We start from the raw sequence: 117,508 nt of genomic DNA, 5'->3' as shown, positions 1-117,508 counted from the left end.
CTAATAGAGAGAATATAAGAGTCAGTCAATCCAGCAGTTAAACAAAACTATAAAAGCTAAGGAAAAACAAGGGAGTGGCATGAGTCAGACACCTCGCGTGATTCCAGATCAAATACCAAAAATGAATGAGTGAAATTAAGTGGAATAAAACAGGGAGATGGAGTGGTCAGCAGAGGAAGTAAAGTGGGTGCATGTGTTTGAACATGTAATGGCCGATTCCCAACATGGCAACACCAGTTTGTCGGTGTAAAAACGTGTGTGTGTGTGTGTGTTCATGCATTTACATACACACATACAGAGATAAACCGACGTGATGATACACCGTGGACTATTGGAAGAAGATCTATGGGACTGTATGTGGTCAGCAGCCACACAGCCCGTATCACATTTCTTACCTGCATAGCTGGGAGGTCAGAGGTCAGAGAAAAAATGTTGTAGCTTGTTAATACATCAAGATTTTATCATTTATCTGTTTCCGTGGCAGGATTTCCTCAAATCTTTTTGTAACTCTATATTTTTGTCTTCCTTCCATCATGCAGTTCAATAGATTAACTAATTCAGCTTTTTTTATAACAGATACAGTACAATTAAAACTGTTAAGCTGTGTGTTGACTATCAAGTCCCACCACTGCAAAGTTTAAAAACGGTTACTCAAACCTTTCAGTCCTTGTCACTTAAGGCACAGTCATCCCCATTTGCCTCCTTTGCCTGAACTTTTCATTTATGTAATTACAAAGATACTACTGAAGTTCGGTTAAAGTGTAAAGAAAAATGTCATGCAGCAGCTGAGGCAACGACACACTTGCCTCAGGTCTTTATAATGATGGATGCTGATAGGGGAATGCTTATGTGCAGGTATGTTTGCGGCAGTGCATGATGAGTGGGTTAAAGTGTTCAAAACAAAAAAAAAAAAAAAAAAAGAGAGAGAAGACGGATAACTCACCTTGGTCGTCAGATTTGTCTGCTGTTGAGAACAGAGGACATACAGACCAATTAGCAACACTATACACCTTTACAAACAGTCATGCATTATCATAAATCGCATTCATTACTTGTTGTTCACCTATGGCACTAATTGCCAGAGGTGAAAACAAATACATACATAATTGATTCGAGAGTAAAACTAAATGTCAGATGCAAGGAAGATATCTATATTGTTATTAAAAAAAAAAACAGACGTTGGGGTGTAATTGATGAATCAGCGACTTAAGGGCATAAGAGAGAATGAAAGAGTGCAGTCAATCCAGCAGTAAACAAAACTAAAAGCTAAGGAAAACAAGGGAGTGGCATGAGTCAGACACCTCGCGTGATTCCAGATCAAATACCAAAAATGAATGAGTGAAATTAAGTGGAATAAAACAGGGAGAATGGAGTGAGTCAGCAAGAGGAAGTAAAGGTGAGTGCATGTGTTTGAACATGTAATGGCAGATTCCCAACATGGCAACACCAGTTTGTCCGGTGTAAAAAACGTGTGTGTGTGTGTGTGTGTGTTCATGCATGTACATACACACATACAGAGATAAACCGACAGTGATGATGCACCGTGGAACTATGGAAAGAAAGATCTATGGGAACTGTATGTGGTCAGCAGCCACACAACCCGTATCACATTTCTGTACGCTGCATAGCTGGGAGGTCAGAGGTCAGAGAAAAATTGTGTAGCTTGTTAATACATCAAGATTTTATCATTTATCTGTTTCCGTGGCAGGATTTCCTCAAATCTTTTTGAAACTCTTATATTTTGTCTTCCTTCCATCATGCAGTTCAATATGATGAACTAATCCAGACTTTTTTTTTATAACAGATATAGTACAATTAAAACTGTAAAGCTGTGTGTTGACTATCAAGTCCCACCACTGCAAAGTTTAAAACAGGTTACTCAAACCTTTCAGTCATTGTCACTTAAAGGCACAGTCATCCCCATTTGCCTCCTTTGCCTGAACTTGTCATTTATGTAATTCTACAAAGATACTTACTGAAGTTCGGTTAAAGTGTAAAGAAAATGTCATGCAGCAGCTGCAGCAACGACACACTTGCCTCAGGCTCTTTAAATGATGGATGCTGATAGGGGAATGCTTATGCTGCAGGTATGTTTGCGGCAGTACATGAGTGAGTGGGTTAATGTGTTCAAAACAAAAAAAAAAAGAAGAGAGAGAAGACGGATAACTCACCTTGGTCGTCAGATTTGTCTGCTGTTGAGAACAGAGGACATACAGACACAATTAGCAACACTATACACCCTTTACAAACAGTCATGCATTATCATAAATCGCATACCTTGTTGGTATGGCTGTGGTAAAGACCGGTGATTTGCATATGAAAGCAAAAATTTTATGTTATGTTTTTCGTAAAATTTTCAGGAACACATTCAAAAGTTACAGAGCTTTAGAAAGGACCGGGCACACCGAACTGATGTAACGTGTCTACACTTGAGAAGACTTCATAGTAAAATGCTCTTAAAGAAGGCCAGTTTCAAGCATTGTTTGAACTAAAACAATAGGAGAGAGGCATTTTCCGCTGAGTCTTGTATCCTATTTTTATTGTCAGTGGCATGCCAACAATATCCTGTGTGTTGCGCAAAGTTTCATAACTACCTAAGCCCTACAACTGCTGCTATGGCTGCAAAGCTACAACAGTATATGACTGGAATCTGTGATTTGGATTGGAAGATTATTTTTGTTGTTATTGTGCATATTTTGACCACAAACACACACACACACACACGCACAAAAAAAAAAAAGAAAAAAAAAAAGCCTTACCCTCTCCTGTGGCGCCAGCAACATGTGCTACAGGGAGAAAGAAAGAAGTGATTAAAATGATGCATGTTTATGATGCATGTAAAAAGCTGTGACTGAAAGGGCAGAGAAGAAGAGCAGGATTATTCTCCTAAAGTTTATCTCCTAACCACTAACACACAGAGCCCTGCATTCATGTCCCCTCTGCACAAAGATGCACTCTTATCTTTTTAGAGAAATAAACTATCTAAGAGAGAAAGTCATCCTCAGCGTCGCCACGTCTCTGATCTTTGATCTGATATGCAAAGAGCCCTGTTATCTCACTCTGTGGTGCCTATCTGTATTTGCCTGTGACATCATGGCTGCCCTCTACCTGCTTCAACTTGACAAAGCTGATAATGATAGAGCGCTAAACAAGACCTTTTACTAGATTATAATAATTATACCAACTTAGATAAAGCAGCTTTCGGATGAGGAATAAAGGGTGAATGGCGAGAGAAGCAGAAAATCGGTGTTGAAGCGTTGCTGTCAAATTGCTTTGTGGCTAGTGATTAAACTTTCTCAACCCGGGAGGTAGAAGGAGTCAATTGTTTTCCTTGTTATGGGAACAAAGCTCATTAAATTACAACAGCATTCTCATTGTACAGAGATCCATCAGAAGACTGTCTACAAGCACGGTTTATGAGGCATTGTCTTAAGTGGCGTTGTGCTACAAACCATGTGGTAGGGCGGTAACTTTTGTTTTGTTTTCATGTCAGATTCCAGCCAGTACACTACTTCACGATTGTGTCATTGTTCATTAGGCAGTGTTAATGTTCAGTGACATAAAATGGTAATGACAAGAGAAGGAAAAACTTATAAATGCCTTTTTTATGAACGTAGAAAAATCTGAATGGCGAGATTAGACTATTTTAGCCCGAAGTACAAATACCTATGGGTTCAATAAGCTGCTTTGCTCAGATAAGGTAGTGAACTTTAATCCTCTCTAATGAAAGATGATGGTTGTATTTACATGTGATGTTGTTATGTAATTCACATATTTACATGATAAAATTCCTGAGAAAGGAGATGCTGTTGATCCCATAAAAATCCCAGTCACTGTGGTAAACACAAACAGGCTAATCTCACTGCTGCACAGAGGTGGGTGTGATAAAACCAGACATTCATGAGATGCATCTCCATACAGTACTTGGGTATTTTTAGGTTATAGGCTACAATCAAATCAGCAGTTGTTTTGAGTAGTTACTAACCCTCATTTTCCACCTTCCCTGGCTCTGGCTCTGCAACAGAAAAAAAAAAAAAGATTAGATATCATTGGTGACAGAAATGCAATATTAGTCCCAGTAGGGAAATTCTCTTTTCCCGGTCCCACCCAAGAGGGATATCTTCCAGATGTTCACCAAAAACATGTCGCCTCTCTGACACATTATACTAACTACACCGTTCCATGTTAAACTATTTTATGATAACATGAACCATCATGGAACCACTCCCTGCTTCAGTCCCTCATGGCCCCTAGTGAATGCCCTGCAGAGGTGTCCTCGATAAGGACTCTGAAACATTACCTGACACTACACCCACCAGGGGAAAACCCAAGTGACTTATACAACATGTGTGACTCAGAGCATAAAACAGTTTTAGGCTGGGCAGGGCGAGGTAGGATCAATGAATTATTTCAAGGCTGATAGAGCCATTATCCAGTGACCTATTCTTTCACCTCAAAAAAATGCTGACACTAAGTGAGTAAGTATTGCAAAGCATCGTTCGTCACAGATGAGTACAAAAATGTTAATTAATGAAACCATAGTTTGAGCCAAGTTTTACTCTGAGTCCCTCATTCTTCCTCTACCAACTGAGTTACCTTTCTCCTTTTATACTTCTCTGGCTTTTCCAGTAACCTCACCACCTTCTCCTCTCTTCTCTTTCCCTTTGCTTCTCCCCTTATCGCTTTCCTTTTGGAAACCTCATTGTGCCTATTCTTTGCACTCCTCTCCTCTGCCTTCTTAAACCCCCAAGAGAAAATGTTCCCCTGTCAGTTTTCACATGGAAGAAACCTCCCATAGAAACCATTTCCTGCACTCAGTACTCAAATGCACCCTCCTATCTTAGCTGTTAGCACTGCGAAGAGAGACGATAATGACCAGCCAAACATAAAATTACAATGCTTGAGTGACGGAAAGGAGGATGTCCTGCTATAAAGCAGGTAAAGACACAACAACAACAGTACTTGGGACAGAAAATGCTGAAATTAGATCAGCATTAAAGGAAAGAATTCACGTTTGTGATAGAAAGACAATGAAAAAGAGAATACCATTGTGTGAAAACTTAAAATCCTGAAGCCCCATGAGAAAACAGCGACACTCTGATTATGATAAAATCTCACTGAAGTAATTTGGGAGGTTTCCCTTCTCAAATAATACCACCCTTAATTTAAGAGGTAAATTTATGTGGGCCAAAATCCCACCTCATAACTTCCCTAAGTGATTTACATGCTCTGATAGAAAGGCACATCTGTTTTTCATTAATTTGTCCATAAAATAGGGAGTTGCAGCAAAACGATACATAATATTTCATGAAAAAAGGACATGTACATTTTCCTAAAATGGCTGATAACACAAAATTATTACCAAAATAAAGCCATAGGTAATCTTGGGTTCAAATGATGACACAGTGCAGATTTAATATGTTTTGAAATATTGTAGCCGGTTCAGAGTTTAAGGGAAATACACAACGGAATTATTCAGTCAGTTCAGCTCAAACACGATCACAACTACTCATACTGTTCAGAGATTTTCAAGCCTTTTCCCAATGAGATTATTCCAAGTTTTCCATTTTTCCCAAGCATCAAATAAAGAGGCATTTATTTCTAGATTCATTGGTTCTGTAGTTACTGAAATAAACAGCTTTAATGATGTTGTCCTTGTGTGCTCTTGTATGATGAAAAGAACTTGTGAGCCATATGTAATTATTTGTGGTGTGCTTAGTAATTTGTTTAGCTATGGTTGTGGCTAAGTAATTTTGGTTAAATGACTGGAGCGAATAATGAAAAACAAAATCCTTTCATCATTCACATTCAACTCAGGTAGAGTAACCTCAGCTTTAACTGTTGGGACATATATATATATATATATATATATATATTATATATATTATATTTTATATATATATATATATATATATACAAAAAACATGAAAACAAGCATGGAAAATTTTGCTTTCATGAATGATGCATGTATCAGTGGTGTGAGTTTATGTACTAAAGTGTGCAAAATATACACCTTAACATATGCATTCTTACCTGTTTGGACAGGGGCCTTCACACCTGTTCTGACCACTGGTACTATTATTTCCTCCACTTTTGTTTCTGTTGGATCTGTCACTTCATCCTATTAAAAATACATAATAACGCAAATAAACTTGTCAGCAACACATATAACATATAAATTCAAAGTCTGTTAGATCAGAATATGTTTGCCAGAGAAGATTTAACTAACGATGATGATATTTTTTAAAGACTTTTTAAACTGCTACTGACCTCCTGAGCAGGTTTTGCATCAGTGGGTAAGAGAGCTTCCTCCTCTCCGTTAGCTGTTGGTTGCTCAGCCTCTGGAACATCTGCAGGCTCTGGATAGGAGAATGAAGTAGAGAGAACGTATATGATGACTGATTTATTTTTATCATTGATTTTATCCAACGTGCTATGACATGGCCTGACTTGTGTTACTGCACTGTGAAACCAGAGATACTGAGCACCTTGGCACACTGACACAGTGAATAGAAAAGTAGGTAAAGCCTGTAACCTGGACCTTATTGGAATCTTTTTTTGTTTTGTTTTGAGGCCTCTGATTTAAAATTGGCCTCACGCTGAATCACAGATTACCCAGACTAATTAGATTTGTTTCTATTACTATGATTAAAAAGTTGAGGAAATGCAGTAGATATCAGAAAAAAACTGTGTTCCATGTTGTTATGCTAAGACAGAAGATCTGATTTATCGTAAACATTACACAGAATCAATGAATAAAATATCAGTTTGGGAGAAAACTTCCTTACTAGTACAGGACTTACCTAAAATTAGAAAAATCAGAAAAGTGACAATTGTATTTGTGTCAGAAAACCTGTCTGATTCATTTTTAATGTGTATATTTGACCACCTGCGACTCACTTTCTGTTGTTACAGCTGCTTCAGCCTCTGTATCTGCTGGTGCAGGAGTTTCTGCATCCCCGGCGTCAGGAGTCGGTGCTCCTACGTCTTCGGCTGCAGGAGTTGCTGCTTCTGCGTCCTCAGCTGCAGGAGTCGCTGCTCCTACGTCTTCGGCTGCAGGAGTTGATTCTTCTGTGTCCTCGGCTGCAGGAGTCGCTGCTTCTACGTCCTCGGGTGCAGGAGTCGCAGCATCTGCGTCCTCCGCCGCAGGAGTCGCTGCTTCTGCATCCTCGGCTGCAGGAGTCGCAGCGTCTGCGTCCTCCGCCGCAGGAGTCGCTGCTTCTGCGTCCTCGGCTGCAGGAGTCGCTGCTTCTGCGTCCTCGGCTGCAGCAGGAGTCGCTGCTTCTGCATCCTCGGCTGCAGGAGTCACTGCTTCTGCATCCTCGGCTGCGGGAGTTGGTTCTTCAGCGTCCGCATTTGCAGGAGTCACTGGATCATCAGCTCCTTCTTCAGTGTCAGCAGGGGCCTCGGAGTCACTCACTGTTGGTGTTATTTCCTGTATTCACAGAATTACATCTCTTGAAATTTTGTTCACATATTGATGTTGTATAGGAAAAACAATCTCTAAACATCCATAGTTAAAGGTATCCTCAGGTAGCTTTAAGATCACTTAAGCTTATTTGTTTAGTATAGTGCCTAACCATCCAGACCTCATTTGCACACTGGAGCTTAGCTGAAATACAATCACAAAGTCAGGTAGAAAAGGTCAAAGACATAAAGCTTTCATTACATTTGAAGCTAGTAAAATTATGCTACATAAAACTTTCTATACCAAACCAAGAACTAACATGAGACACATGTTTTTCAGCCATTTGATACATCTTGACTTATCAAATGACTGCCTGAGGATCTGGAACTAGATTTTATCCAGTTCTCAGTGAACCTGACTAGCTGAATGTCACACTGAGGCAATGTTACCCTGAAACTGAAACATTATTTTCAGTTTTGAGTGAGAACACCCACAATGTCTATCTACTGAGATTAAAGAAGAAAAAAAAAGAATCAGGTTAAATGATCCAACAAATAAAATATTTCCTTTCTTCACCTCGGGTGTATGGACAGCTTCCTCATCAGCGTTAGGTTCTCCTTGGACATCTGGTGCTACTTCTGTGTCAGGGGCCGGGGTCTCAGGAGCTGCTGCCTCCTCTGGTGGGGCTGCATCATCTACACAGAGTCGTGTGAAGAAAGAAAGTTACAGATGAATAAAAACAGAGCACACAGCCAGTAGAGCGCTGACTACTGGGGAAAAAAAGCTATCCTGAAACCATGGCGCTTCAATAAACATCACACAACTGAAGGAGGCCAGGGCAGCAATCCTTTTCTTTTTGAAGGAAGGAAGGAGACATAGCAACATAAAATCCATCCAGTGAGACAACACAACATCTCTCAATATTTTTTGTTACAAGCAGGAATATTATATGTCTAACCCAAAACAGTAATCTAGAACATACTGGTAGTGATTAGTGTAACCATTGGTAATTAAAAACTGCATGCCGTAATCCATCTGTTATCGTTTAAAACCATTAAAATCATCTGTTTGAATGGTCGTTAAGCTGTTGTGGATTCAACACATTCTCTAACATGACTATCACCGCCGACACACACAAAAACACACACACATACATAGAGCCACACCCCGATCTGATTGGTGCCTGATGTTAACACTCCATCCACAACTGGATGACAGACGCATCGATCACATCTGACCTGCCTCAGCACCATATGAAGTCTCGACCTCAGCGCTGGCATTGCAACTCTGTACTAATGAGAAAATACAAAGAGCATGTCTTTGTGTCATTCTGTGTGTGAGATGAGCGAGGTGTTTGAGCCAGTGCTGCGAGATTCCCCTGTTGCATGCGAGGAGCTGAAACAGCAAACCGTTGCTCTGACTTGATTGCTCTTCGCTCTGCTGATTTCAGCAGCTATCTGATGCTGGTTCATCAGGGCTGTACCAACCATTAACTAAGAGGTATGAGTGATGCCGTGTTTCTTTCTTGCAAAACTGTCATTGGAACGGATTGAAAACGTGAATAAGGAAACACACGGGAAGGCAGGGAAGATGCTAAAACACTATTAGAAAACGAAAGCTTAAAAAGTGAAGACACTGTACAGTGTACTGTATCAGAAAGTAAAAGGACATCTCAAGCTGCTAAGTATCCTAACACTCTTCCTGAATATTTCTTCATCTTTTTTTTATCAGTTGCCAAGCCAGTTTCAAATGAAGGATCCACTGCGTTTGCCAAGCGAGATTGCATCGGAGTCAGTGAAGCCTTGAGGGCGAGCGGCACAAACACTTCAGAACAATTTCCATCACGCCGTAAATTCTCCAGGAGCACTGGTGACACCCTGACTCTCTTAACACACACAAATACAAAATCATACACTTAAAATGAAATCTATAGCAAGAGCATACAAGCATGGCTACAAACACACACACACACCACATGCTCAGAAACGTGAATCAGAGGCATGGAGACACTCATACACAGATGCATGGTTACTGACAGCGATAAAAACAAAGAGTCTTTGTTCCTCTCAGTCCTTGTTTTTTTGGTGAACGTCACTATACCAACAACTGTACTGTGTCCAAGATAAGCATTACTCAGTGTCCTTAATGTTTTATGGAAAATCAAACAGCATCCAGGGCCTCATAAACAGGAGAACAGCATATGTGAGTGCAGGTGTGTTGTGTGTTTCTGTTAAACTTCCTTCACGCTTATGATAAAACATACAAAAAAAATCTGGCAAACTGCAAACGGTGCACGTTCACGTTCAACTGACATTTTATTGTCACTTTGTGAGACCAGACTCTCCGATGATGCGTCTGTGTTTTCAGTTACAGTGAACGTGGAAATGAGTTGGCACATTTTTTCATGGCATCGAGCTTACATGCACGTGTGTGTGAGGTATGTGGCTCACATGTAACTCTTCTCTCTGTATGTGTGTGTGCATATGTGTGTGTGTGTGTGTGTGAGAGACACAGACCCCCTATACAAACTCTCTCTCTTCCTTTCTCTTGCCACTCCATAGAACATTCTGTTCCCATCTATCAGTTTGCCACTTCCTCCTCTAACTACCTCCACTACAAACACACCCCCATACACATACACCCACCCCCACCCACTAACACACACACACATGTGCATGTGTAGAAACTCATAAAACACCTTCTACACCCCTTTCAGTCCAAACATGCAAACAACCACATGTTCACACACACGTAAAGTCCGTGTGCACAGGCAAGTTCACACAATTTGACTAAGCCATGTCCTGTTTTGTGTTAGTGCAGCAGTGAATAAAACTGTTGCACATCCAAACCTCTCTCCCTTCTTCCCGTCCTTTCTTTTTTGTCTGTCTCCCACTTTTCCTCCCTCTTCTTTCCTCCCCCTTTTTCTCTCTCTCCCAAACTCTTAACTCCCTTTGTTTCACTGCCACTGCTTTCCCTTGAGGCTGATGAGTCATCTGTGTGTCTCTGACATGGCTGCACGCTATTGTATGGGACTGTAAAGCATGTGCAGTGTTAAAACTGCAAATAGGTCCCCGGAGGAAAACTCTTAAGTCAAACCAGTTTACACATGTGGGAACAAAATCATCTGTTACATTGTGTTCTTTTGTGGTTTGATGGATTGATAAATACACTGTCCAGACACTTGATTAGGTACATTATACAATGTAATTATATGCTGTACAACAACTCTGCTGCGTATACTATACTAAACATGTAGTTTTAGACTTGAAAGTGTCAATCAAAATATCTTTCTAAAGGTCAAATTTATGCCTGACGTACTGGATTTGATTTTACAGGTACCAAATAACTTGCCCACTGAGTGTGGGTGTCATGCTTACTCATTTGACAGACAGAACATTAAAAATATATATCCAACCCAGAAAAGTTAATTTCATTAAATGCATCGTTTCAGAATTTAGCATAGCATACTTTTTGTCGAGAGTTACATAACAAGATGGATACCACCCTGAACGCATAAAGACTGAAAACAGGGAAAGACATCTAGCCATGCTCTTTTTGAATGTTATAAAATCTGCCTTCCAGCACATCTAAAGCACATAATTAACATGTTTTGTCTTGATGAGTGTTTCCGGGATTGGTGGTGGTGGTGATTGGGGGCGGAGAGTTATGCGTCAGATTTCTTCAGGCACAGGAACTTCTTGCAGTCTTGTCATCACCATTAGCTGCTGGAAGTCATTGGTAAATAGTTCAACACATGACTACCTGTCAAACAAGTTATTGTTTTTCAACTCTAAAGTAAAAAAATGGGGTGCTCGCAGGTGAACTTTTGTTACCTTTAAACACCGCCGAGCTACCCGTTCAGCCGTTTTTTGAGTCTTTGTGCTGAGCTAAGGTAACTAGCTGTTGGCGATGACTTCAAACTTCCAGTAAAGACACAACTGGTGTCAAACAGAAACCTAAAAATTGACTTGACATGTTGAATTGTAACTTGAAGTGACAGTTATAATCAGGTTTTTGAATGCTAAGCATGGTGTTCTTCCCTTTTTTTTTTCTGAACATCTGAACATTAATTCCTATTTCCCTGATCGTTATGGTCCAGCAAGCACGACTTCTGTAAATCAGTAAACATATGTGACAGTTAAATACGATAGATACACATCTTAAGATGTTTTTTATTAGTGTTAAATAACACTTGAAATCTACATGAAAGCTGCACTCGAAGTGTTACATACATCATACTTGACACGCTACGAAAGTTCTTGTTGCTCGATTTTGATGTATGTTACTGATTCAAAGAGTACTGTTGAAGCTTGGTACCTTTTACGACTTCCTCTTAGGACAAATAGTAAAGAAAAGAACAAAAGGTATTTGCATTTCTCTCACTTTGCCCTGTTTGTTTTAGGAAATTACAAAAGAACAAAGAAGTAAATTCACTTCACTTTCAGTTATGTAACACGGAGAACTGCACAGTCCACATTACATAAACTGGAGTCAGAGGCAAATAATCAGTGCCAAAGGGAGAGGACCCTTGTGGTTCGTGCGGTGAGATTGTGTGAGATCGCCTGTTGTGTGCCGTTGAATGAGTAATAATGTACGTATATGCATGTGCGTGTAACTGATAACCAAGCCTTTCCCCACAACGGTACACCAGAAACTCTGTTTGTGTGTGTGTGTGTGTGTGTCAGGTGATACAACAACACCTCCACGCATTGTTCTGTCAGGTATGGTTCTATTGTGTGTTTGTAGGACAGAAAGTGCTGTGTTTACCCCAATCATGCACACCTTAAAACTGCCCCTATGGGAGTAGAGACGGAGAGTGAGAGAGAGTGTGTTTGTGTGTGTGTGCGTGTGTGTGTGTGTGTGTGTGTGTGTGTGTGTGTGTGTTTCACTTATCCAACCAAAGAGTGATTTATGTCTTGGTAGTTAAAGGTGTAAACACGGACAAGTCTGCACACACACATCATGCACATCACACAACTTTCTTTCCTCTAAGACACACACATGACCTAACATTTAATCACTCTCCCACATACTCCCACATGTTCTATACGTTAACGTTATAGCCCACACCCTCCTACACACTCTCTCTCACACACACACACACACACAGATGCTGAGGACCCTCGGGGAGAGAAAGGCACTGAAACTAGTTGTGTGTTGGGTGTTGTCTACAGCTGGAGCTGGATCTAGTTACCGAGACACTCCCTATCTTTCACTTCTATAGCTCACACACACCGTACATGATGAGTACAATGTGACTGACCTGCAGTAACACTCCATCTTTTTTTGATTTCACCAGTAACTAGGGTGTACACTCAATGCAAAAGCGATCATGGAGATGCAATTGGAGATAAAGTGTGTGGGAAAGGGAGTGAAAAGTGAAAAGGAACGTGCGTGTTTGTGGGTGTGTGTGCGTTGTTCCTCTCTTGTCTTGTAATAAAAAGTAAACCGGTAGAGTGAGATTACCCCAGATCACATCCCCATCGCACCAACGTTCAACTGAAATCCTATTTGCATAATGTTGATGAAGCTCACAGTTGGCTCTGTCTATCTCTCACTTTCCCTCTCTGTATATCATATGTCTGTTTTCTCCTTCAATCGTCATTTCTCTTTTATCTTCATCCAACTTTTTTTTTTCTGTTTTCCTCAATGCTTCCTTTCTCTCCGTCTGGGCTTTACTTGCGCGTTTGAGCAATCTGAAATCATTGCATGCGCCGCAGGGAAGGGCAGGGGCCCATGGGCCAGCTGAAGAAGAAGAAGAAGGAAGAGGAAGAGGAGAGAGCACACACACACACACACAAAAAAGTGACAGGATTCAAATTGGCAGATAAACAGAGGAGGGAAATGGGATAAAAGAGAGAAAGAAAGAGAAAAATACTTATGTAAGGAAAATGGGTCCACCACACCCCTGTGAGAACAAGACTCATGTCCAAAAAGATATGACCACATTACATGACACACCTATTTCACCGTTAATGTCTGGACTGCAGAGTCATGAACAATTACAGCACGGATGGCGGGTGCAGAGCTGTTTTTTTTTATTCATTCAATCAAAACAGATTCAATGCAAGCAGACTATGGCTGAAGGTGAACCGAATTGACATGCCGACAGGGAGGCAGACAGGCTGGCAAAGGAGAGTCGATCGCACACAACCACAGGAACAGGCACAGACACAGACACAGACACATATGGATGAGTAATTAGGCAGACTGGCACAGGGAGAGGAGACAGAAGGAGAGAAGGATAGGTGAGAACCAGAGGGACATGAATGAGAGGAAAAAGGAGACAGTGAGATGAAGATGAATATAAAACACATAGATAGATAGATAGATAGATAGATAGATAGATAGATAGATAGATAGATAGATAGATAGATAGATAGATAGAGATGACGTGCATGCAAACGAACAAAAACATCTGCATACAGCTGAGCACTGGACTGGATTAATTGGAAAATAAATCATTACCTTGTGCCTTGGCGCTTGCAGCCAGCAGGCTTCCTAATAGCAGAATCCACAGGTATGACATCATGGGAACACGGTGTTCTGGCTGTAATCGAACCGGGGCTCAGACTGCTGTCTCGGCCTTTAGACAGGACAATTAACCGGCTTGGAGGGGGGGAGGTTTCAGGTAGATCTGGAGGGCGTGTGCGTCGGTTGCGTTGCTGCGCTTTGGATCAAACCGGTGGCGTCTCCAAGGTGCTCGGATGCTCGAGTCAGTGCGCGCCGCCGCGGATCTGTCCTCTCCTTTTGTCTGGATTGGAAGAGAGAAGGTCCAGTCTTTATTTAGGTGGGCGGGTCTCTTCTACCAAATACAGACGGCAGGCTGTGCACGGTGCTGTTAAGGCATTACTTCCCCCACTAATCAGCAGTGTTTTTAACATTACAGTATGTTTTGGATCTATGAGAGGAAGATTATCCAAAAAAACTCCTTATGAGACAAATCCTTTCATTCAAGTCGTCGTTTTTTTTTCAGTTGCTTTCTGTGCGTAAAGCTTTTGGCACTGAGCCTGAGGTCATTGTGCCTCTTTCATTTTAATAAATGGTCAATTACTGACACGATCCGGGTCATAGAGAGATTCAAGGATTTAAAAGATGATTAAAAAATACCTTCTCTATCTGCATCACACGACCTATCAAACATTTCCACATTAAGTTATACATTTGCAATGATTTAGGTTGCCTATACTGCTTTCTTACATCCCAATAAGCCCTTGGTTTACTTGGACTTATTAAAGTATCAGGTTTATGAAGGGTACACTGAATTACTGCATTTGGAAAACTGAAGGCCTGTTTTTAATGTTGAATTAATGTTAGGTTTCCATTTGAGAAAACCACACATGACCTCATACAAAAAAAACCGACCAGTAGGTGGATCTGATTTCTTTTCCTCTGCTCGCTCCTCTTCTCTCCCACTTTGTTAAGCCGCCTCTGTGCAAATTAAAGGCTGCTTTTTATGATTGGTATTGATCGGCAGATGGCGCCATACATTCGTAATTTCACAGTCTACACCTTTAACCAATCTCTTTTATGTGAGGCGTTCAAATCCCAGAACACATCTCAGGTTCAAGGCTTTGTCCAGCCCTTCCGATGTGCAGTGTTCAGTTATTCAAAGGGCTTTTTTTTGACAACTTAAGATAAGATAATGGCTCATTTCCTCAAGTTTTTCCTTCATTTCTCTATTATTGTGAACATATTATATTCATATCTTCTTTCATATTGTACATCATGAGTTGGAAATGAAGGTTTAATGTGATTGCAGTTCACTAAGAACACATTTAAACTGTAAATTAATATTTCTGTTATTTCACCTCACTATTTCCCATCACCTCTTATAACATTATTCATAATTACAAGAATTATGCATATATTTGAAAGAAAAATAATACTTTAAAAAGTCCATGCATATATCCAGCGCAGAAGTTAATTTATATTATTACTATTTGAAGAAACTACAAAACAATAACTAAACTGTTTTATGATACATTACTGAACAGGCATCAGTGCGACACCATCACATGAGCGTAAACAGACACGGCCATCTGATTTTCATATCTTATCACAACAGATGTCATGGAAAATTGAATACATTTTTGCATAGGGGTAAGACTGTGTCCTACTTTGACAAATATGAAATAGACGAGTCAGACCTTTCCAGCGTGCTCAATAAAAGCCTGTTTTATATTTCAACAAAATGCCATGCCACCAAGCTGCACACATGACAAGTCATCACACACCCGGTTGACATAGCGGCTCTGTAAACATGGTGGAAACCAGCACAGTGTCACAAATCACCCTGGATTTCAGTATCATCTTTGACTCCATTGTACATCGTTTGTTGTAAAAAAAAAAATACAATGAAAATAGTTTAAAAAAAGAAGGAAATATTTTTATTAGCGTCTTAACACAATGATTATATACACATAAAAACAATTTATCATTTATTATAAAAACATACATAAAGCCTCAATTTGGGATAATTACAGTAAACAGGTTAAGTTTATTCTGAAAAGGTAGGGTTTGTGTTTACATGCTTTTACATGTCATAGCCATTTTGTACCAATTTTGCCTCCCCAACTTGATATCATGAAGCAATAGTAACACGTGCATTGTGAACGTACAGCATATGTATGGAGACTCTGAGGATCCAACAAATTTGTAGTTAAAAGGTTTCCAGTATTTGGTCAGTATTTTTCCATAAACATTGACCTGAGGCATTCGTGGAACCCAGATTGATTATTTAGTGACTTTATATCAGAAAAGAGGGCACAGCTTTTTTTTTTTTGTCACTCCCCTGTTGTACAAAACCAATGTTCATAGTAAGGCTATAAAGCTTAAGAGCAAAAACCTCAACTATTGTCTGTATGTGTTGCTTTTAACACTTATGGTTACACTTTGTAGATCAGGTAGTCTGTTGGGGCATCGTGTTTCCGTCCTCCAAAAATCCTCCGTTAAGGAGTTCAAGAAAAAAAAATCTACGGTAGAGTCAACGGTAACCAAAACTGTCTAAGGCCTTTGTGACTGGATCATACTTATGGCTCTATGCTTTTGGCACAAACAAACAAACACGTGATCTGTACTATACAATAACTTGGTCATAAGCCCTTTGGTCGGCTGATCAATGACAGCATAAATTCTCCAGCATGAAGAAAAAGAAACTGTAAATATGTAGTGGCTTCTTAAAGTGTGGTCCATTTTCCCTTTGTGTTGGAATCGAGGATTTCTTGTCCCTGATTGATCTCCACCTTCTATTTTTATTAACTCGAGTTTCAGATCATTTCATTCAATACAGCAAACGGCAACAATTCTCAGGCTGATTCCCTAACTGCCATCTTATTTCAGTGTGCATTGTGGCTACATTTTAGAGACCTGGGAATGCTGTTCATAGATGTTTTGCAGAATAGTTTTTGTATCTCTAAAGGTGAAACATGTAGAGCCACGCAACACTTTTCTGTTTTAATTTCTCTAAGGCAAGTAACTCAAAAAAAGAGTAAAATGAACCACTGACTAGAATGAGCAGCTTCTCCTTCCTAATTTTTTCTGTGCAACTAACGAGGAAAAAGAAATTTTAATCTGGACAATCTGCAGCATAAACATCACATCAGCAGAATGCCAAGAGAATAGTACAGTTGGGAAACTTGGATTTAAAGGGTGTGGATAAGCTAAATTACTCTGACTGTGAAACGTTTTCAGAATAAATGAGTGTGTGTGTCTGTGTGAGAGGGAAATAGAGAGGGGGGGAAAGAGACAGAATCATTATAATTAACTTCGATTCAAGGTAGCAAACAAAACAAAGGCAGTATTTGGGCTCCCATGGCCATCTCCATAAAATTGCATTTTAAAGATCGGCTGACAGTTCCAATCTGATTGGCTATTGTTTTTGGTGCATGAGAGCGAATGGCCGGAAAGTAGCTCACATTTTGTTGAAACACTCCTTGGCGTTGGACCACACCTGGATTCCCTGAGACAGTGAAAGACAACAACACAGTTATTCTTAGAAAAAAAATGGAACTGCTGAAGAATCGACATCACAAATCCATCAAACTATGGAAACCCCGTACCTTCTTACACATGCTGATCTGCATAATGGCATAGCTGATTAGCGCTTCACGCAAATCTTTGTCCTTCTGTTCCTTAAATCGTTCAATGTCTTCCCAAGCTGATCGCACAAACTCCCTAGAGACACAATCACAACGATAAATGTCATTCCACGTGGGAGAGTAAAGCACGGGGTGAGCTCTGGTGATACATTTATGTTATTCTGTATTGAAACGATTATTCAGTCATTATCTAAATTAAGGATTTAGTCATCGTTGTTGAGCTTACTTGCACTCTTTGTTCTTCTGCAGGACTGTTTCCTCTCCCTCATGGATACTCTGGTCCAAGGCTGCCACCCTGCTCTCCCTCTGCTCCTGGCTCTCTTGGCCAAACAGTTTACTCGTCATCCCCTTCAGAGAAAAGATGCGCACCGTCTGCACACACACACACACAAACACAAATTATCTGATGATTTCATCAAATCCGACCACAGAAAAACGTGTGTAGCCTTTGTGTATTTGTCCAGAATGTGTGAGAGACGATAAGTCAGTGTGTTACCCCAGTAAGCAGCTCTTCTTTCTGCTGCTTCTTATGGGCGAGGTCCTGAACCTCCATCTCGAGCTCATACTGGATCAACTCGTTTTTTCTACATACTGACCTGAATTCACACACACACAAACACTTGATTACAATTTAAATCCAAAAATATGTATGATATTACTGCATTGTGATACTAATATTAAAACAAGAGTCAAAGACATAACTGCATCAAGGAGCCCTACAACCGAACAAGTACTGGTGTGTATTAGATGCTAAAAGAAACAGATTTAAATATGCAAATAAAGATTTGCATTGGCTCTGCTGCATGTTGCTTTGTTTTGAATGCAGCAATAGCAACGTGAGGTTGAAGCACACAAGTGAGTGTTGGAGTTTTCTTTAAGAGACATCTCTAAAGCCCAGAGGAAAACCTAACCTAAGAAGCTAAGGAAAGCTTTAAACAGAAACGTTGCTGATTTTCAACAAGCTTTGTATCATTACAATGTTTGTAATATACGCAAATGAGCATGTTTCCTGCATAGATATTTTTTACATGATCCAGGGACAGTCGGATAGGAAAAAGGGTGGTGATACACCATATTTGGTGAGGAGTGAGATGGTTAAGGTAAGAATTTCAGAGTCTGATAAGTTCTCACATTTAATAACCAGCTGTCAGGTGGTTGGCATTTATGTTTAAGAAACGAGTCAGCAAAATCTAATCAAATCCAGCGGGATTAAAATACTTATGCATGATGCCTTCTTGCCAATTCTGCTTGAACACATATGGTACGATTTCTTCAAACCAAATGTTAATAAAGTGTTCTGACTTTAAACACCAATGTGGCCATACAGAAACCTGCAACTCCTTTTTGGTGCTCTGTCAATCCTGATAACAGCGCTAGTCAAATTAATTAATATTGCATGACACTTTATTGTTTAGCCTGATAGAGAGATATCTCTCTTTTTTAAAAACACACACACACACATACGCACACACACACACACACACACACACTTGCCTGACAGCATCAGTGTAGAAAAGATATTCTTTCAGTTGGTCTGCATAATGCTCTTCTTCCTCCAGAATGTCATCTATTGATGCAGCGTACCTAAAACATAAAAGTGGCATTGATGCAAAAAAACAAAAAGTCTTACGTCCGACAACGTGTCTAACGGTAACGGTTTAATGAACGGTCTATTAATGCTTGAAGTGTGCACGCTTAAATTGAAGCCGAAATGTGATTATGTAAGTTTAATCTACTACTTACGTGTCCATGTGGTGGCCAGCACTCTGTAGTCCATCCCCCATCTCTTTCTCTATAGCGCTCCACTCACTGGAGACAAAACATATCAGACATACATAACTTAAATTGTAAGTTATGTAAGCCTAAAGACCTCTTGGAAAATACTTACAGGCAAAATATTGTGATGTAAAATATGATTTGTCTTGCACAACAGTCTTCATTTTGTTTAAATCTATGATTTAAAACTATGTTATTTTATTAATGTAGAAATGCAGTAACAACAGAACAGTGTTCCTCACCTAAAGACTCTGCCGTAGTTACCGTGGACTTTGTAAACTCCATACATCCGGTCTGCTACTCTCTAGAATAAAGACAATCAAATCAGTCATTATGAACACACCTTTCTACTTCAGATGGTCACCATTTAAAACCCTTTAGAAAATATTTATTGTATTAACATTGATTCAAATTGCTTTCCGTTAACACCAAATGCTTGCAAGTACTGACATTCACACCGAGAATCAGCACACCTACAGCTTGACGCAGTTTTTAATCCATTGTTTTGGAAAAAACAGAGTAATACTGGTTCGTAAATACATGTAGGCCGCACTCGCAGTACATGAATTCACACAAGCTGGTGATGAAGTTACTGATCTAGCACGCTAAATACTCATACTAAATGTCAGTATTCACTATTCATCACTTCTGCAAACCTAGGTAGACAGGTTAAATATAGGTGTGTGTGTGTTTGTGTGTGTGTGTGTGCACATGCCAAAACTCACCGCCCGCACCCTGAGTAACTGAGAGATGACAGTGTTCAGTTCATCACTGTACTGCTTCAGTGCTGTGAATCGCCTGGAGAACACCAGAAGTTGTGCATAACTCAAACAATGCTTAACTGAATCCATGCAGTTCATTGTGTTTGAGTTTGTGTTGCCCTGGAGATTCTCCAATTATCATAGCACTTAGTGCCCGTTTTGCCACTGGGATCATTCAGCTCAGTTAATTCAGTCTACTCATTAAAACCTGTTTGGATGTTATGTATAAACCCTAGCCAAAATGATTCATTGCCAAACCAATGAAAAGTAAGCCTAACTTCTGTGTGTCTGTTTTACACCTACTTGTCAGGATTCTTGACTCTGAACATCGCACTCAGAGACTTTAGTCTGGAGTCAACCTGGCAGGGAGCAGAGTTACGCACATGTTAAGACGGTTTTATTTCGCAAACAGGAAAAAATATGATGAGGTAGGCGCAATTCAGCAAGAGGAGGAACTTGATGAATGTTTGTAAAACGGTGAAGACACTTTACTACCCAACCAAAGTGTGCAGTGTGAACTTTATACCTTGTCTTGGAAACCAGTGTCCAAAACTGCCTCCCTCCATCCCTTCTCCTGAGGACAGATGATTGACAGAAGACAGACAGAGATTATCAGTGTTACTGTGTAAAAACACCCAGTTTAAGATTCTGCTACAACAAAACACCACAATGGATTTAACTGCTACAGGCTATGGGGAGATAATGAAATACAAATCTGGATTTTCATTTAAAAACATGCATCAAATAACAAGAATCTGCATGAAGGGCTTTTTTGACTTGGTAAAGTTAATTAGGGTAGCAGTTATTCAAACTACTAAATAAACAGCAAATTAGGATTATGTATTTATTATACTTCGTACGGTATAAAATTAAGGGCTATCTTGTTATGTTGTTATGGCTGAGGGTCATTTCAGCCTATTTTTTCCACTGCAGCGGGATATGCCCTTTCGAATTTCTTATCCTTTGTCGGCATCATCCCACCAGCACAGCCTGTTGAATTGTTTTTCCATAGTGATGTAAAAATGTTGTCAGCTCGAAATGAGTTTTTGAAACCAGTGCGCGTATGTCAGCATATGTACGGCAGAAGACTTCAATGGGACGTTATGTGAAGCAAGTGCTAACCTCTGTCAGAAAGAGGAAGAAGATTTGGTCATTGGAAAGGACAGGATGTGATGCAACACGCAGCAAGAAGTTTTCCAGGCCGACTCTCCGTCGCTCGACAAAGTCTGGGTCGAGGTTGTCTGCTGACAGCTTGTGCCACACAAATTCTGCCTACAAAGGGCACAATACAGGGAGCAAAAAAAAAGAACAAGTGAGTATGACCTAAAAATACACAGATATCTACTACCAGGAAGAGCAAACTAAGAAAAATGAAAACTACAGATGAAATAGTCAGTTCTACGCAGCAAATTAATCACATGCATTTAATCTTATTATATTTCTCCTTCCATCTAATGTGTCACTCACCCTTTTCTCTGGTAGTGGAGGGATGATGATGTAGGGGAAGGTGACCAGGAGGTATGTTCTGAGCAGCTCAAATTCACTGTAGCGTCTCCACAAAGTGTCAGGTGCAGCAGGCATAGCCCCCTCTGGGATCGTTTCAGCTGGCCTGCAGACAGACAGAATGGGAATAGACAGTATTTCTAGGTGTTACGATCTAAGCAGCGAGACATTTGAACGACTGTTTTTGTTCGACGAAACTTGAGACACAGATATCACATGTAACTTTTGCTTTGCCAGTGGCCTTTTATGAGAAAGAGAAGAGGGAGAAAAACTTGTCACACTGTCATTAAAAGACTGAACACCTATGGACCAAACCCCTTTAAGTGGATTTCAGAGAGCTGCCTTAGTGCCACCTGGATAGTTAATCGATAGTAATCATCGCGGTGAACGTAATGAAGACACAAGGTAGCGAAGTAATCAGTGTAAGCTATTCTGCCCCTTGAGCTTGTTTAACTTAACCAGATTAAATAGTAAGTGTGAAAAGCTCTATTAACAAAAGAATTTCAACCTCTGACAAACTCTGTAAACATAAATATGACAGCTGCAATTATCACATTTGGTAAAGGTTTAAAATATGGTAAAGAAAAAGGGGTTAATGTCTCATTGAGTGATCGATTAAAGCACCTGTAGCTTTGAAATCTAATCAAATAAGATACTCAGAGAGTCCCAGTCCAATTGAGGTTGCCGAACTGCATCGCTTAAAGGAAGAATTTGGCTTAATTACTCTGAGCATACAATTAAATTAAATTAGATGAAAAGGCAAACATGTTCTAGGCGTAAGTGGTCCCTCTCTGCTCTTCATGTCAGTGCTGCTTTTCTCTGTTTGCGTATGCTTCCGTGCAACGCTCCATTTTATGACCTACCGTGTTTCTATGAGGTAGACCGTGTAGGTTTCCTGCATGTTGACCGTGTTCTTCCCCGTTCTCTTCTCTGCCTCCGCCACATTTATCTCCATTTTCCTCAACAGAGCTGTCCCTCTCTCCACCATCTACACAGACAGGAAAAAATAAATAAAAAATCAGTCACATCTAAGAGTAGGCTTAAAACATCTCCTATTTATTCAAGTCTTACAGTTAGTTATGCTGCTATAGGCCTAGACTGCCAGGGGACTTCCCATTAAGCAACAGTCTGTTTTCTTCTTCTCTTCCTCTCCATTTGGACAAATGAATGTTAATGCATCTTATTACTCGCAGGTTCTCGTGGATTGTGGTTTCTCCTGCTTGACATCCACTACAGATACTATTAGTATTATTACTACTGCTAGTCATATTTTAATTATAGTTATGGTTATCACCATTGTTATTGTTGCTGCTGTGCATCTCTCTCTCTATTCATTTCATTTATTCATTTCCCCTTGGGGGATCTGTCTGTCTGTCTATCTATCTATCCGTCTGTCCGTCCGTCTGTCCGTCTGTCCGTCCGTCCGTCCATCTGTCTGTCACTCGAGGTTTCTGCCTCCTAAAGGAAGTTTGTCCTCTGCAAACAGTGGGAACTGTTAGGTCTCTGTAAATAATATTACAAACAGTACAGTCTGGACCTGCTCTATATGGGGAGTTTCATGACATATGACTTCTAATATGATTTGGCTCTATATAAATGAATTGTAATAGGTAAAGAGGTTAAAAAATAAATATATATATGTTACATGAATCATGCAGGTATAATGTAAATAAAAGTATCAGAAGAAATGACAGCTGAGTACAACGTAAGTTTAAAAAAAGAGAATAAAAAGACAAATGGAAACAATAAAGTTATTTTAAATTAAATCTCCTGAAGCTGCTGTAACACAGGTGATGACAGGAGCGAGCAGGTCACAAGACAACAACGATGACACACTAAAACACCTATGAGGCGCTAAAGGTGGGTGTTTATTTACACAGAAACATGAACCCTTTTCTCATCTGAGCCCACAGGCATCAGGACAGGACGCAAAGAGGATTTAAAGCCGCTCAACACAACTTTACGCTTTCAGACCGAGGCTAGCCAGGCGAGCTAACGTCATGAGCAAAAAGTTTGCAAAGTAGCTCCGAGTAAATGTTAGCGAGAGTAACTTCAGCGGACTTTGTAACTTTAACGTTACCTTGCAAAGCAAGTAGCCAAAGTGTGGCTTTAAATCTCTTTAAATATCTGCAGTGGAAAAAGTCTCCACCTTAGCTAACGTCACATTAAGGCCTGTCTTGGTAAAGTTTACACCAGGCTGACAAACTCAAACACACATGTCTCTCACAGAGGCAGAAGAAACTGAAAGTTTGACCGTGTTTATGATGTTGTTTTCGGATTCCGCTGAGGTGATGTCGGTGTTACCGATCACAGCCACTTCTTCGGTACTTCCAGAGTCTGCCATCATCATCTGGCCGCCGCCGAGGTGCTGCTGTTTGTCAGCTGAGCTGGCAGAGAGAGGGGACCGCTCTGCTCTGCTGTGCGCATGCGCGTCCAAGACTGAGCAGAGTTCATTATGACAAAACTGGAATAAATGTAGAAAATAAAACAAAATAAATATAATAAATAAAATAAAAATAAGAATAAAACTAATAAAACTAAACTAATAAAATAAGAATAAAACAAAATAAAGATGATAAAAAAGAATAATAAGACACAATAAAACGACATGATACGAAAACAATCTCTAGAAACACTCTTTTACTTAAATTAAATTAAATAAAAAATATCATAAAATGCAACAGTGCAGTTGGTGGTGACACAAAGTGAGTGCAAATAATGAGGATGACGGGATCTGACCACATACAGTGTCACAGCTCTCTGTGAGTCTTTTCTGTTAATGTGCAGTGTATTGCTTGATTGTGAATTGGTGATGGTTTAAAACTAGGGTGCATTTAAAAGCCATTTAAATGCTAGTTTCTAAAAAGTTTCCATGCTGCTGTGCTGAACTGGTGAACCCATTACCCTCCTTTGGCATCGTTTGCGTCTTCCTTTTTTATGCCTTCCTTTGGCAAGGCTGACATCTACTGGTGGAGTTTTGTTTTTGTTTTTTTGTTTATTTCAATTTTGGACTCAAAGTCCATGATTTATTTATTTATTTCATGTTTGCCTATTTCTGGCAACTCTGGAAAAAATAATGAACCTTGGATATTTGGGGAAATTCCCATTACCAGTCGATTCAGTTTGCAGAATGAATGAATGACAGACTGAATGATTACCAAGTAGTAACAGGAAACACTCTTGAAACACTGACGCTGCAAGATGCTGTAAAATAATGATTATGCAGGTTTTGTCATATATCATCAAGTATTATTACATATATGCAAATCATACATTTTAAAAAATAACCCAAATTTGCAATATTATGATTGTTTATCATTGCTGTCATGGTGTTTGAAAACAAAATTCTAAAGAAGGTGCCATGAGAGATTAATTTCCTAACTGTGGTGATATCATTACGTCCCTCTCTCATTGGTTGTAGATGGTTGTGGGCCCAGATGTGAATGAGAGGGATGCGGTATGCCTCAGGCTAGTAAACAACACAGAAACACGGCCTTTTAGTTCCTGTGGTCACGCTGTTGTGCAGCGTTTAATGTTTAAAGAGAAGGGTGGAGCAGCATTTAGTAAGGAAGCATTTTATAAAGATGCCACTGTGCATGGAGTGGGGTGTTGGGGTGTTGTGGGATGCAGGGTGGATGAAGAAAGAAAGAATGAGAGGCATACAAGAGGAGAAAGAATCTAAAGGAGAGATGAATTAACATAGTGATTAATTGTAAAAATGGAAGCAGCAGGTATAGAAGGATGAATGCAGTGATGGTGGGATGCGGTTTCAGGATGCAGTGTGTCAGGAAACCCAAAGCCTGCGTTGTGACCAGCCGTAGTCACAGCAACAGCATAGTTACCATTCTTTCCTGCCACTGACCACAAACCAGCCACCACTACTTCCTGTCCGTACTCACGGGCACGCAGATACACATATGCACACACACAAATATGCACACACACCTCTAGCCCTATATGGCTGACTGTAATCGGCCATTTGACAACTTTTAAGGGCACTCTGTAATGTGCAGCGCGTGCATGTGTGTGTGTGTGTCTCTTCCTGTCATGTCTATATTTGGAGGTTTTGATCTAAAGCTGCTGAGTGACTATAATTCAGATGGATGTGTTTGTATTTCAGGCTATACTGAGTCATGATATTCATGTTAAAAGTCCTGAAGACATACTGCACAAGAATAATAATTGCTGTTGATAATACTGATTATCTGGATATTGTAAAGATACAGCAAACAAATTGGTTTTGCAAATTATCTTCAAACATGACTATGCTTTGACGTGTGCTTTTTCAGGCCTGTTTTCTAGACAGATTTTTCACTGCTTTATTTGACATCATCTGTCGCTGATGGATGAATCACTTATTTCCTTTATACATTCATTAGTTAAATTAAATGATTAACTTATCTGTTGAAGTTTGACTGTTGAACAGCAGAGGGTAGCAAACATCCAATAATGTTGAACAACCTGTGGCGCATCAGTATGAGGACATGCATCAGTATACACAGCCCTACATGATAAGGTGTGAATTATTGTTATATGAACTACTACTACTACTACTACTACTACTACTACTACTACTACTACTACTACTACTACTAATAATAATAATAATAATAATAATAATAATAATAATAATGAAGATGATGATGATGATGATGATCAGTGGCTCTATTCTTAACTCTCTGAGGCAGCTTCAAGCAATCCATCCATGATTCATTAACTTCCCAGTACCTATTTCCTGACTACATCACTGTTGTGCCAATAATGACGGTAAAACACACCCTCTTATCTAATATTGCTGAATTATTTCATGCTTGATACAATCCCAAAATAAGATCCAATACTGAATTGGAATAGGTTGAATATTGAATAGGTTGTCAAACTATTGCACTATTAACATGAATATTTAGTGTTTAGGGTATTTATGTGCGCAATTAACATTATTATGTAAAAGGTGGATGTAGTGTATATATAGCTATTCCATAAACAATACACACTGTTCATATGCTATTCCAGAGTGGTAAATATGTACAAATATTGCAGTATTAGTGGAGGTAACTAACACTACACCGGTATACTGCATTTGGGGTGTAAGTTAGTTTACTTCAAGCAAATTTTACAATTTAATGTTTGGGAAAGATAATTGCATAAAACACTGTATAAGTATCATTACTGTTGATTAGCACCTTCCTCTTATTGCATGTTACAGGGATGTCAAAGCTACTAAACTTTATTCATGCCTTCTTCTTGCAACCAACTAAATATTATTAATATTTTAAATTTGAATGGTTTGCACAATTACAAGATAATGTTATTTTGACTTTAGATATATTCAAATATGTGATTTTTAAATCAGATATAATAGGGTGTATTATTGGAAGGCTTTAAAAAGTTGCGCTTTGTGTGCGTGCTTTTGTGTGTATGTGTCTGGATGCAGTATACAAGGCTGGTCACGAAGGTCATAAAGAGGAAGTCCTTGCGGTCAGTAGAAAGGAACACATGTTTTGCTTCATGTCGTAGTCGCCGTCCTTCATTTTCCTCTCCTGCTTCCATCTATTCTTGCCTTTGACAGTGGTGGAAAACTTATGCAGTGTGTCCAGTGGGCCTGTAGTTGTGTGGGTAAGACTGTATAGTATATGCATGTGTATGTAATACCACAGTGAAGTGAAACCATGTTGGTACTGTCTTATATTACTTATTTTTACCTTGTATGAGAATGTCTGTGACCCATTTTCAATTGATGGTAAATACATGCAGTCAGATTCATTCAGTTTGTCTTATGCAGCTACCTACTATTCAACACAACATGTTTCAAATGATGTTGTAAATAACCTCTATTTTAACAGCTCCTAATGTTTTTATAAGAGACCATCATGAAGTTTAGCCAAACAGACCTGATTCTAACCTCCACAAACATCCACATCAATTTAATATTTGATAGATTTTCATATTTCTAGCCTTAAAGCAGAATTGCAAGTCAGCACATTGCTCAGTTACCCATTTCAAGCTGAGACATAAGAGAGCAGATGATATATCTTTTTTAATTTTTACAAGCTTTACTTTTGTTTAAACACTCATAAGACTGAAAATGATTTTCCTCAATTGTGGCTCTTCTTTCCCATTTCCCCTCACATTTTAAAATTTTGGTTTTCTCTCTCCCATCCATCACCAGGGTGTTGACAAATTAAGACATGCAAGTCTCACTGAACGCTTCTCTGCATGACTGATGCTGCTTTCCAACAAGCTTACACGTGCACACTTGATTGTGTACGCATTTACTGTACAGTATACGGGCACTTAGTCTCACACACACATGCAAACACACATGCAGAGTGTGAGCAATGCAGTATAATAAGCAGCGTGGCAGCGATGTGGTCAGCTTTGCCCCATGTGCAATCGTTGAGAAGCCACATGAAGGATTCTGGGTATTAAAGGACAAGCCTTGGTTGGCTGGGAGGGAATCTGTCATGCAACAAGAAAACTGTGTTTTTCACCCTTTTTTCCCTCTTTCATTTCTCCTCAATCCCTCTTTTTTTTTTACCCCTCTTCCCAAGTTCTGTCTTTCACCAAATTCCCTCTCTCTCTCTCGCTCTGCCCACTTTTTTTTTCTCCTCTTCATTTCTTTCATTCTGTGGCATATTAGACTCAGTTGTAATACTCTCCAGCTTAAAATGCTCAGACCACTGGAATGTTCCGTCAAAGAGGTGGGCGGACCCGGGGGGGCGGGACAGACCAGCATAACCAATTAAGGAGGAGATTGAGGTAAGACGGACAGCTTCTAAATGGTGTAATAACAACCTACTAAAATGTAATTACAATGCAATAGCAATAGACACTTCTAATGACAGGATGTATATGCCAATGTGATTTCCTAATTATGGCCTTCAGATAATGGGTGACTGTTAACATGGCGTGGAGATTATAGAGAGGTGTCTGAATGCAGAGATTCAACCACAGGGACTTGTAACAGTGTTGAAGGGCATAATGGCCAGTCAGAGGTCCTGCCAGGTATCGATCACAAAAGATAGGCTAACGTGTTTGAGAGGTAGCTAATTAGTTAGTGAGAGCTTGAGTGAGTGATTTAATTAGGTTGTTTATCCAGCGAGTCACCTATCCGTTTGTCCATCCAGTTTTTATTTCTATTTTATATGTAGCAAGATTCTATCTGGCTATTGATTCAGGTTTTTGCTTTTAGTTTGACCTCTGTTGGTCCTATTTCATCCCTCACAAATCGCTCACGTCCATTCCACCGTCCATCTGTCTTTCAGTCTGTCCATATGTCATCCATCCACCATCCATCCATCCATCTGTCCATCCATCCATCTCTATCCCTCCATCCATCCTTCCATCTCTAACAAGAGGAGTGGATGGTGGCGTCCATTATTACAGAGCATCCCAGAATAGAGTCTCGTTTTATTACAAGTCCCTATGGTCGTCGTGGCTACCCAAATTACAGGCCAGGCTTCTCACACATAAAAAAGGTTGCGCTGCCGAAAACCAGCCACCTCAATAAAGGATGGATTAGAAAATCCTTTGCTTTTTTCCCTTCCTTTCCTTTTTGAAAGGTTTTCTGTACATTTTTTTCCCTCTGGTGTTTTGTTTTATGTTGGGGTGCAGCGGTCTTCTTCAGTGGTTTTGCTCCCCGACCCTGCGGCGGGAAAATACGCTCACTTGTGGGTTTCTGGGAAGGCAGTGGTGGACGAAACATCTGCTGGGAGCAAGATGTATGTAAGTGTGTGTGTGTGTGTGTGTGTGTGTGTGTGTGTGAGTATGTGCATAGGGACACTGCCCTGGCATCCTGTTCAAGTTTACAGATATGTTTGAGTGTTGGCAAAACAGTAGAAGATAGCGAGAAAAACATCCAATACAAGCATTGTTTTGTACTTTGGAAAGATATTTTTAAATGTATGATGTAAATTGCAGTCGTTTAATAAAAGGTTACCAAGTAAACATTGTAGAAAGGTAGAACACTTGCAGAGATTTTCAAAAAATATCTTTTAAATACAGTTTTCGCTTAGTGTACTAGTTTAAAACCTTTAGATAACTGACACAGGACTGAAGGAATATCCCAGAGGCAGCTATGTTTGGTGTATCTACCTCACATTATAAAATTATATGTTAAGTGTTTACATTTTCAATGATTAGTCTTCAATTCAGATGAGGTAGTAGACCTCTCACTGTTTGAGTTAGCATGCCTAACAATCAAATCTTCGTCATTCCTAGATTATGCAGCTGACAAACAGTGGACAATATAAGGTGTTTTGTTATGTTGCATTAACAAATAATACACGGCCAATAAAAAAATGTGTTTTTTCGTAGTGTAAAGTTTCCTCCGCCTCTTAAATGCTGCACCCATGTTTTGCGTTAGTTCAGAGCACATGGTGGGTAATTCAGAGGGGCTGAGAATGCGGAGAATTACAGATACTCGGTGCTGGGGCAGCTTTATCTGTTTAGAAAGCTTTCAATTCTTAAAGTGACGAGTGATGGGAATTGATCCAGTGAAGCAAGTAAAATATGTGTGGCTGCAGTGTTATGGGCAGAAGTATTGTATGGTAAAGTTGATAGAATAGTATTTCACATTAAAACAAAGGATGGGATTTCAATATAAGTCGCCACAAGTTCATAATATTCCATTGTACGTGCCCTTCAAGACACCTTTAAGCCCATGACTTCATCTTCAAGAGCTAGTCTCAGTTTATTGTCGGGGCATAATTCCTTTTAAGTACATTTTGACATGTTTACATGGACAGAAGTATCTTTACTGTAATAAAGTGACTTCAGACTTAACTGTTTTGACATTTTATTTTAACTATTTTTGAGCTTCAGCTTCAAAATAGATCCAAATGTCCATGTCAAATTCTTACTAAATGCATTTGTTTTGTAAGTTTTCATGAGGGCTTTGTGGTATTCCCTTACAACCTATATCCACTTTAAGATTGATAGAATGATTTCCATGTTCCCAGACTGGTGTAAATTTTCACATATCTATACAACACAAGGCTTTAGAAGTCACACATTTGTGTTCAATTTAGTATTTGCTGTCGGTAGATCTGTTTAATCTACTTACCCTTTTTTCCCAGAGAGTCATGCCCTGAGTCATCTTCCACCAGTGATTCAGAAGCAGCGCTTTCTTGATTGGAAATGTTACCAGCTGAAATATTATTCATGTTGGTTCCCAAAAAAATCTTGAATGTAGAACTAAACCCTAACCGACCCAGACAATAAGCTGGCAAATTTAGAACAACTGAAGAAATTGTGGCATGTCTAGCCCAATAACGCCCCACCTGGTGTCATAAACAATTATGCAGCTGTCTCCATGGTAACGGGTTGTGGTCATATCTTGAAAGAGAAAAATTACAGAGATTCGAAGAAAGAAATTAAAGGTGGAGACAAGAACTTTTTGATGGATAGAGGAAAGATGGAGGGGGTTGGAGAGATCTATCACCAATAAAAGGGATGTTTATGGCAGCTTCTTTCATATCCTCTGCCTTTAAAGCCAAAAGGAGCCTGGGATGCAGCCTCATTAAACAATATGAGGGCTCTTTATCATGTGGCAACCCACCGGAAGTAGGGCTGTGACCCATCTTGGGTTCCGACCCATCGTTTAAGAAGCAAGGGTTTTACGGGAAGTGTGAATGTGGTGTGCGATGAAAGGATGGCATGAGGTGTGTGTGTGGATGTCTGTTTGTGTGTGTGTCTGCAGTGCACGCTATTATTATGTTGCTGCGGTTGTAATGATGTAAGATGTTCGCAAGGGAGTAAACAAGAGCAGCACGCTATCTAGAAACAGCATATGAAAACATCATGTTTCTGTGGGTCTCAAATGATTAAGAAATCTTTATGGTCAAGAGATAAAAGTAATAATTTGCCAATTTAGACCCCCGTTCGACCAAAAATCTGGGTTTTATGTGTTTTGAGGGGGGGCTTAATTGTACAATTACAAATGTGGTTTTGTTCATATATGTCTGAGAAACACACAGTTGATATGCTGTAGACTTTTTACTGAAGACTATGGAAACCATCCATTGCACAATAAAAGACATTTTTAACCTGTTTCCTAAATTACAACCCTTTATCTAATCCAAACAACCAAAGCAGCAACTGGCTGCTTACCTGAATAGAAAACTCTAGCCTCTTTTTATTGTATAGTGGGTGGAATAGTTTTTTATTCAGATGGTTACAAGAATTTTTTAGGAATCTGAAAACATTTTTGAGTCTTATTAAACAACCTTTTGGATTTTTTTAAAGATCACCATTATCTTTCTGAGAAAGTTGTCAATGCTTGTTCATGACAGCCAACCTTTGAGTCTATCAGGCATCACACTCAAAGACACATTCACTCTCATATGTTCAGGGAATTTTTAACATGCAGTTAAGGTACTCTGCCGAGATTTTCTATTTTTTATTGTTATAAAACTGTTTTCATAGAGCATTTTAGTATGTATCCGTAGGGGCTAGTAATTATGTTGAACACACTCCTATCGAAAAAACCTGCATTCTTCTTCACCACTTTGATAGGAACTTTGCTTTACTTCTTTTACTTTTACTTCTTTTACACTATACAGCTGCTCTTTTTTTTTCTTTTTTTTAAGCTTTTAGCCTCACCAGTGGCGTGGAACACTTTGTTCCACACTGATACTGTTAAATAGATTGTTGTGACATTTTATATAGACATTCACGGTCCCAAGAGGATAAATCCTTATTACTTTAATGATCCCCAGACATTTAATCTACTGTAGCACCACTAGAAGGTCAAGGCTAACCTAATAAAACAAATTTGCCACAGAGGCTTTACAACGTGTACAGCATACAACACCATCTACCCTAAAACCATCTGACCAGCCAGAGTTTTAACTTATCCTGTGAATTATGTTGACACTAGATGGATGGATGGCACATATTTTGTACAGACATGGTTCACAGACAATATATTAAAATGACTTTAGTGATCATCTGAGTTCCTCTAGCGACACCATGACATTTATAGTTCTGAGTAAAAGGTCAACTACTGCATGAATTGCTCTGAAATGTGGTACAGACATTCATATTACCCTCAGGGTGAACTGTAATAACTTTGGTGACCCTGCATCACTTTTCATATTTCAATTTACTTTGCTCTGAGACCAAACACTTGAAAAAACAAATGATGAACATTGTGTTTAGTGCTTCTTAGCAAATGTTAGAATGCTAAGAAACTTGTTTTGAAAATTGTTTTTACTGTTAAACCTGAGGAGCTGTTTGCTACTGTTCAACCATCAGCCATCGTATTGCACCTAACCAGGCAATACTCAAATATTACATGGTATCATTACTGGAATTGTTGGAAACAGTTCACATACATATTTGATGACCAATTTAGAAATCATAACCCCTTTACATGAACACATGCAGGATTAATATAACACTGAATTACACTGTAATTTGTGGACTTGACTGGTAAAGTTAGTCACATGATCATCAACATCACATGATCAACATCAGTCCAGATGACAGAGACCAGACAGAATATCACCAGGAAAGATGCTAAGTTGTGTAGATGCCAGGTGATCTTTGACTTCAAAGGATTTGAAGGTGAATAATCACAATATAATGTTTAATAGTATGTTAACTTGGTTCAGCTGAAGTGGATGTAAACATCCTAAAAGCTGCAAGTCAGCTAGCAGGTGTCATCAGGTGACCTACGTATGGAATGTAGGGTTTCTCCCCCACTGCTCTCATCTTAAATCAAGGTAGGCGTTAATAGCTACTCACTCCCAACCACTTTCTGTTACATCATCAGTGTTTGAGCATGTCCCTGATGGAGCTTGCTCAGTTGATGAAGACTGTGGGGTTGAAGTCTCAGGACAAAGCTAGTAAGTGGACATTTGAATTAAGAACGTCAAGAATGAAATTCCTTCCTTAAGCCATTAAATCATCCATCATTGTTTCACTTTAAAGTGTGCTAGAATGCAGAGCCACAACAACACAACCGTAGGCTATGTTAAGCTCCAAATTCTTGCACACCACACTGCTATATTTTAATAGGTGGCTGTGAAATTGAAAAAAATAAATCACTAATTCATAACTGAATCTTTTCTGGAAGACTGATCGATCACATAAAACACAACATATATGGCAAACTAATAAACCTTAAAAAAAACAAAAACAGAAATGTTCTTTTTCTGCTGAAATGAAACAGTGTTCCTTCTCTCTTATTGCCATCTCTTATGTGGCCCCCACCCCCACCTTCTGCCTTGTCAATCAGTAGAAGGAGGAAAAAGTCATTAAATCTCTCTGTTGGCCATATATGTAATTACAGTCTGCCTGTATGTTGCTAAATACGCCCCGGCGCTAGTCTGGTCTCACTGGTCATGTTTTTTCCTCCCACCGGCCGTGTTTAAAGCTCTTATAATTGGCAGAGGCAGCGTGTCAGGATTAGAAGCTGCTGGTTTGAAACCCTGACCCCCACCCCTCATCCCCTTTTCCCCTCTCCTGCCTGTCCCCCCGAGTGCAGAAAACCACAACCTTAAACTCCCTCTTACCCCTCTTCATTCTACTTGTAGTACATGTGTTGCATATTAAAGTCTAATAGATTCTGGTCATATAGAGGTACTGATAGTTCAGCTATTGAATACAGGTATTATGGAGAGATTAGTCTCCATTAGTTAAAATGTCATGTTAACATATTTTACTATTTCCCAGTTACAATCTTCTTGCCTCCATAATCTTCCAACAACTTATATACCTATACATAATCACTTCACTCCATGTAGTGTAATATTATACATGAACCCTATCGTGGATGACATTGTTAGCCTTGTTTAGACCTTTTACAAGTGTTAATTAAGTTGGTGTATATTTGACTGGTGCCTGCAGGACGCCTGTGGTCACCTACCTACCTCTCTCATCTCACACTACAGTCTTCTTATTCAGAACACCACTCTCCAAGTAGTCAGCCGCTGACATATTTGGCAAATGTTTATTTAATCTTTTAGAGATACCAAACTCATTATTTAAGTAGTTCCCTCATTTAGACTTTGAAACTAGAATTTTACAGTACAGTGAAATCATTTGACTCTAATGTGTTTAGATGTTGCATAAACCTGCAATGGCATTTTTTTTTTTTAGAGTGCTACAGGGCTACCCCTGTCTCACTGGCAGTAGTAAAACCCTTGTGGGTTTAGACAAATGAAGGTTGTTTAGTCCATCAAAGCATTTAAAGTTGAAATGATGGAGCTGATGGTCAGTGATGTCAGCAAAGATGTTGACTTTGTCTGAGTCAGAGCAGTTTCTGGTCAGTAGAGCCCCTAATTTCTCGGTCTGTCCGTCGCTGTCTCCCTGTTTCTGTCTCTCTTTTAACCTCTCTTCCTCTCACATCATCTCACTCTACTCTCTCTCACACATCTAAAAACTGCTGCCCTCTCATCCAGGTCAGTGTGCTGACCTGAGCCAAAAGTAAATGCATTCACAAATCCTTAAATATGCATTACGTGAAACTATGCACTAAATTATTATGCATTATATGTGCATTAGGATGTGATTTAGGTCCACGACAGGCTCAATTGCCATCATTAACCAGGGGCAACATTCTGTTTTCACTGTTTTTCTTTTTCTTTAATATCTCATGAGTTTGAAAATGAACAATGTAAATCAACATTTTTTTTGATGTGCTCATGACTGACATGTATTCATGATGACATAACAACAATGAAAAGTAGTATGTAGTGGTGGAGTTGTAATGATAAAATCACAACCTGGCAGAATTAATCTAAATTATTATGTTTGCATGATACACTATGAGGGTTTTTCTCTTTTTCTCTTTTTGATGTCAAAGTGGTGAATGTTAAAAGTTCATGTTACTGACCATGAACCAAGAGGCTTTGCGGTTCACTGCAGCCACTATGCTAATTTCTTTCTCCCCTATTGGGCCACTGCCGAGTTTGGCTACGCACATCATAATGCTGTGACGGTACTTTTTGTCTGATCAGACAAAAATTGGACCACAAATAGGGTTCCCAAGGCTCCTTAGAACTATACTATATTTATGCTGCAATAAATTTTGTTTTGTTTGCTACTTAAAGCAACATTAAAACATGAGGAAATCTATCATTTCCAGGTGTCAGCGTGATATACATGAGATATAGACGATACAGATGGGTTAATTAATTCCAAGATGGATATTTGACAAGGTAATGTTAATGCTGAGATGGTGAAATGGTGAGCAGATGTTGTTGCTGGGGAATGGAGACTGGTTGAGGTATAATTATGGTAAGGTAAAATGAGGCTGTTGATGGTGAATGAAGTCAAATGAAGACGTTGACTGGGGTGTTATTTTCAGTGAGGCCTTTATGTGTGCGACATGTTTTTGAACAGAAGCAAGCAGGGCAGAGTGGTTCATGTATGAACATAAATATGAAGACACATATTGCGCACATTAATTTATGACACTGAGACAGAAGACGATGAGTGACCTGGAGAATATATATTTAAAGTTCATGAGGTATCCTTGTTAATGTTTTCAGCAGTCAGTACATATTTAAAAAAAAACAACTAGCTGAGAGAGAGAAGTCATCAATGGCCCTGAGTCTTCTACACCTACGCATGCTTATGTAAAGGGAATCCATCAGATGTTTCAGCACCTCTAAGCACAAACACACTCAGACACAAACACACACGCAGGTCATGCATGTTCCACTCCCACCGCTGTACCACTGGTTTACTGAGTAAACATGCAGCATGCCCACAGTTAACAGGTCTACACATCCAGCTCAGTAAATTAATTCATAGGACAGCGACAGCTTCTTCTGTAACACAGATGAAGAGTTTGCTTAAAGAGAAACCCCTAGTAGAGACATCCTTAAAGAAAGTGCCCTGGGTTAGTATAGCAACATTTGAAATAATGATGAAGAATAGTAGAATGTATTCATTTATTTACTAATCTGTAACATTTGTGGCTGTTTGATCTAATCACTGTCTCACCCCTAAGACGAGATATACATGGACATTTAACCTAGGTAAAATAGACATGGCTGAGAAATTAAAACCTCTACTGTACAAATGTCTCCTTACTGTGTCATATTAAGAGTATATTAAACTGAGGAACATAGGATCCTCGGAACATATACTCCCTCATTGAGCACTATGGAAAATTTGAACTGTGAATAAAATCTGGAAGATAGAGACATGTTTGACTAGTAGTTCCAACAATAAATAGGTTGAGATTTTCTTTTCAAAGCATAAATCACAGATAAATCACAGGGCAGAAGGAGTTATGTCTAATTTCTTCTTTTGGAGACAGATTGGTACATTGGCCATCATAATCATATCAACCACTTGTACTGTAGCTATGGATAGTGACAACTATCAGGGCACTTCGGCTACAGACAATCTGAGAATATAGAATATAGAATTTTATCATGGTTGAAGTGCACCAAATTCAGTTTAACTGGCCCTTTAACTTCAAGAAGACACATGGGTTTATTTATTGTTATAAAGCAAACATAGAACAAAACTGAATTTAATGTGGAGTATCTGTTAACGCTAGCTTAGTGTGTCTTCATTCACTCGTTTACCAGCCACATCTTAAGAAACCTTGCTAATGTTTCCGTGGCCTTTTCACCCTCATTGCCATGTTCTACATGGCACGTAGTCGGTCGCTCTTGATTTGAATGGACTTTATAAAAACCATTGTAATCATATGAACAATGGTGAAGTATCTAAAAGGGCCTTTGAATGGGAATGTCTTCCTTCAATAAACAGCTGAACAATAAAACACCATGCAATTTCCCTAGTTTCTGTTTTCCACTGAATAAATATTTCTCTCTCTTTGAGTCTTTGGGTGGGACTGATGTTGCCAATAAAAGAATATTCAATTTTTAAGGGTATTTCCTCTTTTGTGTTTCTTCATTATGAGCATTTTGTAATAGCCGCAAAATGGATTGTTATCTGCTATTTTGAATTTTTTGTTTCATTCTTTCCCTCTCTTTACATTCCCATTTGCTCACTCCGTACCACCCCTTTCTGTCCTCTGTTTCTCATCTTTTTTCTCTGTGCATCAACTGGATTTCCTCTTTCCTCATCTACTATACGTCTCTGTTAAATGCCTGTCCCTCAGTCTTTCCACTTGTTCTCTGTTACTCTGTACAAACCCCCCCCCCCCCACCGTGCCCAAAGGCCAACGCCCCCCACCCCCACCCCAGACAGCTGTCTCACCGCAGCACAGAGCTACGATGTGACACCGTGCTATAAATATGAGTACACACAGACACACAAAAACACATACACACACACTATAAATACCATCCCTGTGCAAAACACACTGCTGCAGTATAAATATTTAAGTATAAATGCGTAATGAATTTATTGATATGTTGCCCATGCCAGCAGGCACTGTTTTGAGCCGCAGAGTGGTGAACCAGTGTGGTGGGATTGAAGTGGTGCTGAGGGATTGTGGGAACGCATGTTCCGAGTTAGGCAGCTGACCAATCGGTGGGTTGGAAGCTGGAAGCCGCATCATAGAAAGAGCTACTGATCAGTACCAGTCTTCATAGCCATCCATCTCCCTCTTTTGCTCTTTCTTGCCCTCTTTTTTCACTTTCTTGCTTTCTTTATCTCTATTCTTTCTTTCTTGCTTGCTTGCTCCCTTTTCACTGGTATCAACCCTGATTCTTCCTCCGTCTTTTATCCTCCTTCTTTCTCTTATCTTTCTCCTTTTGATTCCTTTCATTCTGTCATACCCTCGGTCTCTTTTTTTTCGTGTGCTTTTGTCTTTGTCACTTTTTTCTGTCATTCAAAGCATCTCTCTGTCTTTACCTCTCAATCAAGTCTTTTTTTCTTCACACTTCCTCAAGATGAAGGTTTGTAATTGATGGTTGCACACAAGCTCGACGAGCACATGTCTGATTTATGAATGGGGATGTTTTTTGTCTGAAAATGTGTGCAAAATGAGAGAAAATCGTCCCCACAGTTCCACCCAGACTTGTGTAAATAAACAGGTTTTCAGCAAAGCGAGCAAGAAGTCGACCGAGATGTATGTTTGTACGGACGTCAAATGACAGTTTCTCGTGTTGCTTAATGGATACTGAACACTTTCATTTGGCTTTTTTCATAACTGTAGGAGTAATGTTATCCTACTTGACTGTGATGCCTTCCAGTGCAAATGAATTTATCAACCAGATTAACTCAAAAAGCGAAGGAAGTGCCTTATGATTGAACAGTCACTTAAAAAGGGGTCATTGCTGATGGACTGACTAATGCAAACTGTTCAGTTATTATGTAACATCAATCTCGAAAATAACAACAGAGCATATGATCAAAACAACAGATATTTTTTATTGCATTGTACCGATGTGAATGCATTTATTTGATTGTACTACTGAAAAAAAGATTGAGGTACCAAAAAAAAGAAACAAAACCGACTCACACACTGTAGCTATTGTACTTTTAGTTTTATTGGGAGTAGCCAGTATCACTTCCTTTTGATAAAAATCTTGATTAACCCTGCTGTTTGTTCAATAAAATTGTTCCAGTGTCCCAATTTCCTTCCTCTATAGCAGCTGTTCCACTATTAGCCTCATGGGAAAGTGAATCAGATGTGAATTTCTAAATATACTTTTTATACTTTCTGTGCTTCGAGCAGTGTGGAAAAGTTTTGCTTTGCTTGCTATAGCTAAATTAGCAAAAGAGCCGTGACTCTAAATGTGAATGATTAGATAAGCCGGATTTGAATATGTTGGATTTCATTGAAGCTAGTCCAGTCCCGCTATGTCTGCATGCGACTTTAAGGAGATTCCATTCAGCTTTGCAAAGTATTTCTCAAGTTGCAGACATTCAGAGTTGCAAACAAAACTTAACTTGTTACTTCAAAGGAAACCACGGCAGATGTGTTTTCTTCCCAGAATAACATGTTGATGGCAACAGATGTTGAAATATTCTGTCTGGAGACTTGTTATCCAGATATAGTGTTACTGATAAATCTTCGATTGTATCTAGAATGAATGTACTCTGGTACTCTGACCATCATAACACTGATACTGGATTCTCGATGTAGGCGTTGTTAGAATTAGCATCATCAGCTGGAGGCTGCGTGCCTTAGGGGCAGTTAATGAGGTTGCTGAATAGTTTGTGGTGCCTATGCGGGTAGACGATAGGAGTGGCAACTAAACGAATTTCATTGTGTTATTTGGATTGGATTACTGAATAATTGAGGAACATAGGAAATCACTGGACCCTCATGTGTCTGAAGCCAGCTACCTACCTGAGATAAAACTCTCTGTAGTGACAGCTGCACTCTGTTATAGCATGTTCACTCTCCTCCTAATCTGTCTGCTGTGTCAGACATCATTAAGCACTACATCACCCTCTCTATCCTCCACCCTTGAGGGGTTATGTGGCTCTGCATTTTCCACGTTTCTATCCTATCTGGTGGGTCGCTCCAATCAGGTGACATGGAATACATCTCTGTCTGAAACACGCAGCCTGGACCCCTTGACTTTCTCCCTGTACAAGTGGACACTTGGTTCTGTCATACACTTGCTGTCATACTCTTCTACTAGTGCTATGCTGATGACACCCAGCTATTCTTGTCATCACACCATCTGACAATCAGATGAGCATGTGTTACTATTGCCAAGACTGGGTACATGTTAGTGTTAGACCTTAAAGTCTGTGTAAAGGCAATTCTGTGATTTCTTAGTTGGAGGTTGAAACAGTTTTTCACCAGTTTTCAGTCCAGGATTTTTTTGGGCTGTCCTAAAGTGTGGCTCGATGACACACTGAGGCCACCCTGAGCATACCCCTGCACCCCTAGCAGAGAGATAGAGATGAATTTATCTAGCTCAGAGCGTTTCAAAGGTAGTCATGTCATTTTCTGAACTCATCTGACACGTTTCAGCTTTGCTTTTTGGTCATTCAGCAGACACACCCCCACAATTCTGGAGCTGTGAATACTGCTCATTTTCACCCAATTTTGACACCTAATTTCATAAACTTGTCGATATTTTAATCATTCAAATGATTCTCTGGGTGGTTAATAACACTTTCTTATTTGGTCTGACAAACTAAGAACCCATATTTATCATTACTTTACATGGACTTTAACAATAAACTGTCCTCACAATAACAAAACACCTGAACCTAAAGGGACCTGACTGAAGACAGTCAAACCAGATCTGAGTTGTCAGTATAGAATGATTAAATCCATTCTGAAACATGGTGACCCAGTCTTGCCTACAGTTCGCTTGGACTGCCACAGGTACATGATGACACACAGACACAAGAGCCATTACAATAGGTAGACAGTAGTACTGACTATCTTTCGATCTAGATCTCAAGGATTTGTCTACACCTATAGGACCCTATAGCGCTCATCTTGATCAAGGTTCTTCATTGTACAGGCCCCATAGGGATGCAATCACCTCAGTCCAGTCAGGACAGTATAATCAGTACCCTATGTATTAAAAAATGAAATAAAACAGCACTTCTACTGTAGTACTAATGAAAGGGATTTGCCATCTAGCACTTGGTCCTATGGAGGCTGAATGGGAGGGGAGAAACAATGATGTTGTTTTTCAGTAAGCCTTTCTGATCCTCTCTCATTTCCCCTCCTAACTCTGTATTCTCTCTCGCTGTCTTCACACCTTCCCATTGTGTTTACATCTTCTCCTTCCACACTACCAAATCTTTCTGTCATCCTTTACCCTCCACTGACCTCCTCTCTCTTCATCTGTGGACGTTCTCCCTTCCTCATCTCACATCAACGCTCCCCCTCTGTGTCCCTCCCTGTGTTTTTTGGAAAGCCACGTCCCTCTGTCCTTCTTCCAGCTCCACTCATTAGAGGTTACTGTTGTTTTCCTCTGATTCCGGTTACTATGTCTGTCTGTATGTCTATGTGCATGCCTGTGAGTGTGTATGCATGTGTGTAAGAGTATCTCCTCGTTAGCCCATTCCTGTGTTTACCTTCGAGCACCCAGGGTAATCATATTGTCACAGCCTATTTCAGGGTGCCCACTCAAACTCTCTCCGCTTCCCTGCCTCACTTGCGCTTCTCCACCCATCCCTTTTGCTCTTCATCCTAACTCCACTTCACTTGTTATCCTCTTTTTTCTGACTTTACCTGCCTGTCTTTCTCTATCCTCTTTTCCGTTTTGCTTGTTGTTTTCTCCTAGCTTTCATTCCCTCTCTCTCTCTCTCTCTCTCTCTCTCTCTCTCTTTCTCACTTGCCCTCCTCCCCTTTCGCTTTCTCTCCCTCTTTCTGCCCAAAGTTCTGCAGCCCAGCTGGCATGGTTTTCTAGTGGTGTAGTAAAATATAAATATAATAAGGACGTTTTTGAGCTGGTGAATCCATTCTGAGCAGAGAAACATCACCACAGAGCCCACAGATGTGGCACACGCTCAGGAGAGAGAGAGAAAGAGAGAGAGAGGGATGGAGAGAGGGAGGAGAAAAACTGACATGGAGAGAGAGTACAGCAGAAGCACTGACTGCATTATTGTTGGCATTACCCAGCTACTGGACTTGTTATTAGGACACTTCATACAAATTTGACTCAAGTCTTCGTCAACAATCTTCAAGCAAGTCTCCAATCTTTTGAGTCTCACTCAGCCCTCAAGTCTTATTTTAAGACTAGTCTTTATACAGGACTTTAAAAAGAAAAAAATATATCAACATGTAATTAATAAATACCCGAGTCAAGGGCAATTATGAAAAGTTCAACTGCTCGCTGTGGTAGAAGTTTGTTTTCCCAGTTGCAGCTTGATTTAGACTGTTACACTGGTGTCAGTACTCAATCATGGTTAGCACCATGAATTTCTCTTCTCTTCTCTTCTCTTCTCTTCTCTTCTCTTCTCTTCTCAGCAAAGAGAAGACAACTTTGATTCTATTGTATTCCTTCATTTTTTATCATTATTCTTAGTATTTTATGCTGGACAGAGAATTCTGGGAAGCAGTGCGTGCACATTCGCATGCGTGTAATTGTACGAGACTGTTTTCCTGTCATGCAATTTTCTACCCGTGCATTAATGCTTCAGTAAAAGTTGCACGTGTTCTCTCTGCTGCACTGCATTCGTGTGTGTGTTTGATGACCTATGGCTGTGGCTACCTGCATGCTTGTGCACCGCCAAGCATATGTGTTTAGTGTCAGAGCGCAGCATACTTCAGTCCCCTGGGCAGTTCTTTGTTTGCTTTAGCCATGCGGTGGCTAGCCTAGCCCGCTAACTCCAAGACACATTTAGCCTGTGCTCCACTTTTATATCATCCTGCTTTTATTTTCCTTCTGTCTGCTCTCTGACCAAACACGCTGCACTGAACTGCCCTTTAGCAAAACTAGTACTGGTGCGACTCTGAGCCATTGATAGACAGATTTGGTCATTGTGGTTTTCACTGGCTGCAAAGAAAGCTCCGGTTTAGTTCCTAAATTGCTTGCAATGGGCCAAGGAAGGACCCGCTGCCAAAAATGTATGGCAAAATGTGTGAAGGTTAGAGGGCGGCACATCCAGGAAGTTTTATCTCCTTGTCTTGGAAGATTAAGGCTTACAAGGTTTCAGACAGAACCACTCAGATGCCTCGAAGCCTTAGTGTATGTTAGGTGTTTATTGTGGTCTGGGGTTGGACGCCGGAGTGTGTGGAGGGACAGACGGAGGAGGAGTAGGAGGAAGAGGGATGGTGGTTTTAGCCACCAGCTGTTGTTACCTTGAGTATAACGTCCTTTAACCCCCATTACAGCGAATCACCACAAGCCACAAACACGCCAGCTTCCACCGACTGCAAAACAACCAAATCTCACTTGTTTACCGGCTAATCTGCCATGTATTCACTCTCCCTTACTCATACAACCCCCCTCTCTCATCTTTTTTTCTTTCATCAACTTTCAAAAAAAATTCACATCTTGCTCCCACATTTCGCGATATGTTCTTCCCAAGCCCTTTGTACAATTTTCTCACCCTCTTTCTGTGTCATACTTTTTTTTTTCTTTCACATCCTCTCCATCCCTTTCTATTCATCTCCTTCTTTCCTTTCATCTGTGTCTTCTTCCTTTTGCCCCACTCAGAGCCTTTGTTGGTTAGGGCTCTGGGTATGCGTGGGTAACCCCGATGCCCATGTGAAGGCCCTGTGCTGTGGACTCACAGAGCCCCAGTGCCAGTAGATGAAAGCACTGAGAGATTCTGGGGCTGGCACCCATCTCCCTCTGTCCTGCCACCGTGGCCTCTTATTTCACAGAGAAAATTAATAACTTTAACAAACATCAATGAGCAAGGCCTGATGCCTGGTTGGCGTGTCGGCTGGCTTGGTGCACGTGCGTGTGTTTGTGTGTGTATCTGTAAGCAGAGTGTGTGTGTACTGTGCTCACAAGGCTGGATATGTGTATATGTGTGCTTGTGTGTTTGTGGTCCAACGCATGTGTGTTTTAGCTTGTACCTTATAGCATGTGAACCATTGCAGTCGTGCAGAAAGAGCCTATCAGAAATAGTCTAAGACAGAGAAATTGACAGGTTGATGAATACTAACAGAGAAAGACGATTTTTTGGAAGGGTTGTGGGGTGTCAGGCTCCACTCTGGCTTGGCATGATCAGATTGTTGAAAGGCCATGGTGTCCTTTCTTGAGGCAAACAGGAACTGAAAGATGGATGGATGAAGGGAGGAATGGATGGATGGATGGGAGAATGTGACCACTTCTGAAGCATTGTCGACAGCCACGCTGAATAGGCAGCAGGCCTGCCTGGAGCCACGCCCGTATTTATGATCTACAAAGGAAGGATGACACACACACACACATGCACTCACGCACAACCACAAAATGGTGATAGTTACAGGAAAACATATGCCTGTGCAAACGTGGGTACACACAAATTTGCATATAGATTTTTTGCTCACGCATGCACACAACCACTCAGCACTCAGAATGGTGCAAAGGACCGTGCCTTACATGCAACAATGTCTATACGCTGACTGTGGCGGAGGTGCTGTACAAGGTGCTGACCTGCGCAGTGGTATCAGGTTGGTGTTCAGCTCAAGAACATTTACTTTAAACAGGCAGGAGGAGCCGACCGAACCACCAACCCTTGGTTGGTCTAGTGTGTGATTTAGAGCTAGGCTATCAAAACCAATGCAGTTCATGCTGTTTTATTTATTGTGAGGTGAAAATGCATAGGAATACAGTCAGTTAAGGGAATTTGAACCATTTCTAGAACCATCTTAATAATACAACACAATAGGTGTTTGCTTTTGGCCTGTGGTACAGGATTAACTTTTAATTTTGGCATCCTGATTTAGGGCAGAATATGGTTGAAATGGAATATGATATTCATACATATGTTTTCATTGGGCAGGGTGAGGGTGAGGCCAGGGGTATTCCGTTGCTTGCAACCTTGTGGCAAGATGCCACTGAAAACTACACACTGAACCTTTGAAGGGGTTGTACGATGTTTTGGGAAATATGCTTAATCTGCAGACTTAGATCCGAAGATTAATACCATGCCCATGTCTGTATGGTAAATATGGAACTACCACCAGCAGCATGGATAGCTTAGCTTAGCATAAAGACTAGAAACAGGGGGAACCAACTAGCTCAGCTCTGTCTCAACAGCACATCTTCTCACCATGTTATATCAAGTTTGTAAGCGTAAAAAGGACTTGTTTCTTAAATGGGGTCATGTGTTGGACTATTTCTTGGCCAGGAACAGGGACTTCCTAAAGTTTTGTTGTCATTGTAAGGTTGGCAGGCAACCAGTGGAAACTCCAAGAAGTTACTTCTCCCGCCAAGGAATAGTTTGGCATTTAACCCACCGAAAAGCTACAACTTGTCATGTATTAAAAAACAAAACAAAAACAAACAGTGTTTGTACGGATAAAATATAACATGTTAATCACTAGCCTTTCCATATGCTAGTGGATGATTTAGTTATCTTTGGACAGAGTCAGTTTCTCTGCTTTTTGCTAAGCTAAGTAAACTAGCTGCTGGCTGTACCCTTATAATTACTAGACGGACTGATGCTGGTGTCGATTTTCTGGTCCAGCTCTCGGAAAGAAAGCTAATAAGCCTATCTAAGTGTTGCTTGAATGGTCAACATGCTCTACCACATGATGCATCGGCTCCCATTGATATAACTAACAGGATGGAGGGTCAACATTTTAGCTGCAAGATTTCACAAAAGGTGGCCGATGGCCATGCCCTCACCACTTTTTAAATAATGAAGCAAGTACAAATATCCCCCGTATCCCCTGTCACTCAATTCCCCTTCTATGATGAGGTGATACTTCATTATCAGAGCATTTCCACCTTACAAAGCTTAGGCTCAAACACTGAAACCTCTATATGACAAATATTGATTTCTTTTAACTGGCTTGTATGTTCCATACCAGGAAAGTTCTAATGAATTTACACAAGTGTCAGTTGATGTTCTATTTCGGCAAAAAGGTAAACACGGCTATAGATGGATGTTTACCATGTGTGAATCTCTCTCTTTGCTTTACTCTGTTCCATCAAGAGACATGAAAAGTGGCGGAGCAGCAAAAATACTTTATGGTGTTTACACTCACAAATAATAAAACATAAATTGTGGAAACCCTCAGCCTTGTACAGTTCAGTTCATTCAAAGGGAGTCTGCCCTGAGAAACAGGGGTGAGACCACTGATTTTCTGCTGGCAAATATTTGAAGAGCTAATTTGGAGGGCTTGGGTTTGCTGGTGTTAAACAGTGTGCATGTGTGTGTGTGTGTGTCAGCCACATAGCCATCAGCTGCGGATCCAGACAGCCAAAAGTTATTAAATTAAAAATGTAATTTGTCCATTTTAGGAAATTAAAAATAATTTTGTCGATTAATTGGGACAAATTAATTGGTGTTGCTGTAAGTCAGCAGTCAATCCAACAAGTCAGTCAACCAATCAAATATTTAGTCAGTCAGTCAGCAAGTCAGCAAGTCAAACAATCTTTTTGACTGTCAGTCAGTCAGTCAGTCAGTCAGTCAGTCAATCTGTCAGCTAGCCCACCTGCCAAACATCCAGGCAATCAGTCAGTCTCACAGTAAGTAAATTACCCCATTACCCAGTCAGTCAACCAAACACTATCCAGCCAGTCAACCACTGACCCTTGATCTTATTTGATATTGGAATGCAGCCAGATAAAACACACACTAGTGGATGCATACTCCAGGAAATGGATTGGTTTAATTGATTGCGATTGCCTGTTCTTGACTAGTAGTCCAAAACAACAAGAACCCAAAACAAAACCCAGGGTAGACAGCATATGGAGCTGTCAATGACACAGACAGACAAAGGCAACAACTGGAAATGTGAAGTGGCAGCAATTGAGGGCAAAGCTTATGTTTGCTGCTTGCCTGCCTGCCAGCAGAGTGTGGACAGGACTCTCCACTGCGCCCTGTCCCCTAGAGGGGCGGGGTGGGTGGCAGAGTAGGGACAGAGGGAGAGAGGGAGAGGAGAGAGGAGGGCAGGACTGGCAGGGTGCGGTCTGAAGTGGCAACAGATCGTTTTGGATCACTCAAATCCCTTCAATTCAACTGGAAAGCTGCAGCTTGTTGCGCGCCGGCCGCATATGGAGAGGAAAAGCTTTCAATCCAGAGAGGGCACCAACCAAACAGCAGGCGACAGTGGCTGATGTTGTGACAGTTTCCACAGAGCAAAAGAAAGAGAGGGAGAGAAACCACAACAGTGCAACTTGGATATCAGTAACCACTCTCTCTCTCTTTAACTCTCTCACCCACCAAATCGACTTTGAACCTGTTTGTTTAAATACACGGACTTTACAGCCAGCACACTTACTGTTGATTCTGTAAGGCGGAGGGAGCCGAAGTTTCTCAATTTGGCTCAATTTATTCTGGAGCAACTCAAAAACTTTTTGGTGTCCTCATGGTGCCTGGTGCAGCCGATGTGCTGAGATTCTTTTATCCGAGTTTTTCGGACGTGATGTTGCGACTGTTACGGACGATGGAGTCGGGAACTGAACCGGGGAGGTACTGAAGACATCTCTCTCCCCCGGGAGAGTCCTCCCTCCCCCCGGGGCGATGCGGATCTCCTTTCTCCTTCTCACCGCCTCTCTGTGTGCCTTAGTCCTCCTCCTCGCACCTGCCTCGGAGGGCTGCGGACCGGGGAGGGGGTACGGCAAGAGGCGGCCCCCGAAGAAGCTCATCCCGCTTGCTTACAAGCAATTCAGCCCCAACGTTGCCGAGAAGACCCTTGGTGCCAGCGGGAGACCCGAGGGCAAAATTACGCGCAACTCCGAGCGCTTTAAAGAACTGACGCCGAATTACAACACAGATATTATCTTCAAAGATGAGGAGGACACGGGGGCCGACAGGCTCATGACCCAGGTAAGGAGGGGAGATGACTGGAGGGCATGGATGGACAGAGATGGACAGTTGTTCTGAGTGCTACTGCTCCTGGCACTGCACTATCCACTGACTGTAGAGATAAAAACTGAATTTATAATATTGTATTTGGTTAATCCAGACTGTTGCATGCAGTTGAATCACTTCAGACCAGATTAGCCACACTGTTGCACCCAATTGTCTGCTGAATGTTTGCCGTGGGTTAAATGTTTAAACCAAAATGATTGATTTCATTGACTCTCGTCTCTTCGTTTCACCTCTGGATTTTGGTGTTTGACGTACTTAGCTGCTGTTATTGACACTGAATAGTTCCAATTAGGATTTCTCTATTACCTTACACACACAAGAGTGAGTAAAGCTATGGAGGATACATTTGAATAACCAATAAAATAACCTCAATAATTCATAATTCCTCAAGATTCATATCATAGTTTTCCCATATGTTCCCATATGTCATTGAGCAGAGTCTCTTTTAGAAGAATGCGCCAAATCTCTTCCACCCTTATTTAAAATATAATCTTGCATTCATTCATTCATTCATTCATTCATTCATTCATTCATTCATTCATCAGTTTATTCAGTTATAGACATGTTATATGAAAAATGAATTCATTCACTACAGTTGTGCAAACTGGGAGGCATCTTAACTTCAAGCCTTTTTTGTAAGTACCTGGAAAACTGCTCAATCATTTCAAGCAAGCACATGGATATGTGTGTGTACTTTGACCCCATTCACCTGACTAAATTCACCTTACACAATTGTACTAGAGTTATTATCTACATTTCTCTGTATTTGTAGTTTGCGGTAGTTAAAAGGTACCTTATGCCCTCATCACTTTTGTCCTATAGTACATGATGGGTATGTTTTTGGCTTTTTAATCACTTTCTTGTTCTCCTTCCCTTTATCTGTCTGTTCCAATTTCTGGCGTCATCTGCCCCACTGGATCTTTTTTTTCTTCTTCTCTGAACTTGGGTATCTTTTCGTTGATCACGTGGCTGCATCCCTCAGACTCATCACACCCAACTTCTCACCACGTCCCTCCTTTTCCTCAGTTGATCTTCCTCTGCCTCCAACTACTCTCTTGGCATTACTAGAACAGCGTCATTTTGTATTTGTATTGTTTGTTTCTCACAGCCTGCCTTCCTTTTCCCTCCTTGTATCTCTTTCTTTAGCGTTGTAAAGACAAGTTAAACTCTCTGGCCATCTCTGTGATGAACATGTGGCCAGGTGTTAAACTGAGAGTGACAGAAGGCTGGGATGAGGATGGCCATCATTCAGAGGACTCGCTGCACTATGAGGGACGTGCTGTGGACATCACAACCTCAGACAGGTAGGCGTGCTAGAGCTCAATATGTATTCAGACAGGCCATACATACAGCATTTAAACTCAGTCAAATTAACAATGATGTGATAAATCAGCTGTTTGTTTTGCTGAAATTTTGGATTTAAAAAGATCAAATCTAAGTTAGATTTTGTGGCCAAATTCCTTCGAAAATGCAAATGTTTTAACAGCATTACATCATATAAATACATGTATGGATATGAGTGGAAAAAAAGAGATTGTATGTTTGGAAAAAAAGCTTTGTTTGAATCACTTTTGAAGTTAACAATATCTTATTATTCTTTTCCATAGAGACAGAAATAAGTATGCCATGTTGGCCCGGCTGGCTGTAGAAGCTGGATTTGACTGGGTCTACTACGAGTCCAAAGCCCACATTCACTGTAGCGTCAAGTCAGGTAAGAGATGGATATGAGCTTCAAGTGTGTGACTCTAAGTGTGTTTACATGTTGTTTTTTTGTGTGTTTGTGGCCAGCTGTCATTACCACTAATGAGGCTGATGTTAGACCCTTTGTTGGCGATTCACTAATGGTTTACCTTGCCTTTCTTTGCCTCTATGATCAGTCTGTCTGCATGTGTGTGTGTGTGTGTGTTTGTGTGTATGGCCTATTGGGAGCCAATCAAAGCAGGGTGTGCACCTGTGCTCTTTGCTGTATTCAGTCGCTCATCTCGATCGGATCTCAACATCAAGTGATCTTTCTTTGCGATTGTAGAATATTCAGCTATAATTGTGCAGATAGAGAGAGAGAGAGAGAGTAAAATCCCCATTTTTGACACGTTATGTCAAATGTTACGTTATGTTTAGTTGTGGGCACATTTCTGGTAAAAAAAACAGAAAACAAAAATGAATGGAATGATATCCAGTGGATAAAATATGTTTAATCAATTAATAAATACATGAAAAACCTATTTCCCCCTGCATTTCTATGATTTACTGTTTCCCAATTTCAATATGTATTCATGGTATTAAGTTACATTATTCCAACACACGCTTTACGAAACACAAATCAGATATAGGCCTTACGCAAACAATACCCTCACTACCGCATTCCACCTCAAGCTATTCTAACTTTTGATATTTTCGAAATCCATTTGCCCATGTCTGGTACCACCAGTTATTTGATGCCAAACTGCATTCTAGCAGTGCGTTAAGGTTAGTAGGCTGTGAGATGATTAACTCTCTCTTTGTTTTGCTGTTGCTTTTCCTTCAGTAGGTTTCTCTCAGATCTCTTATCTAAGTCTTATCACCTCAGCCCTCCTTTTCTGCAGCCCTTAGGCTTACAGACACACACACCTTGGCCAAATATTTGGCTGCCTTAAGACTACTTTAAGACAAACCTCCCACACAAACACACACACATTTATACTGATGAATTTCTTATGTCAAATTGATATGGCCTTCAGTTGTCCTTGCAAATATTATATGCTATTCTAGTCATTCCTCTTATCATCTTTTCATATCACTCGACTAGCTCTTTTCCAAAATATCAAAATCCATTGTTAGGAATCAAGCTTATTACAATGTGCCAATGTTCTTTCCTTGTGTGGAACCATTGAGAGTGGTCATGTGACTCGGTTTAAACCACAAACTCTGCTGTAATCCAAACAATATCTAGACCCAAGTCTGAGTCTGTGTGCTTTCCTGTCTCTCTGACCCCAGGCCGTGCTCTGACTGCAGTGATACAATCAGCTGGTTATCCATTAGCTCTTACAGACTACCTCTACTTGCCACCTCGTCTCACTGCGTCTTAAAGGGCCACCTTATTCAGAAATACCTCCCAACAACATCAAATATATTTCATGTGGCATCTTGGACAGACACAACAGGACACGTTTTTCTAATGATGGTGTATAACTTGTGTCATACTGATGCCAAAGTGGGCTTGAAAAATTAAGTAGAGTAGAAAAATTGTAGACGCTACACGCAAAGTGGACGGTCTCCTTTAACAACATTATATGAAATAGCTAGAGGTGCTCTTTTGCAGATTCACTAAATGTTATTTTTTTTTAAATACATTCCTGTGACCCAACCAAGCATTTGACGAGCCTTAGAAAAAAACACAACACTCCCCCTTAAGTCAGATTCATAGGTTTAGTTTTGAAGAATGCTTAGCAGGCTATCCAAACAGCTCCAGTTACTTGTTTTTTCATACAAGAGAAGTGATGGTGAAAGCAGTCATAAATCACTGGAACAGTTTTGAAATCTAAGTAGAAATGCTCTGTTGGTACAAACAGTGTGTCTCAGATGTGTGTGTGTTTCTGTGTGAGGTCTAAGAATAAGGACAGAGGCAGACAGAAAAGGCAAAGTTTGAGTCACATTATACACATATGTTACCAATCTACCACTGATCCACTGAGATAAAGTTGTCCTTGAGTCAGTGTCAAAGTCTCACCTGTTTTACAGATCACTCAGTGATCATGCAGCCACTGTAGAGGTCCAAGTGCTGCTGTGCTGTTTCTTCACTCCTGAGAGAAAATCAAACTTTGTTCCTCTCTCTTTATGTTTTGACTTCTTGCCTCTTTACTAAAAAAACCTTACACAGGACATTCAAAACAAGACTAAATAATATTGATTTAAATATAATATATTATATAAATATATTTTTCTCTTTCTGTCATTCCTCCAGAGCATTCTGTGGCAGCCAAAACTGGTGGTTGTTTCTCTGGCGACACTCAGGTTATCCTTGAGGATGGGGCAACTAAACAGATGCGTGACCTTCACCCTGGTGACCGTGTTTTGGCTTCTTCAACAGCAGACGGTCACGGCCCTCTTCTCTACAGTACGGTTTTATCCTTCCTGGACCGCCAGCCCAATGTCACGAAGATCTTCTACATCATTGGCACCAACACAGGACATAATATTTCTCTCACAGCTGCTCACCTGATCTTTGTCACAGACTGCACAGGTGGGCTAAGTGAGCCAAAGTGGGAAGAGACAACTGACGAGCCACTTTTGGGCTCTGTACAGGGGAGAAGGCCTAGCCTAGAAGCAGGTCTAACCCCAGTTTTTGCCAGTGAGGTCCGGCAAGGACAGTGTGTACTTACGTCAAAAGGGGAAGTAGGGTCACAGGCAACACTTTCAGTCGTGACCTTTGTGGAAGAGCAGAGGAGCACCGGGTTGTATGCCCCACTAACCCAGCATGGGTCTATAGTGGTGAACGGTGTGCTAGCATCCTGCTATGCTGCTGTGGACAATCACCATTTGGCCCACTGGGTCCTGGCCCCACTGAGATTCTTCTACAGCCTGATGGGACCTTCAGAACAGCAGACTGAGGGTCTACACTGGTACCCTTGGCTTCTACAGAAGCTGGGGCAAATGCTGCTGGACGCTGGACACCTCCACCCCTGGGGGATTGAGCAAGGGCATTGATAGGAACCACAGAGACATGTTTCACACTGATGACTTCATTCACTTACCTGTATTCAGGAGCACCAAAACACAGACTGAGGGTCCACCAAAAGCAATTGATTTTATAGTGGAAATGTGTTTTTACCAACTCTACTTGCCTGTACGTAGTTGCTGTACGTCAACAAACTCCATTTTGTAGCACTTGTACAACTGTGCGAAAGATAAAAAGAGGAGACTGAGCAGATTTGTTTCATGCTTTTGGTAATTTTTCATTAATTCCAGAAGGTTTGACTGGAATATGACACAAATCTATAGAAGTGCTGATCAAAAGAAATGCTGACAAAAAGTATCTTCCCTTTTCAAAATAAGAGTTGAACGTACATGTCAGTATTTTTTAAAATTCCCCTTAGTGCACCTCAGAGCACAAAAATAGGAACTATGATTGAAAATAATAGCTTCAAGTAAGACAATCAGGTTTCAACATTTCTCTGTACTGTATTTATTGTAATTCCTTTATGCATCTTGAGATCATGCTGGCAATTACTGATAGAGTTAGAAGTAATTTAAACATACAAGGACTACTTTGTGACACCTTGTCACAGGCCTGCAAAGTGTCAGGCTTCAGAGTAAAAGTTAAGGTGAACACATGAAGGAAAAACAGGAGGAAGAAAGACAAGATGGTGTGATTTGAAGCTCCATACGTACATTATGTATTTGTACAGTTTTGAAATGTGAAGAAGGAAAGAAAGACAACTTTGAGATGAACTTTGCTGTTTACTGTTAGAATCATCACTGCAGTAAATCCACTGATTCTTTATCCTTCTTTGCAGTATTCTTTACTGTATATTAGAATTAATTTACGAAATAATATTTAGCTTGACAATGGGGGATGAAGTTCTGTGTATTTACTGAATGCTTTGTTGGAAAACTGTTGAACGGCAGAGTATGGCGATGGACACAATACTTGTGTTGCTGTTTGTATACTCACAACTTTACAACATTTGTGAAGTACTGATGCAGGATAGGATCATGGGGTTACAAAGGCCACGCTGTCAGTCGTTTTTTTTCCAAGTATGTCAACTGCTTTCAGTCAACTTGATTGTCTCAAACTGATTCATATGGTTCATTTATACATCTTCATGTTTTATATTAGTTATTTTATTTAAAAAAAGAAAGGGTTTTAATTTGTGACATGTTTTTCAATGTTTCAGGTTTTTAATTTTCAGGTCAGTTGTATCTAGTTAAGGCATACACAACACTCAGGCTGTATTCAACTACTGTATTAAGCAAAAGCTATGCATCATATTAAATAACAGATAGTAAATCTCTTTAATCTTGAATAGTAAGTTACTTGATAGCTCTCCCTTTGCATGGTCTTTTTCTTATTCCATCCATCACCCAAGACCTAGACTGGAAGAGGTACAGAAATGTTGGTTTTCAGCACTATGGGGAGCAGATGTGGCTGAAAGAATACGGATAAACATGTAGTTCATATTGCAGTTCATAGTGTCCTTCTAGTTGACACTCACTGAGTTTGTGAAGAAGACTCAAACATTGCAAGTATCTAGCGAACTCGAGGCTATCTATATGCCTGCTAAAAGATTTGTCACATGTGTATATTAAGCTATTGTTGGAGAGACTATTTAAAGATCTATTTTTAGAAAATAATGTAAACTATTATTATATTTCGGCAACTCTGTGCATACTATTTGTATTTGAAACATAAAGTTGTTGTTTTTAAATGAAAACTACTCTGTGCTTTATTCTGTAGCAACAAATTTAGAAACGATTATATTCCATAAATCACTAGAAATAGTGTTTACTCTTAACTTTTTAGATCTAGAAAGACCAATGAGGGCTTGTTTCGAACACTTTGCTGATTATCACCTGTTACTTGTTGATACATAAACAGCCATAAGCTGGTCATCGCTGTGAATGGTGATGCATCACAACAGCTGGAACAATGTGAATGCAGCATTAAGAGCTGTGGTTACCGGGTGGGCTGCTGGTTGGTTTCAGTACCACGGACAGCAGCACACAGCAACGCTCCTCTTTCCTCTTCGTGATGCTTGAATGTTTTTCCAAGATGGATAATAAGTCCTTGAACACAGCACACCCTGCTGGATGCTTCAATATTTGCAGAATCTACACGTTGACAGATTTCAGCACATAGAATAAGACAACTTTTGTTTTATGAAATCATTTGCGCTGCTTATTTTTCTATCTGGAAGATGGAGAAGTAAAAAAGACGACTGTTCACATCCATCCCCATCTGTCTTCGTTTTATCAAAGGTAATAGTACCCCTAAATTTGCATTCCTTATTCCTTCCAGCAAATTCAAAGCAAGCTGCACACGAGAACCACAAAAGATCTATAAACAAAATGAGATTCTAAGTAATCTTTATTATTATTGGTCAGTTAGGTACAGGAAAAAACCTTTTTGTAGTATCCCATAACTCATCGCAGGAGACTGATTCATACAGACAAATAGAGTACCAGACCCAGGTGAAACACTCACTAAGTTACATATATTTAAAAATAAAAATATGAAAGTGATTGGTCTACCTAAATCTGCAGGCGATGCTCTCACATGGGAGGCTTTTGAAATACACATGAAAAACTCATGCACATCTCCAGTGGTCAAAATACTGAAAACCATTACAAAAATATGTCCACCTGAGTCTGGTGGTTTGAAATGTTTCTTTCTCTATGTGTCCTGTCTCCTCGTAATAATGTTTAACTCTGTTTGGACCACGATACCCCGGCAACATTTTGAGGCAAGGCTGATGGACAACCAGCAATTATAATCAGGACTGATTTGAGAGGGAATGGTGAAAAAAAAAACACAGTATGCCACCAATCCCTTACTAAGAAGAACAAAATAAATAATAATAATAATAAAAAAAATCAAACAAAATTGCCTCAAAAGTGCCCCAAGTATCATCGTCTTAAATTAAGGGTGTTCACACAACAACACATGGGAATTCAGCATGCTCACAGTAACTCACATACAGATATGAATGTCTTTATAGAATATGTATCTGTCATCACAGCTTGGCAAAATTACACTTATACACAACAAATGCACAATAACACCTGGAACCATAATACCAGCCAGTGGAAAAAGACCCAACTATGTTATGAGTTGTCTTGTCCAGTCGCAAAAACCTTTCTGTAAAACAGACGACCTCCTCCCCTGGCAGGCGGTGGTGATATCGTCCAATAACAATAGCCTATAGATAAAGAATTGATTGTTTCCAAACAACCCATAAACAGACACACACATCCAATCGCACAGACACGCGCACAACCGTTTTTCTTTCACACATATTACATGTTAGTAACGTCATGAGAAATGTGAATCTCCTTCGAGTCAGTGACTGAATGAATGACTGAACGCGAGATAGTTTCAACTACCTACAGTAAGCGGTTATGTTCAGAAGAGTAAACCTGACAGTAGAGTAGAGTACAAAACACTCCATAACATCCTAAATTGGCAATTATGTTGACATATTTAGATTAGGCTATATGTAATCATTGCTTGGCAGCATACAAAAATAAAAGAAGTTGCTCTGGTGCATATTCTGAATCATCTGCATTTGAGTTAAGTCATCTCTATGCAAACGGAAGGAATTGTTTTCGGCACATTTCTCTCTTTTTTAAAACGAATGAGGCTGGCTCAGTTATTATATATTTGATTAGCATTAGGGTGTAATCATATCTGACTAACTATTAGACTACCAGTAGCAGCGTCTCATTGTTATAGTTTGTTGGCTAGCTTTATAGCGAGCCTGGGTAATGCATATTTGAAATCCCTTGTGAAAAAAAATTAAATAATAAATAAATCCTTGAAAAGATTTTACACATGCCCGCTCCACATAACTTCACACAAATTCAAACAACGAGGAATAAAAAACATGACTGTCCAAAAATGAAAACAGACATGTTTTTCTACTCTATTGGGCTCTAAGACCAGTATTTCTCTGACTCTCTCAAAACATTTTATATTGAATTCCTGCTCTCTTTAACTAGGTTTGGTCAGACGACTAGTTAACTGTATGTGCATTTGTGTGGATGTTCACCACAGGTTCATACTACTTATACCACCACTGAATTTAAATACAACAACCATTAACTTTTACAAGTTAATAATAAAAGTAGAAATAGAAGATGGGCTGCATGTGTCCAACAGCACAACTCCGAGAGTTATTAGAGTGACTGAAGATCAATAAATAGCAAATACAAATACTGGTACCAAATCCGCAATGTTTCATCTTTACTGACACATCCCCAGCTGTACTCCACCACCACATATGTATAGTCAGAACTGCAGTCAGCCATTAAGTCAGGTGATAAAACAAACCTGTATGGAAAAAAATGACACTCGATGGCTACACATGCGGCTAAAACTGTTTCATCAAACCTCAAACCCTCTTTTGGCATTTTTCGGATGTTTTGAGTTTAAGAAGACGGAGATCTACCTCAGCAACATTAATGAGTCGCTAAATTCAAGCCCAGTTGTTGAGGTTGCTAATTTTGTTTTGTTTATTTAAATTCCTCACTGTTTATGTGCAGTTTGGCTTGGTTAGACTTCCGCGTGTTCAAAGCTCTCTCTCTTTTTTTGCCATTTGACTGGAGTGAAGTTGCCTGCTAGGAGTTGGTTCTACTGGTTTCAGTGTGTTACTCTGCTGGGTGAATGTTTCTAAACATAGTGAGGACTACTTAGTAATTACACCCCTGTCCTTTATAAAACAGCTTTTAGGGCTTGTGTGTGGAAGGGATACTCTGCTACACTTGGCATTGTCGTAATCATTTTTCATTTGTTTTCAATCTCTCAGTGTCAGATGAACAAAAGCACGTCTCATTAGACATGGTGGTGACGGTGTATGATGAGACATGACTAAGAATCAAATATTTTAATGCAATTGCAGTGGTAGCCATGGCAGAGGCAGCCGCCATCTATCCTGTGTGAATTCTCCAATCAGTTCCTCTGGTATGGAGTAACAACAATAGTGCAGCAAAGAGTGAGACCTGTGAAATGGCTACATCTGTAATTTGCAAACTTTGGCAGAAATCCACAGAAATGCCAAGATCCACTTTTAGCACAGTGTAGCAGACCTTAGAAATGCAGGATTTCCACCAGGGCTGTGACAGCTCTGCTTCTATGGCCAAAGTCCTAGTAAAGATATAGTATCAGGGCGAGTAGAGGGGAAATTAAGGATTGAGGCAAGAGGAAGAGAGACATAAAGAAGGAAGCTGGAATGACGTCCTGTCCTCCTCTTTCACAGCCTTTGGGTGAAATTTTCAGGGAATACTCCTTTAGTGGGATTTTCTTTGTTCTGCAGCCAGTCGTCCTCCTTCAATCCCATCAGCCAACCGTCATCCTAAACACACACACATGGGAATATTCACCTCATTGTCACAGTGACGCCACAGTACATAACTGTGTGTGTTTGTGTGTGTGTGCATATACCTGTTCCTCTGGGTTGTCAAAGGTGACTACTAGCACCACATCACCAGCCTTCATCTCCAGTTCGTCCGTGTCGTTGGCAGCATAATCATGCATCACTTGGACCTATATCACATAAGTATTGTCAGCTATCTCTACACATATGAGCTATATTTGAGTTAAGTGCATGCCCCACACTATTTTGATGTTTTTTTCTTTTACCTTGAACAGGAAGCCAGGTGGCATTTCTGCAGGCTCTGACGCTTGTTCTGTTGGTTCTGGTGCTACTGCAGGTGTCTAGGAAAAAAGAAGTTCCACTTACTGACATGTTCTGCACACTTTTCAGAACTGCTTCACTGCTAACCGTTTTGGAAACAATATTACGTCATTAAATTAATATCCGTTCCTCTTGTACTCACCTCCTCTGCCGCTGCTTCCTCCACTGTTTCTGCAGCAGCTGCTGCAGACTCGCCCTGGGTGCAGAGAGACAGAGAAAAGAAATGAGACAGATGGAAGACATACAAATAAAGAGGAGAAAGGAGAAAAGACAGACGAGACAAAGACAGACAAAAAGGACAAGCCGCACAGCCTAAACAGCAAAGTCATGGCTAATACAAGCAAGTATGTTGAGTAGACAGTAAGCTTGGTTATTAATGCACAGTTGCCATAAAGTTAAAGCTTTTGCACAGCATTATACGTGCATGGACTTGTGATTAGCAGTGACTGGGATTAATTGTGTTGAGCAGATGTCTATACTCTTCTCTTTGCCTCAGCAATTAATTTCCAACTTTCCCTCTGTGTCACAGTTGATGCATCCATGCTGCTGGTCCAGATGCATCCTAAATCTTTCCATCTGAAGATTTCTCCATCTTTCCACTTTTCATTTACAATGTATCTCTCTATCAACTGTTTCTTTCCAGTACCTCATGCTCAAACCTCCTCCTCAAAAATCAATGCATCCACCATTTTCGTCCAGATGCATCTCTCCATTTTTTTTTCTCTCTCCTTGGTTACCTGACCCTCTTCATTATCCAACGTAGCGGCAGCTAGTGTGGCTTCTTCCTCAGCAGCAGGTGTTTCATCCTCTGTGGCAGGCACCTCTGTGACCGGCTGGTCCCCGTCATCGCCCCAGCCCTCCTGGGCTTCAGCCACAGGATCGTAAGGAACCTGCTGGTTCTCATCATCCCCCCCTCCCTCTTCAACGGCAGCCACATGGTCATAACGAACTGGTTTGGTTCCGTCATCACCCCAGCCCTCTGTGGCAGCTGCTATTGGGTCATAGCGGACAGGCTGTGAACCGTCATCACTCCAGGCATCTGAAGCAGCAGCCACAGGGTCATAGTGCACCTCGGTGTCCTCTTCCTGGGCACCACTGTCCTCAGGCTGAAGGGCAAGGGTCAGGTTTCAAGGAATCAGAGGTCATGAGAGATATTTTACCTTGCGGGTATTATAAGAGGTTCATAAACCCAATGGTTGAGGATTTTAAGGGGTAGAAAGGCAAGGAATAAGGGGTATGTAAGGGTAGATTCAATTCAATTCAACATTCCAGTGGGAGAAAGGGTTTGGCAACAAACAAGAATTTTGCAGGGTGTTTGGGGCTGCATGGCATACAGGATTAGGATATTAATAGGGATATAAAAGGGGAACTGAAGGGGTGCATTCAGGTTTATATTATTACCCCATTAACTAAAACTGTATTTGCTATCTAACATATTCCATCATACCATATCTTTAGCCGCACAAGTGGCGTGACTCTACAGATGTCGTAGGTCAGAATAAATTATGTAATGGATTTCTATTTAAATTGATATACAGTCGTCCCTCGCTACAACGCGGTCTACTTTTCGCGGACTCGCTGTTTCGCGGATTTTTTTAGTGTAATTTTGCTTTTTTTTACTGTACAGTATGAACGCGCATTGTGTTCTGCGTGTTCTAAATTGGCTAAGGGAGAACCGCACATGTGTTCTCTGTCCTGATTAACTAAGGGAGTACTGTACAAAATGCGTGTAAAAAAGTGTATAAAAGTGTGTGGTTAGGGGTTTTACGGCCTTAAAACATGTATAATAATTGTAAAATTCACTTAGCGGATTTCGTTTATTGCGGGTTATTTTTAGAACGTCTCCCCCACGATAAATGAGGGACCACTGTACACCTTCATGGTGCCCATAGGATGATTCCTGATGATCCTTCCTCTAGTGCCACCATCAGGCCAAGATTTGACTTTGTTTTATCGCTGAATACCTGCAAAATTTAATTCCGTCCTTTATTTCTATCAGCTTAAACTACTAACTACTACTAAACTACAACTAACCAGACTGAATATTGTAAAAAGTTCACCTGCTAGTCATCAGCATGTCAGCATCATCCTCGTAAGCATGTTACAATGGCATCAGTATTTGACCCCTGTGCCAAAGTTCAGTTTTACAGCCAAATGTTTAGCAGATTAGTAAAAGGGCTAAAACCTGCAAAGCGATGGGAGTGACCCTTTTGATTTGGGGAGTGGGCATCAAGCATTTTTATTTTTATATTCAAGGGGAAATTATGCAGTTTGGGGGGAAAAAAACAGGGCCATGAAAGATAGCATGGACATGTGAGAAGTTCAGCAGCAGATGTCAGTAATCATCATCACCATCATCATCATCATCATTATCACAAGACCCAAGAAGATTGATGCAGGAGTAAAGACCTTTGCAAAGAAGGTTTGGATTAAATTAAAAGACAGATGAAGATAAGGAAGGGTGGCAGCAGAAGGCAGAAATGCAAAAAACGGTTAGCCTTTTCCATCAGAAAATAGATGTCGGATCTTCTGTGTGCAGTTTGCAAGCATGGTTTATAGTCCCACGGCTATGTTCAGATGGACAAAGAGGAAGGAAGCTTTGTAAGAGCAGAAGTGTCGTTCCTTTCTGAGATAGCACTGCTTTGCCTCAAGCTCTGATACAGTAGAACTGTATGATTGTTGAGACACATCTCTCTTACAGTGACATAGGTATGAACAAAATAATTAGTTAATGGTCAGAATGGCAAGTTGCAAGCAAGTCCTTGTGAAGTTGCCCACTAAGCTGCGACACTTGTGAGTTTACCAGTCTCATTTCTATGAAACAATCCGCTGGAAAAACTGAGCAACTTCACTCAACTTTCAGAAAGAAAACTGTTGTCCCTGTGTGTCACATGTGGCAAGAAACATGTAAAGGCTACATGTTCTGTCAGTGCAACATGTGGACATACAGGGAGGGGAGACAGAAAGAAAGGTGGTTAATTCAGTTCCAAATCATTTCACAAAGAAGATTTTGAATTCATATTTACAGTTAAATTTACGCTAGAGATTGTGTACATCTGTTTTGCAGATTTGAGGTGTGGGTTTCACATCTACAGTGTGCTGTATGTCAGCACTACACTGTGAATCCCACACATACAGTGTCGAAAGACGGGGAGAGAGAGACAGCTCCTCGGAGCGGATTTCACATCAGACACAGTTGAACTGATTCAATAATATGCAACAGTGTAAAATGTCAATTTGAAACTGAATTAACCCACACTCATTCCCAAGTTATATTTGTGCTGTACGAAAATCTCTTCAGTGTTTAGTGTTAACACATCAAGCACTGCAGACACAAAGACAACGCACAAACAGATTTGGGACAGACAAACGAAAGATATCCATTTATGGAAAAGGTTGTTTATATACAGAGATGGCCATTATAGAAGCCTTTACCCAGCAAGTCCTTCATAATATCATGCAGGACTTTCAAGCATAGCATGATGGGAGGGTTTATATAATGGTAATACATGTAAACCATGCCAGATGGTTGGTTACTATGAACACAAATAAGAATATGCAGATGAAGATGATGATCATAATGCCAATTTTTTATTTTTTTTATTTTTTTCAAATTAAAACAAAGGTATTAGGATGAGGATGATATGCTTACCCATGAGTCCCAGTTTGCAGGCTGTGGAAAACAGGCGAGGCAACAGAGTGAGAAAACAGAAACGAAAACTCCTTTACAAAAACCACTTGCTTATGACCGTTGCATTCAATAAGAAACTTCCAGTGCACTTCTCATGCTCTAAACCCACAAGCCCATAGCAGTAGATCTCCAGCAGAACAAGAGTACAGGCAATACTAAATCTGAAGTAGGTGGCCACTGTGTTTGCTGATTGTACATGACAGTCACCCACAGAGTGAGTGGAAACGTAGGAGAAAAATGATTATAATGACTAATTTAATGAACTCTAATTTCACCTCCCTGTATGTCGAGTTGAGTTTTTGTCCTGTCTCCATGTTTGTTTTGTGACTTCCTGTTTTATTTTGGAAATTAACTCTCCTCTCGTTGACAGTGTGTCAAGTCTGTTGTCCTGATCACCAGCCCTCTCGTTATAGTCAAGTCGGAATTAATCTCGTAGTTCCTCGAAAGAGTGATTTTTTTTGTTGGCCCTGCCTTTTTGTAGTTCTAGTTTAAGTTTGTGCCTATTTTGATCATCCCTCATCGTGAGGCGCTTTTTGTTTTCCCGGTGTTACCCGGTGTTAAGAAATAAAAGTCATCTGCTTCATCCCGTACTCTGCATTCGAGTCCTGTTTCGAGTTCCCCTGTTGTCACTCCCTCTGACAATGTAAAACAATAATAAGTATTGTGTATTTTCACCCTGTACTTCGAGTAACCTTGAGTATCTTGACACAATTGCTCTTGCAGTGAAGCAAGTTATATAGTGAGAACTGTTATATATTCACACATTTTGAAAAGTGAGTGTATCACAGGTGCAACTTGAACGAGGAAAAGAACTCTCTCACATTGTCTCGTTTACTGCTGAAATATTTATTCGATTACAACCAAATAAATATTTTAGCAGTAAGTGAGACAGCGTGCAGGTGTTCTTGTCCCTGTTTTCAAGATATATTAAAACAAAACATTTTCTAATTATTTTGACTCAATTAATTTGATTGAAGTTTTACAACTGTACTAAAGAAGAATATCCCAGAGCTCCAGTTTAAATAAGATTTAATCAAATATAATATCTGCTCAGGAGTTATCAGCATTAATTTGGAGTTGCGTTGTGTTTGTTGTCTCCACAAGTTGCCGTTGCTGGCCAGGAAGTATACAGTATGGTAATCTGAGCGATCAAATAATTTACTCAATCATACAATTAATGTTTCAGTTATTAAAAGAAGCCAAGTGGTTAAAAGAGGCGAGAAAGCTACAACCTCATCTCCAGTTCACATTATGTTAATTACAAATAAATGTGCAGTATGTGTATTTTCTTTCTGAAGCCCTATGGCCTATAAAGATGTGAAATTTACACCTCAACTTCCTTATGGAGTTTTTGGATTTAAAGCTTGAAGCCTAACAGTTAAATGCTACAAATGTGTGCATGTTTTATGCTACTGTCTGGCATCTCCGATGTCTTGCTTCATTACGGCCTGAAAAATCACAATCACAACCGATCTAAACATTGTTTCCCTGACACGATGGGTCCAGTTTGCCTGTCTCTGATACATATGGTACCAACTGGTTCAAGGCATACAGTAGGTTACATGCCATTCATTCTCTCTCTCTCAGAGATCTGTGACAGACGAGTCTTACAGAAGGCTCGGTCCATCCTGTCTAGCCCTGATCACCCAGTGTTGCAGGAATTCATTTCTCTGCCATCTGGACAGAGATATATGCTACCTAGGGCTTGAACAAATAGGTATAAATTTTCTTTTGTTCCACGTGCAATCAATGCAATCAATCTGCACAATCCTTAAATGCACTGTTCTTGTGGCATCTTTTATCTTTTTTCTTTTTTTTACACTTTTTACTCTCTGACACCTATATTCTTACTTTGTTTAGGATTGTTTAAATGTACTGTACTTTGCAACATTGTTTTATGTCACTGTTTATGTCAATGTCTATTTATTGTTTGTTGTGTTAAGTTGCATTGTCACTACAAATCAAATTTCACAATACAATAAAGCTCTGAACTGAACTGAACTGAACTCTGTCACGTACAGTATTAGAATACTGTGCTGACATTGAGTAGCCGACCTGGATCATACAGCAGCTGAATATATCCTGAATGTGTGAAATAACATGCAGTGTACTTTTTTTTTTTCTCACCATCTAAGTAATGTGAGCAACTTTTGCATTGCCCAGATAGTAGGAGTAAGAACAACTCATGTCATTTCAGTCTCTAAAACTACATTCTGCTGTAGAGTTCACAAGAGAAAGAAGTAAGAGCAGAGCAGGGTTTTAGTCACCAACTCATGCCATGAGTGACCTGTGGAGAGTGCTGAAGCAGGAAGAAGTGGTCACTAAAAGCAGGTTTCTACAGATCATCATGCCATCATCCACCTCTCGTTTGGTAAATTGTAAAGAAGCAGAGCGGGTAACACCTCAAACCAAGCTGCCAAGCTTAACAAGTGATTTCATTTTATATCCAGACTTATCAAGCGAGTTTCAATATATAAGTAAGTCAAACAACTGCACTGACCACTGAAGATGCCCAGCCTTACATACTGATGGCGACGTTCTCTTAAAGTATCATGGAATCAACTTTTTCTGAATAAAAGATCAAATCTCTTGTGAAACTTGGCATTTCTTGCAGTGAAAAGTCTCTACGATTTATATGTTCATGCCATAAATCATCCACCTGTGCGACCGTGGAGGCTTTGGTTGATGCACTGAAAGAGTCCAGGTCCATGTCCAACAGGCTGCTCACTGCAGGACTGTCAAACTGATAACAACAGGAATAGGAGGGCTCATTGGCTAACTGGGCGCAATAGAGAGGGTAAGGAACAGGACAGAAGAATAGAGTAGAATAGAATAGAATAGAATAGAATAGAATAGAATAGAATAGAATAGAATATGAGAATTGGGATGAGGGCAGGCCAGAAGAAGGAATATTTAAAGGCTCTGACCTGTGCAGAAGTGGAAAGTTAAAGGGCTGTGGCTGTTTGTCGACAGCAGCTGCTTACTAACCTCTGTAGGGGAGGTGACGCTGATATCGGGAGCGGCTGCCGCATCAAACAGGTTGATGATGTTCTCTGTTTTCATCTCTATAGATGGGGTCACCTTGGGTGGAGGAGGCACTGCTGGCCTTAACTAGAACAGAAAAAGAAATACAGCCCTGAATGTTAATTCTGCTTTTTTTTTTTGGGAAACCGAATATGAGCTCAACACAAAATTACATAAAAATAAATGTATTTTTCTCAGCAGATGTTTTGACCTGTTGTTGCAGGATAAGGGCAGACATAACTGATTACATTAATGATGGCTCCTACATGAAAAGCAGCCATCGGTGATGTTATTAGTCATGCCTGAGTGGAGACATAATTCAGTGACATTACAGCTCCTAACAAAGAGTATGTGTGCGTGCGAGAGAGGGCGTGTGTTTACCTTGGATGGAGATTTGGGGATTGGCGGAGGTCCTCCTGGCCTGAGAGTGTGGTTAGATGCTTCTTTTCCACTGAGTGAATGAAAGAGAGAGAGAGAGAGAGATGGAGGGCCAAAAAGAAAATGCGGGCACGTTACAGATAAAGTAACATGGATGGCAAACAATGTGAGTGAAAGGTCGAGGAAAGGTTAAATAGGACAGCTAAAAGTAACACAGGCTACAGGGCATGCTTTATAGAGGAGTCCAAGCATATGTTGTTATTGCAAGAGCTGTCATGCAAAGAAAGTGAACCTCCCTTCCCTCCATTCCTCTCCTTTTTCCTCCCTCCATCCCATGCAAGCAGGCTTTGTCTGTGACCGTCTGAATATTCCTCACAAGCGAGCGATGATAGGGACATTTGAAAGAAGCAGATATTTTAAGAGTTGGAAAACCTGCAGCTTATTTCTGGACCAGGCAATTTTGCACAATGGGGGCCTCAAATTGCAGAAAGAGGCAATTACAAAGACTGAAAGAGACAACTGGGGCTCCAGAACACTAGGGGCACCCAAGGATCCAGGCTTATTGAGTCTCTGCAGGTTATCGTTTGGAAAAAATGCAGCATTAAAGCAACTGACTAACTTGATAAGGACTCCAAGGTGGGTCCTGTTTATCTAATCTTGAAGTCTTGGATTGAAGACCTTTATCATATCAGTTTTGCCATTGTCTCTGTTGCATATCTCCTAATGAATCTGTTCAATCAATCACAGTAACTGATTACGCAGAGAAGGGGAGTAACAAGGGGGTTAATGGGGGCCACCAAAACCACCTTTTCCCTGAAGCGGACATTACCCCAGAATCTTACATAGCACACATATTCTCTTTTCCAGAGGATGCTAAAGGAAAAGGAGTGCTAAAAATATCCAACAGAGGTAAAAAAAAACAAACAAACACTACATAAAAAAGGTAACAAAAGAACACTACCTCCCTCATCAGGAGTTGGATCCTGCGTAGCTTGTGATTTTGGGTTGTATTGTTATGTTACAAGTCTTGCCTGGTGCAGCATTAAACATACAGGTTTGCTCAACTCTTACATATCTGCAGGTCTGGGTGCACTAGCTCCCCCCCTATTAGATCTCCCAAGGCTGCAGACTGACTGACAGACAGATAGCTGGACAGACAGGTCAGTTGGACAGGACGGACAAGATCTGTGTCACCACGGTTACCACAGTTGTTGCTGGTTACCTCCTATTTGCTCCGGACGATGAGGCGCCGCTGTTACCTGTCTTTCTGTAAGGGCGGTGGGGGGGGGGTTCCAGGTTAATGCATGCCATTGTGTTTCAATCCATGAGCGTCTTAAAATGTTTTTGATATGTAGTGTTTCAATCCATGAGCGTCATGTTTTCAGGTATAGAATGGATAAAGAGATCAAGGTAAGTCAGTAAGATAATCAGATAAATGTCTTTGTATCACAAAACTCTTCTGTATCTCTGTATTATTTATCCTCCCAGACTACTTCAAATGCTACATATCGTACCTAAAAGGTATTTCTAGAGAGTTTTGATTACATGGACCAAAGAGTACATCCCTTCTCTATAGCACATTGCGAATAAAATATGCATCTTTGTGATGGCTAAATAAATCTGTGGACCTTACAGACAAAGTTATGTGAGTTTTTTTTTTTACCTCCTGGCAAAAAACAGCAACTACTAACTACTAATAGGGAAAATGAATTAGTCTGTTCAAAATAACCTCAACACTCCTCACTTCTATTTTCACTCCTGATGCAGCACACAGCTTTCATCAAGCACGATGAATTATGTACTCTCGAGAGGCATTCGCAAACATTTCGGAAAAGATTTATTTTTGCCCACGTCTAGAAGGAGCCATAGACGTAAGTATTTTCTTTGCTGGTTAAGATGACCAACCACGGTGACTGATGAGGCTCGGCTCTCAAAAGCGATTCACAGGATTGCACATAAAAAGCTGTTTTCAGGTAGACTTGGGGATTTTTTAGATTTTTAGAAATGTTAAACCTGAGGTTACTGGGTTTTTACCTGAGTGCAATAAAAACAAAATAGAAAAACCCAATCTTTACACAATATCCCAGAACTTTAGAGTCTGAATAGCATCACTGTACTGTGGTGTTTATTCTTTTTTCTTATCTTAATATATTTCAATAGATGCACATACGCTGACATTTAATCCCATGATTTTAAACCAAATTTTTGATATTAAAAGAATCAACAAATCAAGTAATTAATAAGCTACACAAAAAAGCACTCTACAGTAGGAAAGTCACGTTATAATGGATCATTGCAACATCACTAACCTCGTGTCTGATCTCTCCAACTTCTCCAAGATATCATACAAATCTTGATCCAACTGCAGAGAGGTAAAGACAGAGTGTTAGATATTAGATCCAACACCAACAACAATACATCACTCATTCCAAATCTTGATTTGAAAAACAGAGGATCTTTACTCATCCATATCCAATTTTCTATGCTGTTTTGGCACAATCTCTGCACACTATATGAGATAATCGTTACACTGTATTGTGTGTTCTTCCTGTTCTGTAATATTAGGAACGTCTCTGTGTCTGGTATGTAGCTGTTTTGCATCATTTGCAGTCATGTCATTTTACAGGTAATAAAAAGTAGAAATATACTATAAAAGACTTTGCATCAGATTTCAAAAACAATGCTGAAGGGCATCTGGAAGTTTTAGATTCGATTTGCAAGCTCTTGCTGATGTAGTCAAACTGGCATTGATGAATACATAGAATAGAATACAAAAGATTTCCATCAGTTGTTATCTGATACATTATGTGAATTAGTTTTGTCTGGTCTCTATCTAAATTTAGCATCAACAGGGATCTATACACAAATCTCACCCGGCTGATTTCCTTGTGAAACTTCTCCTCAAAACCGGCCAAACTCTGGAAAGTGCTGACGTAAAACCCAACACGACTAGAGAGGAGAGAAAAGAGAAGTATTGACTGCGTTACTTTACTAGTTGAATATCCTGTCAGAGCAAATGGAGCACAGATATAAGTGGAATCATAGCATCCATCCATCAGCGGGAAAATCAGCATCATACACACCTGTTCCAGAGTGAAGGTAACTCCTCCTGCAAGTCAATGTTAATCTCCTCAAACACCTTCTGGGCTCTCTCCAACTCTTCCTCAGCCTGAAATACACACACGCACAATGTGTTGTCACGTCAGGCAATGCTCGTGATTGTGTGTTTGATAAATGACATGCTGTGTGTGCGCCTGAATAACATCCCCTGGCACTTTATGCTTATGCTTCCACACGGTTTGGCTACAGTTGTTTTGTTTTGTCACTTTAATTTTGTCTTCATTAGATATTCAACAGCCACAAGTGACAGGAAACATGAGAAAAAGAAAGCGATGACGTGCAAAAACAAGTGCAAACGGGCTTCCTTGTCACATCTCATGTACCTTTGACTTTGACTACTGAGCTGGCAGGACATTATCTTATCATTGTTTCACAGTCAACAGACCTTTTAGGTTGTGCAGTAAGATTATTATGTACCTGGCTCCTGGACAGACTGCTCTGGGCAACATTGTGTGCAGACAAGATACCCTGAGCCCAGCCTGGAGTGGCTCTTTCCAACAAGGAGGATGGCTGGAAGAGAGAGACAGTGAGAGAGAAAGAGAATTTGTATCTTATTTTATTTAATACATGTTGATACAACACATATTTTGCATCTGTTTTACCTTGGTGATTTTAATACCCCCGTCCTTTTTCTTGGTCTTGTGTGTGGTAGCATAGTTGTGCCTGGCGCTGTCATAATCGACCAGCTTCCTGTCCCTTTTAGCTATACGTGCCTGAACAAAAGGAAAGTATGAGAAAAAGCATTTGTAAGTGTCTCAACCTGCACAGTTTTCAATTTTTTAAACATACTCTTTTAGTTTTCATTAGCTTCCAGGTAGAATTCAAATACAACACAACTCAAACATAACCTGCCTAATGCATGTGGAACAATAGGAAGAAAACTCAAACAACATGGCTTCAATAGGACGGTTGCAAGGATAAAGTCTTTATTCTCAAAAAAGGACAAAACTGTCCATCTCAACTTTGCAAGAGGGCACCTGAAAATATCTAAAGCTTTCTGTAATGCCATTCTGTGAACAGAGTTTGAGTCCAACATTGACATTAGCAAAACTGCTTCGAAAGGTCAGCACTGCCATCACCAAAAGAACCTTGAAGCATAGTGGTAGGAGCATTAAGATCCGGGGGTGCTCTTCATCCTGGACAATTCTACATCATCCAGAGAATCATTAATTCTGAGGAACATCCTTGGTACATACATCTCAAGCTGTCAGTTAAAATGAGGCCGAAAATAGATCACCAAACATAATGATCCGAAGCATACCAGCAAAACAACAAAGGAAGGACTGAGGAAGAAGAAGATTTGTGTTCTGGATTGACCCAGTCCAAGATCAGATCTGAATCCACTCATAATTCTGTGGCAGGACCTGAAGCAGGCAGTTCACGCCAGATGCGATCCCACCTATTTCGACTGGAGTGTTTTGATACGTTCACTGTATTCACCTAAAACATGTTTGTAATCCAAAAAGACATTGAAACGCCACTTTCTACAATATGGGACCTTTAAAAAAGCCTGCCTGCCACTGCATAATGATGCACTAGATCCAATAATTTTGGACATAATTGCTACAGGTCTCCGTGACCACACAGCTTACCTTGATATCAGGAAACTGGCCCAGGTATGTATCCATGGAGATGAGAGCATGATCAACCAACTTTTGGTGGTAGTCATCCCACAGCACATCACAGTCCTGCAGCATGGATGAACATAACAGTACTATAAACAATCTCAAACTATATATACATAATGTAATGTAATGTATTGAGCCAAACAACTTGCAGTGCTGGTTTAATGGCAATAGAATGGTTCCTGGATGTCCTCCAGGAGCACTTGGAGCTCTGTTGCTATGTTATGACGTGCAGTCTTGTATCTAAATTAAGACTAAACTGAAAGCATTTAACTGATTGCAGTATTTTCCTGCAGCCAGCTCTTAGTAGTTTCGTCAAATAACAACCATTAATCCAAAGCACTCCTCAACACCCCTCACAAGAGATGCTAATGTACAATTTTGCTGTCAAAGAGGACACAGTCACACACAGCTGTGCGTACACACACTCAGTCAACTAATATTCCAGATAATAAACTGATCTCTCTAAAATCGGTTTCATACCTCCACAATGGAATCCACCTCGTTCTTGCCGTACCAGTCTGGTTCATACATGTCAGCCAAACACGCCTGCACGTTCTTGGATGACTCGTGCATGGCTGAGGACAAAAACACACATGTTTTACATTAACGGAACATCATTTGCGGATGGAAGTGGGTATGTGAATGTGAAATGTGCGTGTGTGATACCTTTCACTGCCTCCAGGTATGCCCTAAGGTCCCTTTGCAGTTTGCTGCCTTCAGTCTGGGGGGGGGGGGGTTAAAGCATAAAACAGTGTGAGGAGACACATACAGAGGTGTTAAAACCCTATTGAGCCACAACATGTCGGCCTCAGCCAGTGCTAACCTGTTTGAGCTACTGCAAAATTTAGTTTGTTTATGCAGAGGCTATAGATATGACTAAAATATCTATATGAGCTATACTTTGTCTTACTGTCTAGAAATAACTGGAATAACAAGAATCAGAAAAAGGGTCCGCCATGCAATATAGTGCCAAACACTGGACAAGTACTCACATATTGTTTGTTAAAGTTGATCACTCCCTCCTCAAAAGCAACATCTTTGGTCTCATCTGCTTTGCCAAGCTTCTGAAGAACCTGTCAGTCAAACAAAGCCTAACATTAGTGACCATAGAAGGAGGTTAGAAATGAAAACACACATGCACACGTGAACCTTCACATGTTTTTTTTTCTTCTTCTTGCAAGTTCAAGATCAAATATGATTTGTATGCATGCATGCAAAAGCTGTGATCCAACGGTTACACTGTCAGCACACATACATGCATTTTATGCATTATTGCCATATGAACTCATATCTACATCGTCAACACAGTGACATTTACACATATATGAGGCACACTGTGTTCATGATCTGCTTCTCTGCCTGCCTCTCTTAAACCCTACAGCACATGATGCATTATGATAGACGAATAGCGCCCCCTGTCATTTATTCAACACACAACGGTGCATGGACGCATAGACTAGGCCCCATATCTACCACTTATACATATTATAGCATGGGTGTTAAATATCACCATGGGACTTGTAAAAAGGTGTTTCTGCAGTCACTGTTTATGTGACACTCACCAAGATTCACAGATAGTGATTTAAAATGCCAGGAACACATGAGCCATAGGGTGAAATTGTGAGAGATAAAACGTTGAGCCAGTATATCTGAGTGCAATATGAACGTGCCCGCTGTTTGACATTGACTACAAGATGTATATGAAGTGGACACCCCCATCCTCAAACACAGCATCCATGCACTTATTATGATGATGTCGTGATGCGACACTGCGCCTCGGTGGAGGATGCGGCAGCGGCACGGCTGCTGCCTCGCGGCTTACAGGGCCCGAATAATCATCCCCGACACATTCACACGTTAGTGGTCAACTCTTACCTTTTCTTGGGCTCTCGTTAGCTTTTTCTGAACGTTGCTGGCCACTTTCCCTGCAGTCAACCCCTTCCCCAAATTCAACTCAGCCATCTTGAAGCGTCGATCAGTCTTTGGATGCGGGTAGGAAAGGAAACAGAAGCAATAACGATCGGATGGACCGCTACGGCGACCTTTGAGACAAATTCATCAATGTCTCAGTGGAGAAATAATGGTGATGAATGTAATGATGTGATGGTGTGATGTATCTATCTAGGAAGATGTGTGTATGTGTGTGTGCAGAAAGCTAAGCTGTATTCTCAAATATTGAGCTGCTGTGTGCGCGTCCGTGACAGAGGAGGATGCTGTCAGAGATGCTCTTAAAGGCGCAGATGCCGCTGCGCGTCCACACTGGGAAGCTGAGCACTATAGGAGGCAATGAATCAACTGGCAACGCTGCAAACATGCAGAATATGCATGCTGCTTTTGAAGAATTCTGCACGTGTGACCTTTAAAATGATCTTTGTTGATGTTTGTAATCTCAATCTTGTGTCAAACGCATGGCAAAAAACATTCACAACTCATAAAATGGTCAGAAATAACCAGGCCTGCTTGTATCAACGCTTTAAAGACCCATAGGCCTCAGTCTATATATGATATATTACGTAACACGTGAAGTAAGACCTGCTCAACTATGAAATAATATGACAGAGCTACAGCTCAGCAGTAATTCCGGGAATAAACAACTTTTACAAGACACTGATGTTTTAAAAATAAAACGTCACAATATTTTCCCCAGATCAACAGTGTGTGAATGAGAATAAACCATTAAATCAATTGTAAAATATAATACTAACTCATATCCTGACAGTGTTTCTCTCGGGATACCCTACATTTTATTTACTACTACAGAGTAAAACTTTTTATTTTTTTATCTGATTCATATTATGTATTTAGTTTCCACACATCCACACATGGAGTTAATTTGCTCTCCAGGAGATGGCGCCATTATCCCATCTCATATCCACATAGAAACATCTACAGAGTTCTAAGTTTGTTTGTTTTTTTGTTAAATTTTGCAAACGTCTAGAGGAGGTTTGAGGATCTGCAGATGTACAGAGGAGGTACGGTCTGCCAACATCACGCACGGCACAGATCAGGCTGTTCTGATTTGTTATTAGTGAATCCATAGTGAATCACAAGTTGGCTACATTTACCACAATCCCCTGCACCTGGTCTATAACAACACGTGCATTCTTAAAATAAATTGGTGTTTGATTTATTTTAGGATACATTTACAGCTCTTTATTGACACAGGTGGCTGCTGGCTGGCTGAGAGCTCTCCAAGGTCCTGAACTCTACAACAGCCTGTTGGTGCTGAGGGAAGCTTAACAGGCAACAGAACAAAAAAATAAATCAAATACAAGACAAGACCAGACAAGACGAGGCCTGTACTTATGTTTTGTTTTCCTCCTTACCATTACACTGCATGTAATTATATTTCCGTTGCATAATCTAGTATGAGAGTGTGCTCACCACAAAGCCTTCTTGCACGTGAGAAGTCAAATGGTTCAGTGGGGGTGTGTGATTATACATTTTTCAGTATGTCATAATCTACAAAACAACAATCAAGAAAAATATTTTTTTAAATGTAGGGATTTGTGTACCAATTGTCAAAATTAATAAATCCTTCCATAAACCCTCCTCCTTTGCATCCTTATTGTCTGACCCCTCCTTTCCCTTTTCCCCCCCTTCCTCTCTCTCACTCACTTTCTCCCTCCCATCTCCCCGTCTCTTTATCCCCCGACAACAACATTTGGCCACGAGTCACCAAAAGCCCCCCCCCCCCCCATTCGTTCCCATACATCCACAATGAATAGCTCCCTCTGCACCCCCCTCTCGCGCTGTGGGAATGGTTTAACCCGTTATCCACAGTGAAGTGAGCGAGACGCACAGAGGGAGCACAAAGGAAGCGCATATACAGCTCGGGATATAATGAGATAGTATGATGTAAACATGGAATAATAATAATAATAAAAAAAAGCAAGAGAAGCGTTCCCATTTCCCGTCGCACCGCACCATTATCGGTGATCAATATTACATGAGGAACTGTCTGTCTGGACACCGAGAGGCAGGCAGCTGAGTGAGAAATTGAGGAGAGGAAGAGGAGTTGAGCATTGTTTCATCTCCAGCTTTTTTTTATTAATTTTTTTTTTTTTCATGTGGAGTTGCTCGCTGGTGTAACTGTTTTTTTTTTGGACGTCTCACCGAGATTCATGATGTTGGGTTTTTCAAGCTGAGGAAGAAGACAAGTGGAGATTCTCTTTTTTTTTCTCTTTTTATATGTTTTTTTCTTTCATATTTTTGGACCCGGGGATGACAGAAGGAAAAGAAAAACACACTAATATGTTGCGTTTCTGAGGTGAGTGAATGTTCTTTGTTCAGCTGAAATGCCACTTATGTTCTGCTCTCATGGCGCATAGATTGTTGTTGAATTATTACCCTCCTATCCACAAAGAAAGTGGAACGTTTTTTTTTTGTCCTGTTATCTCCACCCAACAGCCCAAATTCCCCCTCTGTTAAAATGGTTTCCCTAAAGCTAATTATGCTGGACACAGCCGTATGGCCATCACTGTAATTGCCTTTGAAAATGAGACACATGGAGGAGAGCTACCCTCAGCTCTGCTATTGTTTTCCCTCTATTGTTTTCAAACCGTTTGCTTAACGGAACATTTGGTGGCTCGAGCACAAGGCACGGGCACTTCCAGACCTCTCATCGGTATCAGTGACAGCCAGATGAATCCTTCATGATGTGCTGGAATTAAACATTTAAAGGACTAAACTCTGAATTTGACACCCTGTGTGCATAATTGGGTTGGACAGCGTGTAAACACAGGGAGGCAAATTGATTTGCAGTCACGTGCATCACTATCTATCTATCTATCTATCTATCTATTAAAAAGCTAATATGACTTTATCCGAATAACAAAACACTGAGAGAGAAACTGGGAAAATATTTCCTCCCCACCTCCTCTCTTCTTCGGGGCACTGTAATGGCACATGAAACATCTTCTTAATTAGTAGTTTGCCTGTGCAAAGGAGAAGTAATTATAGACAGTGAGCCTGCTGAGCTAACTGTGCAGCCATTCTACTTTTATTTCCTTTGTTAAACATGCAAATGTTGTCTATGTACCACATGCTAGTTTTATTCTGAAAATGGCATTAACTTCTTCCTCTTCCACAGTCTGCAGTTTAAGATATTATTCATAAAAGAGGTCACAACTAAACCCTTTAATTTAAAAAGAAAAAGAGTGTTATCTGCTTTATTCCCCATGTTTTTCTGGTGCTGATAATGTGTTTGGCACTATATGTGAGGGCATGTGTGTAGAGCTGGCCATGTGCTGCAAGGAGGAGACACACAAAAGAAATAATTACATGCTGTACGTTTCTATTTTAATTACAGACAAGGGGTGAGAAATATAACAGAGAAATACACGAACGGGAGACGCAAAGAGCATAAAATTGAGTGTATGTGATTATACTGTTATTCGGCTGTTGTGCGCTCCAAATTTCCTACCCAGTTAGAGATGATGATGAACCCTTTGGCCTTCTAAAAGAATGAAGAATGATCAGGAACAGCCTGTTATTTAAAAAAAGAAAAGAAAAATACATTCCTAGAGCTGGAGCTCTTTTGTGATATAATGATGCGTTTAAGGGATGTGCAGTGTTGCGGAGAAGATGCAGAGAAAAAGACGCCATGGGAAGATGTGCTAAGACTGTGCGGCAGGTTACTGACTGAGCTTTTGTTTTGGCCTTTGGGTGATGCATTGCAAAGTGTTCTGGTGTCAACCAACAGAGTCTCTCGCTTTGCAGCAATATTAAATCTCATAATAAGACTCTCCTTCAGTTTGCGATCCATTTTGTGGGCTGAACTTCGAATCTGTGGTCTTGGTTTTGGGAAATGAATAGCTCAATGAACTGACATTTGAACTGCTCAGCAAATAACTGGGCTTTCTACTGCTGACAACTGTGTAGTTGAGGGTTACCCAACAGGGCACTGTGAGGTATTGAGGAAAATAATAATGTTAAACATTCACTTTTCTTTTTTACTGATGGTGCAGTCATCAATCTTCTAGTTAGAATATCATTTCTCAAATATGCCCAATTGTATGATCACTAGTTACTCTGGTTGACGGGTATTGTTCTCATGCTCCGATTGCTCCAGTTTGGAATAATGACAGTTCCTCATATCACATTTAAAGCTTTACAGTATTGTAATGATCAGTTAGAGCCGTGTTTTAGATTAGATAATGAGGAGATAGTGATCAGACCTGAAGACAGAGAGGGAATGGAAGTCTGATAACATACTATGCACTGAGATTTAACCCCCCCTTTTAAAAAGTCTGTTAAAAACTGTGTGAATGAGGCACCCATATGCTGCTTTGCTGATAGTTACGTAAGCATAACCAAGAGCCAAGAAGACTTAGGACTTCAGCCAAAGTGACAGCCTCAGATTTGATGAAAAGTCTGGCCAGAAGTCAAACATTCTGCCTCCTTGTGGCATTTTACCGTTCTCCAAAAGTGTGAGCATTGGCGGCAACTAAAGATTTGAACAGCCATGAATCTGAACCTCTCCGAAATATCATTCCACTAATCCAAATGAAATAACCTAATTAAGGCAAACAAGCAGAGATTTTAGATTGAAGCTAAAAATATTTAAAAACATTGACCTCACTATTGAGTGTTTAAGATTGTACACCGCATGAATAGATCGCACTCAGTGTTGAGGTGAGAATGGGTACCGGTGAGACTTTCATTCATGGATTTCCTGTGTTCCTACGCACTTGCTGCACAGTGGTTTTGACGAGGTGTTATGTAAGTGCAGTGAACCACGTCTAAAAGGAGTCAGGCTCAAGACCGAGCACAAAACATCTACGGGGGCTTCTCTGTCTGACACAGCTAGTCTGCAACAGGCCTCAGTGTTTTTGATGTATTAAAAGAGAAAGATCGATGGTAGATTAGAGAGGGCGACAAAGAACAAGGGAGGAAGGACTGTGAGTGAAAGTGGGAAGTTATTAGAGTAATAAATATAAGGGTGAAGGGGAAAAGGGAAGGTAGGAGGGAAAATCTACTGTAGAGTGGGCAGACTTATGAAATGTGGGGATGAATACAAACCACACACAAAAAAAGAGAAACGGAATAAGGGAAATAGACTCTTAGAAAAATAGTCAGGAAGGAGAAAGATGGGGTGAGAAAAAAAGGGGCCGAAGAGGAAGGGGGACTGTAAAAGAAGAGGGGAGAGAAAGGGTAAAGTCGATCCTAATCCCATTAATACACACCAGTGCTGTCCTTCCCACGGGCATATTCACATGCACACACCGCGCACACACTGTGTTCGAGCACTGGTCAGATCTATTGCTGCTTTCTGTGCAGCTCACCAGCTCGCTGGACGTCCATTTAATGATTTGAGCACTCTATGCGCTAAATGTATGGCTGTCAGGACACCGTCAATGTAATGAGGACAGTGTCGGGATGAGAGACACCAGTTATGACCGGATCTGACTCACAGCATCTTCCGGCAAAGTGTGTATGTGTGTATTTGCTTGGCTGTAATGTTGGCTTGGTGCTGAAAAAAAAGTCTCTCCGTTCTATCTTCTAAGCAGACACATCTGCTGCATCTGCCAGTGTTTACATAGTAGAACAATATCTGAAAATGTGTGTGCTGATGCAGAGCTTTGTGTTATGTGTATGAACTTTATATGCTGACTACTAAGACTCCGGAATAGGACTTTTTGGAATATGAAATCCTGCTTCATCCTCATGAGAACTGCGGCTAATATTTAACTTCAATCTGGTCAAAGAACCGGTAATGTAATTGAAGATGACCCATTTGTAATACTACACTAATACTGTGTATATGCAGATGTGTGTGCCAATGCTGGCAAATATCAACAAATAAATAGAGCAAATTGAGCCAACAGAGCAACAATTGAATGCAGTAATTCAGGACAGGTCTACAGAGAGACAGAGCTGCGAACAGCGCAGCTAATAGAAACGGTGAAATATAAAGAGGCAAAGATTTACACAGAGAAACATTAAAGTGTGTGTGTGTGTTTTCTCAGGTCCTGCACTTAAGTACAGCTTTTTGAGTTATGCACTTATGCGCTGCATATTGTGATTTAAAGGCGAATATTGTCCTTTTTGATCTAAGAGAGCTGTAGCTACTATTGCAGACTGTGATTGTAAAAGCCTATAATGAGCATATAAAATATAATGAAGCTGCTTTATAAAGAACATAAAACTAACAGTGTGAGAGTAAAATGTGCTCCACCTCGACCAGATACGGCATTAAAATCCTGTTTACACCATAATGCATAATTTATAATAGCTCAGAAGCGTGGAGGAATATAACACTGACAGTGGCTATCCCCAGTGCTGAGTAATTCTTTTACTTTTGACAGTTGGAGTACATTTTGCTAATAATGCTTCTGTTTTTAACTGGGATTGCATTTATGTATTCAGAGCAGACTATTTGCATATTGTGGGAATTGCTATTTTTACTTTTGTAAAAGATCCAAATCCATCTTTGTGCAACTGGTGTTTGCACTATTTTTCGCACATTGTTGGTCAGCAGCTGCAGGTCCTGAAGTAAGCAGAACATTTTGGCTTCCTTTTTTTCCCACTAAGAGCAGAAACATCTTAATCAAGCTTTGTAAAAATAAATAAGTAGGAAATGGAGGCAAAATGTTTTTGCTCTTTTTCTAATGTTAGAGACTTTATGTATTCATCTGTGTGTCAAATAGATTGATCTCATTTACCTGTTGGAGTGTAGACATACAGTAAATGCTTGTAACTTCTGAAACATTTCGGGAACATTTGGAAGGAGACAAATAGATCCACATGGGATTGAAGATAAAGTCACCACTGTGGCTTAAAGTAGGACTAGTGTTCAGCAAGAGAGAAAGGGGAAGAAAGAGCAAAGTGGTTGAAAGCAGCAGTGAGATAAATGATGCTGGAGAGAGAGAGACGGTGAAAGACAGAGAATGAGCTGTAATCTGATGAAAGCCTCTTTACTCCCTTGTCACCTCACCTTCAGGCCACAAGCAACGGCCAAGGCTTAGAGGAGGATCAATGCTGAGGCCACCAACATACGGACACACACACACACACACACACACACACACACACACACACTCTCTCCTTAAGTGCTCCGAGGCTGCCCATGGTACACATGCAACATCTGAAGATACACCTGAGATCACTGCACGGCAAAGCAGGTTTGGTTCACCTTCATAGTTTGCTGATACACTCTATGAGTACTTGCTACGTGCTAAATAGGATGGGTTGGTGGATGAATAGGGGCATCAAAAAAGAGAGTGAATGATCGACTAAAAGACGAGGATATTGTCTCGTCTCCAGGGATACTTTTCTCTCTTAGTTTCATTTTTTAATGTGTGCAGTGGGAGGGCGGTTGTGTGAGAGGTCTATAGGTCACGCAGACGTCTCAATAGACTTGTTGCTCAAAGGGAGCGAGGGAGAGTGTGAGGGGAAAACTAACAGCTCCCATACAAATCACCCTCTCGCATTTAAACCTAATGGTCCAGGCAACTAAATGACCCAGGATGATGCTTTTTCACTGTGAGTGTCCTTTTGGTTTGATTTTATAGATGCAAAACAAGACAAATAAAATGCAAGCAAGAATTTAAAAAGCTTATCTGGATGCAGAAAAGGAAATGATGAACTAAAGGGTGTAATCATTGGAGAGCATTCACACTGCTTAAAGCTGAGAGAGGCACTAGAATGGCCTTGAATACATGAATCTAGGTGTGGAGAACTGCTATTTTTTTTCCATTTACTTGTCTACTGATGTCAATGCTTCATTTATCAAAGGTACTGTATTTTATTTCCAAGTATATGTTTAGCATAGGAATGTCAATATCCATACTCCAGTGCACGTTTTGCCAATGCTTATGAAAGCTTATTTATTTTTTAACCGAGCACCACTGGGTCAAAAATGTGATCAAGACATGATTAAACTTAAATTGAGTTGGAAACAGAGAGTAGAAAAGCAATCAAGAGAGGCGATGTCTACTTGTGAAACAGAATGGCGGTAGGAAGAGGGTGTGGTTGTGATGAATGTTTTGAGACTGAAAACATCAGCATGAAATGTCTGTAAAAATGAACACTGACTGTTCACTTTCACTGTATTTGCTCTACAAGCAGCTTTTATAGCGAAGGAACAGAAGTTTCAGCGAAGCAGTCAACTGATTCATTCGATTGATTCATTTCCAATGAAAAACAAGGCTATCTATGCTTTTCTTGTTACTATGCCAACTGACCAGGGAGCTGTATCTTCACTGTAACTGCAAAGTCGGGGTTTACTAAGAAAGAGGCCTGTGATTATCTTCATTATCATTAAATTTGTCAGTGAATTATCTCATCATTTAGTCTACAAAGGGTCAGAAAATAGTGCTCCTAAAGCCAAAGCACTTGAATTTACTAGTTTTGCAAAAACATACACTCCCTAAATATGCAGTTTGTAATGCTATAAATCAAAGCAACATTGCTTCGTAGTTTTTAAAGTTGTGTGTAAGCATTTTAACCAGCACACATGTTGGTAAACCATTGCAGGAAATAGTGCTAAATGGCAGAAATGCTGTACATTACTGCATCACTGTCATAACTATTATCACGGTGAGGAACATGCTCCTTTATATAAAGGTCAGCTGTGCACATGTACTGTTCTTTTTCTTAAAACTCTACATGATGTATGTTACATCACTACCAAGCTCATAATTGAAATAAAGAACACTGTCCTCCTGGACATAATAGAAAAACTGAGATGTTTTTATGTTACATCTCCGTCATTTGTGGAATAACAGTAATTGAATTGTGAAATAATCTCTCAGGGTCTTTGTACAGTATATACAGCAGCAGATTGCATGAGAACAGATGCCAGCTACAGATATCGGATTATTTTGCTGTATTTCTTTGATGTCAGATCTGTCTTAGCAGATCCGAACTCTTAAACTCTCTCTGCTTTCCCGAAAACACCCTCCCCTCACAACACACACACACACACACACACACACACACACACACACACACACACACACACACACACACACACACACACACACAGTAGTAGTCTCCCCAGTGACAGATGGGCTACATGGAAACACAGTCATCCTGTTAGTAATCATAACATCAGCATACTCTTCCTCTCTGTTTCTCAGAACTTGAGACGAAACAGAAGAACGAAGGTGCCGACATATAAGTCAGCACGACCTGACTGTCACTGTCTCTTTGTTTAGATTCTTACTATAGGCACATGCACGGTCAGGTCAGATAAAAGCCAAACAGGCAGCAAGAAAGCCTGATATATATTGGGAGAAATGTACAGATGGTGAGTCAGACAATGCAGACTGTTACATGAAAACAGGTCAGCTACCCAGAAATGCTGACTCTCTATGGTGATGCACAACTGCTCTGGTTTTAGTCATGTTACATTCATCAGTGTTCAGTGTTGAAGACGAAAGTACAGCCATAAACCAAAATAGGTTTTGTTTTAAAAATTATTGTTATACGATAAAAAATTGGCTCCGATAGTGGCCAATGACTGCAGAAAGGAAATTGCACACACACTCTTGTATGCCAGTGTCTGAAACCAAAAAGGACACGCCTACTCACTTATCCACCTACTCACAAACTGACTATGAACAACAGTGAACTGGTTGGACTACAGGAGGTAAAACTCGGTTGTAGTCCAAGAATCACTAAGATTGTCTTGTATTTTTCTTGGCCAGCAATTGTGATTGAGTTGTTTGCTTCTTGGGATCCCAGCGAGATCAAAGGACCTATTCTTAGCTGAACTGTAGATTTTATATTGACCAATTTCTGTTCAAGAATTTCAAGTCCGCTGTGATAGACTGCAGTTTTTTGTGCTTCTTGTTGCATTCTAGTGCCGATTTATACCCGATTGTGATTGTTAAGGGACCATGTACTGAAAGACATGTGCTATTCGGGCTGTCAGCATTCTGACTGGCACCCCAGCTTCTGTAGCCTACATCCCCACTTTGTATCCAATCATAATATTAGTTATCACAGTCAGTTTGAAGTTACAGTTACATATTTATTTATTTAGGTATTTATTACTTGGATTTAGATGTTACGTTCAGCAGTTATCCAGGGGGCAATTAATGGAATATCAACTTTTTCATGTTTCAAACTATCGTTATTATATTAGCATTTAAAAATTCACCATCGGTCAAACCTCTAAAGCAAAGTATTGGCCAAACTGAAATATTTACCTGCACTAGATGACACAACATAATAGTCTGAACCAAATTTTCATGGATCACATTCAACAGTTCCTAAATTGAACCTCATGCTGGTGCTAGAAGAAAAATCCAAAGACTTCCATGTACAAAAGTGGTGGACCAGAAAAAACACTTGTCAAAGAGACAATGCCAGTGTCAGAGCACTTGTTTGGCAAATAAAATATATTTATGTGGCCATTTGTTTCCCCTATATGGCTACTGAAAAATATTCCAATTCACAAAATAAAAGTTGGTCTTTCTACTATCAAGTGCTCCTGTCCGAAGTATCTTGTTAACCTCACCTTGGGAAAAGGCCTGATATCTCATTAATAGCTTTAGTGGTGATAGCAGTTTACCTCTGAAACATTTCACCTCGGACTAACCAGATTAATCTACTTTCTGCTTTTAGCCTGCTGAGCTCTAACCCACTGACCTACCATCCACAGAGGTTGTACCATGTTGTATTCTCACACAAGTCATCTGATACAAGATTTATGACATTACAGGCTTGATCTAATAGGATCTGATGAGCTAAGTACACTTCGGTACATTTAAAAATCAATATCATCTCTTCATACCAGAATTAGGATAGACAACTGTCCATTTAAACCCCCATAGTATATAGCATATAAAGGGCCTATGTATATATACTTATAGAATTGCAGAGATTTTTTTCCACGCTTACTTCTTGTGGCAAAACAGATTTTTTATAATCATGAAAGTTTTAAATTATCCAAGATATCAGCTTCTACCCCAACACAACTGTGGTGAATTCTTGTTCATAGCACTGGGAAACTGTTTAAAATATTGAACAACAACAATACTTTTCACAAACAAGTTTCCATTACTCTGGAAAATCCACAGAACATGCTGTCAAGAATCTTTCTGGGTATTATTTCTTCGGTATAAAGAAGTTCCAGTGAGCAAGGTCTGTTTATTATCCAGAGTAATGACACCAATGTTTCTAGAAAGGCCCACTGCTGTTGACAATTCAATTCGCAGTCGTTGTGTTGGACTTGAGGCAGAAATCTCTGAGACAAATATCTTAAACCCTGGAGAAATGAAACTAAAACCAATCTGTGTGCTTAGATGGAATTTTTTATTTTTATTTTTTACTGATATTGTAGCTTTGTCAGTTTTTAACGTTCATAAAACAACAAGTTCGAGAAACCCAAGCAATGTCAATTTTGTAACACTGATACAAATCGTGTGATGGACACTTTCTTCTAACAATAACAACAATAAAATGTTATTCCTCTGAGTGTACCACACCTTAGCTTCCAGGGCTTTAACTTACCATTACTTCTGTTGTATTGTCATGTCTTCTTAGCACATGAACTAGAGGTGCCCTGGGGTTTGGTTTTGTTGAGGATGATACCCTGCCATGCATTAAAAAGGAAGGAAGCTGACCTCAAGCTGCCAGGAGATAAAAAATATTGTTTCTTTTGATTCATTTTTTTTGTCTGCTCAGACTCACTGTCTTTGGGGATTCATTTTTAACTTTGTTGTTCCCTGCAAACACACTTCTAAAAAAGAGGATGAGGCTCACAGGCGTATTGTCCCGATGTGCACAGACTTTCTTATTATGTGAAATTGTGCGTGTGTGTTAAGTCTCAAACCAGCATTCCTGCTGATCTTGCTCTCTTTCTTCTTCTTCAGTTTTTCCCCTCTGTCTCTCTGTCCGACCCCTTCCAACCCCCACCCCGGAGAGGAGTGTGTCCTCGTTCTGTTGATGCTCTGTTGCCACCACTCAGTGTGGGGCCTCTGAAATATTTTTGTTGACACACATACACCCACACCTAGATATACACACACACACTTTGAAACCCTTCATCTTTTTTCTTCTTCTTCCTGTCACTTTACACCTATCACCAGAAGATTAGAAAATATTTATCTCACAGCAGGTTTGGGGAGGAAAAGCTTTTACATGTGCAAACACACACACACACACACACACACACACGCACTGTACTCAAAAGGCAGAGATGACTTCACTCCTCTGCACATTTCTCTGGGTGTCTGCAGAACTCGGTTTAATATTTACTTCATATTTCTTCAGGTGGCATTTGAAATTATAATATTTATCTAGTGTTCAAGTGCAGAATCAAGTATTTATTTATAGTGACAGTCATTCAGGGAGAGCAGCAGTTTCCATGTCAACTATTTAAACTATAATAGACATAGATTAAAGATGTAAAGATCATAGATCTAAGGCTGCACACTCCCAGAGGTGAAGGTGAAGTCATGCTGTGAATGGCAAATACAGTTTCGAGGCCAGAGCTGGCATACAGCAGAACAAATCATAAAAGCCATATTACAGAAGCAGCAATGTTCAAATTTGATCTGTGACCTCAGACTGTCTACTCATCTGGACGAGAGAGAGAGAGAGGAACAGAAGCAAAACTCCAACAGCGAGCACATCAACACGCAGAGAGGTTATTACGCTGCCAGTAGTTTTGATATGTAACCTCACATTATTGGCCTGTCGGGCTGACAGAGGCATGCAAGCGAGGATATGGCTGAGCAAATCATCATGTGAACTGTGATTTGTGTCAGAGGTGCTGTGGTGTGATTCAGTGCTCCTGGTTTGTCTGCAGGGAGGAAAAGTGAGCCCATGAAACAGCATTTAGATTTCACTGCAGAGTTTCCACACTAAATTGCTCGAGTGGAGCTGATGGAAAATGAAAAGCCGTCAGATTATTCAGTGCAGTCGAAACACTGCAAACTGTGTTGCCACGTTATGATTATTGAATCTCCTCACAATACCTTTAGAAGAGCAGCGTGCACAATTTAATGACGGCTGGTTGCAACCCCTTCGCATCACTCCCACACCAAACAGGAAAGGCCTTATCTAGAGCCAGGGTTTCGTTTCTCTATTCTTGGTTACTGTAGAAACATGGTGGTTCAACCAATGACAGTATAAAGAATGGACAGAGCGTGAGTCACGTCACCCACAGGTTTCCAAAGCGCTGTTTTGAAGGCGAAAATATGTACCACTGGCCACCACCATGTTGGATGTACTGCTTCTTCCGCCTCCAAGCTAATCTAAATATTGGAAAAGACTTGCATCATTGCCGGACCTGAAGCAGATCGAATGACACCTAGATGCTTTAATAGAGGTCATGCTGATAATTCTGCATAACTTTAATATCATCTGAATGGTCGAGTTAAAAAAAAATCACCTCCCTCACAGTTGTCATGGACGTGGAAATTATCTAGAGTCCAACGCCGTTGTCTGAACCAGGCTGTAAACTTGTTTATTTCTGGAAAATTGAGTATTTTAATATGGCCGCTTATGGAAATTGACTCACTTCTGCAGCCACTCTCAAGCGGCCACGTTTTTAGCACTTCCACAGAGGTTGTGTAGGTGTGAAAGGGTCATTTTAAGATAAATAACATTCTCCTTTGATTCACCTTTTCAGATAATTATACACTATTAAAAACATAGTTATGCATATATAATTCTATTTCTGCCTTGCCCTAAATCAGACACACTGGATCTTTAACCTAAAAACACAATGTACTGGGACAATTTCAATCCACATTTTAAGAAGGTGTAAGTATTGTACACTGTAATAAGTAGATTTATAGTTCAGTGTTCATGGGAACAAAGTGCCACGGTGAAGCAAACCATATTTTGTACCGAACAGTGACCTTTACAGGTATTATTGCAGAAAAAACAACAGTAATACAGAGCTCCTTCTCCTTTCCTCCATTGATATTATTACTGTGTGTACTATCTTTGAGGCTGAGCATACTTCTGTGATCTCACAATGATTTTGGCTGCATTTGAATTAGTAGTCGGCATCAATAACAAAATACAGCGCAGAAATGAGGACAGGACAGCAAATCTCACCATAGGAGGGAGCTGTAGATTTTTTTAGAATTGAGAAAAAGTCCAAATTATCACTGAAGATATTCAACTCGATATAGGACTATGATCTTTTTAGAAGCTTATAAACCTTGCTGTTGTTCAGACTTTATATTTTGCGGCATTAACACACTTCTAATCACTACACTCCGTTCAACCCACAAAAATGCTTAAACATCCAAGGATGGGACCGTTCTAGAAATAATACACTCAGTTCAACCTAATGTGTTGGTGAATTATAAAGAGGCACTAGCTGAATAGGGTCAGAGGTCAGGACCGTCTGCTGCCAGGGGCCTCAAAGAAACCATCACGGATTGGCTCTTAACATGCACATTCCCATGGCGACAAGCCCCCCCCAACGCCCCATCTGCAGGGTCCTTGTAACGCTGCTGGTTGCTTTAGCAACAGCCTGGACGTGACATTGTTGCATAATATGTATTTTTTTTTTTGCTCTTCGTTTTTCTGACCTTATTGCTGGGATATTTTCTAATCATGTAATCTCGCTGTGGATGTAGCACTCAACAGAGGTCAGGTCACCGCAGAATGTGAATTGAAAAAAATCTTCATGCATTGAATATGACATTTAACTTAGAGTCATGCGGTGTTAACTGAGGATAATTACTATAGTTTATCTTATAAAGCTGTCATCCTGCTGTGGCAGAATGACACAATACGGAAGCAGCAGCATCATGTAACCCTTTTCTTTCTTGAAGGATTCTTTTTGACTGACTGTGTTGCATAGAAATACATTCGCAGGTTGTTTCTATCATTTTTGATTCAAGAAGAAGAAACAAAAAGTAAGACATTGCAGTAATAATCTTCTCCTGCAGACTTTTTTTTCACACCTGGTGAAGTTTTTCGGTTTTTCTTTATCAGATTTTCGGCACTGTGGAACAGTTAACGCTTGAATCAAGCAAAAAATCCTATAATGACCCAAGAAGTGTAGAAAAAGTCGATCACTCACGGTGTCTCGATTGAATATTTATGGCAAAGCGAGAGAGAGAGAGAAAAAAAATCAAATAAAAGAAGCTTCAGAGACCAGATCCTCTGAGCATATTTCCACTTTATCATTATTATTTTTGGCAGTGGAGTAGCGTCACTCTCAGTCAGGTGCCTGTGGTGTAACTAAGCTGCAGTCTTCACAATCTGTTTCACCATTGGAGTCTGTCTTTCCAAGACAGGCAATTATGAATTGGAATGCCTCCAAGTGCTTTTCAGGTTTTTGACAAGGCCTGCACGCAGTACAGACTGGTGCAGTTTTGTGGTGTGGAACTGCAGATCTGGATGCATGCAGGCACATACTTTTCCTCAAAAGATTTACTAACTTGCAACATGGTGCATTTTTAAACATTTTGCTGTTAATCTCTGAAGGACTACACTTATGAAAAGGAAAGTCTGACACATGTATTTCATGCCTGTCTATCAATTTATGTTTAGAATCCAGAAGTAGATTTTATTGTGTAGTCCTGACACAGGGTTGCACTCTCATAGGGCTTTCTAGTTTCCCATATATAGTTTCCTATATACTGTAAAAAGATATTCCCAGAATCTTTCCCTCAACTTTGGCCATTTAGTTAAAGTTTTACCATATTCCCTTACCTGCAGTGACTTATAATGAAAATCAGTTGTCATGGAAGTGTGCAGGGCAGTAGGATGGCGTGATGCATATATCGCTCAATGAACTAGACAGCTGAGTTTCTCCTGTCAGTAAGCACCTACTCAGTTAAAGTTTCCTGCTCAAGGAGCTCCACGCTGTACTTTAAGTCTGAGGGGCTTACTTCAGTACAGCATCACGTATTATCCACCCAGTTATTAATGTACTTAACATGGCCGCATCGTGTAGCTAACATGGTTGCCACTGAGGACTGCTGCATCCAAACACACCGTATTAATGCTAATCAGCTTCTGTTTAGCTCTGAGTCACGCATTCCCGACCTCCCCCACACGAAGCATTGTTTACACACCGTATCATTAAAATGTTTAATACTAGCTTATAGTTCATCTTAATCTATGTTAATGCTTTTAATTCCATATTAGTAGTGAGGGTTAGGCCCAGACTCAGGTGGGTGTCACTGACATAGGAACGGATCGGCTTAAAAAGAAATTAAACAGAGCTGCTCTGACATTTAGATGTCAGCTGCTCTTGTCTATCGGAAACTCTGAGTAATTATTTATTGAAACACTTGAGTGATTAGACACCAGCACCCATTAAATGTCATTTATCTATTCTGCCATTACATTTTTTCGCCGTACAGCAGACTTTCTGATTTCACCTGGCTCATCCATTTCCACGCGTCCGTGAATAAATGCTGCCAGACCTTGACTGATGTTGTCTGAACAAATTGTGACGGTCCCTCAGAATGTGAGCGCAAAGATGTTTTTTTCTTTCTTTTGTTCTTTCGAGCTCGTCACAATCTGATAGATTAAGAGAATTCATCCATGGTCAGTTCAGTCAGTGGAGAGAAAGTGCACAGGAGTCCAAGATGACTTATGCTGAAAGGTTTATTGAAGCTTGGCCAGGGAGAATGGAAGATCTATCAATATGCTTGTCATGACATGATGCCGCCTCAATTCTGAAGAAGCTGTCCTCTCTATCTCGTCTTTATGCCCTCAGAATAGTGCCACAAAAACAACTAAAAATGGTCATACTCAACGCATCTGCAGTATACAGTGTACAGACAGGGAAATATGTTTATCCTTAGCATTGTTATCTGACTCTGTAGGAGGCGTCTTCCTTGTATCTATGAAAGGTCCTATCCTCTGACCTCGGTCATCATAGTATCATGATCAGAATGGAACATCGTAAACCTTACAGCTGCTCTGTATCTCCAATAGAGAAGTCAGTGTCTCCATAATAATCCAAGATTTAACAAGATTTATCTCTACAATGACCTCACGCCTTATGTAATATGTAGTGTGCTAGAATAGGAAATTCCCTCACACTGATCATGTTTACTACATTTGAATTTTACCGATCTTGACCACCCGCTTACTTGTTTTTTTGTTGTTGTTTTTTTTAGCACAAATGCAACATTATTTCATTTCAAAAGCTAGTCTAGAATTAGACAGTATCACACACACAATATGGTAGCCTCTTAAATCCCACCTGTGTGTAGATTTCTTCTAAAGCACACAACATGTCATGCTGGAAAAACTATTGATTTTGAGTGCGACCATTCAGGACTTTAGAGATGCTCTTGCGTGTGCATGTGTGTTTGAGCGCAAGTCAATATAGAGTTACAAGGTCTTACCTCGCCCTGTGAAACCAAGCAGGCGAGCATGGGTGTACAGTCTGTATATTTGTGCACGTTCAAGAGCAGATGCAGGAGACAGATACAGGAGTTTGTCAACTGTACTCTAACATGACACGGGCAGTGACCTGAAGGAGAATACTAGACCAAAGTAATGGATCCACAGTAACACAACTTAAAATTTAATATGCAACTTGTAACCCACAGGTGTTATAAAAGAAAAGTAGATTTTGAGTGCATTCCGTAAATCCATTATAATGCTTTGGAGGTAGTATTACTGTACTTAGGCCAATATATTGCAGGCTCTGGACCAGCTAATGCACTTTTGTACAGTTACTAACCATGTGAATGAACAGCACGACAATCAGTAGCTCTCAGTTCAAGGTTTTATGTTTCTTCTGAAGCCTGGCACTTCACCAGGCAGGCGGTATAAATGCAGGTAGGAGTACAGAAGATGAGAATAGGTCCATACAAATGACATGGCTATTGGAAACAGCAGAGAAAGAGAGATTTGTGTAAGGACGGCGACTGGCTTAAGGAAGTGTGTGTGTGTGTGTGTGTGTGCGTGTGTGTGTGTGTGTGAACCTCTGCATAAATGACATAGTCTTAGCAAGAGATGTCATCATGGAGACAGAGAGCAACTGTGATGACTGCATAAAAGATGTAGTGGAGTACTTGTCTCGTGAAATAATAACGACGCAGAGTAAAATACCGCCATTTATGCCAGTTAGAGGATGTTTTCATTTAAAGGTATCCACCGTCGAGTGAGTTTATACGCTTAGTAAGTCTTAATTTGTGTCTCGGCTGGCATGAATTAAACCGCTGGGATTTGGTGCTCGAATAAATGTGGAGCTGTGTGTGGGTTTGTAAGTTAACAGCATGAGTCTGAAGCTGAAGTTCTGGCAACAGTTAAGTGGATGCCTACAAATAAAATCCCAGGTCCAGATGGTTCTTCTGCCTATTTTTTAATAGAATTCTGCACTCTCACCTTATTTTTATGTTAACGGTTAATGATTTCTGTCATAATAGAATACGTCCTCAGTCTATGAATCTTGCACACAACACAAAAGTGGCAAAGACCTCTTGAAATGTTTCTCATTTAGACCTATACAATTATGAGTATTACTAACTTGAATAGACTTGAATACATTTTGCCGTAAATTAATTAATGTGGACAACCCATGCTTTATAAAAGATATAAAAGATATTCTACTGACAATATAAGGAGACTCTAAAATGAAATGAATTTTTTGGATACTCATCAGAGGCCTTAGATGCGAGAACCCGCTCTTATATTAGAGACACTGTAGCCGAGGCTGTTCTGTTATTTTTTAGCCTTATTTTTTATATTTGCAAATGATTTCTAGTTTTTCTAGTGCATCTCTTATTATGTTCTTATTTGTTCTCTATTTTGTCCTGCATCTTATCTTGATACTTCATTTATGTTTCTCGTTATGTGTCTTGTACAAGACACCATAAGCATCTTCATGATACCTTTTATTATCCAGGGTCACCAGTGTTACTTTTAGCGAAGCAAGTAGAAAAAGAGAGACAGAGACCTCAGGACAACAGCTGGTAATGTGGAGGTTGGCTACTGGCCAACTTCTACACTTTTTTTTTCTTGTCCCGGACAAACTCTAAAATAATGAACTCCAGCACAGCACATAACATGCTGCCAACAATATTGTTATGTGAGTGTTATCAAGTTGGTGCTCACCTTGAACCTCCATCTCATCAGCCATCTTTCTGTCAGCCTCTTTTACCTTCGCTGTCTCTTTTTATCAGCAGATGTGTGTGTGTGTATATGCACACACAGATGTCCACAAATTATTCCTCTAAAATTCTTCTTCTCTTGTTTATGTTCTGGTACAATACTTTCTAAAAGCATGAATGTAATTGATTATGTCAGACTTAGGGTGGACGGCCTCTGTCCTTGAGCCTTTATGGATGTAAGTACATCATGAGATTGCTGTTTGTGTTTCCATGGTTATGAGGATATGAGGAGTTGAATTGAATTATATGTTTATAATTAATCAATGTACCATAAATGTAAAACACAGCCCACTTTGATCACATCATTTTTTACTGTTTTTTTTTATTAGCTGATGGCACCGACATAGTCAAAAAAACAACAAAGTGAAAGCCCCAGGCACATTTTCATCCTCTAAAAAAAAGGAAAGGACTGGAATCTCTAAGCAGAGTGTCTGCAGCACAAACCACACGCCTAATGATGATCATTTTGTGTCTTTTGGTGACCCAGAGGACACTAGAAGATCAATTATGTATAAAGTTGTCAATAATGGGCTATATTATGTAACAGTACGTCTCTACATAACACTCATTAGTTGAAAGGTTACAATAGTGTGTACACTGGGAACAAAAACTGAATTGCGGAGTCAGTAATTGCTCACACATGGCACACATTGTAATAGTGAAAGCTCCATTTGCCCTTAAAATTAAAGTCAATTAAATATAGCTGGTGGAGTCTAATTGAATACAATGGGTAATCACACTGCACTAAAACCATGCTCTTGCTTTTAAGTGATGGAGTAGGTTACAAAGTACAACCTGTGATTTGTTTTCATGTAAAATGAAAATGAACACACTGCAGTCCAGATTATGCTGTTCATTTAATTTGACATGTTGCTAGTGCAGCTGCTCTTTTTTTTTTGTTCTAAATGGAAAGAATGCTTCTTTTTATTTATTTTTTAATTATCTTGTCAAAGGTTTTGCTTGTTTATTGCACTTGACTTCCTATGAAACTAAAATTTTAATCTTGTTTTTGCACTTTCAGTAGTATCTCCAAATCCAGCAAAAGTCTTTTCTACATTACTCTTGTAACACTGTAAATCTAGCATACGTTTGGCTGACGTGCCCCAGAGGAAAATGCATTGTATTCAGCATTTGTAGCATACGCAATCAATACATGTAACACTCTAGTATTTCTATTCCTTATGTTTCACAACAATAGTGAAATACTATACATGGTCTATACTGCAGCGCTGTTTTGTAGCACATAAAGTAATGACACAGCAGTTATGCAGCTTGACAGTACAACAGAAGTGAGTATTTGCTGAAGTATCATTTTAACTGTGTGATTAAAACAGCAGCAGATCGTGAGTAAGTCGTGTTTAAGGGTTTAAATTTGTGTCCTTATATCCTTGAGCTTTGTTGTACAAATACAAAGCTCACAAACATTCTTGTACTTGTGCCTTAATTTCCCACAACATGCAAATTTATGCAAATGAATTCTGTTGATCTTTCCATGGCAACCATTATGTGTGTGCTAAAAAATCTTCTACTCCCAGTCAGATACTTTCAAACTGTTGGCAACAATTTGTTGCAAGCGCTTTACTGTAAATCCAAGTGAATGATAGTGGCTGAATTGCATTTTTTATTTTTTCTGCAGTCATTTCATCTGCAGAAGTCGTTGTTGTAGAGCGGCTGTGCTGTGCTAAGATGTTTCTTTTTTCAACATTTTAATGCATGCTTACTGCCCTGTCAGCACTCACAGCTGTGTACTTTAAATGAGCAATCAATAATCACTCTCTCCTCTGTCTTTTCTTTCTCTTATTCACCCTCTCTCTCTCCATTACTCTTTCCATTCATGCGTCCCGTTTGCAGGTAGCCACGTTTCAATGGGTGAGGCCCGCTGATCCAGTCATCCTGACGCATCCCCTCCACCCCTCACCCCAGCTCTTTTAAAAGTTGCCCCCCCTTCACTTCAGTCAACATGACGTCCACCAGCCAACTGTTGGGTTTGGCTGAGGTGGGGCTGAAGTGTGACCAGGAGATTGAGAGGAGATATGAGATTGTGCCCTCAGTGGTCTGCTCCATGTGCTGCCTCTTTGGAATCATCTACTGCTTCTTTGGTAAGTGACGACAGAGTCAAAGCTTTGATCATAAGGTCTGAGTTGGTACTTAATAAAATACCTTAAATGTCCTCATGCGTTAAATGGGATTTCCGAAAAATATGATTTCATAAAAAGCTTGAGACGGCTTTTAATGTGTTCTACTTTAAATAGGTGTCTTTTATTGCCAGCTGAAAAAAAGCTAATCACCATCAGTTGAGAGTACCATAGCTGTTCTACCATTGGTCTATGTGTCTCTGTTCTGTCCTGTTCAGTTGACATGTAAAGGGATTGCTACCTTTAATCATTTTGATGAATTTGCCTTTCTCTTTTCTATCTTGTCGAGAGTTAGATGAAGATCAATACCACCCTCATGTCTTTACTTTAAATATACAGCTACCACCAGCACTAGCATCTTAGCTTAGTTTATTGAATTCACAAAGGGAATGTGCAGTGCTGGTGGAGAGCCAGTGAAACGGTGGTAGGGGGCCAGTAGTGAAGGTGTTGAGATATGGCAGGGAGGTTGGCAAGGACCATATCATTGTTAAGCACAAGGAAGAATGAACAATGTGGTGGTGTCTTGAAGGTTGAATCTGCCTTTTTTCTTGTAGTCTGGGTTGATTGGTACATGAGGCACAGGTGGTGAGGCAGGTGAGGCCATGCCTAGTGACATTGAAACACAAGGAAAACAATGGGAAGCCTCCACTTGACACATCCAGCCGATCTAAAGCTAACTAATTAACATGATATGTAAAACTGAAAAAACAACATGTCCTCAAGTCTTGTTGTCACTGTGAGGTTGACAGTCGACCAATGGGGACTCCAGGAAATTATCGCATTCAGCCAAGAAATAGCCAGATGCTGTAACTCCCCCAGATCCAACTATCATGAAGTTTTTACCTACTGCTTGGTATATTTTCCCATATAAACTACTCTTTTACAAAAGCACAAAACTGGTGAGCCTGGACATCTGCCTGTAGCATAATGATGGAAACACTGAGGAGTCCTGTGTCGCTGAGATATACAGTATTTCTAATATACATAAAAAATATATAAATATATTACTTCCTATAAGTTTCAGGAAATAATTAGAAAGTGCCAAGATGTGTAGCCAAAGAGTCATGGTTTCTCCTAATTCTAGTTCCCTCTGCTCAGCTAATGTATGATCTTATTGATTTAAGAGCAGTTCATAGTGGCTCTCTTCCTGGCTATGTTAATCAATACTGAAATCTCATTCTTACACACTAAGCTACAGTGGGATTACTATAACATACAGTATTTACTTTGCTTCAGGGAATAAATTGGACTACACTAATGGTCTGCATGTGCTCATATGTTTTCTCAAATCCTTGAATCTCCATTACCCCTACACTCTATCTGAAACTGCTGTCATCATCGGACTCGTACTAAAAGGATTGGACTGCCTGCTGTCTTTTAAAGAAGAAGAAGAGGAAAAAAAGAAAAAAGATCTCATCTGTTGCTTATTCAAAGGCATGTCCCCGGTCCTTTCAACTAGATGTTGCAGCAGCGCTGCTGAAAGACAGCACAGATTTAAATCATAATAACCCAGCCAGGCCTGACTGGCAGTGGACACTGCATTTTATTTATATATATTTTTATTTTCCCCTCTGGCATCAAATGCCCAGAGTCATGCTGTTAGCATCGGTCCATTCATATGTTAAGGCACAATTTTGAATCTAAAGTTTGCGCCCAGTGACTGACTGCATTATAAGTATTAAGGGCTTATCCTAATGAGTTTGGATGTAAAGTCATTACAGGAATGTGTAATCAATAAATAATTAGAGAGAGAGAGAAAGAGGCGTGCTGGTAATGGTTATAGACTTTGGTGTATTTTTATGATTACTTACTTGCAGTCATTTAGGTCTTGCTGTAGCTGTTTAAATTAATGATGTTTCTTTGCAAAGACTGTGGGAACGCAGGCACACAAAATTAAATTTTTTTTTTTAAATCTTATTTTTGCCTTTACTCAACAGTAGACAGTTAAGAGAGACTTGAACTCTTTTCCAGTGACATGGTATGCATCCGTAACCACATGGCCACCAGGACATGTTACAAATACTATTAAAAAGTCAATTTATTTGTTCCTAGTCACGCAAGTTATGAATTATTATATTATTATTATTATTATGAAATGTGTAAACTAAAATGCATGCAGGAGAATGATCAAGATAATGTTTCATGTAATAAAATCAGCGAAGTACTGTATATCAAAAATATGATCTAGAATTACAATTTTTGGGAAAACAAACATATCAAAAATATGATCTAGAATTACAATTTTTGGGAAAACAAACATGCTGTTTTTGGTGGAATATTGATGCATTTTGAAGCTCTGAGCAGACGTGTGGCATACAAATAGACAGAGAGAGATTCACTGAAGCATACAGACAGTATTAACATTCACTGTATACGTCCTGGGGAAGCATCTGCAGCATCAGTCCCTGCATTCCAAACAGGTTACCCAACAACTTTATTTTACAAAGTTGACAGCGATGCGAACAAGACCATGGCGGTAGCCCTGCAACTAAATTGCTGGGTGGAAAACAAATATAGAGAACAATTCTATTCATAGATCCTCACCACTGGTATGGTGGAAAATGTCAAGTTTTGCCCCTAGGGTGGTGCCAGACAAAAGACAAAAGACCATGTTGTATCCCACTTTAAATGTACTTTACTAGTTTCAGATGTACTCTGACCATACTGCTAATATGCAGCATTAGAATAATAATGAAAGGCTGGCACATTGATTTAAAAATGTCATTTCATACATGCTTACAAAACATTACCAGAAAAGCTTCACATAACAAGACAGAATGGCATAATATTTTTTCAAATACATAAGCTCCTTCGTTCTTTACCATCTGTTGTATATTTGTCTCTGTTTGTTTAATACCATGAAAGAGAAGATTAAGTGGTGCATTCCTACCCTCGGTGCCAGATCTCATTCTATAACCAAACAAAATGACTGTTCTGTAAATGAGACATAATGTTGACATCTTTCAGAAACCCCACAGTCACATTTGAATAATTTGAGAAAAAAACACATTCCTGTTTGTTTTCAGCAGGACAAATTATTTAGATTATCCGTACTGACAGATGCCCGGAGAATGTGCTTTAGTCCCGAGGTATTGAGAAAAGAAGGTTAGCTGTCATTTATTTGACCCAGAAAATCAACAAAGTTGCAGCAGAAATGATGGGTGATGTACGAAAAAAGATGGATGAGGCGTTAGGGAAAGAGAGTGGAAGGGAGGCAGACGAGAGCTGAATGAATCGGAGTGAACAGATGGGATGGAGGGTTTGATGGCTGCAGGAAAAAAGTAAGGGAAGCAACGAGTAACAAACAAGGGAGTAGGAGGGATAAGCAGAAGAGAGGAGCAGTGGAACATTGGAGGGTGGATGATTGAACGAGGAAAGGAAGGGTCAGAGAAAAGTCAGCGAGGAAATTGGACCAGAATATTAGGAGCAGTCGAGCAGAGGCATAATATTTAAGAATTTATTCATTGATTTATGGAAACTAACTGATATAGAAAAACAGTATTGGGAGTTTGTGATGGCTGCTAACCAATAATGGCTGTAGATGCTTTGGAAAATGCTCCACTTACTCCAAAATGAAAAATACAGTGGCCTTCACTACTCTTAAGGGCCTGGTAACTGATATCTAAGAAATTGCACATAAATGAGGTATGGTCAAAAGGGAGGAGCACGGACAGTGGGTTGGATGTGAGGAAGCGTATTCCTCGGCTCAGCTGTGCAATGCCTGATTACACAAAGATAACAGTCTGATGCCGGTTCCCCTTGAGACAGTCAGATGGACAAAGAAGGGGATAAAGAGCAAATGCAAGAGAGATGCAAGCATTGATGAATACAGTTAGCACAGTTAAGGAACACGGAGATCTTAACTGTTGATAATTTGAGTTTTTCATTCTTAAGCATCCCTTTTTTTCCTCTGCATGTAAAACTAAAATGGGAAATAAACCTGTAACAGAGAGAAAGTAGAGCAGCTGTTCTGTTCAGCAAGCCTGTTTGCCTCATGAATGTGGATGACCTTTCATTATACTGTGATTATCATAATTTAAAGCTGTTTCATAAAGGTTTATAGAGACAGCTTATCTGCTCTTTTCATCATCTTCCAATGAGAAAGTAACTCCCTCGCTGTGGACTGCTCCCTGTTTATTGTTTTGCAGTTCATTATGCATGGTATCTTCCCTGTTCATAATCTGGTAACAGCAGTAACTTTGTGGAAAACCAGAACAAAGCAATCTATACTTAATCAGCTCAATTGTGTAACTAGAATGTAAGCATGGAAAATGTTAGATCAGAAATCAAACGTCCAATAAGCCATGCTTCATAGGGTTTATTTTAGAGGTTATAGCTGAATAATTTCTTAATCCCTAAATATATCACTCATAAATCATTTGTAAGACCATTTTCGGGCTGCTATAGTACACTCATATCAATATCATCTGGAGATTTTAAAAGGCAATAAGTTCTTGGCAAACAGAATTTTGCTCTGCTTGGCATTTTCCGGGAAGTAAAGGGATCTTCAGATTAAATTAAGAGCTAGACAGAAAGATAGAAAGAAGGCAGAAAGATAAGAAGCAGGTTATGATGGAGGATGGTAAGCATGAGCCAAAGGTTTTTACACCGACAAGAAAGCAACCCAGAAGTTTGTGGTTTTAATAGATTATTCAAGAAGTATAGTTAGTATATACCCTTTATGACATGTGCCTAATTAGAAAATCCCAAATACATCTTCTGTCTTATTCTACACTGATATTAGTATTTTTGGCACTCGCTTGGAAGCTTGGTATCTGTTTAGGCTATCTCATACAAAAGTAGTGCTTGTTGTGTGTGTGTGTTTTAAAAAGAATCCAAATCATGAAAGTATTTGTTTTTAGTGTGCGTGTGTGTGTGTGTGTGTGTGTGTGTGTATTCTTTATTGCCAAAAGTCAAAGCTACAACAGAAAGTCCCTCAGGTGTTTCTCTCTTTGTTCCACTATAAGGAATGTCTTGTGCACACTCACCATTTGTTGTTCCACGTTGCCCTTGTAATGAATTAGGTTTTGATTTCGCAAGGCTTTCTGGCTGTTCACTCAGGCATCGGTACACCGTGTACAAGTCTTTGTATGCTTGTAATAGCCTCACAGTGTTTCCCATCTCTCCTCCAGGCTATCGATGTTTCAAGGCCGTATTGTTCCTCACAGGCCTAATGTTTGGCTCTGTGGTCATCTTCATGCTGTGCTACAAGGAGAGGGTGATGGACACTCAACTCAGCGTGGAGGCATCAGTGGGCATCGGTCTGGGCATCGGGACCCTGTGTGGCCTGGTGACCATGTTGGTTCGCAGTGTGGGACTGTTTATGGTGGGCCTTCTGCTGGGCCTGCTGGTTGGAGTGGCTTCACTGGTGGTGAGAATAAAACATTTGATTGCGCACTACTTAAAGTGATGTACACTGCATATGAAACAGTCTTCCTCACGTTCATGCAAATGAGCTTTATAAATAAAACATTGCACTCTCATCACAGGAAAGCCTTCTTGTGCCCAGTCACTAAAAAAAAAGGTCATGTGTGCAGTTGTGGTTATCTGCAGACTAATCTGGGTTGTACATGGATTTACATAAGCCGTCAGTACTGCGGTGGCATTTCACTTGTACATCTCGGCATGAACCTGTAATGTGCTCTATATTTAAACCAGCTTTTCAGAAATATGTACATGTCCAGGAAATCCTGTAGAATCTATGCTGAAATTAAAATAATGCCTAGCTGCAAACCAAATCACAGAGCAGGTTTTTAGAAGCATGAAGTGTATCAACTAAACAATAGCTTCCTCCATGGAAGAAGATGCTGTGCTGTAAGCGATGGTGCCTGGTGCCATATCTAGATTTTAGGTGGATTCTTTGTCTGGATCTGATTTGCTGCTGTTAATGATTCGGGACAAATAACTCATAAATGTTGATGTGAATCAGGCCCTAACTTATTCTGCTGATGAAAAAAATAAAAATGAACCCTCCCTCTTCTCTTGAAGGTTATGGAAGAGTTCTACCACCCCAAAACCGTGTGGGTTCCCCTGGGTATTCTCCTGGGCTCTGGGACGTTATTTGCCGTCCTCACTCTTCAATGGCAACGCTGTTTTGTCACCTTCTCCACTGCCACCTTTGGATCTGCCATCATCACTGTCACCGTGGATTACTTCATAGAGCTGTTCGCCTTGGTACACTACGTCTACGAGAGACTCAGGGTAGGCTCATCTATTAAGCTGTCACGCTGTCATTAATTTATATGAAGTCACCTTGAGGCATGTTTTTACTCTGTGTGAGTGTTCTACACGGGAGTAAGAGACAGACAATTGGGCAGATAAAATCTTTTGATATTGACCACATTAGCATTACCACCACAATTCTAGACACTTCACCTTTGCACACTGTCTACAAAACTTTGCCAGGAATTTAGGGTGTGCCTGCAGGATGGGATTGAGGTGTGTTTATTCAAGAACAGGGAGATGCATTTGATATGTGAGTGGATGAGAAAGTGTTGACTATGGCAACAGTGGTCATGGCTCATCATTTGAATCATTTTCTTATTCATCATTCATTGAGATTTTTCATTCAACTTGTCACTGTCTGTATTTAATTATCAAATATTCAACATCAGACCCTCATTTATTTTTTTTTAGAAAGAACAATATTCAGAAATGCCCTCTTTCATATTTGTTGGCCAAGTTTTGTTTGCCTATCTTCTGCGTGTATACTGGGCAGCCCTGCTGAAGTAAATGTGGTTTGTGACCCTTTTAAAAAAACTCTTCCTCAAGATGAAGCCAAACTATTTAATAGCCTTATTAGCAGTTTAGTTTAGGGTTAGTTTGCAAGAGTAACCCTTGCACAATAGAGGTTTTGAGAAAACTGACAAAAAGCATCACGATTTAGTTAGAAATTTAGTTATTTTGCAATGTTTTAGCACTTAATGATCCAATTCAAATTCTAAGTGTAATCTTTGCAGGTGGCACCAAAGAAGCCAGTGTGCTGGTTTACTTGGGTCATCTTGGGAGTGTGGCCTGTTCTGGCCTTACTCGGCGTGCTGATCCAATGGAAAGTCACTGCTGAGGGATTTTCTCACACAGAAGGTAAGTGATGCTCCTTTACATACACAACCTTATTATACGAATATTGTTCTGGTTAGTGCACCATATTTTAGAATTACTTTGCCATATTTGTTGATTTTAAGAGGTAGCCTTTATTACTATTGCAAGTGTCACATCATGTCAATATGAGCGCTCTAAGACATTTTTTAGTGTGTGAAAGAGGGAGTATATGACAACAATTTTAAGAAAAGACTCGTTGCACCGCAGACATTTTGACTGTTGACGACGCTGGAAAAAAAACAGATGGTAATTAATAACTAGAAGAAAGGCTCAGTCCACAGTAATAGTGACAGCAAACTAACACACACAATTGCAGCAATCATTAATACACCTGCCAGTTTCCTGCTATGACACACCTGTTGTGCCACCAGACAACTGTTTAAGATATATTAAACTAAAACACGATTAACTGTTCAGGGTTCATGACTGGATACAATCAGAAAAGCACACATCTTAGATATGTTTCTCTTATAGAACCCTATAATCTATGAAAACCAATTACAATACATTAGCGCAACAATGGCAATAATTATATTGAAAAACTATTAGTTATTTAAATATTGGCTTCTTTGGCTATTATGGAATAATATGTAGTTTTCATGTACTGGCAACTGAGTTGAGGACTCAAATGCGGACACTTGTAGCCAGCACGGGTTGAATAAAGAAACTGCATGGTACAAAAACAGGCTTACTCAGCAATTTTAAGTCAGTACAAACAAGCAAAAAAAATTCAGCAGGGATCAGAGGTGGGTAAGAATCATACTGCAGGTAGCGGATTTACAGAAATAGTAGCAGATAGGATATATGCATGTAGGTGCAGGCAGTCTAACAGTCAGGGAACAATGGCTGAAGGAACACTGAGGGAATTGGGAGGTTTGCAGGTGGGTGTGCAGGTCAGGTCATATGGAAAGGTGGGAACACACCAGGGACTTTTTCTAGACAATGGGAAGGGCAGGTTTAGGGAAACTTCCAAGGAAATTCAGGGTCCTTGGGGGAAGTAAGAACGTTTGAGGCCGACAGAGACAGAGTACCAGTAGCAAAGACTTTGATCTCTTCCTTGGTGCATGGTATTAATAGTCACTCATGAATTCATGAAAATGCACATAAATGTAAATGTATCCAAATTTAGTTTACTGCTGGGATAAACCCTACAGTCAGACAGTCAGACATAGCTTCTGGACCAACCTGGAACTTGTGAACGCATGGATGTGCTCAAAAACAGCTGATTCAAGAGAGGCGGCGTTCACCTTACCATGTCTGATGTAATCAGATGTAGGCCACAGCCACAAGCGTCAGGCAAGGCTGATGCAGAACTCTTGGGAAAAGCTTTGTTTTTACCGTGTCAATTTGTGGCTTAGTTCAGTGAGAAGGATGAACACGATTTTATACACGTTGTATAGTTTAGCTTTAAATTCATATGACAGTATTTCCCACCAATATCACCCATTACAGTGACTGCTGCTACTATGGCCATGCTGTAAGAATTGTGTATTATATATGATGTTTAATTAAGGGTTCATTCAACCCTACAACTTCAAGGCAAAAGTTTAATTTGCGTTTTTTTGAATTTCAAGTTTAATCGTGGACACAGTGAGCACGTCAAGCGCACAGAATTACGAAGAGGCTTGTTTCAGCATCGATCTCACAAAGGGCACTATGAGCTGGTTTTGTCAGGACTGACTAAACTATCTTAATTTTATTAAAAAGCAATTCAGTCGGCAGTCTTAGAAATCATTACCATTATGAGGGAAAGGAACAATGCGTGTGTGTGTAAGTATCTAAATACACCAGCATTAGTGCTGTCAGCAGAATGTGTTATTGATGGAAAGAGAATTTCTGAAAGCAACAACAACACAGATAGCAAGACACACACACACACACACACAATGCATGCACACAAACAAACTATACACAAACTAAATTATACTGGTGCACACTCTCTCACTTACTCATACAATAACTATAGGAAAATTGAAACATACACATCTAGTTCATCCGTACTCTTACATTTGATCTTCGCTGGCGTGACATGCAGAGGAGTGTCTTGGAAGAAGTCGCACATGGCCCCCAAATAATGGGATTAAACAGCCGCCTTCCAGTCAGAGGGTGTGGGCAAAGAGATAGTGGAATCTTTTTAGTGCTATTTTGAAAAATGTGGACTTGCATGTGGTGGAAAGAGGCATGAGGGGAAGCAGCAGGCAGGCTCAAAACTCAAAATATTGCCCAAAAATTCACTTTCAAATGTACCTACAGCATGAAATCTTCAGTGTAATTTATTTTTTTTGCAGCTGTAATTGTCTTTAACTGCCAAAAGTGTCCTTTATGATGAAGCACTGTGATGACAGAAAATAGAGGATGGGCAAAAAAGGGGGGGCAGGTGTACTGGGGGAAGCGGAGGATGGTAAACTGGGGCACACTGGGTAACCGGGGCACCCAAATAGAGCAGGAAAATCATCTGTCCACCAGCTGATTGAATAGCTTGCGGGACAGGTGCATGAATGAATTAGCTCCCACAATGAGAGAAGACACACACATTTTTGTATACTTGTGAGGACTCTGACATATTTTCTTTCCAAGCCTGACATAAATCATCACAACTCAGTTCTTAACCTCAACCCTTATATGAATGTAAACTATCAAACGCAATGTCCTCACTCGCAAGATCTAAAGCTCATCGTGGTCCTCGCAGAGATAGACATACAAGTACACACATACACCGAATAGCATGTAACCAGAGGGGCCTGAAGTGGGGAGGGGGGGTGCTGAGGAAAAGAAAAAGGGGGGTATCATTAAGCAGTTTCCCTGGCAGATGGTGCCTGGTTAGCTGTCCGCCTGCACAAAGAAACAACAATAGGCCTCATAACACTTCCACCCACCCCCACACACACACAAACATACATGGTAACTGTGATGCATACAATACATTTTGGCTTTGTGAGAGTTCAGCGGGGTCCTTGTGCCTGTGGCCACGTCTTTACCCTCACATAATTGAAAGCTAAAACCGAACCTTGACACTGCTGTTATATATATATATATTAAACCACTGAATCAAACTGTTTTACAAAACACGTATACCCAGAAATAATCACATGCGTAATCAATGAAACATTAGGGCTGATTTTGGACATCCTTTGCAGAGGAAGCGTGTGGAAATAACACGCACACACTCACCCACTCACAATATGTCAGGAGGCTGAGCAGCTCAGTATGACTACATGCTGCAAGAAAATGATCTGTCTGCCAACTGACTGAACAGGATGAGGAAATGGACATTAGTGGGTTTGACTTAGAGCAACCCCCCTAGAGAAAGTTCACCATCAGCAATAAAAAAGCTAATTAAAATATAAAAAAATTAGAGTTTCTCTTGTTTTTCTTGTCAGGCTGAGGCTGATTTTGAATCTGTCCTTTGCTCTTCCTCTTAAACTTAATCAGTTCCTTTTGTTTTCTCGATTGAAACGTGCATTGTTATGTCTTTATCATCCTCTCCCTCCCTCACGGTTATCTTTTGTTCCTCCTCTCATTGTGACATCTTTGGTCTTCTTTCGTTTCCAGTGGTTTTGAGTCGACAGCAACGGAGGGTCCAGCTCATGCGGATCCGACAGCGAGAAGAGAGGCTGAAAAAGGAGAAGGAAAACAAGAAGAAGAAAAAACGACAGAACCAGAAGACCGACCACAAGCAGAAAGCCAACACCCATCACCACCACCACCAGCAATACCATCACCCAGCGGCATCCCACCCTCATCACCAAGCCCAGAGCTCCCAGCCACCTAAAGTCCCTCCTCCTCAGACTGAACCTGGCTACTACCGCAAGGCAAACCCGAAAAGACGCTTTGATGGAGATGTGCTCTCACCGGTAGGTCAAAATCTTGTGTTTTCAAAGAAAAACAAGCAAATATACTGTCTTTCCACAGAAATGGGTGAAGAAAAACAAGCAAATATACTGTCTTTCCACAGAAATGGGTGTACATGCAGCTACCAGAAGCTGTTTTTCAATGTGTTACCGTTTACCAATTGTAAGACAAAAACATGTGCACTGACAGTGCATGCCAACATGGAATTTCTTACAACAATACAAAACAGTGCATACAAAATTACAATTTCTTTTCTTTTTTCTTTATTTTAACACCTTAAGAACTTACATGAACATCCCCCCTCCCCCCAGCCCTCTTACATACTTAAAGTACAGTACAAATAAGTAGGTATAACTACACACATGTGAAATAATATCATACATTAAATAAATTAAATGGCAAAAAAAAAAAAAAAGGGAACAAACAAAACAACAACAGCAGGGGGTACTATAGCTGACCATTATAAGTGTATGTGTTTCCCTTTAATCCTTAATTTCTTTAGTCATATTCTATATTTTACTCATTCCATATTAAACCTTTAAAGGAATAGTATAGACATTTAGTGAGATATTTTTTTTGGCCAAGAGTTAGATGAAAGCTCAAAATTAAACAGGAGCCAGTAGCCAATTTGCTTAGCTTAGCATCAGTGTTGGAAGCAGCTAGGCTCGCTGTTTATTTCTTGGCCAGGATCAGCAACTTCTTGAAGTCTTGTGATCTCAGTGAGGTTGCCTGGCAACCAGCAGATACTTGAAATCACTGCTCCCAGCCAAGAAATAGTGCACTTTTTGCTTTTTTAAAAGTCTAACTGTTAACTGGTTGCAGTTTCATTTCAAATGGACAGATGACAGAACTGTAATGATCTTCTTATCTAACGCTACAATAGCAAACCAGTGTTGTTTACTGTCATTATGATATCTTTTTCACATTATGTCCGTACACTACATATTCCTAACCCAACCCCGTGTCATCTGTCTTTCCACAGAGCTACATCAGGAGTTTCAGGGACAGACAAACAGACAGACGAGCATACTCCCACAGTCGAATGATGAGTCGCTCTCGGATGGGCGAACTCGACTATGACTGCGGCTCTCAAGTGCCCCTCACGGCACCCACTGGACCCCCAGTTCGCATCTGAGACAGCGAATTGCACACATGCACAACCAGCCACAAACACGCAGTCATATAAGGGTACTTCAGACCTGTTTGTCACAGTTAGGGTTTGAAAACCTAACCTTACCGTGCCAACCTAATCAACTGCCTATTAAGCCAACAGGAATTCGGTACGTCTTAAAGTTGGTGCCACACCAAAAAGTTGGTGGTTTTCTCTCAGACATGTTAGAGGTCTTATTTATTCGGCCAATTTGGCCCTGATCTGTTCGTTATGAATGTCAAGACACAAGATCAGAGCCTTTTCTTTTGAATGGAGCAAGAACTGATTATTAAAGGCAATGTGGTCAAATGTCAGACATCATGAGTCATCGCATATTGTATTTGACTTCCATCCTCCTCCGTTACCGTGCTCGTCTCTAGGACACTGGAAAAAAAATGGACCTGTCCATTGAGAAGTTCATTGAAGCATCTCTCATTTGATTTAAAGATTTTCTGGCTGCTGTAAGCCAGAAGAAATAATTTCCTGTGGGGCTGTTGCAGTGGAGAAGCAATCAAAACACTAATCTTCACAGGAGGGTTGCAACATTTCAGAAAAAATACACAACACATGGCTTTCATGGAGTCAAGGTAGTATTACCTTCAATAATCCTTCAACACAACAGCCCCTGTACTTTGAGGGCGGTTAAAGGAGGAAACTATTCGCTTCAAGGATCCCACTAAGAAAGCTCAGAGGAGAACAAGACAGAAAGGCAGCTCTTCTCCCATCACTTTCTCTACTGAAAGGTCACTGTGTGAAGCATGGTGTTCATGACGTCAACCTGACAGCCTGTGAGTGCAGACATGGCAGCACAAGTCTTCTGCTGCTTCAAAATGAATAACAGGGACTGGTCCTAGGTGCGTATTGATTCAAACTGTTCACACCGTAGAAAAATGTTATTGTTACTTCGCCCATGAACACTCCACGTGTCATTGCTTACATTGTTGTCATTATGGAGAATGTGCCCTCGATCGCCAACTGTGGACCTAAACAGGAGACACATCCATACCTCCCCTCTTCTTTCCTCTTTCTACTGAATTTAAAACATTTTTTTTAAGCTACTGTATCTAGTGTGTTAATGTCCGCTTTCCTCTTCTTATTCCAAAACGATCTACCTTTGCAGACTTCGCTGGCTGTCTAAATCTGCTGTTAAGACACAAAGACAACAAACTGCTGTCTGATACTGGCTATCCAGGAATTTGACTGTTGAAACCTGTTTGAGAGTTTGGAGTGGACTATACACAACAATGAAAATGTTAAATAGTGAGTTTGCCTGTGTGAGTGAACACATGAGCTGAGTGGCAAGTGACGGATTGTACCAAATATTGGCCAAGGAGAGGGGAAGTCATTGTAGTGTATGTAAAACATCTTCCCTCTTTTTTGCAAATATGTTGGTTTAATTAAAATGTGAATATTTTCCTTTGGATGAAGTATTAAATGATGAAAATGAGGTTTAAAATGAAATAACCTCCTGTGAATAATGAGACAGTGGAAAATTGAATTTGCAAATGGCGCCATCTAATGTTTACTACTAGACCTGTTTTTTTTCCCCTCTGCATAAACTAACTGTTTATGTGTGCATATGTTTGTGTGTACATGCATTTGCGTGTGACTTGGCTTTTGAATTTAAATGCGCTCCAATATTTGATATTGTTGTACTGAACACTCGGAGAGTTAGAAATGTATAGGAAGTATTTCCAGTACAAAGGAACTATTGTTATTTTATTTGAACCTCTTTGGAATGGAGGCACTGTAGTTCCTCACAATAAACACCAACACTACCAATGTTACAATTGGAAAAAATATACAAAAAAAAAGAAAAAGAAATATATCAAAATCAAACCGCAACACAGACTCTCGCCATTTGGTTGATATTTTTACTCTCTGAGGCTTAAATAAACACAAATATTACTCTGTACTGTACTGAAATACTTGATACCCGATGGGATGTGATGGGATTGGCACTGGAGGACCAATCATTTTCAACTTAACCCATTACTGCATGAAAATCCTTGTGTAACTGTTTCCAATGTGTCAGTGTTTCAGTGTGTCACTGTTGTCATGTGAAAACCTCAGATTTCATTTGCTGGTCCTAGGGTCCAATCCACATTAACGGAATGAAGTAGAAATTGTGGAAGGATGGAATATCAATGATATGCGGAAAAGCAACATCATCGTCTCATTGTATTCAGTAATAAGAAATGCATTTAAAGTACAAAATTATAAAATCTCTGGAGCAACTGGAGCCTTTTTTTGTCACAGTGAATAGGTCCAACTAAATGATTCTGGCTGAGAGTGGAAACACACCTTCTGTTTTCTCTCCTCTCCTTCATGCCGTCCAGGTAAAGGGCTTTGAAACAGGCATTTGAATCATTTTCCTCCTCTTGTTCATGCTTTGTGCAAAGTCGCCCTCTGTTCTGCTGTATCAGTGTTACTCCAGTAATGTTTTGCAGTAGTGGCTGGCTGTTCAAGTGTTATTTAGGGATTTGCTCACACTTCGGTCTCGTTTTGGTCTTCTTTTGTGATTTTACTGTAGTGCACTTGTAACATTTACATTTTGGAAAGATAAAATTAACAAACCGATTGGAAATCTAACACCTGCAATTCTGGGGTAAAATGAATTACTGTTATTACATTGCCATTTTTTTAATGATTCTTTTTCATTTTTGTTTTTATTAGTTGCTGTCATTGCCCATCACTGCTGAATATATGTTTTGGGAAAACACTTGTAGATACTGAACTGTAAATACATTTTTAAATGTACAAATGTTTTTTTTTTTTTGTTTGTTTTCATGTTTACATCATGTTCGCTTATGTAATTTATCCAGCTGATTATTTTCTCATGGAGTAGAGCTGTTTTTATATTGTGTTACCACTTTATGTCCCCATTGGTTTGATTTGGTCAGGTGGTCGGTACACATGTGTCATTCTTATTCTGGTGTTTCAACATGTGATGTTGAAAATCAGCAAACAAACTGAGCCTTGATGTAAGTAATTCAGTAAGTGCTCCACAAGAGACGGCAATTCATTTTCCTACCACCCTGATTAAAATTGTGCAAATTGCCTGATTTCATTATTATTATTATTATTATTATTATTATTATTATTATTATTATTATTGAGCATGACTTTATATGGACCTAAAATATGATAAACATTGTGAGTCTACAATCTAATTGTCTTGTTGTTTCTCCTGTTCCTAAATATTCATTTGTGTATTCAGACATGCTCCCATGAGAACAAATACCAAATACTCAAGCACGCACACGCAAACACACACAGTGGCCTAGATATGATACTAAAGCCAGCTGCATACTACAGTAATCAGATAATGTTTATTCCAGAATTACACAGTTTGAGCAACATGGCCTGATTTATAAGCAGATAGTAACTTTTAACTATTAACTAAATGCCGGCGGATAAGTAAAAAGAAATGACAAATTTAAAAACTGTGTCACCACTACATTAGTTTATCTACCAGAGAGCACTGACACGCTTATTTTTCAACTGTATAATATATCACTGAGTGTGTTCGTTGGTCACAACTCTTCTTTTTTAATTTTTAAACTTCCAACTGCCCTAAAAAAACAAAACAAAACATTATCAGTCAGGCTATGAAGTAAAATATGTTTTTTTTTTCTTCCTCACACAGTTCTTCTTACTGCCCTGCAGGTCTCAGCCACCTCAAGGAATAAGTAAAGAGTTAGAAACATAACACGTGGGGGAAAAAAAACAAAGCATCTGGTCGGCATTGCAGCCCGATAACAAGCTGCAGTGCAGCAGTTATATAACTTTAAATGGTATAACTTGTACACTGAATATCAATTACAAATCAAGTTTAAGAAGCACGAAAAGTAAGCCTGAATGCCATGTACTTTCACCAGCAGATAGAGACGAGGTCACAGACTCGAGATGACTTCATTTGAAGGAAATAGAACCGAAGGAACATGCTGCCCTTTTTTTATTGACCTATAATGACTGTGGAGCGGTTGCCGGCAGTTGCAAAGAAACGGCGATGGGGACAGAAAGTTCTGATCAACATTGGTTCACTAATTCCTGGGATATAGAGTGGCTTTCTCTCACATCTCTTCCCTCTGTGCTTCTGTCTAATTATCTCTCGCCGAATCTCCCCCTTGTTGATTCTCCTGTCTCTAAACATCCTTTTCATTACATTTATACCCCCCCTTTTCTTGTTCTCTTCCTGTATCACAGTCTCGCTCTCTTTCTTGCATGCTCATTTATTGTCTGCATTCACCGTATCATTCTTTTATCTCTCCTCCTCTGCCTCCACTTTTTCTTTTTTCTTTTTTTTTTATCTCTACTGACATTTTCAGTCCAGTGACTTCAGACATAGACTATATAATTCTTGTAGCTGTACTAATCTGCCTTCTGCCGGAAACAAAGCATGACTGAAGTCAGTTCATTAACAAGCCACTGTTCACTTTTTTCCTGCACCAAGACCAGTGCTGCTACTGATAATTTCAACAGTCTATTTTCTTTATAAAACTGAATTAAATGTTAACAGAAGACGGCTACGCTTGGCTGGGAAAGCTAGTATGATTTCAGAGCTAACGCAGGCCGCATCAGATGATGAATGCCGTGGGATAAAAACAGTTCATAAAGGAACCGATGCAAAGGCATGCACGCTATCTGAGGAATGCTAATAAGTGGAGTTTAAAAAGGACTCCGTCTTACACAATACAGATAGCATGTATAAGCATAAAAACAAAGACTTTTTTTTCATTTATCACAAAAAAAACTTGAGAAACTGTCTGACTGTCAGGGGACAAACTGTGATAACAAATGTCTTTATTTGAGATTCTTTGCACAGTGAAGCAGCATAACATGGTCACCCATACTCATACAAATCAAACATGCTTATTGAGCTCAAACTTCAAATACGACCGAGTTCCTTTTCCATTAGGTGTCTGTGTTTCTGACATTTCTCAAACCAACATCTCACTTTCTTAAAAATCGGTCACACAAATAAAAGCCCTTCTTAGTCAAGTCATGTACTTGTACCTGTACATTTGCACAGAAAGACGTGGAATATGTGCAGTGAGAATTTACGTCTGTGACCTGGTGTTTCTGGTCCATCGATCTGTCTTGCACCTTGCAGACTTCCCTTTAGATACTGGGTCAGTATAGCTGCACATGACCTTGTTGTTCATTTGAAATTCTACTATTGCCACTGAATTATTTTTGCAGACAAGTTATGACAAGTTCAGGTGTTTTCCGAGAGAAGGAAAATAACACAAATAAAGCATAATTCCTGGAATGACCTTTATTTAAAACCAAGCTAAAGGCATTGCATTGTGCCTCCATACTGCATCTATCCTGTTTATGATAATATAGACATTGTCTATGGATGCATACTGGTTGTATTTACTAAAATTTTGTATTTGTGTTTGAGATCAGCTGAAATGGTCAACATTTTGTTACTAAAAATAGGCTCAGCTTATAAATTGTCATAGTTGCGGTAGGAAAATGGAGATTTTTGTACTATTTTTTTTTTTTTTTTTGTTAATTTATTATATATAGTGTTTACAAGGTTGCCTCCTCCTGTTTACATGATGTCTTGCTGGTGCTGTGTGGACTCGCTGACAACCTGAAGAGAAGAGAAGAGAAATTGTAAATGTAACATTTATTATCGATGTTAAGAACTGCAGAGTATTGCAGAAAATATGTGAGAGCATTTTCCATTAGCAGTGAAGCAGGTATTGTTTGGAGTGAAGTGCTATTCCAGGGAGGGGATTAGGGTCCGGGGAGTGAAGCTGCTTGCTCATTAAAGTAAACAAACCTGGAGTGTGAAATGTGTACACAGGGTCGACGCAAACTATAAGATTTCAGTTAGAGACCACAAATGTTTTTTTTTTACAACCCAAAAGGGAATTTTTTGTATCTCTAAATCTGGTAGTTTGCTTCAGCCCATAGTGAACAGATAATAAAAACTAAGTGGGTAAGTGGGATATTGGACCCAGACTTACGGACTGGGCACTAGCGCCCTGGCTCATAGAAAACTTCATCTGGATAAAAGTATAACAAATCAACATGATTCCCTTGGAGAATAATGAATGTAATCACTTAATAGCTACAATAAATTGGTGCAACAGTTCTATTACGGTATACGGAGTGTGTGCATGTGTGCGAGTGTGTGCTCAAACCTCTCCATCGCGGGTCTCAATGGTCTTGATGAGAACAGTCTTCTTGGAGTGAACCTCTGAGGAGCGCTGATGCTGGCTCTCAGGACTGGTCTCTGTAGGAACACAGAGACAGAGACATGCAGCTCTTATAAACTCATGCAATACACTTTACAGTTGACTTAGAATGACTTGATAGTAGCATTATTTTCTTGCTCTTAATTTAAACAACATGATGTGCACATTTATATCCTTGCACATTCAGGTGGGGGGAAGCCATGAAGCAGTCTGTGGAGCCATGACTGCCACTTAAGGGTGTAATATCCAAACTCATATTCAAAATCAATGGCACTAATGAATCATGTCTGCACCCAATACATCATCTTTAAATACTGCTCATTGTTTTTGTTTAAGCAGCCTTCTAGTGGAGCGAGGGGAGGTATCGACAGAGATTAATTGCACGTTTGCGTTGTTAATAGATCAAGTGAATGGGCTAAGTTGTGTGATTATTGATGTGCGGTTTGTTGGTGATTGCTCCTGCGAATCAAAGAGCCATGAATAGTTTTTGACATGTCATATATTGCCACATGGTGGTCAGAATCTGTCACTGCAGGCACACAACATGTAATGCCCCCAGAATAGCACCTTCCATATACAGTCACAAGTTATATTTAGCCTTTTTTCCCCCCCTCACTGACTCATCCGGAATGTAAAATGGATTTTGTGGGTATTTATGTGTGAGGGGAAGAATGTGCACAGTTTCCCCCACCTCTGAATCCAATGGAAGAATAAGAAGTCTGGACAGGGCCGGCGGTGGTGATCCTGTACAAATGAAAAACACAAAATTCAGCATTACATGCTTTCAATATGAGGAAAAGATTCAAATACAAATTACACATAAAGCTATGATGGCTACACACACACACACACTAACCTGCTCTCCTCTCCCTCCAGCAGCTTGCGGTAGGTGGCGATTTCAATATCAAGGGCCATCTTCACATTGAGGAGGTCCTGGTATTCTCTCAGGTGACGAGCCATATCATCCTTTAAATTGAGACGTATACAGTTTTATGGTCTGCTCAAATAAACCCATAAAATCAAATGGGATAACTGCAATAAAGGGACCCAAAGATTATATGAAGAATATACATTCATAATAGCCGTAAAATCCCAAACACAGATAGAGTTCCCATTGGCGTTTCACTGACTAAATATAATTACCTTCATCTTAGCAATGTCTGCCTCCAGCCGTGCGATACTGTCCTGGTAATTAGACGCCTCACGGCCCATGCGGTCCTCCATATCTCTCATCTGGCGCAGCAGAGACTCGTTCTACAGAGGAACAGAATGAAGCGATAGAAATAAAAGATATGAGCCGTATGTCTTGACAAAATAATAAAATGGTATAAACTAAACTAACTAAAAAAATAAACTGAGAGATGCGATAGTCAATACTTACAGTGCCCTTGAGTGAGTCGATCTCACAGGTGTAGGACTGGATCTGGTGCCTGTACTCCATGGACTCCTGCTTGGCCTGACGCAGTGCATCATTGTTCTTATTCACAGCCTGGTTCAGATCAGACACCTGAGGAGAGAGTGGATGAGGTTTTAGCTTTTAGTGCTACAGCTGCACTACAGGAGACTATGTGTGTGTGTGGGCCACCAGCTTACCTTGGACTTGTACCAGTCTTCGGCCTCTGCAATGTTCTTGGCGGCGATGCCCTCGTACTGCACGCGGATGTCCCTCAGAGCAGCAGTCAGGTCAGGCTTAGACATGTCCATCTGGACCTGGATCTGAGTGTCCTGCATCTGACTCTGCAGCTCACGGATCTCCTGCAAGATGGGACAGGAGACATTTTAAAGAAAAATGTATTGTCTTATAAATCTTGTCTGACTTGACATTGTAGGTCAGAAAAGGGAAGGGTTCAAACATAAATCTGTAAAAATCAGGGCTACATCAAACCACAAATTTGCCCAGTGGTACATTAATGCAACATAATATAATCAAATATTATTAGACATCAAAAAGAGCATGAGACTGGTTTAACATTGTGAGACGAGAAGTTTCAAATTAGTAAGCTTTGGTTTGGTCCCACTCAGCTGTCTTCTGGTCTGACCAAAAGATATAAATAGCTGAGCATCTGTTCACATGCACACACACACATGCACACACACACACACACACACACACACATACACACACACTCGACAGCTGAAATGCTCTCCTCAACCAATCAGCAGTTCAGCATTTCTGAGAGGTCAACTTTGAGGAAGACAAAATGACAAGGAGCGACTGTGCTGTGCTGACATTTGTCTGAGTGAGTAGCTCAGTGAGTCCTTTGATGTGTCTGGGGGTTGAATGTGCACAAATGTGTAGAGCAACATACACATTGCTCATTGCATTTTGCTTTGCACAAGACCTAAATGGCCAGATTGTTATGTCTCTGTACAGGGATGTGCACAATAAATGTGTTTTCAGTGGGTGTGTTTAAGTGTGAAATGTTTGATCCCCTGCGCTGCATACCTACAGAGGCTCAAGCATATCTAATATCACAGTAAACTGTCACACAGTTGTTATATAATACAGTAAGCACCACCCTACTGACATACATAGTACATGACAAGACAGACAGAATTTATAGACAGATCAACAAACCTCTTCGTGGATCTTCTTGAGGAAGCCAATCTCCTCTTGCAGACTCTCAATGCGTCTCTCCAGGTCCAGCCTGGCCAGAGTAGCATTATCAACATCCTGGATATGAAAACAGAAACATGTCAAATTTACCAACAGAAAAGGTGAAAAAATATGCAAGGAGAGTGTTGTGAGCTGTAAAGGTGTGATTTTATGGAAATAGAAGACGTACGGCTCTGAAAGCAGAAAGGTTATGCTCAGCCTCTTCCTTTTGGTGAACCTCTTCTTGCAGTCTGGAGAGAACAACAGACAAAGTGGAAGAGAACAAAATAAAAAGTTGAAACATAAGTGAATAACACACACACACACAAAAAACAACACTACAACTGTGTTTGAGATCATGGCTTCTTCCCCAAGGACCAATTACTACACTGATAAACTAGTTACCATCGCTCGTTCCTCGGGCCTTTTGCCCTATGTTCTTTCTGGCTGTGACGGTGAATTTACAAGAATAGAACTGACTAGACGATAGCACATCATAGCCTAACTTTTATTTGTATCCATATCCACACGCAGACATGCATATTGCTCTTCGCCGAGATGCAGCTGCTGTCACACTGTCAGAGGCAGAAGGGAGGTCTGCCCTTGGCTGGTGCTGTTTCCAGAATAAGCATTTGGTTATGCATCCTGAACAAATGGAACATGTAGGAAAAATGTGTGCATGTCACGTATGCATGTACCTTTGCACGATGCAAAGCTGTTTAAAGTCACTGGCTGGTTATTTCTGTATATTCTGAGGTGTGGCACACGTGACATGGACATTCTCTTTGTTCATACTATGTGGCACAGTTAGCACTTGTGGACTGTGCTGAGCATACATACTCTGCTCCATTGGGCTTCTGCAGAAAAACTATCTTTTAATCTGTGCTATTCCTGTTGTCTGTGTGTGTGTGTGTCTCTCTGTGTGTGTGTGTGTGTGTGTGTGTCGATACAGTTTATTTTTCACTTTACTTTTTGCTGATACAGCAAATAGGTTTTTGTAAGATAAGTCTGTTTTTTCGACAGCATATAATTTAGTCGTTGATGCTGTCTTCTATAGGTGTGTGTGCGCGCGCGTGTGTGTGTGTGTGTGTCTGCATGCATGCATTGTAACTGTTGGCAGGCGGTCTCTGTGTGTATTTTGATCTCACTGGGAGCAGCAGGTGCTTTGGCAAGCTTCACTCAATGCTGCAGGCAACAATTTAAAAAAGGGCTGATGGAAAGAAAGTGAAGATTGCATGTGTGTATGTGCTTGTGTGTGTGTGTGTGTGTGTGTGTTTGTGTGTATATACGCTTAAATTTAAGCGATGTTGCCTGCTGTTGCTGACAGAAATTCTAAATTCAAAGACCTAGAAGCTACAAATAGACTATTCGGAGATACACTCACTTCACAGCTCCCTCTCTCTCACACACATACACCCACTCACACATAAAAGCAATGTGTATCAGAGAGACTGCCTTTTGTATTTTTAAAATATTTGTTCTTCTATTTTACTTTTGCCTTTAACGGGCTGCGTGTGTTCATCTGTTCATTTCCGTCTGTCTGCTTCTCTTTCTGTCTGTCTGAAACCTTATCTGTCCGCCTCAACTTTATTTCTATAAGCCTGTGAGTCTCTCTCTCTCTCGCTCTCCGTTTTCCTCTGTCACATCTCTTGTGAATAAATTAAAAAAACACCTCTGTAAAAAACTGCTGGACCGTAACGCTCATTGAAGTGTAGCCAGTCTCAAAACTCTCCTTTGTTACTTTGTTGTTTCTCTTTTCTCTAAATTAGAGGAAACACTCTCTGGAAATCACAGAGTTGTCTCTGGTGCCACACACCGGGCTTTTACTTTGTTTTTTTTCTTTTCACTTTCCTCCGCCTCTATGAGCTGGAGACATCACTGTTTGGTTAAGCTGCTGAGGGTTAGAGATAAGACATTGCTTCACTATAAAGGGTTGCAAGACAAAAAGGGTGGAAACCCCGGATGTAGACGGTTGTACCCAATAATAGCAGTGCCATGAGACTCTGTCTAAACTGTTCAGTAGGTGTTTATCTGTCTGGAACAGTTAACATCGGCCTCTTGGCAAAAGTCCATCTGTTTTCTGGGAACAATAACCACACCAGTGTTATGTGTCTTTCATTCTCTTTTTCATCACTCACATTCTTTTATGGAGTATTGATACAGATGAAAATCCATCCACTCATCCATCATGCCCTAACCTACCTGAGCTTAAGTTTCTGCAGGTCATCAGCCAGGTTGTCTCTCTCCACCTCCACACGGGCACGCTGGTTGGAGATGGCTTCTATTTGTCTCCTCAGCTCCCTCATTTCCTCCTCATACAGCTCAGCCACGCGCCCCGGGCCCTCGCGACCCCTCAGCTTCTCAATCTCCACCGTCAGTGCTGCATTCTGCTGCTCCAGGAAACGCACCTTCTCGATGTAGCTGGCAAAGCGGTCGTTGAGGTGCTGGAGCTCGGCCTTCTCGTTGGTCCTTGTGTTGAGGAAGTCCTGGTTCATGGCATCAGCCAGGTTGAAGTCGAGTTTCTCTCCGGAAAAGGTGCGCACGGCTGAAGAGGAGCCGTAGCCTGCTCCTCCAGCACCAGACGCCCGGAAGCTGGAATAGGAGGGAAGGCTGCCGCTCTTGACCTCATAGACTCGGGAGGACATGTGGCTTGAAGCGGCGCTGCGACCACCTCCTCCAGAAGAGAAGAGGGAAGACATTGGGGATGACCCGATGCCAGAGCCGAAGGTGCGACGGTATGAGGAAGCCGACTGGGCTGAAGAAGAGTAGGACTTACTCATGGCTGGTTGACTACTTGGTTGTCTTGTGGTTTTTGATGGTGCTGAGGTGCTGAGACCCAACTGTCCCACTGGGCAACTGGGAGAGAAATGAAGTGAAGAAACCGCAGACACCGAGCGCAGCTATTTGTAGATTTACCACACCCACTCCTACCCCGACCACTCCTCAACGTCCTCCCTCTGTCTCTATTCACCCAGTCTGTAGTCCCATAACCGCCTACTCCACCCCTCCACTGTACCTCAGACACATTTTCCTTTAATTGATCATTTTGTCCCCATTTGAAATCCAGGCCCCATTCTGAAGAAAGATCAGAATGGACCAGTTTTGGAAGATTTCCCCATTAGATAAACACAATAGAGATGCCAATAAAATTTCATCAGTTAAGGTTCTCCCATTGCTACCCATCTAATCTTATTACAACTGAAAAGGAGCATTAATTGTCCTTTTTTTGTAGAGGCTATATGGGCATTTTAAAAAGACTAGGTAAGTGGTAAAAATATGA

At 40.2% G+C, this 117,508-nt stretch overlaps 6 protein-coding genes across 11 annotated transcripts in view; 2 read left to right on the top strand and 4 right to left on the bottom strand.

Moving 5' to 3' along the window:
* si:ch211-39i22.1 (neurofilament heavy polypeptide) overlaps positions 1-14,195 on the bottom strand; it is a 19,299-nt gene extending 5,104 nt beyond the window's left edge. Inside the window, exons 1-8 of one of the 3 annotated variants that reach the window (XM_019267037.2) lie at positions 13,877-14,195; positions 7,985-8,103; positions 6,901-7,435; positions 6,271-6,359; positions 6,034-6,121; positions 3,986-4,015; positions 2,760-2,786; positions 2,172-2,189 (exon numbers count right to left, since the gene is read on the bottom strand). In XM_019267037.2, the coding sequence (XP_019122582.2) occupies positions 2,172-2,189; positions 2,760-2,786; positions 3,986-4,015; positions 6,034-6,121; positions 6,271-6,359; positions 6,901-7,435; positions 7,985-8,103; positions 13,877-13,940 (970 nt within the window). In that variant the 5' untranslated portion in view covers positions 13,941-14,195. Of the gene's footprint in view, positions 1-943; positions 965-2,171; positions 2,193-2,759; positions 2,787-3,985; positions 4,016-6,033; positions 6,122-6,270; positions 6,360-6,900; positions 7,436-7,984; positions 8,104-13,876 lie in introns of all 3 variants that reach the window. The other 2 variants (XM_010743029.3, XM_027290935.1) reach the window with 2 other exon arrangements.
* A 1,579-nt stretch (positions 14,196-15,774) lies between these two features.
* Positions 15,775-23,977, bottom strand: LOC104928676 (sorting nexin-4). The gene is made up of 14 exons (XM_019267049.2): positions 23,803-23,977; positions 22,412-22,536; positions 21,513-21,654; positions 21,168-21,317; positions 20,572-20,619; positions 20,349-20,404; positions 20,010-20,082; positions 19,527-19,588; positions 19,252-19,317; positions 19,003-19,092; positions 18,005-18,104; positions 17,735-17,880; positions 17,470-17,584; positions 15,775-17,369 (listed from the first exon to the last, which is right to left on the bottom strand). Exons 1-14 carry the CDS (start codon positions 23,896-23,898, stop codon positions 17,322-17,324), a joined length of 1,317 nt encoding a protein of 438 aa, XP_019122594.1. The 5' UTR covers positions 23,899-23,977; the 3' UTR covers positions 15,775-17,321.
* A 22,951-nt stretch (positions 23,978-46,928) lies between these two features.
* On the top strand, positions 46,929-54,245 carry LOC113748117 (indian hedgehog B protein-like). Its single transcript, XM_027290738.1, has 4 exons — positions 46,929-47,843; positions 49,035-49,192; positions 49,496-49,599; positions 51,829-54,245. Exons 1-4 carry the CDS (start codon positions 47,538-47,540, stop codon positions 52,569-52,571), a joined length of 1,311 nt encoding a protein of 436 aa, XP_027146539.1. The 5' UTR covers positions 46,929-47,537; the 3' UTR covers positions 52,572-54,245.
* A 2,921-nt stretch (positions 54,246-57,166) lies between these two features.
* On the bottom strand, positions 57,167-72,361 carry bin1a (bridging integrator 1a). Of its 3 annotated transcripts, XM_027291278.1 has the most exons (19): positions 71,993-72,361; positions 71,110-71,190; positions 70,784-70,838; positions 70,598-70,692; positions 70,082-70,177; positions 69,092-69,202; positions 68,907-68,999; positions 68,453-68,538; positions 68,243-68,318; positions 67,679-67,731; positions 66,592-66,636; positions 65,373-65,442; positions 64,956-65,078; positions 61,929-61,949; positions 59,014-59,382; positions 58,419-58,472; positions 58,222-58,296; positions 58,024-58,125; positions 57,167-57,934 (listed from the first exon to the last, which is right to left on the bottom strand). In XM_027291278.1, the coding sequence occupies exons 1-19, from the start codon at positions 72,077-72,079 to the stop codon at positions 57,833-57,835; spliced, it is 1,794 nt and encodes a 597-aa protein (XP_027147079.1). In that variant the 5' UTR covers positions 72,080-72,361; the 3' UTR covers positions 57,167-57,832. The 3 variants fall into 3 exon arrangements, with proteins under 3 accessions (XP_027147079.1, XP_027147080.1, XP_027147081.1); XM_027291279.1 differs by lacking the exon at positions 66,592-66,636; XM_027291280.1 differs by lacking the exon at positions 59,014-59,382 and having other exon boundaries at positions 71,993-72,360.
* Positions 72,362-73,901: 1,540 nt separating this feature from the next.
* On the top strand, positions 73,902-108,390 carry tmem198aa (transmembrane protein 198aa). Of its 2 annotated transcripts, none has more exons than XM_010743327.3 (7): positions 73,902-74,387; positions 93,031-93,278; positions 98,447-98,685; positions 99,303-99,515; positions 100,274-100,397; positions 103,968-104,269; positions 105,250-108,390. In XM_010743327.3, exons 2-7 carry the CDS (start codon positions 93,140-93,142, stop codon positions 105,400-105,402), a joined length of 1,170 nt encoding a protein of 389 aa, XP_010741629.3. In that variant the 5' UTR covers positions 73,902-74,387; positions 93,031-93,139; the 3' UTR covers positions 105,403-108,390. The 2 variants fall into 2 exon arrangements, with proteins under 2 accessions (XP_010741629.3, XP_019110995.2); XM_019255450.2 differs by lacking the exon at positions 73,902-74,387 and adding an exon at positions 79,196-79,242.
* Positions 108,391-110,193: 1,803 nt separating this feature from the next.
* desma (desmin a) lies at positions 110,194-117,110 on the bottom strand. The gene is made up of 10 exons (XM_010742990.3): positions 116,431-117,110; positions 114,419-114,479; positions 114,211-114,306; positions 113,226-113,387; positions 113,014-113,139; positions 112,776-112,886; positions 112,489-112,598; positions 112,324-112,376; positions 111,579-111,670; positions 110,194-111,022 (listed from the first exon to the last, which is right to left on the bottom strand). The coding sequence occupies exons 1-10, from the start codon at positions 117,006-117,008 to the stop codon at positions 110,981-110,983; spliced, it is 1,431 nt and encodes a 476-aa protein (XP_010741292.1). The 5' UTR covers positions 117,009-117,110; the 3' UTR covers positions 110,194-110,980.
* Between the last annotated feature and the right edge of the window lie 398 nt (positions 117,111-117,508).

The sequence above is a fragment of the Larimichthys crocea genome, chromosome XVIII, assembly GCF_000972845.2.
Source record: "Larimichthys crocea isolate SSNF chromosome XVIII, L_crocea_2.0, whole genome shotgun sequence".
NCBI classification, from domain to species: Eukaryota; Metazoa; Chordata; class Actinopteri; family Sciaenidae; genus Larimichthys; species Larimichthys crocea.
The sequence above is the reverse complement of the archived record's forward strand: the minus strand, read 5'-3'. Positions and strand labels throughout refer to the sequence as shown.

Bases quoted from the DNA above. Each gene is read 5' to 3' on its own strand.
- tmem198aa (XM_010743327.3), top strand. From the start codon at position 93,140: ATGACGTCCACCAGCCAACTGTTGGGTTTGGCTGAGGTGGGGCTGAAG. The intron at 93,279-98,446 runs GTAAGTGACGAC...TCTCTCCTCCAG, and splicing joins AATCATCTACTGCTTCTTTG to GCTATCGATGTTTCAAGGCC. The intron at 98,686-99,302 runs GTGAGAATAAAA...CTTCTCTTGAAG, and splicing joins TTGGAGTGGCTTCACTGGTG to GTTATGGAAGAGTTCTACCA.
- LOC113748117 (XM_027290738.1), top strand. From the start codon at position 47,538: ATGCGGATCTCCTTTCTCCTTCTCACCGCCTCTCTGTGTGCCTTAGTC. The intron at 47,844-49,034 runs GTAAGGAGGGGA...CTCTTTCTTTAG, and splicing joins CCGACAGGCTCATGACCCAG to CGTTGTAAAGACAAGTTAAA. The intron at 49,600-51,828 runs GTAAGAGATGGA...TCATTCCTCCAG, and splicing joins TCACTGTAGCGTCAAGTCAG to AGCATTCTGTGGCAGCCAAA.
- desma (XM_010742990.3), bottom strand. From the start codon at position 117,008: ATGAGTAAGTCCTACTCTTCTTCAGCCCAGTCGGCTTCCTCATACCGT. The intron at 112,887-113,013 runs GTAAGTATTGAC...GTTCCTCTGTAG, and splicing joins TCGACTCACTCAAGGGCACT to AACGAGTCTCTGCTGCGCCA. The intron at 112,377-112,488 runs GTTAGTGTGTGT...TCATTTGTACAG, and splicing joins CTGGAGGGAGAGGAGAGCAG to GATCACCACCGCCGGCCCTG.
- LOC104928676 (XM_019267049.2), bottom strand. From the start codon at position 23,898: ATGATGATGGCAGACTCTGGAAGTACCGAAGAAGTGGCTGTGATCGGT. The intron at 21,318-21,512 runs GTGAGTGACACA...TGCCCTTTGTAG, and splicing joins CTCCACTACCAGAGAAAAGG to GCAGAATTTGTGTGGCACAA. The intron at 19,093-19,251 runs GTAAGTAGTAGA...TTTATGTTTTAG, and splicing joins GCTGGCCACCACATGGACAC to GTACGCTGCATCAATAGATG.
- bin1a (XM_027291278.1), bottom strand. From the start codon at position 72,079: ATGGCTGAGTTGAATTTGGGGAAGGGGTTGACTGCAGGGAAAGTGGCC. The intron at 68,319-68,452 runs GTGTGTATGATG...TCTCCTCTCTAG, and splicing joins TTACCTTCACTCTGGAACAG to TCGTGTTGGGTTTTACGTCA. The intron at 66,637-67,678 runs GTTAGTGATGTT...CCGCCCTTACAG, and splicing joins TTGGAGAGATCAGACACGAG to AAAGACAGGTAACAGCGGCG.